The sequence below is a fragment of the Ctenopharyngodon idella genome, chromosome 1, assembly GCF_019924925.1.
Source record: "Ctenopharyngodon idella isolate HZGC_01 chromosome 1, HZGC01, whole genome shotgun sequence".
NCBI classification, from domain to species: Eukaryota; Metazoa; Chordata; class Actinopteri; order Cypriniformes; family Xenocyprididae; genus Ctenopharyngodon; species Ctenopharyngodon idella.
Window position 1 is genome coordinate 25,734,665 of NC_067220.1, and position 103,275 is coordinate 25,837,939.

General features: G+C 39.7%; 3 protein-coding genes across 4 annotated transcripts; 2 read left to right on the forward strand and 1 right to left on the reverse strand.

The window, feature by feature from the left end:
• Window positions 1-2,380: 2,380 nt before the first annotated feature.
• LOC127514150 (vang-like protein 1) lies at window positions 2,381-65,964 on the forward strand. Of its 2 annotated transcripts, XM_051896650.1 has the most exons (9): window positions 2,381-2,565; window positions 20,603-20,853; window positions 31,783-31,912; window positions 37,009-37,440; window positions 39,621-39,796; window positions 50,108-50,241; window positions 59,473-59,623; window positions 60,333-60,567; window positions 61,690-65,964. In XM_051896650.1, exons 2-9 carry the CDS (start codon window positions 20,783-20,785, stop codon window positions 61,948-61,950), a joined length of 1,590 nt encoding a protein of 529 aa, XP_051752610.1. In that variant the 5' UTR covers window positions 2,381-2,565; window positions 20,603-20,782; the 3' UTR covers window positions 61,951-65,964. The 2 variants fall into 2 exon arrangements, with proteins under 2 accessions (XP_051752610.1, XP_051752620.1); XM_051896660.1 differs by lacking the exons at window positions 59,473-59,623; window positions 60,333-60,567; window positions 61,690-65,964 and adding an exon at window positions 55,165-55,259 and having other exon boundaries at window positions 2,383-2,565.
• Window positions 7,872-16,023, forward strand: LOC127513954 (uncharacterized). The gene is made up of 2 exons (XM_051896211.1): window positions 7,872-15,150; window positions 15,589-16,023. The coding sequence occupies exon 1, from the start codon at window positions 11,267-11,269 to the stop codon at window positions 14,900-14,902; it is 3,636 nt and encodes a 1,211-aa protein (XP_051752171.1). The 5' UTR covers window positions 7,872-11,266; the 3' UTR covers window positions 14,903-15,150; window positions 15,589-16,023.
• Window positions 65,965-68,719: 2,755 nt separating the features above from the next.
• On the reverse strand, window positions 68,720-99,026 carry LOC127514261 (calsequestrin-2-like). The gene is made up of 11 exons (XM_051896956.1): window positions 98,621-99,026; window positions 83,072-83,156; window positions 82,825-82,925; window positions 81,460-81,571; window positions 79,795-79,868; window positions 79,544-79,674; window positions 79,399-79,444; window positions 79,249-79,303; window positions 79,007-79,107; window positions 78,854-78,928; window positions 68,720-69,763 (listed from the first exon to the last, which is right to left on the reverse strand). The coding sequence occupies exons 1-11, from the start codon at window positions 98,855-98,857 to the stop codon at window positions 69,575-69,577; spliced, it is 1,206 nt and encodes a 401-aa protein (XP_051752916.1). The 5' UTR covers window positions 98,858-99,026; the 3' UTR covers window positions 68,720-69,574.
• Between the last annotated feature and the right edge of the window lie 4,249 nt (window positions 99,027-103,275).

Here is a 103,275-nt window from a genome sequence, read left to right on the forward strand (position 1 = left end):
TTACACTTAAGTCTCACAGAAGACACACCCCTTAAAACAGAGCGTTCAAATCAGAGGGCTAAAATCAGGGTAGGAAAAATGCAATTTATTAATAAATGATGATGATTTTTGATGTAAAAAGCATACTAACATTATAAGTGCACCCTAGGAAACATTATAACACAATAAAACAACACAGTTCATGACCCCTTTAATTCCTTTATTATCCAGGTAAGCATTGTATTAATCTTTATACCTCTTGGATTAGACATACGTGTGTTTTTGATCATTCTGTGTTCATTCTCATCTGAACTTCTGCTCATTTTGAGTTCATTCTCACCTGTACTTCTGAACCAGCTGTTTTTCATGTACATTCATATTCTGCTGTTTTTGCTCTACCAGCTCTTCATTGCGCTACAGCCCCTTCAGGGATTTGGACCCGTATCGCTGCTTGCAGCTATATTTTTCCATTGTTTTTGTATAATCCTTGTTTTTTATTTGTTTTTTTTTTTTCATTATATGTATTTGTATGTAACAGAGATGTTCACAAGTCTTTTATCTGGAGTCCGAGTCAAGTCTGAAGTCTTTAAGCTGGAGTCCGAGTCAAGTCTGGAGTCTTTTGTCACGAGTCCGAGTCGAGTCTCGAGTCATTAAAAAAAAAAAAAAATTCTCATAATCAAATCCTATTTTATCCTATTTTATTATAGTTGTATTATATAGACAAAATAATATGATCTTTCTATCATCTGTTTTATTTGAAATTAAGGTCCTATGATGTAAGGGATAATGTACATCCAGCTTGTTACTTTATAATCCATTACAATGTACAAAACAGTCGTCCTGGCAACACGAGTAGTCATTTTCAATACAGTCGGTAAGTGGACGCAAGATGGCGCCAGTGAGTCACGGTTTGTTATACAGCAGTTTGTTATACAGCTTCTTTGTTATTGACGACAGTCATTATCAGAAAATATCAAACCTCAGAATGTTTAAGAATGTCAATTGAAAACTCTACACATACTGACTGCGATACATTAAAATATGAGCTTTAAGTAATAAATGGATTAACATCTCTTTCTATCTCACTCTTATGGACATACATTAAGAAAGAGAAAAGCTGCATATAATACGAAAAGATTGATCAAACGTATTGCTAGGTTTAAAGGCTAGATTTTTTTTGTTCATATTTTAACAGGCTGGCAATCCAAATGAGCCATGCAGCTACACCACAGTATAATAGCTAGCTGAGTTAATGTGACTAACCTTTGTGGACGCGATGTCTCATAAAATTTGATGATGTCGTTCCGGTGTCTTTAATTGTTTTCCCGCATTCTGTGCATCTAGCCGATCTGACATGATAATAAACCCAAACGAAAGAACATATGGCACGGTGGCTCCCGTCATGTTTCATGGGACTCTTATGACATTTCGGAGTTTATACGTAATCAAATTCTATGACAAGAGTCCGATCTACCACGACACGTAAGGAAATATATGTGACGCAGATATTATAAAATCATTCAAACACAACACAAATTCTTTATTTATTATATCAGTAGTTAAGGGTAAAAGACTTGAGTCGTTTTTAAAATATTCACGAGTCTTTTGTGTCGAGACGAGTCAAGTCTGAAGTCATTTCAGGTCGAGTCCGAGTCTGAAGTATATTAAAATGCGACTCGAGTGCGATTCGAGTCCGAGTCACTAACTAGTGCCCATCTCTGGTATGTAATTCACTGACAATGTTCTTATGTTATTGAGCATTATTAAAAAAAGATGAGAAGGTGGCTAAGTGCAAAAAAAGCTTGATTTTACAGCTTGATTATAAATGCTTTATTATTATTATTATTATTATTATTATTGATGACAAGGACATTTTAAGATATGGAACTTGCAGGATGTAATAATGATACAAAGACCTCTTATATGCCAAAAGACCAAGTAAATTGATTTCTCATGTCATGACCCCTTTAATTTCAAACCCTGCTGTTTGGCATTATTATTGGTGCTATACAGTGTATTATTTTTGTTCTGCATATTCTTTTCTTTTATTCCTAGTAGTTACCTATAGTAGGTGGTATATTGTTTATTATTGGTGCTATACATTGTATTATTTTTGTTCTGCATATTCTTTTCTTTTCTTTTCTTTTCTTTTCTCTGTATTCCTAGTTACCTACAGTAGGCGTTAGGCTACTGCAGAGCCATAGGTGGAGTATAACCTCCAGCTCCCCCTCTCTCGACCTACTGTGGGCATGATGGGTGGAGCTGCATCCTCCAACCACAACCTAACCCTACTGATAGCCCTATCTCTCCACCCATTAAACAGGTTAAGCTCCACCCTTGAGCTCCAGAGAGGTGGAGCTGGAGGTCATTTTGCTCTGCAGTGAGCACCCCCTAGTGCGTCATGTTCGTACTGCACTTTCTTCTCACTTCTAAAGGAAGCACTGCCTCTCAGCAAATCCCAATGTGTCGAACTGATTCTACCTCAAGAATGTCGGTCACTTTCAGTGAGGGACGTGTCCACGAATTAAATATAAAAGAAATTCGTTGTTCCATGCATCTTCATAGGAATTCAACGATTCGGTAAAGGTGAGTTGTTTTGTTTTTTCGACGTTGTCCAGCATGCTTTCTCGGAGATCACGATAAGCATTCTGCCGCAGTGAGTTTAGCTTGCTATATAAATGCTATGACACTTATGAATTCTCAATCTTGTATTGTTTAGATAGCCTCTCCTTAACTGAATATTGAAGCTTTTCCCGTATTTCTTTATCAGTCTTACTCTGTGTAGGTTAGCACATGATTGCCACCAGCTAAACAGCAGAACACAACTGCCCATGTAACGTTACGCTCTACAGTGATTTTTACCTGACTGAAAATGACATGTTTTACTTGCAGCACGTTCCCACAGTTACAGTTAAACTGAAATATAGTCGAAAATGTGCAGCTTTGAAGAAGCCTTCTCGGTGCCACTTTACAGATTCTAAATGCATCTCTTTGGGGCCAGTATTGTTACATAGTTAACATTTTAACTGGATACTTGGGCACATCGGAGAAACACAGCCATAGGTGTCGCTGACACGATTCTTACGTGTCAAACTGAAAGTCGCTTCTTCCCTTCCAAACTTAATTCTCTCTTGCGTGGGAAGGGTTTCATTGTTTTACAGCGGACTTTCTTCGGTGTATGTCGGTTAGTCGAAGGGTATTTGTAATAAATTTTATGGTTGGAGTAGGGTAAGACGCTTGAGGCCTTGAACAGACCTGGGTTTTTCCTAAAGCGCCCTCCATTTGTTTAAGTTGCGGCAGGCTATAGGTACAATTGAGAGATAGCAAGCAAACAGTTATGGGTTTCTCTTCATTTAAATAAACACAGTCTTGACTTGACGAATGTAAAAAAAAAAAAAAAAAAAAAAAAGTACTTAAGTAAAAAGCTCATTTTGAAACATAACTGACTGAATCTCTCATCTTTGTCATCTCTCTATGTGGCCATTTAAAACATTCCAGCAGTCATTTCCTGAAGTTCAGTGCTTTGTAGCTTGTCATATAAAAACACTGTGGTAGTGTGTTTTCCTGTAAAACGTGCACAACCTTCCACCAAAGTTAAAACCAAATTTTTCTCACCATCCTATGAATTATTTAACACTGCCAATATAGATTATACCTGTGCTTGAACCTCTGATGGCTAGAAATGTTATGATAATAATCTGTACAGTTTACACAGGATTACACAGGACTGTGAAAATGTCTGTTACCTACCTGTCATGCAGCTACAATTTCAAAGCAATTTAATAATGGCTGCACCCTTTTGTGTTTGAAAGAGAGCAATGAAATGCCTCTTGAATGGCAGGTTTAAATCTCATAGGTTTGGACCCGGTTTCACGGACAAGGCTTAGGCTAGATTTAGCCACAATTAGGCCTTAGTTCAATAAAAACATTTAAGTAGCTTTTATAAACATGCCAAAAAAAAAAAATTAATAAATATATATATATATATATATATATATATATATATATATATATCTTGAGCAAAACAATGTAGTTTGCTTTCAGTTCAAAAGCTCAAAAATACATGGGGGTTAGTGTTGAAAATAAGCTGTGGTTTATGTCACACAGAGAAGTAGTGCTCAGCCTCAACACTGCAAACTTGCTGTATGTACTTTTACATTAATAAAAGCACTACTAAATCTGATTCTGAGTGGACCTACAGGGATGGTACATAATTAGCTGATAACCAGTACATTTAAATAATTAAAGCTTCATTTGTTTACAATGCATTCCTGTTGTGGCTGGATGATGATTCTGCCCCTCATAGTCAGCATCCATGTTTTTGCTTAGAGAACAGACTCTCCTGTAACAGACACAGTAATAGCAGCCTTTTAGTATTATTATAGTTTATATGAAAAACTACCATACAATAACAGAACTTATTACTAACAACGAGGTGAGGGGTGAAGATGAGGTAAGATCCCTAGTGAAAAAAAAAATTTTGAAAAATTTATTTGAAATACATTTATTTTGTGCTAAGTACATTACAAAAACATTTACATATTTATGTGCTTAATAAAAATACCCTGCAATTGTACTTTTGGTAAATAAACTGGTATACTTATAGTCTGCTAAATTGGAGCAACTAGTTTTGTACTTTTTTTAGTACAACTAGTTTGTTTCTCTTTGTGAGGTTTTGTTAGGGGTGGCTGAAATGCAATTTTACACATAACTGCCAGCCAGCATGGAGAGGTTCTCAAGACTCCAGAGACACCAGCAGCTTCAAATACCTGTTTGCTGCTCAACACTGGCTTTTTTATAGCTGCCCTTTTAATACAATTAACTTGTTTGACAGAAACTTTCCTTAATAAGCCTTTATCTGACCGAGTTCTGCTGTGCTCTAAATCACTCACAAATCTTATGATATTTCAATAATTTCCATTCAGTTTTCACACAATATTAGTTGTTTTCATGCCTTTTGCACAAGATTGCACCTTTTCATGCTTTTCATCTTCAGAAAGATCTTTCTTCCTCCCCATATTGCATGAGAACTGTGACTTGCTTAATAATGTGGAACAACATCTTTAAGTAGGGTTTCCATCTAAGTACCTGACAAACTATTTTGTCTGAGATTGATACCAGTTATCTAAAAAGACATGGATAAATAAACAAACACTTTCTTAGAAAAACTAAAATCTGTTTATTGTACTGAAATTCTACTGATGTCACTTGCGTAATAATAATTGGAAACACAGTGTATACTAACCTTTTTGGTGAGTTACTGGTGGTACTTTTATCCATTTACCACCACTTCCACCATACAAGTTAAAAAAAAGAAATCTCTCTTGCCATTGGTCAGTTTTTCACGGTCAAGTTCACTAGTGTAAATGGATTTACAGTAGAATTACAGTAGTGACCATATATTTACCATAATCCATTGCTGTTTACAGTAACATACTGTATACACATTTTACAGTATCTTACTGAACATATTACATTAAAATACTGTTCAAATTACAGAAATCTGTTACAGTGAATGCATAAACAACAAATTTGGGACTGATGCCTCTAAGGTCATGCGTGTTATAAAAAGCTTAATTGAAAGTTAATGGTAATTAGTTAATAGAGGTAGACCAATACATTGCTGTTACTGTTTAATTAGAACCAATAATTGTTTTTTGGAACTGTCAGTATCACACGTTGCTATCTGTGTTTAAACTAAACTCATTTAAGCCTTGCTAATTTAAACATTGATGAGCATGATGCGAAAGAGAACTTGCCAGTGGTGGACGAAGTACACAAATCAAGTACTTGAGTAAAAGTACAGATACGTATTATAAAATATTACTCAAGTGAAAGTATTTAGTGCTCCTTTTCAATTTTACTTGAGTGAAAGTACAAAAGTACTTGATTTTTAATGTACTTAAGTAAAAAAGTACTAATTGATGAATGTTTATTTTGTAATTTTATATAGGCCACTTATATAATTTAATTTTATATTATGTATTTTATATAATCCTATTGCTCAAAATAATTATGTCAAATATATCAAATAGCCAGCACTAGTCAGTATGGATGGAAGATTAGTGGATGCAGATACATAATATGTAATGTGTGTTGACAAACAATATAAAAACAGACAAAATATATAGAGCTAAATACATAACATTTTAAGAAATTGCTGCAGCAGCGGGGAAGATGGACATGCATGTGTTATTTTAATTTGTGTTAAGAGTTGCACGATTCTGGATGAAATGAGAATCAAGATTTTTTTTGTTTGTTTCAAATAGAGATCATAATTCTCCCACGATTCTGAATAGACAACTAAACAAAATAACATAATTATTTACTAGACTGCAGCAATTAATATTTTGTCCTCTATTTAAAAATACTTAATTTAATTTAATTATTTAAAAAATGGGTTTGAATGAATGATTTAATGACTCACTCATAACTATTTCACTTGTTTCATTACTGGATGAATCAATGTTTTTGAACAAATCTTTTGAATGAATCATTCAATGTATACAATGTATACAAAATACATTTTACGTCACTTCGGTGACGTAACGAGTGACGTAACGATGTAATCAATACAACCATTTTTTGAAGCGCCAAGTTAGTTTTAAAATGTGATTTGATCTGTTTGAATCGAGATCGCGATCTGTAGACACTGGTGTGGACGAGTCCGCATCAAAGCATTTCAGTGGGCTTAAACAGATCGCCCTTTACAGCAGATTTAGTTCAAAAACAACTGACAGTTGTGACCTAAATATGATTTTCAGTTACAATAATTAATCCTAAAATTCAACATTAGTAGGCTGACTATCAGTCGTGCGCGCACTCTGGATCCCCCAGTTCTTGGCTAATTTTCAGTCAGACTTGTAAATTCATTCACTGGAGAGTCGCACTGAACGGACCATTGAATCAGTGATTTGTTGAACCGAGAACAACTGCAATACGATCAGTCAATTCGCGAATGAATTGTTGATGTGATTTGTGAACCGATTTAACAGGATGATTGAAAAGAATCAGTTCGTGTACAAATCGGACACCGCTTTTGCGTCTCTGAGCATGTGACAATATCTACGTAACGATATGTTTTATGAAATGTAGTGGAGTAAAAAGTATGATCTTATGCTTTGGAATGTAATGAAGTAAAAGTAAAAGTTGCTCAAAATAAAAATACTTGAGTAAAGTACAGATTCTTGAAAAATGTACTTAAGTACAGTAACGAATTAAAAATACTTTGTTACTGTCCACCACTGGAACTCGCATCATCTGAAGCGCACACATGCTTATCTCAGACAGCGCACAAATATTGAGTTCTCTTTCAAGTCTTGCACTTGAACGGACAATTTCACACAAAAATTATGCCAACATGCCCATTTTGGCGAGTATCCTGGCAAACATAGTTGGATGTGTCTTAAGTGAATGTATAACAGTCGAGAAATACAACACATTAGGGATGTGACGGTGAGGAAATTTTCACACCGGTTAATCGACGTGTGACAACACTGGTAATAACGGAGCGGGGGAACTGGAGTTGGAGTTTTCCTCTCTTTTTCCACCTCACTTTTAAATCGCTTACGGTGCGTGTCCACTGGCTTTAAATCTAAAATGTAAAATAATTAAACCTAACTCGGAGCCAATTTTGGTAATTTGGAATAGTTCGTAATTGGTCCATCACGGGTTGTCTTTTCCGTGACCAGTGGCATACTTCACTGATTTTCATGATTTTCCAATTTTCTTTACCTATATTGTGGGCTTTAATCAGATTGCATAAGAATATTGTGGTCTGGTCACGCATTCTCTCTTGTTTACATGTACTGTTGCAACTATATATAAATATATATATATATATATATATATATATATATATATATTAGCATATATGTAGCATCTATAGTTCTAATGTCTGCATTAAAAAAAAATTTAAACCCTCAAATCTCTTCAATTATAGTCCATATAGTTTACAGCATTTAGAGATTTTCCTCTTTCCGATTTACATATATTAATCAGATTTACATATTTTCAAATTAATCAGTAACTAATCAAATCATGAGATCTGTATCAATACTCAGCCCTATAGTTTGATTGAATCAAATAAAATCATCAAAATAATCACACAAACAGATTCTTCTGTTAAAGGGAAAATTAAAATTCTGTCATCACTTACTCACCCTTAAGTAGTTCCAAACCTGTATGAACTTCTTTGTTCTGCTGAACACAAAGGAAGATATTTGGAAGAATGTCAGTAACCAAACAGATCTCACCCCCCATTGACAACCATAGTATATATTTTTCCTACTATGGTAGTACAAACCCGATTCCAAAAAAGTTGGGACACTGTACAAATTGTGAATAAAAAAAAAAATGCAATAATTTACAAATCTCAGAAACATATTTTATTCACAATAGAATATAGATAACATATCAAATGTTGAAAGTGAGACATTTTGAAATGTCATGCCAAATATTGGCTCATTTTGGATTTCATGAGAGCTACACATTCCAAAAAAGTTGGGACAGATAGCAATAAGAGGCCGGAAAAGTTAAATGTACATATAAGGAACAGCTGGAGGACCAATTTGCAACTTATTGGGTCAATTGGCAACATGATTGGGTATAAAAAGAGCCTCTCAGAGTGGCAGTGTCTCTCAGAAGTCAAGATGGGCAGAGGATCACCAATTCCCCCAATGCTGCGGCGAAAAATAGTGGAGCAATAGAAAGGAGTTTCTCAGAGAAAAATTGCAAAGAGTTTGAAGTTATCATCATCTACAGTGCATAATATCATCCAAAGATTCAGAGAATTTGGAACAATCTCTGTGCGTAAGAGTCAAGGCCGGAAAACCATACTGGATGCCCGTGATCTTCGGGCCCTTAGACGGCACTGCATCACATACAGGAATGCTACTGTAATGGAAATCACAACATGGGCTCAGGAATACTTCCAGAAAACATTGTCGGTGAACACAGTCCACCGTGCCATTCGCCGTTGCTGGCTAAAACTCTATAGGTCAAAAAAGAAGCCATATCTAAACATGATCCAGAAGCGCAGGCGTTTTCTCTGGGCCAAGGCTCATTTAAAATGGACTGTGGCAAAGTGGAAAACTGTTCTGTGGTCAGACGAATCAAAATTTGAAGTTCTTTTTGGAAAACTGGGACGCCATGTCATCCGGACTAAAGAGGACAAGGACAACCCAAGTTGTTATCAGCGCTCAGTTCAGAAGCCTGCATCTCTGATGGTATGGGGTTGCATGAGTGCGTGTGGCATGGGCAGCTTACACATCTGGAAAGGCACCATCAATGCTGAAAGGTATATCCAAGTTCTAGAACAACATATGCTCCCATCCAGACGTTGTCTCTTTCAGGGAAGACCTTGCATTTTCAAACATGACAATGCCAGACAACATACTGCATCAATTACAACATCATGGCTGCGTAGAAGAAGGATCCGGATACTGAAATGGCCAGCCTGCAGTCCAGATCTTTCACCCATAGAAAACATTTGGCGCATCATAAAGAGGAAGATGCGACAAAGAAGACCTAAGACAGTTGAGCAACTAGAAGCCTGTATTAGACAAGAATGGGACAACATTCCTATTCCTAAACTTGAGCAACTTGTCTCCTCAGTCCCCAGACGTTTGCAGACTGTTATAAAAAGAAGAGGGGATGCCACACAGTGGTAAACATGGTGTTATGTTCCACGTATGTTTTGTATTTTATTTTGTTGTTTCCTCCCTCTCTTATGTTATCTATCCATCGAGTTGTTTTAGGTTGATCTTATTGGACCGGAAGACCAGAAATCATCGTGGTGATGTCCTGACGCTCTGACGTCACGACCAGCGTTCTGCCAATCTGCGGGTTGCTGATTGTTTAAAGGGCTTTTGGCGGCGTTCCATCTGCAGTGAGCGTTTGGGCTTCGGACCTCACTCACCTTTGTCGAGCCAGAAGCACTCAGCCAATCTATGTGTCTTTGAGCCGTTCACTTAGTCTGTGGTTTACTGAGACGGTATTCTGTGAGTTGTTTTATGCATTCGTGTAATAGTTAATCTGATGGAGTTAGAGCGTGATACAAGTTTCACGTATTCATTGTATGTGCGCATTCGTATGCTGGTGTGAAGTCGTTATCTGTTAACCACTTGATTCGGTCTTGATTGGCAAATAATGATCCCTTTGTTAGGTACAACCCTACTCGGTGTTAATCTCAACCTTCTTGACAACTGTAGTGAGTGACGGCTCGATTTGTTAGTTAGTGATTTGTTAGTTAGTGTGGGGGGGTGTTCGCCTTCATTGTACTTTTGGTTATTTATGTAGTAAGTTTAGTTAAGGCGTTGTATACGCCGAAGTTTTCGGTTTTGTTTCTACATTTTATTTTTGGTAGTTAGTTTAGGGGCGTGGGCGCTAGTTAATGGGGTTTTGTTTTGATTATTTCTTTTGTTTGGCGACACCCTCGTTTTTTTTTCTTACCTTTGAGTTTGTTTCTCTTGTATCGTCCAATTTCCCACCCGTGTCAATAAAGATCGCGTTATTTTTGCAACCCTTGTTGTCTGGTCTGCTCTTCCTCATACTGCAACAGCTGCATCTCACCTAAATGTTGCGTTCATTCCATTTAACATCTGTAAACTCGTAACATTTATTGGTGGCAGCGGTGGGATATCCTCTTTAGGATATCTTATTCTTTTGGAATGAATTTGTGAGATGCACTGTTGCTGGTGTGTTGGTGGATCGGTCAGGTAATAAGGATTGCTCGTGTAGTCGGTGAGGGCATGCTTTGCGTTAATTGACGCCAATTTTGGGGGCTTAGTGTTCAGTTCAATTATCATGGCTGATTTTGATTTGAATAACTTTGTGAGTGCACCAACTGTCGAACAGCTAGATAAATGTCGGAAGGACGATTTATTAGACGTTGCGGCGCATTTTCACATTAAAGTCTTGAAACAGCAGCTTAAACGCGAAATCAAAAGGGTTGTAGTGCATGGCTTGAGGGAATTGGGTGTGCTTAAACTGGCTGATAGTTCCGAGCAGGGTGCAGGTTCTGATGGTGGCGCTTCGTGGATTGGTGAGGAGGAAACGAGTGATACTGCTGAGGCGGAGGGTTCCGATGCCAAAGCTGTTTTACCACCCTTCGATCCCTTTTCTCCACCCGTGATTGGGACTGGAGGTGACTCGCGGCTCAAGTATCATTTGGCAGTCCAAGCGGAAGAGCGCGAGAGGAGAGGAGGAACTGAAAGCAGCCAGAGATGCCCCAGTTTCCCCGGTGCCGCTGGTGTCTACTGCTCAACCTGCGCAGACTGCTGCTGTTATGACTGGCGTGAATACGGCGAGTAATACGCTGGATGTGAGTAAACACATTTCTCTTGTTCCACAGTTTAGGGAGTCAGAAGTTGATTCATACTTTAATGTATTCGAACGAATTGCTTCTGCTTTAAATTGGCCTAGAGATGTGTGGCCTTTGCTACTGCAGTGTAAGTTAACAGGAAAAGCTCAGGAAGTATGTGCTGCTTTGACTTTGGAAGATAGATTAAATTATGATGTTGTCAAATTGACAATTTTGAGAGCTTATGAGCTCGTACCTGAAGCGTACAGGCAGCGTTTCAGGAACCATAAAAAGAGCACGAGTCAAACGTTCGTAGAATTTGCGAGAGAAAAAAGTATGTTGTTTGACAAGTGGTGCACCTCAAACAAAGTTTCGGATTTTCAGGCACTTCGTGAGTTAATTTTGTTAGAGGAATTCAAAGGTTGTATTCCTGATCGTATTGTTGTCCACCTAAATGAACAAAAGGTGGCATCGTTGTCTCAGGCGTCTGTTCTAGCTGATGAGTTTGCGTTGACGCATAAGAGCATTTTTGCTCCTGTTCGTATTGACAAAGTTTTGTCTAGTTCCGTTGCTTCGAAAGAACCGTCGCGTTCGAAAAATGTTTCAAAGCCTAAGGAAGATCGAGAGTGTTTTTACTGTCACAAGCCGGGTCATCTCATTGCTGATTGCATTGCTTTGAAGCGCAAACAGCAAGGTAACGCTTCTAAAAGTGTTGCTTTTGTGAAGCCTGTCGATATCGTTAATTGTGAGCTTGGTGATAAGTTAGATGTTGGCTATCAACCTTTCGTTATGGAAGGATTGGTATCTGTCAGTGATCAGTCTTCGGATCAAGTGAAAGTGACTATGTTACGTGATACAGGGGCGATGCAGTCCTTTATAGTGGCTGGTGCGCTGCCGCTCCCAGAACAGACTTTTTGTGGTACCCATGTGTTAGTGCGAGGCTTTGAAATGAACGTTATGAAAGTTCCTTTGCATCAGATTTATTTGAAGTCAGATTTGTTTACGGGGTTTGTTAAAGTCGGCGTGCGTGACACTCTGCCTGTGCATGGGGTGAGTTTCATTCTGGGTAACGACATCGCAGGTGGGAAAGTCGTGCCGTTGTTGTCTGAGTACACTGACGAATTGTCAGAGAAGTTCCCCGAAGTTTTTCCTGTTTGTGCCGTGACGCGAGCGCAGGCTCGTAAATTTGCTGATGCAGATGACTTGTCCTCTACTTTTATGTCATCTATTATTATGAATGACACTTTGCCAGTTGAGGAAGGTAAGTCAGTGGATCAAGCTCTTGTTTTGAAGTTAGACGAGGTGAAATTGTCAATGACTCGTGAAAAAGTAATTACAGCTCAGAAAGAAGATTGTTCCTTGCGGAAGTGCTTTTTCTCTGTCGTTCCTTTGGAAGTGGCCAAAGAGAGGAAAACCGCTTACTATATCGAGGACGGGTTGCTAATGCGTTGGTGGTGTGCGGATGTTGCGAGCGATAATGAGTGGACTTCTGTACATCAAATTGTCATTCCTGTATGTTACAGACAGACTGTACTTTCTCTAGCTCACGATCATGATTTGTCTGGGCATTTGGGCGTTAAGAAAACATATCATCGAATTTTGAAACATTTCTTTTGGCCCCGAATGAAGGCCGATGTAACGAAATTCTGTAAAACTTGCCCGACTTGTCAGTTTTCAGGTAAGCCAAATCAGGTGATTCCGCGTGCACCGCTTGTTCCTATACCAGTGATGGGGGAGCCGTTCGAGCGTGTTATTGTTGACTGCGTTGGACCGTTGCCTAAGTCTAAAACTGGTAACCAATACTTGTTAACAATGATGTGCGCAGCGACGCGCTTTCCCGAAGCTATTCCGCTGAGGAAGATAACAGCGCCAGTGATTAGTAATGCACTTGTAAGATTCTTTTCTATGTTTGGCCTTCCGAAAGTGGTTCAATCTGATCAAGGTACTAACTTTTTGTCAAAACTTTTTGCACAGGTGTTGAAGACCTTAAATGTTTCTCATCAGACTTCGAGTGCTTACCATCCGGAAAGCCAAGGAGCTTTAGAACGATTTCACCAGACGTTAAAAGCTATGTTGCGACGCTATTGCATGGATACGGGTAAGGACTGGGACGAGGGCATACCTCTGGTCTTGTTCGCTGTCAGAGAGGCAGTACAAGATAGTTTAGGATTTAGTCCTGCCGACCTTGTATTTGGTCATATGGTGAGGGGTCCTTTAAAGATGCTTAAAGAAGATCTGTTATCCTGTGAGCCTAATACTAAAATTCCTGTGCTTGACTATGTAAGTAAATTTCGTGAGCGGTTGCACAAGGCGTGTTCAACGGCAAAGGAGTCATTGTTGAGTGCGCAGGTGGCTATGAAACATCAATTTGACCGTAAAACTGTTCAGCGTCACTTTAAAGAAGGAGATCAGGTGCTGGTTTTATTGCCAGTTGTTGGTTCTGTTCTGTCTGCACGATTTTCGGGTCCATATGAAGTGAGTAAAAAATTGAGTGACACTGATTATTTAATCCGAACTCCTGAGCGCAGAAAGAAATCTCGTGTATGTCATGTGAATATTCTGAAGGAGTATCATGTCAGAGGGTCGCTACAAGATGTTTCGAAGGTAGATGAGCTTGATACTACCTCTGTTGCCGCTCTTATGTGTGAGGTGGCTGATGTCGCTACGCAAGATAATGACGATGGAGTGTTAGTGCGCCACACGTATCAGCAGTGCGTTAGGCTGAAGAATTCTGAGATGTTGAATGATTTGACTTCTCATTTGTCTCATTTACCGGATTGCCAAAGAAGTGATATTGAAACATTAATTCACGATTTCTCTTTGTTATTTCAGGATGTTCCTTCTCGTACTACGGTTTTACAACATGACATTGATGTAGGTCATGCCGTTCCTATTAAGCAACGAGCTTATAGGGTTAACGCTGTTAAACGTTCGGTGATGAAAGCTGAAGTCGAGTATTTATGTGAAAACGGTCTAGCCAAGCAGAGTTTTAGTCCGTGGAGCTCCCCATGTCTACTGGTGACGAAGAGTGATGGGTCCGCTAGATTTTGTACGGACTATCGCAAGGTAAATTCAGTAACTGTTCCTGACAGTTTTCCGTTACCCCGCATGGAAGATTGTGTAGACAATCTGGGGTCTGCTAAGTTCGTCAGTAAACTAGATTTACTGAAAGGTTACTGGCAAGTGCCATTGACGTCTCGAGCGTCTGATATCTCTGCTTTTGTGACTCAGGATGACTTCATGCAATATTGCGTTATGGCTTTCGGCATGCGCAACGCACCAGCTACGTTCCAGAGGCTCATTAATATTGTGCTTGCTGGTGTTCGAAATTGCAATGCGTATCTGGATGATCTCGTGATTTATTCACCCAACTGGTCCGCACATGTTGCAACGTTAAGAGAGGTGTTTGAACGCCTTCAGAGTGCTTCGTTGACATTAAACCTTTCCAAATGTGAATTTGGTCAAGCTACAGTGACGTATTTGGGCAGAGAAGTGGGTCAAGGGCAGGTCAGACCTATAGAGGCAAAGGTAACCGCGATTGCAGATTTTTCCAGTTCCGACCACACGAAAAGAACTTCGCAGATTTCTGGGGATGGCCGGTTATTATCGGAATTTTTGTAAAAATTTCTCTACCGTGGCCAGTCCGTTGACCTCACTCCTTAGTCCGTCACGTACTTTTATTTGGAGTGAGGACTGTCAGAGTGCTTTTCATAACATCAAAGTTTTGTTATGCAGTACGCCTGTTTTGACAGCTCCTGACGTGGGAAAAGGCTTCAAGTTGGAAATTGATGCAAGCTCGGTTGGTGCAGGTGCAGTGCTTGTACAAGAAGACGCCAATGGTATTGACCATCCAGTATGTTATTTCTCACGTAAGTTCAATAAACATCAGTTGAACTACTCTACCATCGAGAAAGAAACTTTAGCTTTGCTGTTGGCCTTACAACACTTCGATGTTTATGTGAGTTCAAGTAATTTGCCTGTAGTTGTATTCACCGATCACAATCCTTTGGTGTTTTTAGCACGCATGAACAATCAAAATCAGCGATTGATGCGCTTGGTCGTTGATCGTGCAGGGTTATGATCTAGTGATTAAACACAAGAAAGGTTCGGAAAACATAATTGCAGATGCTCTGTCTAGAGTTTATTAAGCTGGGAGTAGAGTTAAAGAAGAGAATAAAAAGTGTTGTTTTTTTTCTTTTATTTATTTATTTTTTTTAGGGGGGGAGTGTTATGTTCCACGTATGTTTTGTATTTTATTTTGTTGTTTCCTCCCTCTCTTATGTTATCTATCCATCGAGTTGTTTTAGGTTGATCTTATTGGACCGGAAGACCAGAAATCATCGTGGTGATGTCATGACGCTCTGACGTCATGACCAGCGTTCTGCCAATCTGCGGGTTGCTGATTGTTTAAAGGGCTTTTGGCGGCGTTCCATCTGCAGTGAGCGTTTGGGCTTCGGACCTCACTCACCTTTGTCGAGCCAGAAGCACTCAGCCAATCTACGTGTCTTTGAGCCGTTCACTTAGTCTGTGGTTTACTGAGACAGTATTCTGTGAGTTGTTTGATGCTTTGTCCCAACTTTTTTGAGATGTGTTGATGCCATGAAATTTAAAATCAACTTATTTTTCCCTTAAAATGATACATTTTCTCAGTTTAAACATTTGATATGTCATCTATGTTGTATTCTGAATAAAATATTGAAATTTGAAACTTCCACATCATTGCATTCCTTTTTTTATTCACAATTTGTACAGTATCCCAACTTTTTTGGAATCGGGTTTGTAAATAAAGGGCGAGATCTGCTTGGTTACCGACATTATTCCAAATATCTTCCTTTGTGTTCAGCAGAACAAAGAAATTCATACAGGTTTGGAACTACTTAAGGGTGAGTAAGTGATGACAGAATTTTCATTTTCCCTTTAACAGAAGAATCCTACTGGTACAGAAAGGCATTTCTTCTTAGACAGGCGCAGAACGGATGTGCTATATGGCCGTCGGGTGTCGAGCGTCGATTTGGTGTGTCAGGGCAACTTTGGACCCAGACGCTGCCGACGTGAGCCAACCCCGCAGGCTGCTTTTATCACCACTAGTTCGTCTGCGTCGGCTTGGTGTGTTCCGGGCTTAAGATGAAAGGCTTGGGCCCAGGTGTCACACACTCCAACCATTTTGCTGATTATTGCAACAAAAATTTCCCTAAAATCACAAACGCACCACCCACTGGTCCTTATTGGTGGAGAAGTGAAGCATGTACTGGCTGCTGCACCTGTGAATTCAGACCTTAAGTATTTTTGTTAGTGACAGCATGTATTTACTCATCTCATTTGGCCAGTCGTCCTTATTGGTGTGACCTGTGTAAGTTTCATGTGGGCTGCAAATGGAAAAAAACTTAAGTGTGGGGTGGACAGGGCAAGCTTGCTTGCTCTCTTCTTTCCCAAGTTATGTGCTGCGCAGGTGTGGCACTGTTTTATTCCTGCAACAAAATAATAATCCGGGCCAGGACAGTAGGGCTGGGCTATATGTAAAAAATATTTTATCGATAATCACCCTAAAAAATATTGCGATATCTGATAATATTGTCTACCCAAGCTCTACCATGCCCCGCTTGCCATACCCCCCTCGGAGACAACATAGCTGACACACACCATAAACACACATCAGTTTGGTTGCACTTTATCTGTCAATAGCCTATGATTCAATAGGTCTAAGCTTAATTTAATTAAAGGTTAAAGGTTTGTTTTTCTTTTCTTAGTTTGTGCTTTAATATAAAACATTAGCTTTGTTGTTATGTTAGTGTTGTTATTTATTTCCACACTGCTCTTTGACACAGTCACCAGCTGGTGTGCCCAGGTTGGCCACTAGAGGGCACTCTTTTCCTGACCTTTGCCACTCAGCCACAAACTTCAGTTCCCATAATTCTTTGACTCATCATCATTGCCTTCAGCTGTGCATCATTACTGTGTTTGTGTCAGCCTATTTATACCATGTTCTCTCTGTTATTTCTCATCAAGGTTTTGTTGTTGTTAACACTGCACATCTGAGCACTCTCTCTTGTCTCTTGGTTTTTGTGGAGTTTTTGATGTATTTAGATTACTTGCACTTAGACTTTACTTGTATTTAGACTACGATTCTGGATTTTCAAATAAAGCTGCGCTTGGATCTAAATCAAGTCTCAGCAGATTCTGTGACAGAAAACCTCTATCATCGTTGATTCAGCAGCACTAAGAAGGAGGGGAGGGCACGACGTGAAAACTTGACTGCCCTACGCGGCCCTACTGCTTCTGCTCAAGACTCTATTCCAGAGCTCACTCCAGCCTTTGAGTCTGCTTTAGCCAAAGAGTCTACTCCAGAGGCCGCTCCAGCCCATGAGTTTACTCATGTCCATGACCCACTCCAGTCCATGATTTTATATTTTTTTTGGCTGCCCGGCTGTGACCAAGGAGGTCACCCCTGAATTTACTGTAGTCTTTGATACAACCAAGGAGGTCACCCCAGAACTTCCTGCTTGTCTCAACATGACCGCAGAGATTGTATGTGAACTTTCTATCTGTGACCACAAATGTCATACCTAAGCTTCCTGGTTGTTTCGATGCGACCCCAGAGGTTGTACGTGAACTGCCTGTCTGCCTCAACATGACCAAAGTGGTCGTACACAAACTTCCTGTTAAACTAAACAAAAACAAAAAAAAAGAATAAATGCATTTTTCTCTTTTTTTTTTTTTTTTTTTATTATTTTTATTTTATTTTCAATATTAAATCAAAAAATTAATGAACACAACATACATGGGCCCTTGTTGCTTTTCAAGCCACAATTTTCTCTTTGGGCAACTTGTACTTTTTTTTTTTTTTTTTTTGTCAGAGAACTCTACATAGTCATTAATTTATTTATTTTACCCATAGTTGGTTAATGTAATAACCCTATGCCAAATCCAGCCCCAGTTTTAACTGATTGGTGAGTCAAACTCCCACTTCTGCTAAGGAACTTCTTCCTTTTCTTTCATTAAGATGTATAGTAAGGCTGGACTGATACCTATCAAAAGCAGATTCAGAATGTTAGTTTAACAGAGAATACAAAGAACTGCTGTTAGACCAGTGAATAATCAAAAGGAATCTAGTTAGTATTGTAATTAAAAATTTGAAGCGCCCTCTGTAGTGATCATTGAAAATGCAGCAGCATCTGTGACCACAAGGGAGGAAATGGAAGTCCTTCTGTGTGGATTGTCAGTCAGTTGACCTTGTTGGACTGTTGCTTTGGGTCGTCAGCTTGTGATGGTGCTCAAAGGCCTGGTGTTTTGCTGTATGGGCTTTGTTGTTTCTCTGCCTCTCAGACAGTTTGTGGCAGGATTGATTAAAAACCAATCTGCATAGTAAAATTGTCCTTAGAAAAAATCTCAAGTCTCTCAAGTGTTTTGAACTTTCCAACAAGAAGCGCAGCACTGCTGCTTCAAGCGCATCATTCTGCACACAGGATGTGCAAGCGCTTGTACACCTCTGTATTGAGGCCTTTCATATTATTATTATTATTATTATTAGGGCTGTCGATTTTAATGTGTTAATTAGATTAATTAGTTACGGTAAAAAATAACACGTTAATTATTAACGCAATTAACGCACTTGCCCCGCCCCACAACTATCTGACATTCATCTGTTCATCTGACATTTCATACAGTTGATTGATGACGAATATGATGCAGGGCAACAACTCACTGCACAATGAAGTCTATAAAATGCAGTCAGAAAGTCCATAAAATTAAAGATATGGGGGCAAAAATTTGTTTTTGTCTCATATTTAGATCATGAGTTAAGCCAGTGGTTCCCAACCTTTTGTTCATGAAGCCCCCCCTCCATGCATATAAGAAACCTTGAGGACCCACCCCATGAGAAGAAAAAACAACCACAAAAACACAAATTCACTCTCTACCAGAAGGTGGTGCTTATGGAACAGCAGCAATACACTGCAAAAACTGATTTTCTTACTTAGTATTTAAATATCCAAAAAATCTTAAATCAAGATGCTTTTACTACATAAGTAAAATGACATAAGATATTTTTTCTTGTTTTCTGGGAAAAAAAATATAAAAATGATGTGTTTTTGCTTAAAACAAGCTAAATTATCTGCCAATGGGATAATAATAATGTTATAAAGTTGTTTCCATTAAAAGCATACTCTTTCATTAAGAAGAGTATGCAGTTAATGTCTTCTCTCTATACACTCTTCATGACCATTGAATAAATACAGCAGCTGTTTCAGCTATGAACCAGTATGGCGGTTTTTGAAAAATATCGGTCTCGAAACTGAAACCGGTTTACCGTATGACCGTATTACCAGCCCAGCACTAATTCCGAGTATGGGACACTTCACTTTATGATGTTCGCAGGCTTTTTTTTTTTTTTTTTTTTTTTTTGCTTTTTTTTTCTTTTTTTACAAATCCATGTAGGTTTGTGTAGGAAGGACACAAATACTCAGCAGCTTGCTGAATAATATTCCTGATCATTATTTGTTCGGTTTTTTTTTTACTTATTTTGTTCATTTAGGAGTGTTTTATTTTGTATTTGTCTTATTCTTATTTTTTTTAAATAATAAAATAAATAAAGTGACATTTTGGCTCACCTCTACTTTGGCCTCATTCTTTTTTTCTTTTATGTTTTGTTAACTTGTATTATTAAATTTTTAAAATGGGGGAAAAATAGTTTTGCTATACTACAGTGATTTGCAAAATTTCCTTTGTGGAAGTCTTTCTCGTCGAGAAACCTGACGCACGTATACATTCTCCTCCCCGTCACATCTGTCAACAATAATTTAAATGTATTCTTTGCTTTTGCAGTTTAAATAAACTTTACATCTCACATATTTCAACGGGACATCTTGCATTATTAATATTTATTCTAATTTTTTTTTTTTTTAAATAACCAAACTTTAACAACATGACGGCCAATCCCTCGAGTGAAGCTGATGATGCTTTGAAGAGACGCTCGAGTGATCAAGAACATTGATTCCAATATACAAATAGCATTTCCTTCGATTCCTCCATCCTCGTTTTCTTTCCTTGGATCCTTCCCTTACGGGAGTGGAGCTGAGACGTGAGGAAAGGAAGCGAGGAAAGGAAACGAGGATGCACAAATAAGAAATGAGAAGCACACACACACATTTAGACACCAGAAACAAGGAAACAAATAAAAATCTGTGAAAGTTAACAGTGACTTCCAAAGGAGATCTATTATTTGAAATATACTATAGGAAGCAGGACTGACAGCCTTTATCTGCTGCTCTTGAGGATTGGCTCATTTGACTTGGTACCAAAACTAAAAACTCTTTGTCTTTTCAGATTGAACTTTGCTGGCTTAAAGCCCTCTTGCACACATCCAGGATTGATAGCCAGCTGACCTCTTTGTTGTTCTGCTGAGTAAGTTCCTCCTTCAGATAAGACTGCCCAAAGACTCCTGCTCTCCAACCTGTCAACATCCAAAAAGCCCTCAGCCACTCGCTGGGGCAAAACCACATCACCATGGATACAGAGTCCACCTACTCTGGCTACTCATACTACTCAGGCCGGTCGAGGGGATCTCAAAGGCACGGGTAAGAATTTCCATGAGGGTCTCTTTCTCCTTTTTGATGTTAAGTGGCAAGTTCTGAAGAGGCCGCTGTGATATGCAGCAGGTCATTGGATACTGTCACCCCTGTCTTCCTTTCTCATCTTGTGAGATCATTGTCATTCTTTTGTCTTTGCCCTCCCATTCATCTTCCCTCTCTGTTTAATCTAAAGTTCCCTGTGTCACTTGCCATGACTGTTATTCAGCCGATTGGCCATCATCTGGCTACTTAATTATAAGGCTCACTCAGGGTCTCTTTTGCCCAACACTTTAAGTTTTTGACATGGTATGTAAACCAGTTTGTCCCGGCAGATGCACTCCCTCAAGTTGCTCCCTCTGTTTCTGTCTCACTCTCATTCTTTGCTGGTGTCACCACATTAAGAAATAAACTTGGAGGAAAATGTGTATTTTTTACAGATTTTTTTTTTTTTTGCAGTTGTATTTGGTGATGCTAGTGGAGCAGAAATGACACAGTTCAGCTTAAATGTTTGTCAATTATCAAATTAATCCCTTTGTGCACTGTAAATATTTAAATATGAGAAAACAAACACAGGCCTTCAGACCTCTTTTAAATTTACTCAACTTTAATTCCACAACCTCAAAAATAATAATGGTTTTACACATACTATAGATCCAAGTTCAGTAAGCTTACATTTTGAATGTTTAATGGACCACAAATATTGAAACAAATGTAATTTAAATGTTTTATAACATGTTTTAACTTTTTTAATTTGCAGGTTATTCTATCATAAAGCAATGTGACAGTATTTGAGATTATCTTAAAAGTGTGATCTGGGGGTCTCAATATGGCGGCGCGTTGATCGAACATGTTTATTTACGCTCCTACTAAATTTTTTCTATTAGAGCAAACAGCCTCACTATTGTTCTGAAACTGAACAACTACATAAATCACTGTAAAAACATTATGACAAAATGACATCGCGTACAACAAAGAAAAAACATGGAAACCAAGACGACTCCAATGCAGAGGCTGCTAATCATCAAGCTATCATGACACCCGAGGGCAAAGAAGCCAGCGCAAAAACAGACAAAAATCAAGAGAGCAACATTATACACCCGGTGCAATGCGGCGCCAGGCACGACACAAGTGTTTTTTGCTAGTTTCAGCCCGACGCAGTTATCATTTTCACGCCCTGTGCCGCTTTGTTTAAATAGCAAATGCATTTGCGGCCATTTGTGCGCCATTGGGCGTGTTGGTCTGAAAACGAGGTGTGTTCAGGTGCATTGTTGGCGCGAAGCTATTTTGAGGCAACTAAAATAGACTGCGCCATTGACCAACTGAAACCTAGTCTAAAGTCAGTGGCGCAATATTTTTCTGTTATTTAAAGAGTGCATTAGTAATCTGCGCCTATAGGCGGGTGCACAACGCGTGTACACTCTGCTTATTACACGCACAGGGACGCGCAGCAGCGCATAAACATGCCAAATATTAAAAATAAAAGGATTACAATGTAAAAGATTGTTATTGTGTGCATAAAGATACAAATGGTTTGGTGGAGTCCGGCTTGTTAATAGTCTGCTCACGCTTTAACCTCACGCACGAGCAGATCCGTTTCCTCACCAGAGAAGCGTTCAGTTTTTCTGCTTGCAAATTCTGCCATGTAAATAGCGAATCTGGCATGGTATGAGCGCAACTGCCGTTATGCCCAAAACAAACCCATTCCTCATTAAGAGAATTGGGACAACCCTTTAAGACCACGCACCAGTCGCGCCAACCATTTTTCCTATCATTAAACTAGCAAAAGTGCATTCAGACACGCCCTAAGTGCACCTGCGCCATGCGCTTTAGTCCATGCGCTTAGACCTTTAAAATAGGGTCCTATGAGTGCAATCGCAAGCATGAGAGAAGACTTCAGTCAAATTTACAGGAATCCTCTCAGCCATACAGAAGCCATGCATTTCTATTTTATAAGTTAGGGTTACTATCATGATGAGATCATTATTTTACCTTTGAAACGGAGAAAGGAACAATTTTTTGCTGTTTACTGTTAACTTTGTATTTTAGCTAGTGCTTTCCAAATCAGTTTTATATAGTTTTCCTCAATATTTGACTGACCCCTGTGGGCTCCATGTAGCTTTGATAATACATGTGGTCAAATATTACATTGTCTTTTAATTCAGAATCCTATAGCTTTATAAGTGTAATAAGTAAAATCAAAACGTACATCAAAAGGTCCATGATGTAGTGACAGACACATAAAGAGCAATCATCCTCAATCTCCAGTAGTCTGCTGCTTCTTTAAAAAAAGAAAGAAAAAAGAAATTGATTCACTGAAAAATCATTAAAAGGACTTAAAAGGACTCAATTTTTGTACCTTTCTTTTAAATAACATTATAAGACATAAACAACTATGAGGATTCACAACAAGATATATTTTTCCAGATGTATCATAGCAAGGTAAACACAGTTGTACCAATTTTTGTACCCAGAAACATGCCAATCATTACACCAAAATAAAACCAACCAACTAAATTTTTTTATTAATTGCAGCAATGTCTTACAAATGTACTTGATGAGATCATTAGATTACTTAAGTTATCATACTTATAGGATGAAAATTCAGTCATCATTTACTCATGTCTTTTCCAACCTGTAAGTGACTTTCTTCTGTGGAACACAAAAGAAGATATTTTGAAAAATGTCTTGGTGATTTTTGTCCATAAATTTTGGTCCAAAGTTGTTTGGTTACCAACATTTTTCAAAATATTTTGTTTCACAGAAGAAAGTCCTAAAAGTTTGAAAAGATATGAGGGTGAGAAAATGAAGAAGTTTTCATTTTGGGTGAGCTGTGCTTTAAAGGATAATTCAGCCAAAAATGAAAATTCTGGCATTGATTACTCACCCTCATGTCGATACATTTTCTGAAGAGAGCCAATCGCTTTATATGATGAACAGATTTAAAGGGTTAGTTCACCCAAAAATGAAAATTCCGGCATTAATTACTTACCCTCATGTCATTCCAAACGTGTAAGACCTTTGTTCATCTTTGGAACACAAATTAAGTTATTTTTGATGAAATCCGAGAGATTTCTGATCCCTCCATAGACAGCAACACAACAACCACTTTCAAGACCCAGAAAGGAACTAAAGACATTTTTAAAATAGTCCATGTGACTACAGTGGTTCAACCTTAATGTTATGAAGCGACGAGAATACTTTTTGTGCCAAAATAACGACTTTATTTAACAATATCTATTGATGGGCGATTTCAAAACAGTGCTTTATGAAGCTTCAAATTTTACTAATCTTTTGTTGTTACGAATCTGTTGTTCGGAGCATGTATCAAACTGCCAAAGTCATGCCCCCCAGTGGTGAACCATTGAAATTTCAAATCGTGTATCACGTAACAAAGTGTTGTTTACTGAAATCACGTGACTTTGGCAGTTTGATACGGGCTCCAAACCACTGATTCGAAACAAAAGATTCGTAAAGCTTTGAAGCTTTATGAAGTGGTGTTTTGAAATCGCCCATCAATAGATATTTTTGAATAAAGTCGCTATTTATTTATGTATTTATTTTGTTTTGCTAGCAATGCAGGCCTCACTGAGCCATCATTCCATTTTATGAAAAATATCTAAATTTGTGTTCCGTAGATGAACGAAGGTCTTGCAGGTGTGGAACGACATGAGGGTGAGTAATTAATGACGGAATTTTCATTTTTGGGTGAACCAACCCTTTAAGCTATATCACAGAAGCAACAAGTGTAATATCACACAAGTGCTGTTTTTTCTGTCCCAAATAGCATGAGTGCAAATGTGCTCCATGCGGCGCACATTTGTATTGAATTGAAGCATGGAGCATGGTGGAGGTAGTGTCATGTCATGGGTATGCATGTTTGCCTCTGGAACAGGCTCACTCATCTTTATTGATGACTTATTTAATGATGGCTGCAGAAGAATGAATTCAGAAATGTACAAAAGAATCTTGCATACCAGTGTTCAAGAAAATGCCACCAGACTCACTGGGAAGTGCTTCATATGGCAACAGGACAATGACCCAAAACACTAGTACTGCCAACTCAATCAAGGAGATTATCATGGTTAAAAAATTTTGGGTCTTAGATTGGTCAAGTCTCCAGATTTAAATCCTATTGAACAAGCATTTCACCAGCTGAAGAGGAGACTAAAGGCAGAACATTGAAAATGGCTGCATTAAAGGCCTGGAAAAGCATTTCAAAGTGTGAAACCAAGAGTCTGGTGATGTCTATGGGTCACAGACTCGCTCCTGTGATTGCTTGCAAGGGATTTACAATTAAATATTAGCTTACATTTACTTTAAAGGATTAGTTCACTTTTAAATAAACTTTTGCTGATAATTTACTCACCCCCATGTCATCAAAGATGTCCATGTCTTTCTTTCTTCAGTCGAAAAGAAATGAAGGTTTTTGATGAAAACATTCCAGGATTTTTCTCCATATAATGGACTTCAATGGACACCAAACAGTTCAAGGTCCAAATGACAGTTTCAGTGCAGCTTCAAAGGGCTTTAAACGATACCAGACGAAGAATAAGGGTCTTATCTAGCGAAATGATCGGTCATTTTCTGAAAAAAATGTCAATGTATATGCTTTATATAAACAAATGTACGCCTTCTAAGTGCTTCCGCCAAAACCGCATTTCCGTATTATCCAAAAAGTTTACGCTGTATGTCCTACGCCTTCCCAATTCTACTTACGGAACGAACGTAGCGGCAGTTACATTTTTCCCGTAAGTTGAATAGGGTAGGTGTAGGACATACGGCGTAAACTTTTTGGAGAATACGGAAATGCGGTTTCGTCAAAAACCTTAATTTCTTTTCGACTGAAGAAAGAAAGACATGAACATCTTGGATGACATGGGGGTGAGTAAATTATCAGGAAAAGTTTATTTAAAAGTGGACTAATCCTTTAAGTTAAACCTTCCCAATACTTATGCTCACATTAGGCAGAGGGATTAAACTCTAAAAGTGCTGTTCTTCTTAGTTGGTAAAACATTTTGTGTTGAAACAGTCAATAATAAAATGTGACATTCTGTACTTCTGCCTCATATTAATCTTTCAATCATATTTATAGATGTCTTGACACCACAGATAACATTTTGTCTTTACTGTTCCAATACTTACGGAGGGCAGTGTGTGTGTGTGTGTGTGTGTGTGTATATGTATATATATATATATATATATATATATATATAATATATCTCTCTCATGCTAATTGGGTGTCACGGAACGGAGGAATTAAAGACGGCAGGCAGAGGTGAAGATCCAAATGCAGGGAGAATTTAATGAAAATAAACAATTATAACATAAATCAGGAACAAAATAACACTGAGAAAAAAACAAAAACAAAGAAAACATGGGAACCACAGACACCTGCATGACATCAAATAACGACTGACAGAGAACCAGAGAATACAAGGGCTATTTATACAGAGGGGTTAATGAGCTAAACAAGGTAAACTGACACAGCTGGAGCAGACTAATGAAAAAGGAAAAAACTACAAAAATACAGCCTGGCCACAGGACACAGCAAAGAACACAGAAACTAGGCACAGAGAAACGTCAACATAAAAGTCCCACAGAGCGCAAGACACAGAAACAGATCTGACATTGGGTAGACCATTTTAATGTGTTCCTCTCAAACAGACCTTAAAAATGGTTTAGACTTCAGGGGCTGTATTCACAAAACATTTTATCTTACCACTAAGAGTTCTCCTAAATAGCAGTAAAAGTTCTTAGCTAAGATTTTTCTCTTAACCTATTCACAAAGCTGCTGAGAGCAACTTTTACTAAGGAATAGACATAAGTCTTAAAGGAACACTCCACTTTTTTTGAAAATAGGCTCATTTTCCAACTCCCCTAGAGTTAAACAGTTGAGGTTTACCGTTTTCGGATCCATTCAGCCGATCTCCGGGTCTGGCGGTATGTCTCCATGGTTGCAAGGCACGCTCCCTGTGCAAGCAGGGGTCACAGGCACTGCGTAATATCATTGCGCCTGCTGCAGCCATGGTACGGCAGCAAAGTTCCATGATTATTACGCCGGAATGAGAGTATAGTTCCTAGCAATATCAGCCTAGAAAATCACAACTTTTCATTTTCCGTCGGTCTTAGTACACGATGTAACTACAGAAGAGTCAAGTTTTAAATAGGAAAAATATTGAAACTCTTTGGTCATTTTTTTACGAGATGCTAATGGTCTAATCAGAGTCAATGAACTATGCTAAGCTATGCTAAAAGTGGTACCGCCAGACCCGGAGATCGGCTGAATGGATTCGAAAACGGTAAAACTCAACTGTTTACCTCTAGGGGAGTTGGAAAATGAGCCTATTTTTTGGAAAATAGGCTCATGACCTCGTTGCTATGGATGATGCTCAACTACTTATGCCTAAGTGATTGCCTGATGGGGGAGGAGTCTCTGTCACTGATCATAGAAGTATTGTAGAATGAGGTATCATGTTGCCATATTCAAATAAAGGTTTAAAATACAAATGTTGCATATTCAAATAAAGATTTTTTTAATAAAAATGTTGCCATATTCAAATAAAGGTTTTAAAATGTAGGCTAAGTGTCACTAATTAAACTAGTATATGTTCAGCTAATTGTCAGCATCTTACATGTCTACGTCTCGAGAGATTGCAGAGTTCAAGCGACAAATGATGTTTTATAAACAAAGCTTGGGAGGAGCGTGTTCAAACGGTCTGTCTAATCAGCTCAAGTGGAGGTATACACAGACGACTCACCTATAGTTACCTTGACAGTTTTCTGCATCCCTCCACCACCCCATTCCTAACTCTTGGCTGGGGATACGGGGGAGAACTCTAGGTTTGAGCTAAATTCCAAGCTTGGAGTCCTCGATCCCCTTGGACAGCACACCAAATACGCTTATTTTTTTACTCTATTCGATCATTTGTAAGTGTGAACTCATGAAAACAATTGCCACAGGTAATCGGACATTGTTTATTTATTTATTTATTAAAGATTTATTTTTGGTGCCTTATCGTAGATTCAAATCTATAAATCAAAATATGTATTGCATTTATGAAGGAAAAAGTTCAGCACCCAAGGCTCTATCGCTATTGCCTCATGTTGTATAGTGTCTTTAGGTGGATTAGGATTGTTTGTGATTTGGTCTTAGTGACTTAGGAGTCCTCTTGACTACTCCTAATGTTTCACAGATTTAGGAGCTAGTTTTAGCGCTAAAAAGCTTTGTGAAATACTCTGAGCAAAAATTTAGGAGTCCTAAATTTAGGACTGACACGCCCATTATTTTTAAGAGTTTCTCCTAAATCGGCAAGTTAGGAACTACTTTTAGTCTTAAGATGCTTTGTGAATACGGCCCCAGGGGATTTCCAAATGATCTGACACTGTCACATGTATGTTCTGTTTTCATTCAGGTTTCATTGTGTTGCATTTCCTGTTAATCTTCTAATCTGTTAATTAGTTTAATTCTCTTCTGTTCACTCCCTGTTTGTTTCTATGGTTACTAAGTGACTAGATTCCTCAGTTCAGGTGTGTCTAGTTAGTTTTTCCGTTTGTCTGCTGTGTACATAAGCCCTCAGTTTATAGGTGTGTTTCAAACGGGATGTATCGCCCCCTGAAGGGCACTTCAGAGTGCTCCAGCTTAGCTCCAACTTGTCTCAACATACCTGCCTGGACGTTTTTAGTATGCCTAATTAGACCTTGATTAGCTGGTTCAAGTGTGTTTAATTGGGGTTGGAGCTAAACTCTGCTGGACAGTGGCCCTCTAGCACCAAGTTTGGTGACCCCTGTTGTTTGGCGTCACACAATGGGTACAGGAGGCTCGGAGTTCGATTTTACCTATAAATGTATGTATAGTATTTTTCTATACTACTGTAATATTTATACGAATTAGATTTGGTACATTATTATGGTCAAAACGACATTGTACTTCAACAAAAATACTTTACAGTTACCTTTATCAGTCCATTCAAATGTTTCAAATACATAGACACAATATACATTATATTTAACATTGAAGGCCTTGGTGCGATAAACCAAAAATAAATAAATAAATAAACTACGTTAAACTAAAGGCATAGCTTGCACAATCTACTCATCGTTCAGAGTGTTTTTTGGGGGGTCAACCAGCGTACGAAATGTGCGACGAAGGCGCCTCCTTGATTGTCTCATTAAGATGACGCAAAAGTGCATTCCAAAAAAAGAGTGTTTTTTTTTTTTTTTGGCCCCTTCATCCCTTCGAAGCTCTCCCTCTGGAAGGATAAACCCTTTGAAGGGATTAAGGCATAGGGGGATGAGCCCTTCCGAATGGAATGCAGGGTGAGTTAGTTCTTTGTCCTGTGTTGTCTTAATGTAGCGTGTGTTCATGATAGTTTGATTCTCCTGCATTTGATTCTCCTATTATCTCCAGAGTTTAGAATAAAGTCTTTCTATCAGTATTTCCTCGTCTGTGGTGACTAGAACACACCAGAACCCTGACAGACAGATAACAGTTTGTGGAAAATTTATTTTATCCAGTGTTCCACATTTACATTTGAACACTTAAAGCATTTCAAAGAGTGAGTAGGGGTTTCACCATGTTTCAGAGAGTGAGTGGGATGTTTCGCCCTGAAAGACGAAACTGTTGTAACTCATTCATACAATGTCCGATCTGCCCCAAACTTCACATGTGTGGTAAGAGTCCTGGCCTAAAGACATCTATATGCCAATATTCAGTTAGTCATAGCTCCACCAGCTGTCAACAGGAAATGGCATGTAATTCACTCCCAGAAACACATTTCAATATGTTACGAAGTACCAAACATACTAGAACGCGTTAAATCATGCAACACTTGGCTAAGTGCTAATGTAGGCAATTAACCACGAAACAGGAAGTTGTTGTAACTCAGGCATACAATGTCTGATCTGCTCCCAGCTTCACATGTTTGATAATAGTCCTGGCCTGAAGACATCTACATGGCAATATTCAGTTACAGTCAAGGTGCCACCTGTTGGCAGCAGGAAGTGTGGCACTTTGAAATGACTTTGCCATAATTCTCCTGTATTTACTCGCTTACACTGTTTTCCTAAGGCCAACGGGTGGCAGTGAGCCCGGTTGCGATAGCCCTTTCATCACTGCTTGCAGCTTTAATTAATACTTTAGTTCATCAAGGACACATTAGGCTTAAACTGATCAAAAGTGACCGTAAAGACATTTATAATTTTACAAAAGATTCTATTTCAAAAAATAAATGCTTTTTTTTTTTTTTTACTTTCTATTCATTTAAAGAATCCTGACAAATAAATATATCACAATTTCCACAAAAATATGAACATTTATAATAATTAGAAATGTTTCTTGAGTAGAATATCAGCATATTGAATTATTTCTGAAGAATCATGTGACACTGAAGACTGGAGTAATGATGCTGAAAATTCAGCTTTGATCACAGGAATACATTACAGTTTACTATATATTCACATAGAAAACAGATAATTTACATTGTAATAACATTTCACTCTTCTCCTAGCAAGGTGTAACACCATTCTTGCTGCAGGGTCAGCCTATGGCCAGCGGTTTTTACTTTGCTTGGCAGTGGCATCTGGTAAAATAGATTGAAATGGTTATAAATAAATAAACAGTAAATGACTAATAAATGCTTAATTAACAAACTGAAATTACATGCATAAACAATTATTTTTTTTTTTATTTATTTATTTTTTTTTTTTTTTTTGCATTTTTCTCATATTGTACAATACAAACATAAACTGTCTGAAATATTTTTATAAAATGGCCCAAATTGCATAAAAATCTATTCCAAATGATACTAAAATAAAGTACTTTATGTATATAAATCATCAGTTGAATATAAAAGCACAAAAACTGCAAATCTAGGACATCTATCTATCATGGAAAACACTCTGCAGTGGTCGCACCACATGAAATTAGGTGGCACCACGTGATATTTTCAAATTCAGTCAAAATTTACAGGCAAAGAATTGGCCACCTAAACAAAACAAGCTAGCTTCCCACAAAAGGTCACTATGACATTTGTAATAAAAGTACATATTTGCAGAAATAACTTAATAATCATTGTTTTTTTGTTTTTTATTTGAGGTCATACCACATGATATCCAAATGTGGTAATTACATACCAGCCGTTAAAAAGGTTATTTTTTTCCAAATTTAAGACAGTTACAAACCTGCTTGCTGCTTCCATGGGTCCTTCTCAAATTGGTATTTGATGCAACTTCCTGTCTTTGAATGGGACTTTCACGTTGAAATCCAAAGTGGTTGTTTTTTTGATGGTCGCACCACATTATATTTTATAAAATAGACATCATCGGATAAAGTTTGTTTGTATATTATGATGAAAAAATATAAATACAAACGTTTTGCAGTTTTGTACAGGATTATAAAACGCGTTGGAAATCATGCCAAGCAGTGCAGAAAATGAATTTTAATAAATTTAGAGTAATTTCAAAGACATTTCCAAAACAGAAGTTATGGCCGGACGGTCACACCACATGATATTTTGACACTTTAAATAACAGAAAATTACAAGTAACTAATGTTTTTTTGAAAAGTTAAAGTTAGTACATGCACGGGAGAGGTACTACGTATATTTGGTATCTTTTTATGCATTTAAACCAAATTTTAATTTTTTTTTTTTTTTTTTTTTTTTTTTTTTTTTTTTGATATTACTATTGGTGACGAGATTTTGATACTGTAAAAAGCAAAAATAACTATATTGTGATAGGTATCATTACTGTGAAAAAAATACTCATATGGTGATATAAGATTGAAAAAATAAGAAGTGCAATGTCTAACAGAATTTAAATTTTTGGGTGAACTATTCCTTTTAAAAAAGACAAAGTAATCTCCTTGACATACTTCTTTCTACCAGAAAGACCTATACGACCTATACCTAACTTCACTGTTGTGTCCATGTTTTTTAGAGAGCATAGCCGGGACTGCCACAAATCCCGAAGTAAGGGGAGCAGTCGCTCTGAGAAGTCTGTCACTATCAACGCTCCGCCAGCAGAGCCACTGTTAGGAGACCAGTCAGTGAGAGGAGAAGAGGTTCAGGTGAGAGAGCTGTACTATGTGGTGTAAAGGTTTTCAGAATGACATTGACTAAGCCCATAGTGCTGACTTATTTCAAGTTAGGGCAGTCACAATATCAGATTTTCATTAAACAATTATTATGGCCAAATATCACAATATCTATAGAAATTTTGGGGAAAAAACACATAATATCATCAGTCAAACTCTTCTTTAACTTTGTTTTGTATTTTCTAATTTTTAGCCAATTAATCACTCAAAATATGAGTGTAGGGAGATAGAGAGGGTTTTAAATAAAGGGTGGTGATCATAAATCAAATGTTTAAGGTAGTATATCATACCATTAGTTTATTTGGGAGAGAAAACAATGTTTACAATCTGTATAAAAAAGTAAATTCCTTACAGGATAATTTTTTGTCATGACATCTCTAAAAATAAGTGGAAATTCAGCAACACGCTCCATGACTGAACTGCATTTAAACCAAGATCTTTACTGTCATTCATTGGCCTGTTTTTTCTTTCAGGGTAACCGTAATTAAAATTTTGAACTCATTCACATAACTCTTCCAGTATATTATGCATTATGTCAGCTGCATAGTTCTCAGAGGTTTCGAAGAATGCAATGAATAAGGCAATTTTGTCAAGCATTGAATCAAAACTCAGTGGATGTACACAAAAGTTTTATTTAACTAAATCACAAACACAAAACTAATCTAAACAAACACATACACACAAATCATGCATACATGGGAAATGGAAAAGTGAAAATGACTGAATGAAACCAAAGGGAAGCAGGGAATAGAATGAACAGTTACAAGTAGGGCTGAACGATTTTGGAAGACAATCTAATTGTGATTTTTTTTTTTTTTTAACCAATATTGCGATGTAAATGCAATTATTATTTTTTTTAAGCTCTTTATCCTCTGTATTATTCAACAAAGACAAGTAGTAAATTATTGTATATTATGACCAACACAGTATTAAATAGATTAAACATAAATTTCTTTAAAATTCTTTCCTATAGGCCAGGCCTATATTATGATGAAATTAGGTGAAGCATGACTTGATATGAATGACATTACCTACTTCAATTACAGTAGTATTAGTGACTGATTTGTTGAACTTCCAGCCTTGTAAACATGTAATAATTATCATGACAACATAAAGCACTGACAAAAAAGCCTGGTATGAACATTAAATTTTCGCTAAATTTTTATAGTTGGTCAGTTAAATAAAACAGGCAGTGTGCCAAAGTTGTAGGCTAGGGGATAGTTGTGTGCAGCTGCAAAGTAAATTAATTTATGAGATAAACTAATATTTCACGTGTAGATAAATTTATGTCTACACAAAATTAAGCCCTTACTCCTCACCAGTACGATTTGTGTCAAGCCATTCACTAGTCTGATTATTTGATGAGAAAGAGATGAAATTTAGAATAAATGAGTTAAGAATCCGTACAGCTGTAGAGCGAGGGACTTTTATTCTGTTGAGCGGAACCGATGAACAACTGATGACGACATGGTTTGATGTCTGGTTGACCAATCAGCGGAAAGAGGCGTTTCATTCCCACCCACATGTTGAGATCGAATATTCAAGCTGATTATTCGTTTCCAACCCCAGAACGAAAAAACGAAAAATCAAGCCAATTTTTTGTTTTTCCGTTTTCTTTTTAAAAATGGAAAACGAAAAAAAGTACAGTTTTCTCATTTTTCTGATTTCAATATTAAATCAAAAAACGAATGAACGGAAGATACCCTGATTAAGCAACAAGCTGATTATTCGTTTCCAACCCCAGAACGAAAAAACGAAAAATCAATGCTAATCATATTAATTACTGCTATGTGTCTGACGTTGTAAAAAGCGATAACATTGTGCATCATTTTCCTCAGTAAGTTGACCAAGTGGATCTCTTCTGAGCTTATGCGAGTTAGTGGAGGCGGGGCTAGTTATCATACTCATAGATCCGTGTATATTAAATGAGGCAAGGGTGTAGAGTTTCATTCAATCTATTTTAAGGCATTAAGGCTTTTTTTTTTTTTTTTTTTTTTTTTTTCCACAGGAAAAAACATTAAAATATGTAATTTTGGTGATCAAAGATGAGTTTTAAAGGATAAAATTATTGACTACAGGGGGACTTTAATATTTAGAAGTGTTATAACTCAGGTAAGTGTGTGTGCAGTATTGTTTTGTTAATTTTACATATTATTTTCTAAGCATCACAATAACAAAGCATTCATGGTTTCTTAAAGCATTCATTTTGTTACTTAAAGCAGACAAAGACCACTTATAAATATTATTACTACATTACAGCTTTTTAGATGTTTATAAGAAGACTTTGTTTTTGTCATCATAAGCAGTAAAATTCCACTTATAAGATGTAGAATGATACTATGCAGATCTTCAGTAAACAATATCAAGATGAGACTTGGTAAATTAAAATATTAAACAATGGGATATATAATCCATTATAGCTTAAGTGGATACAATTATGTTCATTTTGTGTTATAAATCTTCATTCTTAATAGTTATAACTACAAATAGGTAATTAGTATTACTGCTGTTACGATTATTCATAAGATGATACATTATATATATATATTTTTTAATAAGGCATTATGTGTGCATTATAAGAATACCCTTATGATGCATTATAAATTCAGGGTTCATCTGGTGTTATAATGCATCATACTCTTAAAAGTTATAACTACAAATAGCTAAGTATTATAATGTATTATAACTACTGTTATGATTATTTATCAGTTGATACAACATGTTATAATGTTGTTTATAATGCATTATGAATGCTTTATAATGCATTAAAAATACACCTATAATATATACCATAAATTCTTCAAACAGTGGTACAAGAGAATGTGGTGCTGGTCCTTCAAGAGTCACTCTCAATCTGTCGGTCTATAAAGCCTATAAAATGCAGTATTCATGTGTTTTACAACACTTCAGCTTGGGATTCTTATTAAGGTAGGGGTCATTTTTTAGGATTCTTTACCTAACCTTTACCTACCTACCTTTACCTAAGTCTCTGAGATCCTGAAACCTTGAACTTCTGGAGACTCCAGGTAGGTTGCAGTTCCTCAAAATAATGGCGCTAGAGACTAAAGGGTTCCTAATGGTTTCACACGTAATTATTCACCTTAATTCTTAATTATTTTGCAGATAACGTGTCTTTTCTTCTCCACCTGTTTTTGTCTGACCCTGCTGACCCAATGAGCATTTCACTGTCCAATGGTCATGCCTTACCTTTGCAATTTCTAGTATTACATCCTTCTCATGAGCATTTAATAATTTTTGACTGTTCAGTCTGAGTTAAATCTCTTTGGCTCATTTTGCCTGTAAAAGAAAACCTGCCTAATAATTATGCACACCTGAATATAAGGTGTTTTTAAATTCCAGCCTTCATGAACAATTATATATCATTTATAAATGATTAAATACAAAATTAATTGTAGTTATTAAGATTGTCGTTTGGAATTGGTAAAAAAATATGATCAGAAAATCAACTTGCATAATAATTATGCATGCACTTTAGGAACCTTGACATTAAACGTGTGTATAATAATGTGTACAGCTTAATTGATCATAACAGCAATGTTCACAGCAGAATTTTTCATGTGGACAATGAGTTTAATTCGATTTACCTGTAATACCTAAATGTGTGATTTTAAATATACAGTCAAACCAAAAATTATTCAGACTGAGACACTAGATATAATTTTTTATATTTTTTTACTAGTAGGTGCAGGACACTATAATTCTTCATACAGTGGACTACCAGTAAAATTGATAAAAATTTGGGACCAACAATTATTCAGACACTTTGACCTGACCATGTTTTGCTTAAGTGTTATCTGACATAATTAAGATTATTTTTTTCTGACACAGTTTAACTGAGATCTTGTCATATTTTATTACCATTTTTTTTTTTTTTTTTTTTTTTTTTTTTTAACCATTGTGATGATTCAAACATTAAATAAAGCTAAACGACAGAGAACAATAATTGCGAAGTAGCCCTCAGTTGTCATGTTTGTTTCTGCAGTATCGCAGAGAAATTACATTGTGGAGAATGAGAAAGCCGCTCACTGAATGAACCCCACATATTTGAGAGTAAAGTGTAAGCCAATTAAATACTGCATGGTACAACAATGCATCTTATAATGGTGATTAAGCAGCATGTTACATCATTATACAGGTAATACATCAGGTTTAGGGAACTTGTGTGTATCTGGGGTAGATTTTTATTTAAAGATTTAAACTTTTTGCTTTTTGCTACATAAGGAGCACATTAAAATTGTCACGTCTAGTTTTAGTTTTGTTTCAGGTTCATGTTTAATGTCTTTTTTTGCAGTAGTCATAGTCATGTTTCATTGCTTTGTTTCCATGTTTGCCATGTGCTCCCTTTGGCCATGTGTTTCCCTTGTTTGTGTCTTGTGATCTTTAACTATGAAAATGCATCCTATTATTAATTATTTTGACTAAATTATGGTGATCTAAACAAACAGTGAGATAAACAATAAATAAATTTGTGTGGAAATGATTTAAATGATTTATAAAATGATTTATGTTTTCAAAAATTACGACTGCCTCTTCAGATGTGGTATCATTGCCACCACACATTTTTGCCCATAATAAAATTAGTTTACTTTTTTTACCAAGTAGAAAACAGTGTCAGTGAAGAGCCTGCTTGAGATTAAATATGAGACATGTGATGTGTGATTAAAATAATAAAAAATTCAAGGTTTATGTCTTGTGAATGGATTATCTTTGAAATTTTCAGTAAAGCTGTTTTTATTTATGTTTTTTATTTGCCTGTTTTTTCCAAAAATGTAATTTCACTACCATCATTTCCATGATATGCAAGTGTGTGTATTTACTTTCTTAAAGTCTGGTAATATGATCCCATATAACATTTCTCTCACTCTTTTATCAGTTGTGTCTCTATGGTTACCCCCTCTGCATGCAAATGATGCTGAAATATTCATTAGACTAGAGTCTAATCTCTCTCTCTCTCTCTCTCTCTCTCTCTCTCTCTCTCTCTCTCTCTCTCTCTCTCTCTCTCTCTCTCATATATCCCTCTCTCTCTCTCATATCCCTCTTCTTTCCAGGATGATAACTGGGGTGAGACTACTACAGCTGTCACTGGCACCTCAGAACACTCTCTATCCCAGGAAGACATTGTTCGCATCAGCAAAGACCTCGACGACAGCGTGGGCTTAGACTGCAAACGTTATCTAAGTGTCACTCTCTCTGTCATCCTGGGACTGGTGGTCTTTCTGACTCCACTTGCCTTCATTATCCTGCCTCACCTCTTCTGGTCTGATAGACTGAGAGCCTGTGGAACAGCCTGTGAAGGTCTCTTTATATCCGTGGCATTTAAACTGCTGATTTTGTTGTTGGCACTGTGGGCTTTATTCTTCAGGCCACGCAAGGCTAGCTTGCCAAGAATCTTCATCTTTCGAGCCCTACTGGCCACATTGGTGCTACTGATTGTGCTTTCCTATTGGTTGTTCTATGGAGTACGCATCCTGGACTCACAGGTGAGAGGTTAAAAGATCTGTTGGGTCGCATTGCTTTCTCACAATATCCAAACTGCTCCAGAGTCCGTTTCATTCAAAGATAACCTCATGCAGCCTATCTCAGATTGATTGTTTTGGTGCAGATCAGAGCGCAATTGCCATGTTCATATTTGCCCAGACGAACCAAAATAAGGTTTCTAAAGAAACGCTCCGAACAAACCAGGTGTAAAAAATGCCCTTAGCTTTTATTGTGCTTTCAATCCTACATATACCCCTGCTGCACATATTGCCTTTATGGATGTCTAATTTTATTAGCAGCCCCCTACAGCTATAAAGCTCTCCCTTAGCATTTCCAGCAAAAACATAAGACCACTTATACAACAGTTAATTCCACTTTTCTGAAAATTTTACATACCTGCTCAGGATGACGTATCAGTTGTTAAAAATAAACCACAAACCAACCAATGACATTAAAATTAAACCAATATATTGTGGTTAGGTTATCCTAAGAGGTACAGATGAATGACAAATTAAAGAAAAATCCAGAGGATCCACTGTCTGTGTTATTTTGTGTTGGCATTTTCCTGGCATAGGGTTTATAGTTTGTCCCCTTAGCAATGGTTCCCAAACTGGGGGGTGCAGAATTATAAAAAGGACGAAGGGGCAAGGCTAAAGCCTGGAACACACCAAGCCGCTAGACGGCCGACTAAGTTTTCTCAGTGTGTTCCACACCGTCGGCTGAAATTGGTCCTCATCAGCTTTTTTTCGGCCGATTCAACATGATGAATCAGCATCGGAGCTCGTCGGTCAGTCGGGCCATCTGATCATTCTGATTGGCTGTTTAGCTACTGCCACCTGCTGGTACAGAAAGGCATTTCTTCTTACGCAGGCGCAAAACGGACGTGCTACTTGGGTGTCGAGCGTTGGTTTGGTGTGTCAGGGCAACTTTGGACCCAGACGCTGTTGACGTGAGCCAACCCAGCAGTCTGCTTTCATCGCCACTAGTTCGTCGGCGTTGGCTTGGTGTGTTCCGGGCTTAAGGCATACTGTACAGTCAGCAGATTATGCAAAAGAAACCTCTTCAGGGTTATACAGGATCCAAGTGCTAAATTATCCCACTTATTATGCAACTACTTGCCACATAAGTAAATAATTAAAAAAACAAAATATTAATTTGACGTTTTATTACTTAAAGTTGACTGGCAATACCGGCTTGAGCTGTGTTATCAGTTGTAGCAATTGTTGTTTTGGAATAACAGACTGCTAGAAAAGCAGCCGATGAATCTATTTCAAACATCACAATTACCAAAACAATGTGTCTATGCCAGAAGTGTGCTGTGTGATGTGACAAAAGACAATAGAACTCATTAAAATCAGTGATACTGTCTACACTGGATGTGGCGCGATGTGAAAAAACAAATCCCAACAGTATGATGCCCTGTTATATTTTTGACGTACTCCAAGCGCTTGTTCTACCTCTTACACAAAAGACAAATGGATTTGCAATATTCGCTTTGTTGCGTCCACTGTAGACAGCCTTAAGCTGTTGTGCGTGCGGTGCAACACGACAACATTGGATCCTGTGTAGGCACTGTATTTTAAAGACAAGAAAATATAATAAGGAATATCTTGCCCCATATTCACCAGTACAACAGAGGGTAAAGAAGAGAGAACACTGTGTATTGTGTGCCGCAAGGTATTGGCTTCTGAAAGCATGAAGCCGAACAACTAAAACAACGTGTCTATACCAGATGTGTGCTGTGAATGGAGAATGGAGTTGCAACGTTTGCTTTGTCGTGTCCAATGTAGACATGGTTTTTTTGAAGACAAGACAATATGACGAGTCATATCTTGCCCGTGGATTCACCAGTACAATGGTGAGTAATGAAGAGAGTCCACTGTGTGTTGCGTCCCTTCTAACAGTATGAAGCCGAACAAGTTAAGACGCCACTTCACATCACAAGCAAAAAGAGAAGCCCATTGAAGTTAAGAAGTTGTGGTACTATATTAATTACAATGTTTCAAATAAATCCTAGGATTTTGCAAGCAATATCATGTCTGAGAGTATCTTTATGTGGGTGCATGGAGGTGGGGGGCTTGAAAATATTTTTCTCTACAAAATGGGGGCCCGGCAGAAAAAGTTTGGAAACCACTGCTCTACTGTATGTAACATGCACTGACAGTCTCTCTGTCTGTCCCAGGATGAGGACTACCAGGGGATTGTGCAGTATGCTGTTTCACTAGTGGATGCTCTGCTCTTTATCCACTACCTGGCCATCGTGCTGCTGGAGCTCAGACAGTTACAGCCTTTCTTCTCTCTGTGTGTCACACGCTCCACGGATGGAGAGACGAAACACTATAACTTGGGTCAACTCAGGTTAGAACATTGTCAACAAACTGCTAGATTTATGTAGTTAATTAATTTTTAATACCATTCTAATATTATTTGGGTTTTAGAATATTTTTTGCACTTATATTCTCCTTTGTAATTTGTATATATGTAAGTATATATTGTATACGTGTAATATCTCTATCCATATATATATATATATATATATATATATTGCAATCTGCTGTATTTACATGAGATTATGACTGCATTATCTGTATCATAACAACAACCTGGGTTTATGAGCGAATCGGGCTTTAATCGACAAGCAACGCTTCCACTGAGTTTTAGACTGCAGTCACCACTTTTCTCTTTCTTATATGGTCTCCATTGAGTGCCAGAATATTTTAGGGCAAGAATGGAGAGAAATTTCATTTCCTATTCTTTTCCCTTCCGTTCACTTCAACTACAATATATCTGTATCAAATCTGCCAGCCATACAGATCCTTTTAGATTTACACATCTCTGCCTTTTCCCTGTAATGTTGTTAAAGTTAAGCACTTCCTGGTGTCTCTGCTCAGTTCCACTTTGTCACCACTGGAAGAGCTCAGACATCTGTGTCTCTTGTTAGGCATCTGGCATGGATGCTGTCCTCCATAGACCCAATGGCCTTTTAGTTTTCATACTGATATCCTGCAAATACTGCAACACTAGTCCCAGATTAGCAACAGAAGGAGATATCCTACAACACTTGTCAAGTGCCAGTGGCACAAAAACCTGTTTTTGAAAGAGGAGGAGGACACCTCTGCTTTTTATTTTGTCTCCTTCTGAGTGTCTGTTGTGTGATAAGGTCTCTGCTCATCCTCAGTGTGGACAGTAATAGAGTTTCTGTAGCATGTATGGAAATAGAAAGCACATGGTGTGCTTACTACAATCAGGTTAGCAGGGCTTAACAAATCACACAAGCTTCTGGGTGAGTCATCTGACACCAGTATAACTGTTGCCATGTTAAGCTACCCAAACACACTCATATACACACATTCACTTTGAAAAGTGTTTGGGTAACTCTTAGCAGCTGGTGTAGTCTGTTATCCTGATTTGAAGCCATGTGTGTAATTTTTTTTCTGTCTAGGTGACAGGAACAACACAATATTACTATGTTTACTCTCTGGCATAAACAAAGCACACATGATTTCCAATGAAGCAGCATTACATCAGTGTAATGTCTATAATAGATTGATTTGAGACCACTGCAGAAAACTAAACCACTTGTATCACTGAATAGGGTTTTCTATAAAACAACAGCAATGCAAAAACTGGGAAATAGTGGTCAACAATTTTTAATGTTTTTTTTACACAACAGAGCCCATTCAATAAAATACAGATAAACTACTCCAGAAAGGAAAACCATATCTACTTGTATATACTCAATTTACGTTATTAACAGTGATGAAATTTTGCAACTTTAAAAGCTCAACATTGCAAAATTGCTATTCTGAATATTCAGTTTTATGGCGGGGCCCCCTTTCTAACTGCCACAGTGGTGAGAGTTTTGCTACGTTTCGAATGGATCTTGGTGGACTAGCACAAACAAATGTCTATTGCCATCAGATAGACACCTTTTAGAGGGCAAGAAGACGATCCCGTAGCTAGCCTGGAAAAGAGAGAACTTCTTATTAGTTCACATGTGGTTTCACCCATCTTGAAACTCATAAGGTTTAGGCTGGGACTGCCATAAAAAAATACTTTAAGATTTCTGGATGCAGCAGCAGTGGCTTCAGAAAAGAGACATCGGTGTACAATACGCAAGGGGACATGTCCTCCACACTATTAATAAAGCATAAATTTGTCCCCTGCACTTTCGTCTGCTGTGACAAGGCCAACACATGAATCCTTTATGGAGAGTGTAAGCGCTTCATAATGTTCAGATCACCTCGTTTTGGATAAGAATAAAACGACTTGTCTCTTTGAATTTAAATCTAGATTTATTCACATGAACACACTTGCCCGTGTAATAGGCCAGTAAGAGCTGTGCGTGTAAACCTCAGTCCTCTGGCCTCGAGGCACTCTAGTGTGAAGGCACCATAACGGCTGTGGTCTTTAGAGTCCTTGTTAGTGCGCCCTCCTGTCACGGCGAAGAATACGGTTCGATTCGAACCTTATTCTTTGGTGTGAGAGGTGGGCGCACTAACAAGGATGCTAAAGACCACAGCCATTATCTGAACGTTGAACGCTTACACTCTCCATAAAGGATTCGTAGAAGTAATAGAGTAATATGACATCCCAGGACGTCATCCAGCTTAGAGCCTTGCACTGGCCTCAAAACTAGGTCCTTGCCCAGCCCTGGCCCTGGCCCGAGACGCTCAGGCCCAAGCCCAGCCCATGTCTGACAGCTTGTCAGAATTCTTGTTTTTTTTTGTTTTTGTTTTTTTTTTTCCCATAACACAGCCTTTGTTCAGATTTTTTTTAAATGGAAAAGTAGTTGTAATCCTTTTTCGTTTCTTTATTAAGCTAAATTTAGAGAAAGGTTCATCTTTGTTTGTTAAATTTAAGTTTCTGTTTCTTAAAGTGATAACCGCAGGGGCCAACAGTGGTCATTCCAACCAGCAGTCAGCAATCAGTAATCAACATGTCTACCCAATCAGCATAAGTGGAGGATATCATAAATACGCAGTCGACTCACCTATGTTCCTCGACAGATTTTCAGCATCCCTCCACCACCCCGTCTCCTCACACTCGCCTGGTTATCTTCCTAACCAGAATACGGAGGGAGTACTCGGGGTTCGGGCCAAATACCGAGCTCGGAGCCCTCTCCTCGGACAGCACGCCAAATACACATACTGTACCATTTACTTATCTGACTTATTTGTAAGTGTAAATTCGTGAAGTGAAGAAAGAAAAGTGAGACGAGAGTAGTTAGATGGCTTGCCTGACACTGCTCGGTTTTAACCCATTTTCAGGTTTAATCTGATCTTTGTCTGATGCTTTGTTCCTGTCCTGAGTTTTGGTTGAGATTAACATTTCAATGTTTAAAGTGTATTTGATCGGCATTGAAATTTTGATGAAAGTCGACAGCACACATGGGTGGAGACAGTGGAACTAACAGTGATTTGTAGTTGATGACCACAAGATCATGCAGGTATTTATCTCTGCAGAACACTAGTGGGTGTTTCCCAATCAGTGGGGCATATTCAAACCGCAATGGGCATTTTTAACCACTTTTTTTTTATTTGCTCTAATCCACTGGGGGCTTTGTTTAAGGGGGGATCTTCATGATTTTAGGAAGTCTGTTGAAAAATGGTTGAAAATCAGGCTTGTTCGACTTCATGCAGCACTGCACAGACTGATCCACATCATAAAGCAGTGCATGCTGGTTAGAAATTTTGTCCAACTTGAGACAGCGCCGACGCCATGTGACTGTGACGTATGGCATCAAAGTATCGCAAGAGCGATTTGAGAGCAGCCGGCTAATTCATTATGCGCAGCATCTCAAGAGCGACTTCACAAACTCTGACGACGACCTAGCTCTGTCACGATTGGCCGGATTCACCGCATGACAACGATCACGTGTGTTTTGTGTTCATTCTCACACCTTCAATTCCACTAATGCTCACAAATATGTATTTTTATAACAGTTAAAGCTCTTCTCATGTAGTCGCAATGTTATATTGTGTCATGTTTATCAAAATAAAACTGACAAAAAAAAATAGACCCCACTACATTGGTATTTAAATAGTATAGGCTTAATTTGAACTTTATTCTTGTACAAACAGACGCTGTAAGCAGTACATAAAGTATTAAATGAAAATGTCTTTGAAACATTAGTGTATTAGTCAAATATTGCATTTATTTCCCTTCAGCAGTGGTAAATTATGCAAACGCAGCACGAGCGTCACTGCGGGAAGCAGAAAGTGTTCGACATCATGTCTTTTCAGCTCCTCCCTGACAGCAAGCGGCTACTCTCGCCGATCGGTTGCATCCAGCCGCAGACGATGTTGAACACACCTAGCTATTGTAGTATGAAATTGACCTCTGACATTGATTATACATTGGGTTGTTGTCGACAGCATAATTCACCTGACCTGGGACTTGATGCTATCCTGTGCCTTAACTCCTGCTCCCTGATTACTGCTTAATCAGGTAATCATTCATATTTCTGAATCTGTATTAAATTTGAGGAATGTAACTGATTTCCATTCAGTTTAGCCTGTTTTCACTGAAACACAATCACAAAAAAATCATCTTGTGTTTATTGAGAAAGTGACTGGCATGGCTATTTTGTGAAATTTTAAGAGATGAAGGTCTACATAAGGTGGATCTGCAGCTTTAAAGGAATAGTTCAGCCCAAACTTAAAATTCTGTCATTTATTCACCCTCAAGTTGTTCCAAATCTAGATGAGTTTCTTTCTTCTGTTGAACACAAAAGAAGATATTTTAAAGAATATGTTGGTAACCAGACACAATTTTCATTTCGGGGTGAACTATCCGTTTAAAGAAATTTTAATTGAAAAAAAACTAAGCTCTTTTATTCTTCAAGATAAACTTGTTACTTGAATGCTACATAGTATCTTGGAAAATGAACTGAGATATAGTTTATAGTAATGGCCATAGCTCAGGGGTGTTAATTTCTCTACATGTTTAGCTCCTACACAACTGCCTGGAAGCCTTCTTTTGAAAGTGAAGCATTAATAGATTTTAGAAAAAAGTATTACATAAACAGAGTTTAAGGATTTTATAATCATTGTGTGTGTGTGTGTGTGTGTGTGTGTATATATATATATATATATATATATACACACACACACACACACACACACACACACACACACACACACAGTATCTCACAGAAGTGAGTACACCCCTCACATTTCTGAAAATATTTTATAATATATATTTTGTGGCCAGCGGTTTAGACATTAATGGCTGTGTATTGAGTTGTTTTGAGGGGACAGCAAATTTACACTGTTATACAAGCTGTACACTCACTACTTTACATTGTAGCAAAGTGTAATTTCTTCAGTGTTGTCACATGAAAAGATATAATAAAATATTTACAAAAATGTGAGGGGTGTACTCACTTCTGTGAGATACTGTATATGTATAATTATACTCAGCATACCATTGGCTCATTTTTGTATCACTCGAAGGTGATTGGGCTCTAAGGCGAGACCCCATTTCTCAGAATGTTCTGACATAACGTCTCCGTTCCCTTCTTCATTTGTAACCGAGACATTATGTTGATTCTAAATCACTCTATGCCTGCCATCTCTTTCATTCCTGCCAAACATTACAGTATGGCTTGGTTAACAGATTCTTTCTTTTTTTTTTTTATATAGTTTTACAATTACAAAACAGTGGTACAGGTGTCTCATGGCAGCATATACAATCATCCATCAACTGGTAGTTCAAGGACCGAGTGAAGGGTAATAGCACCAAAATAAACAAGAATCAAGAAATAAAGACATTCAACATACAGTACATTCTCAAGGAAGTTCCAGAGAGGGGACCAAATAAGCCAGAAAACATTAGACTTCTGGCGTAAGTCAAAAGTAAATTTCTCTAAAGGTAGGAAAGTAGCAATTTGATTCAACTACATATTAACGGAAGGGACATGAGGAAGTGGACTACAACAAAAGAATACATTTTCTTGCCAAATAGGTACAAAGATCTAACACACATTTTAGACCATAGTCAAGGTGTAATTTAGCTTTACAATTCAAGAGATAGCTACTCTGGGATAAGGCAAAATATTTACCAATGATCTTCTGAACAATTTTATGTATCTCTTTTCAGTACACCTTGCTCATGTCAAAGTTCCAGAATATATGCATCACAGTACCAATATTAGACTTGCACTTGAAACACAATTGGGAAACATTAGGAAAAATCTTATGGAGATGAACCGGTGTTAAAGTCCTGTAAATGAACTTAAAGTTTTGCTCATGGCTTGATATTGAAGCAAAGAAGAAGACGTCGGAGCAGACGGATAGCCAGTCCTTATCGCTGAGATTAAAAAATTGTGGTAGTTGCAAAAATTTGTAGAAATCATTATTGGCTAAATTAAATTCCTGTTTTAACAACTGAAATGATTTTAGACTGCCCTTGTCAAATAACTGGTCCGGGCCCAAATTTCCCTTCAGTCTCCATGATCGAAGACCAGTGTTCTTAATGGCAGGGGGTAGGTCAGGGTTGAACAAAATAGAATATTTTGAAGATAAGATATGTGGAATAGTCAGATACTTCAAAACATCTTTCCATGCCAGGAGAGTGTTTGATACCATAAAAATATTGGACACTAAATCAATTCTATGTACTCTGTAAATAAATGGTAAGGCACATAAAAACTTCTGAAACACCTCGAAGATTCAATCTCTATCCACCATGAATCCATTCTATTAAGAAACCAATTTATCATATTTTTAATCTGGGCGGACCAAAAATATAACTGGAAATTAGGGAGTGAGACCGGTCCTAGTTCCCTTGGTTTCAGTAAAATAGAAAATTTGAGTCTAGGTTTTTTTTTATTTTTTATTCCAGATTAGTTTTGATATGATGGAATTTAACCTTTTAACCATTTAAGACCTAGTTTGCGTGTTTCTTTTTTAGAACCAATATAAACTGAAACCAAATAGCACAATAATTCTTTTTGCATACAAAATTAGAGACTTTACACGTTCAGATCAAGCCTCCAACATGCTCCTGTTGCGTTGTTTTCACCCTCCAATGAGTCTGAGTAATATGCGTTTACAACAAAAACATGCTTTGCCAGCATGGTGTCCTCTGAACACAGGATGTGCACGTCCTTGCTTTCCACAGAGGCCTGGGCCACGCCGTTGAATAACGGGGCTCGTTGAGCGAATTGGAGTACATAACCTCGTTTTATTATGTTCAGCACCCAAGTTGACACTCCGGGGATGGCCTGCCAGGCCTCGGCCCACGTGGCAAAGGGCTAGATAGGTTCTGGCACTAAGTCACTGTGAGGGACTGTGGTGCACATGGGGTGGAAGAGGAAATTTGCTCTCTTTTTGAGAATGTTTGTTTTTTTATTACTTTCGCTATAACAGCGGTGCACTGCCAGGGTGTTTGAACAGGCTCTGTGCAGGCAACAAACACATTTTTCTTGAGCACCCGGAACTGATCGGGGTGACAGGAAAATATAGCGAGGCATTTTGGAAGGTGGTCCGGCCGCAGCGGGACTTAACCTTCTCCTCTTCCTTTCTCGGGCATCATGCCGACTTCTGAGGCACAGGGTCCAGCACTATCTTGGGCTGGGGTCCCTGTCGCTTCAGGGGGTGGCACTTAGCAGAGCGCGAGCGCTGCCGGTGCTCAGGTTGTGGCACGGGCTGAGTGGTTGGCGGTGTAGCCTTGGGTGGCTACTGAGCTGGTGCAGGTTTGGGGCGGCTTGAAGCAGCAGAGCTGGAGCGCTTTGGCAGGAAGTGTTGCATAGCCTGGGATGACTTCTGTGCGGCTGTGAAGCGCTCAGCAAAACCATCAACAGCGGGACCAAAGAGACCAGTGGGGGAGACGGGGGAGTCGAGGAGGACGGCTTTGTCCGCGTCCTTGATCTCGGTCAGCGTTAACCACAGGCTGGCCATCGAACGCCCAATAGCCTGAGCCGTGGTCTTGGTGGCGCGCAGGCCCAGGTCCATGGTGCTGCGCAGCTCTTTGAAGGTGGCTGAGTCATGACCAGCCTCATCCAGGGCCCACAGGAGCTTAGCCTGGTACACCTGGAGTACCGCCATGGTGTGGAGTGCAGAAGCTGCCTGGCTGGCTGATGAGTACGCCTGTCCAGCAAGGGCCAACGTAGTGCAGCAGGGCTTGGATGGGTGGGCGACCTTCGTTTTCCATCCAGTGGCGGAGGCTGGGCACAGGTGTGCAGCCACAGCTTCATCCAAATGAGGCAGCTTCTCATAACCTTTCTGCTCAGCACCGTCAGCGAAAGTGAGAGCGTGAGAGGCAGGAGGATGTAGGCGGGCTGAGTATGGGAGCGCCACAACTTCGTGAGCTCATCGTGGACCTCAGGGAAGAAGGGTGCTGCCCGCTGAGGGGGCGCGTGACGGCGTCCAGGCAGGAACCACTCGTCTAAGCGGCTGCGTGTCGGTTCGTGAGGCGCAGACCACTATTTCTGTACTATTTCTTTACAACAAAACGCTTTGTAGGTATATCATCTCTAGTCACACACCAATCATCATCAGTTAGCATGTGTCCCACCCCAACATACACCAGAGATAAAACTTTGCAGGTCCTATGGCTGAGAGAGAGACTACTCGGATGAAAACCTCTTAAGTGCTCAATTATAGTAACGCAGCTTTTTTTTTTTTTTGGTCAGTAACGGTAACGGCGTTGTAACGGGAGAAAAAGTAATTAATTTGATTACTCGTTACTGAAAAAGTAACGCTGTTAGTAACGCCGTTTATTTATAACGCTGTTATTCACATCACTGACTGTAATTTATATTTTCTAAAAAGAAATTTTTAAAAAGTGTTCTATCAAATGATACCTACCTACCTACCTCTCCTTGCTATAGTTTTGAAATTATGAATCTTTAATTTTATGTTCAGAAAAAAAATGCCTTCAGGTCTTAAAGGGTTAAAGAAAACAGCAGTCAAATAACTGCAAACTTTGAAATAAAAAAAAATAATAATATGGGAAGGATGTTCATCCTTATGTTAATCTTGCAAAGAAATGAAATGGGGAGATTTGACCAGTCGGGCAAGTCTTGATTAAACTGTCAGGTTAAACACTTTGTTCTGCAGAGGGAAAAAATTGAACTGCAGTGGTAGGCAATGATTTCTCTCATATTAAAAACAATATTATCAAGCATTATTTTATTTCAATCAACAGAAAAACTAAAATTTAGAAAAATAACTGCAACAGTTTCTGAATAGTGTAATATTTTAGTGTACATAAAGCAATATTCAGAAACGGGTACAACAAATAAAACGGAAAAAAACCGAGCATGAAACTCGTAAATAAATTGATTTATATACAATTTAATAATATATTGTTGGGTGTTCTTCAAGAAAAGGCATAATAACTTGTCAGTTATAATAGGAAAAAAAAATTCTTAGCATGTAGCTGTGATCACAATCCTTAAATTGACATTGAAGACCAGAATTAAATTGCAAGAATGTACGCAAAAATTTTATTTAACTAAATCATGAACACATAACTAATCTAAACCAACACATACACACAACCATGCATACGTGGATAAAATGGAAAGTGAAAGTGAATGAAACCGGAACATAAACAGGGAATGAAGCTATGGAAAAGAGTCATTTAACCATTTGAAAGAATCATCAGTTTCTCACTACAAAGCTCCTTTGTTAACAAAGGGATTCAAAACTGTAACTAACTAAACATTGATTTAGTATAGATACTTGCATTTGCCTTAGCTGTTGAAGAACATCCGGATATACAGTCTCAGGAGAAAGTCTCAATGGTTCGGTCCGATGGTGCTGAAGTTGCAATCGATTTCTTCTGCTTTGAATAAGGAAACTATTATAGACTTGCAGTGTTAGTTTGACTCTGTTATGGTCGAGGAAGGTACACATGGCTTGGTGTGTTGAGCTGCTAGCGCATCTGCCAGGTGAGGTCTCACAAGAACAGCAATCAGGAGAAGCAGCAAGAGCTGGAGGGAATTTTGTGTTGGCTTTTAAGTTCCACAGAGGATACACCCCTTGAATTTTAGCTTAACCAATGAGAAAGGTGCAGTTTCCAAGTGGGAAATGTTTGGAAGCTGACTCATTTGCATGAACACAGATCTGGTAGTTTGTGTGCTTATAAGCTCTGATTAATATAACAAGCATACAATGCATTCTATTAGAAGGTGATGTCCACCCAAAGTGTGAGTCATTAAATGAGGATTATTTCGATAGGAGACACTGCATAGATGGGGCTATATTAAATATTAGTTCTATCATCAGGCATGTATAACAATATACAATATAAAAAGACAATATAGAGGAAGTAATAATACACAAAATGTACTGGGGAAATGCATGTTCATTCATTAAGCAGATTTGTCAGTGAATCAGTGGAATTCCATATCTATGGGACTGCATGGGTTTCTTTTCTAAGCAGGCACTATCCCTCAAGTGTCTTTGAAGTGTGTGAGGAGAGCAAAGGGTGATAATTCTCAGTGGGGAAACAAGACATCACTCTACATGGGTGAGGGGTTGTGAAGATTAACTGCAACAATTTGTGTTTGGTCGGTTCAGTCGTTACATTATATAGTCGATTCAATTCACCTTTATTTATGTAGTGCTTTATACAATACAGATTGTTTTAAAGCAGCTTTACAGTGATAAACAGATAAATAATGATCACTCATCTTCTGGTCTTTTTCATGTGTAGCATCCAGAAGGCAGCTGTGGTTATATTAGAGAACTACTACAAAGACTTCACTGTCCATAACCCTGCAATGCTAACAGCTTCCAAGTCCCGCGCCACCAGACACCTGGCAGGCCTCAAAGTCTACAATGTGGATGGTGAGTTCACAACCACTCTATATACAAGAATCATTTCCATTTGCAGAAAATGTGTTTATCCTTTCAAATACTTTTCCAGTTCAGTGATTTTAACACAGAGAAGTTGTTGACTTTGACATGCCTATACTATTGATGATAATGGATGGAAGGGTAGGTTTAAATGATCCTCTCCATGCCCTCCTCCTCTGCTTCTTATTTCTTTTAATTCCCGGTCTCGTCCCTACATTTTATTGTTTATGTTACAGGTAAGGTCTAAAACTGAAAATAAAACTACTACTTCACACTGACTAACAATAAAATGGATAAAAAAAACTAATAGAAACACTCCACAAACACTTTAAAACAAACATACTATGCTGCGTGCAACAGGCTGCTGCTCCACCAGCGCCATCTTGATCTGTCATATATTTAATTGAAATTTCTCCTAATTAAAATTACACCCTTTCATCCGGATTCCTATACCACTTCCTATAATGAGTCTCGCACCAGCCGGGTATATGATCTCATAATCACAAACTCGTCAGTCTTGGTCATTAGACAGAGGCGATTGACTAATATTCTAGAGGTCATACCCACTTTGCTCATTCTAGAAAACATTATTTAATCCCCATAGATCTGAACACACTGAATTAAGGTAAGACTATTTTTAACCAGAGGCCATGACCATTACCATAGAAGTCAAACCATATATGGAAATTGGGCTGGATGATTAATCTCAATTTAATCTCAATTAAACCGCACACGATTTGGCAAAGGCTGCGATTATTTTATGTGCAGTTTGTCAGAGCTGTACGGCTCTGTGATCAGTAGTAAATGCTTCTCCATCTGAAAGCGCTCTAGCGCAGAAACTGCAAATATGCCCTACCGCTGAAGTAGATAACGTGCCATTCCAGGAAATCGATATATCCCAATCATACTATCGCTGTAGCTGAATAAACAGAAGATTGAAATGCCTTGATTGATTAAACATGACTAATAAACACACAACTGCCTTATTCTGTGTAAGAAGCCACATCATCTCACAGAAGGATGCTCAACTGTCGTTATGAAGTGAGTTTGGAGTAAAAATATGCTATTAAATGTTATCTTTTGTTAGACAAGATGTTAATAAATGCTTTTCATGTCTGGAAAGGTGTTGCTTTTTCAAATGCACATTATAAACAACTCAAACTCGTAGTGCTTTCAGATGGATTAGCATTTGGAGCCATACTTCATTGACAAGCTGCGCAAAAACTGGGTGCTTCCTTATATGGTCTCCAAGGAAGCACCTATATGGAGCCTGGATGTCATCAAGTGGAAAAGACTAAATTAATTTTTTGAGGTATCAAACTAAAATTTGGAACACAACATGTTTTGTAAAATACACTGTGTTCCAAATTATTATGCAAGTGACACATCAAAAGGATTTCAGTGCAATAAACATTCAGGTTTTAGTTTTTCAAAGAAAGTGTTTGTTTGTTTTATTTCTCCATATCTTTTTAGATAACTGGTATCAATCTCAGACAGGTTTGTTAAATAGTTTGCCAGGTCTAATTTGGTAAATGGAAACTTAAAGAGGCTGTTCCACATTCAGTGGTGGATAAAGTACTTGAGTAAAACTATAGATATTTTACCAGAATGGCTGTTCTCCACTAATGAAGCATCTTAGTCAACAAACTAATTACTTTATAGTGATATTAAAACATGTACTATAGTGTACTGTATAACATACCGCTTTGTTGTCTTTGTTTGAAATCCGTTTTTGAAGTGTCCAGCTCTGTGCAGCGCAGCCTCACGTCGCGTGTCAAAACAAACTCTACGAGGCATCAGTAAGAGTTTTTATTTCGCCTCTAGAGGCCGCTCTTGTACTGTATAATGACAGCGCACTCTTCTCAGCCGCTCCAGAAACGGAAATGAAATCAACCGCGGTTGTGCGAGCACTTGTTTGCACATGCCTGCTTGCAGTCTATGTTCTTCCGACTTTATTTTGTAGCAAGTAACGAAAATGCTTTGGGGAAATGTATTGGAGTAAAAGTATACATTTTATTTGTGAATTGTAGTGGAGTAAAAGTTGACCGAAATATAAAAACTCAAGTAAAGTAGGCTACAGGTTCTTCCAAAAAATATTCAAGTACTGTAACGAAGTATTATTACTTCATTACATTACACCACTGCCCACATTATTAAGCAAGTCACAGTTCTCATGCAATATTGGAAGAAAGATCTTTCTGAAGATAAAAAGCATGAAATGGTGCAATGTTATGCAAAAGGCATGAAAACAACTAATATTGTGTGAAAACTGAATGGAGATTATAGAACTATCTTAAGATTTATGAGAAATTTACAGCACAAGACATCTCGGTCAGATAAAGGCTTATTAAGGAAAGTTTCTGTCAAAAAAATTAATTGTAGACTATTACAGTTTACACATTTCTCCAAACTCAGGTCACTGTTCTCAATACAGTTAACACAGTCATTTGAACACTTTGTAATTGTCCTAAACTGGTTGTAAATTTTCCTTCATTTCATGCAAATTTTAAATCACATGCATCATTTTCTCAAAACACTGTGCATAAAATTCCCAAATGTTTTCACAGTAGTTCATACAGCTAACCAAAACTTTTATATATCAGGCAAAAACAGTTGCAGCTCTTTTTATTGTTTTTACAAAAATCACAATCATTTGTGTACCATTTTTCCAAACACAACAAACAAAACTCCGTTATTTGTTAAAATCTCAGTTGTACTTGGAATGTTCTCAGTTAGCCCCAAATAAATATCTGCTGAGTTAGTAATACACACAACACAGGAAATGCAAATTTCCTAATTGTTTACACAGCTATCTCAATTACAAAAACTATAAAAGGGGAAAGAAAAAAAACAACAACAAAAACAGAAGAAGAATGAGAAAAGGAAGAGATGTAAGAGTGAGAGGTTTTGGAGAGGATAGAGGAAGGGTAATACTGAGAGGGAGAGGAACAGTGGAAGAGGTAGAAAGAGTTGAGAATGTAGGAGAAGCAAGAAGAGCTGAGGATATAGGAAGACGAGAAGAGGCCGGAGTAGAGGGAGAAGATACGGTAGAATGCAAGGCAATGGTATTAGTGGAAAGGCTAAATGGTTATATTTTGTCCAGTTTAATTGTGTTTATTGCTATGCCATGCTTTATTTTGCTGTAGTCTACAGATAAGGACAAAAATATTGAAAGTTTTTCAACTTCGAATCTCTTGTCGTCAATTTCTGGCCTCCTATTGACGTGAAATATGAGCAGGAGTCTTCACAGGGTGATTATTTTGACTTTATTTTGTATTTAAACTGCACGGCTTGGATGCGGCGTCCGTCAAAAATAGACTTGCTGCCTATGTTTAGCAAAGTGGCCGGTGTAAACACAAGCATTGACTAGAATGGCCGCGGATCAGCTCCGGTAGCCGTCTCGCAGCCGTAACGCGGATGCGTGCAGTGTAAATGAGGGGTAAAAGAATGCGTATGTGTGCAGGCGTGTAGTCTTTCTTTACAAAGTGACATTGCTAACTACTTGACTGGCATGCATAATACAATGTTTTTAGTCATTTTCGTGGATCCATGGGAACGGCGATCTTTTTGATAACGTTGTCATCTGTACAAAGAACTGTGTCATCTGTTCCGTTTTTAGTACTTTGTTAACGTGTAAACTTACCCTAAAACACACTGAAACATAACTGTTACAGTTTCACAAATTTTCTTATATAATTAACTAAGTATTTATTTGTTATTCTTCTTTGTACATCTTACTGTTTCTTTATTGTATTTTTTTTAAATCCTAAAATTGTTTTATTTTCTTTTTTTTATTCACATTTTGGATCCCAGATTTTCAGTGTGGTCTCAGACTTTAGCTCAAAGTATAGTTCACTTTTTACGCGTATACGGGGATCAGCGCACAGTGCGCGTGACGTGAATATCGTCATCAGAAGAGTACACACACCACCGGATTTTTGTATCCGCGCATACTTGTACACACAGGTCGCACATGCACATTTAATTTTTTTTGTTGTTGTTGCAGTAATTAGTTTATCCACAAGGTGTCAATCGTGCCCTGGGGCGTCGATTCACAAGGTAGTCAAAGAAAAACTGCATAAACAGAACAGACCGGAACGCATTCAAGCTACAGCGACTATGGAGGCCTACATAGATGAGAGATTGTGCAAAGAGGTTAGAAAGTACCCTCATTTGTACAACTCTAGCTTGAAAGAATACAAAGATGTTTACATGGGTTGTAACTCGTGGCGAGAGATTGCGAGAAATTGCGTATGCGTCGAACGCCTGTGTATGTGTAAAAGTCAAATGAAGTATACTTTCCAAGGCTGTGCGTTCAACTGTGCATGTACGCGTAAAAAAAACTAAGTATACCCAGGGCTTTTTGGATCCTTGGCTGTCCTCCACTCTGCTTTGCTATATTGGCATCGGTCAGCCATTTATTTTGCTTTTGAAACAAAAGAAAAAATTAAACAAAAATTAAACTTTCAAATTATGTTTAAAAAGTAACTGTATTTTTTTTTTTTTTTAAGCTTGTCTGCTTTAGTTTTAGAGATGAGTAGAGGAACAGATTAGTACTGGGCTTATTCAGACCATCCAGCCAACTATTAACACACATTGACATCAGCTTCTGGTAGACACAGACTCTACTGCATATTAACCAGCTGTATATTCATTATGTACACAAAATACTATCTTTGAAGTTCTCATGGTTGAATGAACAGACTCTTGAAATCACCTCAAGGCACTGTTTACACCTGGTATTAAGATGCATTTTGGTCGATCAGATCACAAGTAAATGAGGGAGACACATACCCATTTACATCTGGTGTTTTAATCCATCTCTTTTGTCCATTTTCAACCACTTCTGTCCTGATTTCTTCGAGGGGAAGGTCAATGGGCAGGTACTATAAATTTTTTTTGTTTTGTTTTCAGATCTTTTGATCTAATGGACAAAATAAGCTCATGCAATTTACATTGAGAACACACTGAGAAGACGTAAAACATACGGAGAGCATCAGCTTTCATTTCTGCTCTGATAACCGCAAGACCATGCCGAACGCTGTGAGTGCATGTTAGAAATCAGGAATGGTGAGAAAACATTGTGCTTGATATGTTTTTCATCTTCAACCAAACTCGGGTCTCCAGCCAACAAAGTTTAAATCCCGTCCCATAATGTTTACACATTAAGTCAGTAGGCAGTCTTTTGTGGTTGTTCGAACACATTTGACCACATGAGTGCCTACACTACGAAAGCAATCCGGTCAAATGTGTTTTCGACTACCTCTGGAAGTGGTCGAAAGTGGACAAGCTCAAAATGTTTTAGACCCTGTTTACACCTGTATTTAGCATCGTCCACTTGTGATCCGATTGACCAAAACTCATCTTAATACCAGGTGTATACAGGGCCCTAGACACGAGAGAGGCTGAATTTTAATGCCTTGAAAACAGTGGGTGTGGTGAAAGAACTTTAAAGGCATAGTTCACCCCAAATTAAAAAATGCTGTCATCAGTTCTTTACCCTCATGTCATTCCAAACCCACATGACTTTCTTTCATCTGTTGAACACAAAGGGAGAAGTTCACTACAGAGCATGCATAATTATTATGCAAGTTGATTTTCTGATCATATTTTTTTACAGGTACATTTTACCAACTCCAAACCACATTAATCCTAATAACTAATCATTTATAAGTGATAAATAATTGTTCATGAAGGCTGGAAATTAAAAACGCCTAATATTCAGGTGTGCATAATTATTAGGCAGGTTTTCTTTTACAGGCAAAATGAGCCAAAAAAGAGAGTTAACTCAGACTGAAAAGTCAAAAATTGAATTAAATGGTCATGAGAAGAATGCAATACTAATGCAATACAAGAAATTGCAAAGTTAAGGCATGACCAATGGACAGCAAAACTCTTGAAGGACCAGCACCACATCCTCTTGTACCACTGTTTGAAGAATTTATCTTCCAGAATCTGGCAGTAAGTTTTGGAACATCACTTTTAGTCCATCTCTGCAAAACTGACTTTTCAGGATAAGAGATGGACTAAAAATGAACACCCAAAACTTACTGCCAGATTCTGGAAGATAAATTCTTCAAACAGTGGTACAAGAGGATGTGGTGCTGGTCCTTCAAGAGTCACTCTCAATCTGTCTGTCTATAAAGCCTATAAAAAAAACAGTATTCATGTATTTTTCAACACTTCAGCTTGTGATTCACATTAACCGGGGGTCATTTTTTTAGGATTCTTTACCTAACCTAAGTCTCTAAGATCCTGACACCTTGCACTTCTGGAGACTCCAGGTAGGTTGCAGTTCTGGAAAATGGTGGCACTGGAGACTAAATGGTTCCTGATAGTTTCACACTTAATTATTCACATTAATTCTTAATTATTTTGCAGTTAACATGTCTTTTCTTCTCCACCTGTTTTTGTCTGACCCTGCTGACCCAATGAGCAATATTCCGAGCACTGATGGTGTGAGGACCGTATTGGAATTGCTCGGCCAATTATTCTTCTTCTCCGAAATGAATCACATTTTTGAGGCCCTAAACGTGCTCGAAAACTCATGAAACTTTGCACACGCGTCAGAAGTGGTGAAAATTTATGTCTGATATGGTTTTTAGAATTAGGTGTGGCAAAATGGCTCGATAGCGCCACCTACAAAATTTCAATTAAGTGCCCTTCGCGCTACGTTTCACGTACGAGTATGAAATTCAGTAGACAGCCCAATACCTACAAAAAAGCCCATGGGTGCAAAATCTGTAAACCCAACAGGAAGTGAGATATTTTGAATTTTCTCTGCAAAATTTTGGCAGTTTTTGCCATTTCCACACGTTGTACTTTAACAAACTCCTCCTAGAGCTTTAATCAGATCAACGTCATATCTGGTCAGTCTAATCTAAAGGCCTTTGAGACGTTAAACTGCGAAGATCTTGAGTTTTAGCTGAAGGGCGTGTCCGTGGCAGCCTGACAAATTTCGATGTTTCACCATGATGTTAAGCAATGAAACAGGAAGTTGTTGTAACTCGGGCATACAGTGTCCGATCTGTCCAAAACTTCACTTTTTTTTTTAGAGTCCTGACCTGAAGACATCTACATGGCAATATTCAGTTACAGTCATAGCGCCACCTGTGGGTAACAGGAAATGACATGTTTTACACTGTGATTAATTCCTAATAGAGATTTAACCAGAAGCACATCATATATGGTCAGTCTAATCTTAAGGCCTTCACGATGTTAAATGGCAAAGATCTTGAGTTTTCACTGAAGTGAAAAAGTCTGGCGGACTGACAAAGTCTGACAAAGGGGAATCACATTTTGAGGGCCTAAACATGCTCGAAAACTCATGAAACTTTCCAGATGTGTCAGAAGTGGTAAACATTTACGTCTGATATGGGTTTCAGAATTAGGTGTGGCAAAATGGCTCAATAGCGCCACCTACAAAATTTCATCAAAGTGCCCCTGACGCTACGTTTCACGTACAAGTATGAAATTCGGTACACAATGTAAAGCTGCTTTGACACAATCTACATTGTAAAAAGCGTTATATAAATAAAGGTGACTTGACTTGACTTGACTAACAGCCCAATACCTACAAAATCTGAAAACCAACAGGAAGTCAAATATTTAAAATTTTGTCTGCAAAATTGGTGCACTTTTTGCCATTTCCAGACATTGTACTTTAACGAACTCCTCCTAGAGCTTTAATCAGATCAACATCATATTCAGTCAGTCTAATCTTAAGGCCTTTGCGACGTTAAGTTGCGAAGATCTAGAGTTTTCGCTGAAGGGCGTGTCTGTGGCGGCCTGACAAATTTCGATGTTTCGCCATGAAAAAGGAAGTTGATGTAACTCGGGTATACAAAGTCGGATCTGCCCCAAACTTCACATGTTTGATAAGAGTCCTGGCCTGAACACATCTTCATGACAATATTCAGTTACAGTCATAGTGCCACCTGCAGGCAACAGGAAATGACATTTTACACTGTGATTAACTCCTCATACAGATTTAACCAGAACCACATCATATATGGTCAGTCTAATCTTAAGGCCTTAGCGATGTTAAATTGCGAAGATCTAGAGTTTTCTCTGAAGGGCGTGTCCGTGGCAGCCTGACAAAGTCTGATGTTTCGCCGTGAAAGAGGAAGCTGTTGTAACTCAGGCATACAATGTCCGATCTGCCCCAAACTTCACGTGTGTGATAAGAGTCCTGGCCTAAAGACATCTATATGCCAATATTCAGTTAGTCATAGCGCCACCTGCTGGCAACAGAAAATGGCATGCTTTACACTGTAATTCACTCCCAGAAACACATTTCAATATGCCACAAAGTACAAAACACACTAGAAACATGTTAAATCATGCAACACTTGGCTAAGTGCTAATGTATGTGATTAATGCCACGAAACAGGAAGTTGTTGTAACTCAGGCATACAAAGTCCAATCTGCTACAAACTTCACGTTTGATAATAGTCCTGGCCTGAAGTCATCTACATGGCAATATTCAGTTACGGTCAAAGCGCCACCTGTTCGCAGCAGGAAATGTGTCACTTTAAAATGACTTTGCCATAATTCTCCTGTATTTACTAGCTTACATGCATGTCACCCACTCTTCACTGTTTTCCTAAGGCCAGCGGGTGGCGGTGAGGCCGGGTGCGAGGCCCCTTTCATCGCTGCTTGCAGCTTTATTTTATATTTTGTCTACAAGTTGAATAAACTGTTTTTTTAATATTTTCTATTGTTTAATTTGTCAGGCTTTACAAGGGTTCAGTAACACTTAAAGCTCTTACTTGCATGTATACTGTATGTTAAGTGCATTTTTGGGAAGCACAAAAAAGTTACGAACAATCATAACCTCGCACATATAGAACGCTCTTAAGAGCTACGATCTGTCATTATCGGGAAATGTAGACATTCTACAAAAAATGTCTATTTGTCTTCCACAGAAGAAAGTCATGTGTTTGGAACTACATGGGGGAATGTAAAAGATGACAGAATTTTCATTTTCATTTCATTATTTCTTTAAGACTTTTAGATTTCATGAAATACATCTCACGTTTCTTTCATGACTCATTTTCTGTAACATACTCGTCTATTATAACAATATGAGTTGCACCCACGATGCACACCTTATTACACTGCAACTGCTAATACAGACTGAATGGTTCAAAATGAAATGACTGTCAGTCGGCATGAACCTATTCAACAATCTTAATGCAATGTGTGTCCCACCATGGTTAGGTCCAGGAGGGAATAATGCTGCAGCCGGTATAGCCCAATCTCAGTCTCGAGCAATGATTGCTGCTGCTGCCCGCCGCAGAGACAGCAGTCATAACGAACTCTACTACGAAGAGGCCGAGCATGAGAGACGTGTCCGCAAACGCAGGGCTAGGTGAGAGAACATTGGTGGAGGGATTTAGACAAATGTTTGGCAATTGGCAAATTGATTCTTTTACTTATGAGAAATAATGATCTATAAAGACTCTTCATAGTGCAAAACTGCTCATTCTTCTTCAGTTTAGGATAAGTTTAATATACCATGCAATAGAGACTCACAATAAGCTTTTTTAACCTTGATTGTGACAACTCATGATATATAAATGTATAATGGTAGAAACGTTATAAGTGTAGATTCTCAACATTAAATAGTTGTAATGGTTGTAACATTAAATAATGTAATAGTGACTGATTAAATCAGACAAAAGATTACATTACACATAGGATGACTATCTAAAGTAGTGGTTCTCATATTTTGGTGATCCCCTTTTTAAAGTAGCAAAGCAGTAAAATGTCCATCTGTTCGAATCTGGCATGCAAGAGAATGTGTGTTTACATAAGCGCACCAAGCCCTCAATGGCATATAACAGGAATAATGTGGGCAAGAAGAAACTGCACACAAACCTCACTCATTCTCTCATATTTTTTGTCAACACTGTAGAAAGTGAACATGATTTGAGAACTAGTTACTGTAAGGTTATTGCATTCCCTTTACAGAGCTTACAGTGTCCCACATTTTAGGAACCACTGCTCTAGTGAAGTGAAGATAGTTGTTAGGAGAAAATTTGAATATGGACAACGTGACAACACACTTACCTTCCCAGGCTGGTGGTGGCAGTGGAGGAGGCGTTTACACACATTCGCCGCATGCAAGAGGAGGAACAGAATAAGTCACCTGGTGACGTGATGGACCCCCGCGAAGCAGCTCAAGCCATATTCCCCTCCATGGCCCGAGCGCTGCAGAAATATCTTCGGACCACCAGACAACAGCACCTCCACAGCATGGAGAGCATACAGCAGCACTTAGCTGTCTGCATCACAAACAACATGACACCCAAGGTGAGGTCCTTGACATTGACATTGAGCCATGCCAGCAGGAGATACAGTCAGATGGTTTTTAGCGCAAAATAATAGATATGGTGATCATGTATCATCTTGAAGGGGTTCATTTCACAATAAAGACTGGCTGACTGTATATTTTCTTGCTTAGTATATTTTCCAAGTAAGTAAATAAACAGGCTGCATCCGAGGCAGCATACAGAGGCAGGAAGGCAACAAGACGCCAGGGTTGCCTGTTTTGCGAAACAAAACTAGCCCAATGACCCTGGCCCAAAACTCAAAATATGCCACTCCCATCCCTAAAATAGATATTTTACAGTCACTGTTATGTGCTATACAAAATTTAAACTTGAAAATCTCTATATAGTAGTAATCATAAACACAGTCTGTTTCCATAAAAGAGCTCACAAGAGCTTAAAGGCTTCAGTACCCCTTCCTCACAAAACTCATCATCTAGCAAAGTTTTATCATTGGTAAAAATATAAAATGGGTAAAAGCATTCCAATCAAATACAATATATGCAATATGTCAAACATTTAACCCGCAAGGGGAAAAAATCAACCTGTGACAATGAAAACACTGCAGACTTGGCAACACTGCAAGGCATGTCCGAATCTAATGATCATTACACATCCTCTCTACTGAGACATTCATCTGATTGTTTTTTGAAGGCAGCCTTGATGTATTCTTTGCTGCCTATGATATCCCACAATCCCATGTGCTTTTGATTCCATGACAGTTGAGCTAATAAAATAAAATGGCATCTGAAAGTTGTTGTTGGTGTTCAGTTTATGTGTAAATGTATGTTTTTGACCAACTTTTTCCACTTTTGATGTCATTTCTCGTGAGAAATTTGTATTGCAGTAATTAAACATTGGCTTAGTTATCACCAAAGCTTGCTCTGTTTGTTGTAGATCATTAGACTGTTATGCTGTCTCAGAAGCCTGTACAAAATCGTTTTTTTTTTTTTTTTTTGGAGGTACCATTGCCTGATATGTCATTGCCTGCAGTGAGGCAACAGGTCAGCTGCCTAAGCGTTTAGATGTAGCCATAGACATGAAATGTAATGCTAAATGACTGTAATGCTAAAGTGCTGTGTGCTTTTGTGCTTTTGCCTCTCAGGCATTTCTGGAGAGTTATCTGATCCCAGGCCCTACACTGCAGTATGGACAAGACCGCTGGCTTGCTCGGCAGTGGACCCTTATCAGCGAAGCCCCAGTTACCAGTGGCCTAAAAGAAGGGACCATTTTTCTGCTCAAATGCATTGAATTTAGCCTAGTGGTCACTACCAAAAAGATACCTTACATTCAGCTTGCTGAAGAATTCATTGACCCAAAGTCACACAAGTTTGTGCTTCGACTGCAGTCTGAGACTTCAGTTTAGAGAAATCTCCATTTTCCACAAAAACATTTTCTTTTGGGAGGTATTTTTAGGACTTTAAAATTTTATATATATATATATATTCGTAGATTTCATGCGACGTCACACAGTGGTCGCCATTTGTAGGGCCGAATTGCAATGCCGTCTATCTGCTGTGCTGTGGGCAAATCACAAAGAAATAAATTAACGTTTTACAATATCCCCACATACCCTCAGCGTCCTCAATAATAGTATGCTGCTATCGTAGAGTTGCACAGTGCCACCCCTCCCGTAAAATACGGAATTTAAAGGTTAAATGATGCATCCCTTATTAAATCAATACAGGACGTGATTTGTCCCGTATTTTATGTAGGCCCACACATACTTGAATAAACAAGCATTTTGCAGTGTGGATAATACTAATAGCAATAATGATTAAATACATTTCACAAGAAATAGCAGAGAAGCTCACATTTCCATGGGATTGCATTTTAGTGTCTTTGTTTCCATAGTGACAGAGTCTCGAGAACATGAAATCTGTCAAGCTCACGTCCGCCTTTTGAACGCAAGACACTCGGCTGAATGGGGAAAAAAGTTATCACTTGGGTCTTTCAGTAACTTATGATGAATGCAAGGCAATATGCACCGTTAAAGCAGCATATGTGGTGGCAGACACATCCATACTTATAAAATTTGGATAATCTATTAATATATTCCATACACTATCCGAGCTGGTTAGACAGATAATCATTATTTTAGACATTAGTAGACAGTTATTTATTTATCAGTCATATTAATCATATACATACATAATAAATAATCCTATGTCATTTACAATTTGACATTTAAAAAAGTTTTTAGAAGTTCTAAATTAATCATAAATCATAATGTAGTCCTAATTTAAATGGATAGTTCACCCAAAAATGAAATTTCTGTCATTAAGCACTCACCCTCATGTTGTCCCAAACCCGTAAGACCTTAGTTTGTCTTTGAAACACAAATTAAGATATTTTTGATGAAATCCAGATGAATTTGTTGAATACAATCGTTATTTTTGTTTTGTTTTTGTGCACAAAAAGTATTCTCGTTGCTTCATAATATTAAGGTTGAACCACTGTAGTCACCTTGACTATTTTATCGATGTCTTTAATACCTTTCTGGACCTCAAAATGTGCAATGTCGTTGCTGCCAATGTTCGGATCAGATACCCTCGGATTTCATCAAAAATATCTTAATTTGTGTTCCAAAGACAAACGAAGGTCTTGCGTACCGGCCCACTTCAAGCACTGGGTGTGGGTGTCCCTTATTTTGCCTTACTGAAGGTGGCAACCCTAATATGAGATCACTGGACTCCTACAGAACACACCGGACTGTGCAATGAGAGCTTTATTTTGTGTAAGTAACATGACATACAATACAAGAGATGTGCTTGACCGACATTATTGACAATTCCATTCAGTGATACTTGCTATTCGTGTAACGTTAATATCATTAACCCATCCTGAGGTGAAGTAGCGGTAGTCTTTAAAAGCACATGCTTTTAAAAGCCTCGAGAGCTTCGCCGTTGTATGGGATGTCAGCAAATGTAAAATTCGGCAAGAATTTTTTTTACTAGACTTCAGTGGGGTCAGCAGATGCTTGATAGTAAATAAGAGTCTAATCCTAAAGTATCTATTTTCTTTAAATACCGTTGATTTTCGTCGGTGGTGAGGTGTGCTATTTTGGTGTGTGTCTTTCTGATCACCAAGGAGACTATGGTGGCCGTAGGAAAAAGTCACGTGCCTGAAACCCATGGATTGTTGAGGATCTTTAACTTGCGCAGTTTTTCAATAAACAGCTTCAACAGTCTCTTCAACACACGGGTGTGGTTTAATAATCAAACAGAAAGTCTCAGGTTTACAACTTAAATCTCTTCAGCACACAAAAAATGATTTAATATAATTTATTTCTCCCATTACCAAAGGTGTGTGCCTTTTCCCAGTCACACCAACACCTCACTGTCCCATCTTTTTTTTTTTTTTTTTTTTATATTTATATATATATATTACTAGACCATCCTGTCAGTCTCATTAGCTGCAGCTGCTGTATAACAAATATTTGAATATATTACTTTTTCCTTTGTGACATTTATGACATGTTTGCAATAAAAATCCAGAAACATTTGTTATGGAGGGTGAATAGAAATATTGAAGACTACTTATCCATGTTTTGTAAAATACAGAAACAGTAAAGGATGGGGAAAGTGATTTTGTCAATAATACTTTTTCAATGGGCCATTCAGAAAGATGGATGGACTCAAATGGGCACATTTTCTCTGCCTCACTACTCTTTAAAAAAAAAAAAAAACTAAATAAACACTGGGAATCCATCTCTACAGACACAGACAGACTTTCTGCAAGATCCGCCATAGTGCAGTTTGAGAATAAACTTCCACAAGTGTAGGTTTGAGAAATATTTTCTAATTACTGTATCATTACACCAAGAAGTTTTCACATCATGTGGCACATCATCTCAGCCAAATGACAACATTCTACTAACGCATATCAAAATTTTCAAGTAACTCATGGACTGTTTGGGTTATTAAGCATGAGAGGCGACAAATCTTAAAAAGATCACCACTCAGTCAAAGATCATAATCTCTTAAATATTAAGGCAAATGCTCAAACCAGCCACATTTTAACACACATGTAGCACACTACAAAACTACAGATTTTGAATCAAATTTCTGGACCTCATTTCTGATAGAGTAACTTTTCACAACAAAGTGGTGAGATTGATGTAAATCGATGAGACTACAGTTAAGCTAATTGTGCTGAAGGATTTTTTTTTTTTTTTTTTAATAAAACAAATAAACTTTTAAATGTAGCCTACCCATTTTACTTTTTGGCACATCTTTTTTCTTTTCTTTTTCTTTTTTTCCCACATGATAATTGAAAAATATGATCACTAAAAGCATATGCTTAAATCCCAGATATCTGGGAATGAAGAGGTGCTTGGCCTGTATCCTCCATATCATATATTTGAAGAGTTGTTCTTTACAGCAGTCTATAGGGAGTTGTAATTGGACAAGGACTCAATTTTAGCTGTTCAGATGAGTCAGGATGATGTGTGATCTCTTGTGTCTTGTCCTCTTTCCTTTTCTATGCCTCACAGCATTGTAGCTATAAAAACTGTCATGAACGTGGCCCATGAGAATGTTATCTAGGTCTATAAAATATGTTCACTCTGAGAACTGAAATGATTTGTCTGCCAATATTGAGATACCACTGAGAAATGGCTGTAATCTAATTGGTCATGACAATGGATCATTTTACCTTGATTAAGAATGTTGTTGCTGTGATCAAAATTGGTTTTAAGCAAACTGTTATAAAAGAGTGGGGACATTTGGAATATCAAAGGATTATCATAAGTTAAATGTTCAAGTATCAGGTCATTATCTTTGCATAAATAAAATAAAACATTTTGTCATCATTTACTCATGCTAATGTCGTTCCAAACTTGTTTGACTTTCTTTTTTTCTTCTGTGCAACACAAAAGAAGGTATTTTGAAGAATTTTGGTAACCAAACAGTTTTGACTGGCATTGACTTTTTTATGGACAAAAAAACAGAGACATTTCTCTAAACATCTTTTTTTGTTTGTTTGTTTGTTTGTTTGTTTCACAGAAGAAACAAAGTCATACAGGTTTCAAACGACATGAGGGTGAGTAAATGGTGAGAGAAATTTTTGGTAAACTATACCTTTTTCTATCACTTCTGAAGGAATTAACCAGCACAGCACCCTCTTGAGGGGACAAATGTATGTGCCAACATTTTCATTGACCTTTCTTGGCTTGTAGACTGCCTTTAAAGTTACACTTTTTATTATTTTATTACACTATTTGTCACTTGACCCTCATTCTCTATTGTTTTACAATGTTATCAAATGCTATTTTTTACTGAAACTTTTATATTAAGAAGTTTATATTAAGACAGTTCTGATGTGGACTTATTTACTTTACATAAACCACTCTAATAAAGTGACCGTGCCTCTGCTTTTACACAGTGTGTGTATGTATATGTGTTATTAAGTCATTTCTACTCACAAGTTACAACTCACGTCTCACTTTCCGAAGGCCTAAACTCACATCAAACATTTGAACAAAATAGACATTTGCTAAAATTTACTAAAATGTAACTATAATTTTTTTATTGCCAAGTACATGTTGAAGTTAAAAAGTAACCATAACTATAGGCAAAGTGTTTTGTTTATTTGATGACAACTGTCCTTAGTTCATAGTTCATAAGCTCACGGCAATCACCTCACCATGTAGGCTAGATAATAATCCTTCATCCTAATCTCACGCTCTAAATTTAGAGTGTAACTTTTATCTTATAAGACACTGTACTGTATGTGAAAATATGTGCCATAGATTCATATAATTGGCATTTGGACTTTGTCATAAATCTGGTTGGAAAGAGGAGCCATATGGAGGTGAAGGTAACTGAGTGTAAGTATTTTGCACCAAAAGAAGCTCTTAGTTATTCTAGTTTAATCCACGAGTCTTTTGGTGGCACAGATAGTTTCCATTGAATTAAATAACTTGGTGGCTCCGTCTGTAGATGTCCCTCCACTGCTTTATATGCATACTGCTGAGATAATGTTGACTAAATAAATTAGATGTGAATTATCAGTTCATGATGAGGTGAGATTATAGTGTGAGCCCTGCTCTCATGTTAATGACACATGAAACTCCCACAAATGCATTTGCATATACAGTTGCAAGAAAAAGTATGTGAACCACTTGCAGAATCTGTGAAAATGTGAATAATTTTAACAAAATAAGAGAGATCATACAAAATGCATGTTATTTTTAATTAGTACTGTCCTGAGTAAGATATTTTACATAAAAGATGTTTACATATAATCAACAAGACAAAAAAAAAAAAATAGCTGAATTTATTAAAATGACCCAGTTCAAAAGTTTGTGAACCATTGATTCTTAATACTGTGTGTGGTTACCTGGATGATCTGTGACTGTTTTTTTGTTGTGTGATGGTTGTTCATGAGTCTCTTGTTTGTTCTGAGCAGTTAAACTGAGCTCTGTTCTTCAGAAAAATCCTCCAGATCCTGCAGATTCTTCCGTTTTCTAGGATTTTTTGCATATTTGAACCCTTTCCAGCAGTGACTGTATGATTTTGAGATCCATCTTTTCACACTGAGGACAACTGAGGGACTCAAACACAACTAATAAAAAAAGGTTCAAACATTCACTGATGCTCCAGAAGGAAACATGATGCATTAAGAGTCGGGGGGTGAAAACTTTTGAACATGATGAAGACGTACAAATTTTTCTTATTTTGTTTAAATATCAATTTTTTTCATTTAGTACTGCCCTTCGGAAGCAACAGAAGATACTTACATGTTTCCCGGAAGACAAATTAAGTACAATTTACCTTGATCTTCAAATTCAAAAAGTTTTCACACCCCATCTATTAATGCATCGTGTTTCCTTTTGGAGCATCAGTGAATGTTTGAACCTTTTTTATTAGTTGTGTTTGAGTCCCTCAATTGTCCTCAGTGTGAAAAGATGGATCTCAAAATCATACAGCCACTGCTGGAAAGGGTTCAAATATGCAAAACATCCTTGAAAACTGAAGAATCTGCAGGACCTGGAGGATTTTTCTGAAGAACAGAGCTCAGTTTAACTGCTCAGGACAAACAAGGGACTCATGAACAACCATCACAAAACAAAAAAACAGTCGTAGATCATCCAGGTAACCACACACAGTATTAAGAATCAATGGTTCACATACTTTTGAATGGGGTAATTTTAATAAATTCAGCTATTTTTTTGTCTTATGGATTATATGTAAACATCTTTTATGTAAAATATCTTACTCGGGAGAGTACTAAATAAAAAATAACATGCATTTTGTATGATCTCTCTTATTTTGTTAAAATTTTTCACATTTTCACAAATTCTGCAAGTGGTTCACATACTTTTTCTTTCGACTTTATATCTACTGTAAATGATGTTCCATAGACTTCAGTTTCCTTAACAAAAAAACTTACTACATTTTTATATATATTTTTTTACAAATTAGGATATTGCTAGATGTCCTCAAATGGAGGTTTTGTCAGATTTAGCCCACTTCTAGATACAACTTTGTCCCCAAAACATGGTTAAGTAGGTATACATACACACCGATGTTAATACGCACAGACTACATAATAGAATAATTTTTTAATTTTTTTTTTTTTTTTGGACATGTTCCTCAAATCACAAGTAACACTACAGAACACAATTTCTTAGCCATATTACAGTTCCAGTTATTTGATGAATAAGCAGCACCAAAAAGATAATTATAGGTTTTTGCATTTTACATTATTAAATGTCTCTTGCTGCCAATGCAGACAATTCTATAAATAAACCATAAGTAATTAAAGGGTTAGTTCACCCAAAAATGAAAATTCTGTTATTAATTACTCACCCTCATGCCGTTCCACACCCGTAAGACCTTCGTTCATCTTCGGAACACAAATTAAGATATTTTTGATAAAATCCAATGGCTCAGTGAGGCCTTCATTGCCAGCAAGATAATTAACACTTTCAAATGCCCAAAAACATTCATAACATTAAGGTTGAACCACTGTAGTCACATGAACTGTTTTAAATATATCTTTAGTAGCTTTCTGGGCATCCGAAAGTGTTAATTATCTGGCAATGAAGGCCTCACTGAGCCATCTGATTTTATCAGAAGTATCTTAATTTGTGTTCTGAAGATGAACGAAGGTCTTATGGGTGTGGAACGACATGAGGGTGAGTAATTAATGACAGAATTTTCATTTTTGGGTGAACTAACCCTTTAAAATGGATATCATCAATACAATGTGGAAAGAACATTTTTAACAGCACTCTATGATTGTAGTTTTTCTACACTGTAAAAAAATTATCATAATTTTAACAGTAAAAGACTAAAATGCTATGGTAAAAACCTGTTAATTGTTTATCGGTAAGTTCCCTTACTTTCTATGGTGAAAAACTTTAATAGATGTAATGAGACATTTCATGTAATTTTACAGTAAAATACTTTTAAATGTACAGTTTTAGTAAGTGAAAAAGAACAATTCATCTAATAATGTGAAAATAATGTGAAAAACATAAATTGGCAATCCCAGAATTCCCTTTGTTACACTTCACATTTGATGTTTTTTTTTTTTTATTATTATTATTATTGAAATAACAGTTTTTTCTTAGGTTTTCTTTTTTTTTTATCTGTTATGTATATTAGGGTTTCATGTTACAGTACATCTTATGTTGTTGAATTAATGTTGTCATGGCATAATTGTAGTGTCGTGTGTTACCATCATAGTACCATTCTGTAAGACACTGTGTGCACCTTTTATATATTATTTACCTCAGCTTGTAGAACATGTACTTGTGATGACCTTTGATTTATGTGGCTTTCTCTTTACCAACTGTGTGTCTGTCAGTATATTAAAGATTTTAGTAAATTGATATATTAACAGATAATGAAATACACATTTTGTTCTGTAAATTTAAATTCAGTCTGTAAAACCTAAAATGTTGCTACCATACTTTTTACAGTAATGTTCTGGCAACCATAGCTGCCGTTTCTTTATTTTTTTTGCATTGTAAATACCACTTAATCATCATCACTATAACGGTCTTCATCGCTACTGTCGTCATCGCTATCATCATCATCATCATCATCATAATCATCATCATCCTCAGTGTTGACCTTCCCAGAGAGAACATCCTCTATCCAGTCCTCCAGCTCCTCAGCTGATGGTAGAGCTTCATCGTTAGGCATGCTCAACCACACACTGTCAGCCTGTAAAACACACGTTTTATGGGGACTTTCCATGGACATAATGATTTTTATACTGTACAAACTGTAAATTCTATAGGTCTTCCTATTTTTCTCAGATTATTGACAATAATCATAATAACCCTAGGCAGCTTTTTCACATTATTAACACACTGTTAATAATGTATTTTTCACATTATTAACAGTTTCACATTATGTCTATGGAAAGTCCCCATAATAATGGTTCGGATTATGGGGACTTTCCATAGACATAATGATTTTTATACTGTACAAACTGTATATTCTATAGGTCTTCCTATTTTTCTCAGATTATTGACAATAATCATAATAACCCTAGGCAGCTTTTTCACATTATTAACAGTCTATTGAAAGTAGATGGTGCGAATACCCAGACTGCATCAGTTCAGACATGCAATGATTTTCTTAAATTCTTCAGTTTAAAAATTGATAACGTTCGCAAAGATATTCTTAGTTCTTTTAGGCCTCATGTTTCTACAGTTAATCTACCAAGTTTTTCCAGTACACCCTTCTCTAATTTTTCCTTAGTCACCTCTGAGTCTCTTTGTGCACAGGTATTTTGTATGAAAGCTTCCACTTGATCCCCTGCCTTCTAGTTTATTTAAATCTTGTTTTGGTTACTTGTGCCCTGTTCTTACAATAATAAATGACTCCTTGGCCACTGATGTTGTGCAAACAGCCATTAAAACTGCTGCTGTCACTCCCATATTAAAAAATCAAAATAGTGATTCGAACAATCTCAGTAACTTTTGTCCAATTTCTCCTTTTCCATTTATTGCTAAAATTTTAGAGGGTGTTGTTTTGTCTCAATTACATAACCATTTAACGGTCAATAATCAGTTTGAGCCCCTTCAATCTGGGTTAAGAAAACTGCACAGCACTGAAACAGCCCTGGTTAAAGTTGTTAATGACTTACTGTTAGCTTCTGTTTCTGGCACTCTCTCGATTCTCATCTTACTCGATCTTAGTTCAGCTGTCGACACTGCTGACCACATACTTTTACTAAATTGACTGAAAACTGTCTTTGGTGTATCTGGGACTGCCCTAGATTGGTTTAGGTTATATTTTATGAGTTGCAGTCAATTTGTTTTTGTGAATGGTTTCAGATCTGATGTGGATCCTGTTTGTACTGGGGTCCCACAGGGTTCAGTTCTTGGTCCCCTGCTTTTCAGCATTTATATTTGATAATACTCAGATTTATATACATTCTCAACCTGGTCAATTTGTGGATGTCCCTCATCTTTCCAACTGTATTTCTGAGATTAAGTTGTGGATGTATAAAAATGTTCTGTGTCTGAATATCTCTAAAACTGAAGTTATGCTTCTTGGCTCTCCCCACCAACTGCGAAATGCTGCTTCTATAGATCTGTTAGTTGATGGTGTTGCCCTAGAGCTACACTGTAAACTAAAAAATCTTGGTGTTATCTTTGACGCCACCCTGTCATTCGAGCCTTTTGTACAGAACATGGTAAAGACATCTTCTTTTCATCTTAGAAATATTGCACGTATTCAGCATATGTTGCCCTTTTCTGTTGCTGAAAAATTGATTAATTCTTCTGTTTTCTCATGAATTGATTATTGCAATGCTCTCATTGTTGGAGTGTCCAAATCCTCTCTTAACAAATTGCAATACTTGCAGAATTCAGCAGTTAGAATTTTAACTGGGGCTAGTGCTGGCATAAAACTCCTGTTCTGAAGACATTACACTGGCTCCCTGTTAAATACTATATAGATTTTAAAATCCTAATGCTTACATACAAGGCTCTGCATGGTCTCACTCCACAGTATCTGGCAGATCTTTTAACACCTCACACGCCAATTCGCAATTTACGATCTTCTCAGCACAGTCTCTTAGTTGTTCCCAAAACACGGTTACGATCCACAAGGCCTTTTCAACGGATGCTCCAAAACTGTGGAATTCTCTCCCAATTGACTTTAGGGATGCTAATTCTTTAGCTGTTTTTAAAACTTTGCTCAAAACATTCTGTGTTACTGTGTACTGTGTATTATTGTGTTATACATTTTAAATTAGTTGTTGTTTGTTAGATTTCTTAGGTTTTAAGTGAAAGCATAACGAGAAACACATGCTGCAAATTAGGTATTAGCTAAGAATGTTTACAGAGAGCATCTGCTGCTCAAATTATTGCAGCAATGTTATTTTGTAGTGTCTTTGTCAAATAAAACAATAAAATAAAAAATATAGCTGCAAGCAGCGATGACGGGCCCCACCGCCACCCCGGTGGATTTTTACTGCAGCCAGCTGGTGCCACCATGACCGCAAAACACAGTAGGCACATCCATGAGATAAAATTTAGATGAATTTCATGTCATAGGATATTATAGGTCACATTCAAATGAGTGTGAAGTTATCATTTGCAGCTCAAAATTTTAAGTTCATAAGTATCTTGGTTTTTTTGTTTTTTATATTTTATATTTTTATGAATTTTATAAAACTGTTGTCAGTGCACTACACATAAACTGGTTCTATTTTGTGACCGTATGAATGAGGTAAGTGGTGGTGATTGACACTCGTGATCACCAATCAGCAGCGAGTGTTCACTATTTCAGGGCTGGTTAGCCTGGGATGCGTCACATCCGGATCCTCACCTTTTTCTGTTGTTGACGGTGGTTTCAGGTATGCGCTGTTAGCACGTAATGTTTTACTAACCTTTTAATTACTGCTCATGGCACTAATGACTCGTTTGTTGCACCCCAAACGAGTTGTCTTTTCATCGGTGTGTATATGTGTCTCTGTCGGATGCTGTAGTGGATTTGATTACTGCTCTCCTTTCAGGTATGAGAAAGCTGCTGTTCACATACTATTCACATTCACATAACCAAAGCGAATATACGCCAAGACGGGCATTTTGACATAACTGTGTGTGTATTTGAAAGTTTATGTGTAATAAACCGCGAAAATTTGACACTCGCGAGAGGCGGCTATGTGTGTGCGCTTTGGCTGAGAGCGCACTGACTAAAGACCGTCTCTCAGAGAGCGTGCACAGTTTTTTCTCCCTAGGACATGACATAGCTCTTTCTTGGTTTTTGTTTTTCGTCTTTTTCTTTTGAATATTTGTATATTGTTGATTGTGCTGTACTGTGGTGACTTTTTTTGCCCATTGTTTTATGATGGAACTGTGATTCCATTTGACTGATTTTCATTTACTTCTGTTTGAGCTTTATTAGGGCCCAAGCCACTAAGGCGCAGGGCCCTATTTTTTTTCTAAGGATTATTATTATTATTAGGGCCCAAGCCACTAAGGCGCAGGGGCCTATTGTTCTCCTAAGGATTATTATTATTATTTTTTTTTTTTTTCTTCAAACTTCCAGGGCTTTTTGGGGGCCTTAACGTGCTCAAAAACTCTTGAAAATTGGCACACATATTGGAATCTGCGGCCATTAGGACGCCGCAGAGGCTGGGACCTGGGCGTGGCATGGGGGCTCGACAGTGCCCCCTTGAATGGGATCCAAAAACTTGGCCATATATTAAACACGCTTGCATGTATTAGTATGAAACTCGGTACACATATAGACCTCATCGGGCCGAACAACTTTCGTGCTCTAAGTTATATGCCAGCTCAACAGGAAGTCAGTTATTATGGGTTGTTTGAAAAACGCATGCTCTGGAATTTGATATACTCCTCCTAGGCGATTAATCCGATCACCACCAAACTCGGTCAGCATGAAGTCAAGACATTGATGATGAAAAATTGCCAGCGGATTTTTGATATTTCGAACGGTTTGGCCGTGGCGAGGCAACGGATTTATGGCAAGAAAGGGGAAACACGAAATGTGTTATAACGTCTGCATACATTGATTGATTTTTATGAAACTTCAGCTGTGTGTTCGTTGTAGGAGTCCGATCACATGGATGTGACTATGTGACTATTGTGAGTCAAAGTTATAGCGCCACCAACTGGCAGCAGGAAGTGTCACTTTCAAAATGCTTTGAGATCACCTTCTTTTTTTACCCGATTTGCTTCAAACTTCATCACAATAATGTCAAAACATGGCAGATGTAGACCTGTGAATGTATTTGTGATATCTTAAATATTGTTGCCATGGCAACATGTCAAACTTTAATAATATTCTTGAGTGTTTTTGAGGATCTTAACATGCATCAAATTGCATGAAACTCGACATACACATCAATATTGTCGACTAGTAGACATGGACAAAGCCTTAGAAACGGGCGTGGTGGAGGGGCTCAGTAGCACAACCTTTTGACAAAAGTGGGGGGGTTATTTTTACCTACAGTCACCAAATTTGGTACACATATTGGTCTCATTAAGCTGGACAACTTTCTAATTTACAGTCATTAGCTCCGACCAACAGGAAGTCAGATATTTTGGTTTGAATGTGAATTTTTCACACACATTCTCTCTCTGTCCCAGTCTCACCTTTTCTCTCTCTCTCTCTATGTGTGTGTGTGTGGGTCTCTGTTTGTGTGTGTGTGTGGGTCTCTGTTTGTGTGTGTGTGTGTGTGTGTGTGTGTGTAATCATATGGGCACCAACTGCTGCAGTAAATGTGGTGTATTCAAATGACTTTGACATAGTCCTTTTATGTTTAACCATTTTAAATGCCTATTGCCCGCCGTGCACAGTTGCCCTGAAGCCACCGGGCTTGGGCCCGCCATCGCTGCTTGCAGCTATATTTATTATTATTTTTGTTTTTTTCCGTCATCCGGGGTTTTTGGGGGCCTTAACATGCTCAAAAACTCTTGAAAACTGGCACACACATTGGAATCTGCGGCCATTAGGACGCCGCAGAGGCTGGTACCCAGGCGTGGCAGGGGGGCTCGACAGCGCCCCCTTGAACGAAGTCCGAAAACTTGGTCCATATATCAAACACCCTTGCATATATTAGTATGAATCTCGGTACACATATAGACCTCATCGGGGCTAACAACTTTCGTGCTCTAAGTTATACGCCACCCCAACAGGAAGTCGACTATTACGGGTTGTTTGAAAAATGCATGCTCCGGAATTTGATATACTCCTCCTAGGCGATTAATCCGATCACCACCAAACTAGGTCAGCATGAAGTCAAGACATTGGTGATGTAAAATTGCGGTTTGGCCGTGGTGAGGCAACGAATTTATGGCGTGAAAAGGGAAAAAGGAAGTGTGTTATAACTTATGCATACATTGATTGATTTTTATGAAACTTCAGCTATGTGTTCGTTGTAGGAGTGCAATCACATGGATGTGACTATTGTGAGTCAAAGTTGTAGCGCCACCAACTGGCAGCAGGAAGTGTGTCACATTCAAAATGCTTTGAGATCACCCTCTTTTTTTACCCAATTTGCTTTAAACTTCATCACAATAATGTCAAAACATGGCAGATGTAGACCTGTGAATGTATTTGTGATATCTTAAATATTGTTGCCATGGCAACATGTCAAACTTTAATAATATTCTTTAGTGTTTTTGAGGCTCCTAACATGCTTCAAATTGCATGAAACTCAACACACACATCAACATTGTCGACCAGTAGACATGGACAAACCTTAAAATGAGCATGGTGGAGGGGCTCAGTAGCGCAACCTTTTGACAAAAGTGGGGGGTTTATTTTTACCTACAGTCACCAAACTCGGTACACATATTGTTCTCATTAAGCCGGACAACTTTCTAATTTGAAGTCATTAGCTCCGACAAACAGGAAGTCAGATATTTTGGTTTGAATGTGGATTTTTCACACTCTCTCTCTCTGTCCTCCCCCCCTCTCCCCTCAGTCTCACTCTTTTTCTCTCTCTCTCTCTGTGTGTGTGGGGGGGTCTCTGTGTGTGTGTGTGTGTGTGTGTGTGTGTGTGTGTGTGTGTGTGTGTTTGTGTGTTTTTGTGTGTGTGATCATATGGGCACCAACTGCTGCAGTAAATGTGGTGTATTCAAATTACTTTGAAATAGTCATTTTATGTTTAACCGTTTTAAATGCTTATTGCCCGCCGCGCAGAGTTGCCCTGAAGCCACTTGGGTGGCGGTGCCACTGGGCTTGGGCTCGCCATCGCTGCTTGCAGCTATATTTTATTTTGTTTTTGATTTTCTTCCAGGAGCTGGGGTCCCATGGGTTAAGGATCTTTTGTGGTGGTGGTGGTGCTTCAACGTTTGCCGTGTGACACTTTTTAAATGTATGAGTGTGTGATCTAAGTTCACGGTGGGGTGTGTGGAACTGTGCTTTTGGTTAACTAGCACTGGTGATCACTCCGGTGGGTAACCTCAGCCCAACCTCAGTGTAATTTGGTATATATTTTGTTTTGTTTATTTGGAAGTTATGTAAATTGGTTTTGTTTAACGTCTTTCTTCACAGAATTAAAAAATTAAATAAAGATTAATCATTATTGAAGTTACAAAAGCTATTCAGTCAAGAGCAGTGAGTGATTTCTTTGTCATTTGTTGTTTGATTTAACATTAAAAACACAGGGAGCAGGAATAGTTTTTTTCCCTTTAAGACATGCACGATCCAGTACATATACTGTTACACATGCGTTGTCTTTCTCGACCATTATACGTTCACTTAAGACATAACCGACTATGTTTGCTAAGACACTCGCCAAGACGGGCATGTTGACATAATTTTTGTATGAATTTGTCCGCTGAAGCGCAAGACTTGAAAGAGAACTCAGAACTTGCGCTTCTGATGAGCGCACACACAAATCTTCTCACAGCGCACGCGAGTTCTCTTTCGCAACTTGCACTCGAATGTTTAAATTAGCAAAGCTTAATTGAGTTTAGTTTAAACACAGATAGCAAAGTGTGCTGTTCAGGTCTCACCTGCGCTCACGCGCTATCAACACCCGGGTGATGACAGCGAAAATGACTGGACATTACAGCATACGGCACTTGCATTGAACAAAGTTTACAAAGAGTGACTGTATGTCTACGCTTTTTGATTATCGTTGTTGTAATGTTTTGGGAAGCCAGAATGCGCATCCATCGACTGAAACACATTATCTGAACTCTGTCTGTCTGTCTTTTTTCCACATTGCTATTTTAAACAAACCATATTAGCCTATAGATGCGTCGTCATTCGAGATGGACCGCGGTGCAAGTGCATGCCGAACCGTAAGTGGAGAACGGTACGGTTAGATTTTTTACCGAGAACCGTTGCACCCCTAGTCTATATAAGGTCCCACAGTTAACAGTGCATGTCAGAGCACAAACCAAGCCATAAAGTCCAAGAAATTGTCTGTAGACCTCCGAGACAGGATTGTATCGAGGCACAGATCTGGGGAAGGGAACAGAAAAATTTCTGCAGCATTGAAGGTCCCAATGAGCACAGTGGCCTCCATCATCCGTAAATGGAAGAAGTTGGAACCACCCGGAGTCTTCTTAGAGCGGGCCGCCCGGCAAAACTGAGCGATCGGGGGAGAAGGGCCTTAGTCAGGGAGGTGACCAAGAACCCGATGGTCACTCTGGAAGAGCTCCAGCATTTCTCTCTGGAGAGAGGAGAACCTTCCAGAAGGACAACCATCTGTGCAGCACTCCACCAATCAGGCCTGTATGGTAGAGTAGCCAGACAGAAGCCACTCCTCAGTAAAAGGCACATGACAGCCTGCCTGGAGGACTCTCAGACCATGAGAAACAAAATTCTCTGGTCTGATAAAACAAAGTTTGAACTCTTTGGCCTGAATAGCAAGCATCATGTCTGAAGGACACCAGGCACCGCTCATCAGCTGGCCAATATCATCCCTACAATGAAGCATGGTGGTGGCAGCATCATGCTATGGGGATGTTTTTTATTGGCAGGAACTGGGAGACTAGTCAGGATCGAGGGAGAGATGAATGCATCAATTTACAGAGACATCCTTGATGAAAACCTGCTCCAGAGCACTCTGGACCTCAAACTGAGGTTCATCTTCCAAAAGGACAATGACCCTAAGCACACAGCCAAGATAACAAAGGAGTGGCTACAGGACAACTCTGAGAATGTCCTTGAGTGGCCTATCCAGAGCCCAGACTTGAACCCGATTGAACATCTCTGGAAAGATCTGAAAATCGCTGTGCACTGACGCTCCCCATCCAACCTGATGGAGCTTGAGAGGTCCTGCAAAGAAGAATGGGAGAAACTGCCCAAAAATAGGTGTGCCAAGCTTGTAGCATCATACTCAAAAAGACTTGAGGCTGTAATTGGTGCCAAAGGTGCTTCAACAAAGTATTGAGCAAAGACTGTGAATACTTATGTACATGTGATTTTTTTTTATTTATTTTTTTTAATAAATTTGCTAAGATTTCAAACAAACTTTTTTGACATTGTCATTATAGGGTATTGTTTGTAGAATTTTGAAGAAAATAATTAATTTAATCCCTTTTGGAATAAGGCAGTAACGTAACAAAATATGGAAAAAGTGAAGCGCTGTGAATACTTTCCGGATGCACTGTATGTGTGTTGAGCTTCATGTACTTTGAAGTCTTAAAAGCACCCTCAAAAAATGTAAGTTTGACGCATTGCCATGACAACAGTATTCAATATATCAAGAATCATTTCACAGGTGTACATCTGCAGTGTCTTGACATTATTCTGATGAAGACTGAAGCAAATTGTGCTACAATAAGAGGGCAATTTTAAAGCAATTTGAAAGTGACACTTCCTGCTGCCAGTTGTTGGCACTATGACTTTGATTCACAATAGTCACATCCATGTGATCGGCCTCCTACAACACATTTCCTGACAACCTGTGCCCAGCCCAGATGGCTGACGATTCCAACGTGTGTGCAAAGTTTCAAGAGTTTTTGAGCATGTTAAGGGCCCCAAAAGTGCCCAAAAGGTCGAATTTTTACCCAAGGAAAACAACTTAATTCTAATAAATTAAGAATATTTCAGTAGGCGTTAGGATTGTAAAATTAAAGTTTGAATAAAGAATAGTGTGTGATTAAATGGTTTATCATGCTGTAGATCATTATGGGTATGTTATGTGAAACTTTACCTTAAAAGGGTATGATAGTTTAAAGCTAAAATGTGTCATATACAACCTACATGTTTCAATGTAGAGAAGTTTTTCAAAAGAAAGAGTGATGAAGGCTAGGACAGAAAAAGAATACTTTAATAACATCAAAACCAAAGGTCAAAGTAACTTACATCAGTCACATTCACCACACCAATCTGGGGTCGGAAAAGGTCCACCTTAAAGGTCTTCTCCCAGTAGGAAGTTAACTGCAGATGAATTAACTATTACAACATTGTCACAAGTGTTTCAATTCAAGCAGAGAAATGAATGGGATAACGTCTTACCAGAGGAAATTCATCAGGATCAATCCACATTATGCTTAGATCTGGGTTTTTAGTATTGTCCCTTGCAACCTCCTTTAAAATTTCCAGGAATTCATAACCGTCTATGAAGTGGAAAAAAAAGAGCACAAATTAAGTGATTGATTAAGCGAACAATACAATCATTCTGTGGTACAAAATCTAGTCTTGGTGATAGCAGTAAACAGTTTTCAGCTTGTTGCTCTCCATTGTGGGGAAGTGACAACCTGGATCCTCCTCCTCAGCAAAGGCAACAATGTGGATTCCATCCATGTCATCCTCCTGTTGATTGAGCAGACAACCAGTAGCCATTTAATCAACAGATAACTTTCAATAGTTAAGTCCTACAGATAGTCCCACAATCCAGTCTTGCTCACCCAAGTCTCAAACATGTCCTCAGCACGAAGCTTTCTCAGAGTGGGCCTGGGGAAGATCAAACACTCTGTTTTTAGAATGGAAGTGGATACTTTAGATGATATTTTTTTAGCTATGTCAAAGTTCTGCGGTTACCACTGATATCACCTTCTATGTTGATTAACAAAGTCCACTATCTCCTCTTCTGAGTTGGGTTTGCCAGGAATGGTTACAGGCTCATCCATGAAGGGCTCATAGAAATCGATTTCATTCATTTTTAGAGTCAGTTGTTTAGCCACCTGCAGCATGAAAGGGTTATAAATAAAGCCAACACATAATCCTGTTTCCTCAAAGATGTTCATAGCCATTTACACACATATATCTTCTCACTTTATTGTAAAAGAATGGACTGCACGCACCCCTTTGTCAAAAGTGGCAAAAAACTTCACATATGGTTGAAACTTCTCTGCAGTCACCTGAAAGGCCTTGTAGTCTGAGAAATAGAAAGAGAGTGAGAAAAATACAAACGCAAATATCATTATCCATCAACCCTTAAAAACTGTAATAAAATATTAAACACTGTTTAACTATGGTCGTCACCATAGTAGCGGTCGATAAGGCTCATGGGTACTGTAGTATTCACTGTTAGATTTGACACGCCAAACCGATGAAAAAACTGTATTTCTCAGAAAAGAAACAGCAACATTTAGAAGCGATGGCCGTAGCACAGCTCTGCAGCCTTGTTTATTAACCGGGAGAATATATTTACTGTATTTTGACTAAACCACTGACAATGGTTTGCAATGGCGTGTAGCCTACATAATGTAAAGCAATAAAACAGGGATAAAATCTCCTGTTTAAATGTTGAGTAATGTAGCGCTTAAAGTTTAAAAATGAATAATAATAATAATAATAATAAAAAAAAAAAAAATACAGTGTCTGTGCTCCCAAGTGACAGAAAGGAAAACGTGGTGCAGTCACAAAAGATACGTCCTATAGAAATACATAAGATTAAAAGTCGTGCTGAGTGACATGAAAAAAAGGGGAAATTCATGTCCACGAACACGAATCAATAGATTAAATTTCGTGACTATGTCACGAACTGCCGTGAGACTGGGTTGCATATCCAGAGGTCACAGCAAAGGCTTCAGCTATCTCCCAGCTGAAATGGGATTTTTAATAAAAACAGTATAGCAGTCATGTAAAGAAGATAAACTCTCTCATCTAATTCTCTGCAATGCCCTTTTAAGGGAATGGCTCTATAACTGTTTTGACCTCTTTGACCAGTTAGACAGCTTTTAATAGTATGTGGGGTTACCACAGGGCCCGGTTAAGCCGACATCTGGACTTGTATGATTTAACAAGACATACTGTAGGAAAAGGCTTAAACAGAGCTATGGCCACAAATTATGTCAAACACACACCACCAAAGGCACAGATAATCAACTGAGAATTCATGAGCTGTAAATTATAAATACAAAGTTCTGTCATGAAACTCTAGCTGGCACAGGTCATTAACTCAACCTGCTTGCAATCACATTATTCTCTATAGAGCACAGCTGGTTCCTGCTGTATCAGTAGCCAATGAACTTGTTGCTCAACCTTCAAATACTTAAAATACCTTCAGCATTTGCTGTAGTAGTTTGCAATGCACTTTTAGAATCCCTCCACCTTCCCCAGCTCTACCTGTATTTTAGATATTTCTACCCATTTTTGATATTTCAACTTATGGACAGTTGCATTACATTTTCTCAACTTTTTGCCGATTCCCTCTAGGCAGAGATCATGAATAGAAATAGAAAAAAGCAACATTAAATAAAAACATACAAATATAATTTCAAATCAAAAACTATCTGAACATGAACAACCTTAAATAAGAGATGTCAGAGATCCCAACTGTTCAAAGTCAATATGTCACTGGAGTTGAGAAAAACGTTGGGTATAAATAAGACACTATATAACTAGTTCATAAATACCTCATAAATCCACAATGAATGGAATGAGTGAGTCATACTTATTACAACATAGCCACAAAATTATAATTTTACATACATCCTTCAATGGAACACAAAAATGCCACTCACGCTCAGATTCTTCACCCTTGAAGTAGCCGATAAGGCGTATGTCTTCATCCATTCGCTCAAAAGCGCGTTGTTCCATGGGGTTACTGATCAATTCCACTGGGTCCTCCAGCAGCTAAAAAATGATGTAACATACACACAGAGTGGAGAAGAAAAGCCGTGTATCAAATGTTAGTATGTTCCATATAGCCACAGTATGCACAAAATTGTTTAGCCTAATGTTTGTGTGTAAAATATTCCTGCAATAAGTATCTAAAAATTATAATAATACTGATCCAGAACAGGAATCTTATTATAAATATGTGCTGTTATTTAAGAAGTATATTAATATATACTCTGCTAAGATATCATAAAATCAAGTACAGTCAGAGACCTGAGCCCGTATTCTCAAAGCTTCTAAGAATCCTCTCAGAAAGCTCCTAATTTAGCTTAAAAATTTCTACGTAGGAGTCTTCTTAAGAGCGATTCGAGACCAATTTGAGAGCAACTCTGAGTGAGGAAAAGACAAAAACTTTTATCTTAGTGAGGAGGCGGGGCTGACCCCGTTTCTATGTATGACACAGTCTTGTGAAGACTGTGATTGGTTTGTTGTCCAAGAAGGGAAAAAAAGAACACTTCTATGTATAGTGTGGATTATAAGCCTTCACTTTGAAATTACAGGCATAATTTTTCCTGTTTTAGTGTACATTATATACACATTATATAATGTATACATTATATATGTATAGAAATTCTTTATTTTACATTTACCATGCTGTTAATGTCGTACTTAACGTATTTGATAGGAAATGAACAGCGACACAATAAAAGGTTCTGAAAGTGCTGTAATGGTTTGTGTGATCACTTTGCATACAGAAGGTTGTGACAGACCCAAATCATCACTGCTGCATAGTTGCATTTTTCCAGTTGCCAAATATGTTAATGTAGTGACAACTTCCATTTCTGGCACTATTGCATTTCTGCGCTGTTTCGGAGATGTTAGCATATCTCTAATAAATTGGTCACAAACATGATCCCTACACGATCTAATGTGTAGCGTCTTATTATCTCACTGTCATGCATTGTGTGCAACACATTTCTTCTCCCTCTTCATGTTTCATCTATTTTCTCCACTGCTAAAGAATCTCTTAAGCCTCTTAAGTCCTCGTCCGTACTCCTACCAATTTTGGACCTTAAGATATCTTTTAAGGCTTAAGATGCTTTCTGAATTACTTTTTTCTTTCACTAGGATTTTTATTTAATTTTAAGAGGAAACGCCCACATTTCTAAGAATTTTCTTCGAATTTTGTCACTAGGAGCTACTCTTTGCAGTAAGATTTTTTTATGAATACGGGCCCTGACACTTCCAGCCCAGCAAATTTCACTCACATCCAGCAGGAATTCAACCAGTGTGTCTGCAGAGAGCTCTCCATCAAATTCGATCACTCTTTCATCCTTAAAAACATAGATGCTTCCCTCTTCCTCCAGACCTAATGGACAAAGATCACATTTCAGTGAGAATCCAACCTCAAAGATACTAAGACGTATCAGGCATTTTTAATGAAAAGGAGTAAGAAAATTTTATCTAAAAAGCAATTTTATTAGCACAGTAATTAATGGAAACAAAGCTTCTTACCAAGCTTTTTGGCAACTTTAGCATCCTTGTGTGAGTCTACCATTCCAAAACCAATATCCTTGTCTTCAAGAACCTGAGCAGCAAGCTAGTGATGCATGGAAGAGACACATCAGTACATTCATTGTGTGAGACATATATATATATTTTAATTCAGAAGTCATGGCAGAAGTCTTTGCCAGTCTGTACAAACAACTTTAGTCTGTAAGACAAGGCAATGCAAGTTTATTTATATAGCACATTTCATACACATACAAATCTGTCATATAATTTTCCCGAGCTAACAGCACAAAGGCTTACTTCCCAATTCCCCCAGCTCTTCCAACCAGACAGCGAGATTTAAAATGCATTAAAACAATCAGGAATAAAAAGAGGATGCATAAAAGATTGATATAAAATGCATTAAAACAGTTAAAAATAAAATAAGAACAAGAAAAAGAATTAAAAGAGTACATATAAAATAAAGTGCAATCACCCACGTAGAAGGCGACGTTCTTGTGACCTCTCACAACGTTCCCTAAAAGTTCTCTAAAGGTGATGAAAATTCTGAACCTTTACAGAACATTAGGGACATTCCTAAAATGTCCTCTTTTGGTAGTGAAAGTGCTGCAGTTCAAGGTTCATTATATAGGGGGACATTCCATTTTGGTTAATTTTATGGTCACATAAGAACTTTACAAAGAGGATATTTGGGACATTAACTGAACGTTCCCACATGGTCCTCTGTTGGTCATTTAATGACGTTCCTGATATGAGTTTAGGGGGACGTTCAATTTTGGTTATTTTATGGTCGCACAAGAACATTACAAAGAGGACATTTGGAAAGTTAACAGAAGGTCCTATAGTAATAGTCCCCTAAACATTCCCAGAACGTCCTGAATGTTCCCTGAAGGTCCACCAAATAACGTCCCCCGACCCTTAAAAGAACTCCACATCGTGACCGTCTCTGAACGTACTGGGAACATTACTAGACAACATCCTTAACACCAGTGGGGATGTTCTGAGAATGTTCTGGGAACGTAAAATTTCTAGCAGGGCAGTTTGGACTTAGCAAGTAAATGCACATGCAGCTAAACAGATGTGTTTTGTGTCTGGATTTGAATGCGACTACTGTTGGAGCACATCTGATCTCTTCAGGAAGCTGGTTTCATCTGCTGCTGGCATAATAGCTAAAAGCATACTGCTACTACTTGCTTAGAGTGAACCCTTGGTATTTCTAGCTGATGTGATCCTAATGATCTTAGTAATCTGTTTATATTCAGTGAGCATACCTGCACTGTATTGAGGTCCCAGGCCATCGAGTGATTTGTATACCAGTAATAATACTTGAAAATCAATCCTAAATGTAACTGGGAGCCAGTGTAAAGACGTGAGGACTGCTGTGGTATGTTCATATTTTTTGGTTCTGCTCAGAATCCTGGCAGCAGCGTTCTGTATGAGCTGCAACTGTCTTATGGTCTTTTTGGGAAGGCCAGAGAGGAGTCCATTACAATAATCCACCCTGCTGGTCATGAAAGCATGAACAAGTTTCTTCAAGTCTTGTCTGGAAACAGAGCATCTAATTCTTGCAATATTTTTTAGATGATATTATGCTGATTTAGTTATTGCTTTGACATGACTACTAAAACTAAGGTCTGACTCCAGAATCACACCAAGATTCCTGACTTTTTTAGTTGTTTGACCCCTTGTGTCGAGGTATGCGTTCACCTTGAGAACTTAATCTTTTTTCCAATGCATTTCTTTCTTTGTTTAGCTGAAGAAAGTTTTGGCACATCCAACTGTTAACTTCGTCAATGCATTGGCACGGAGTCAATGGGGCTGTAGTAATAGCAGTTCAGTCTGGGGCAAAAATTCTACACTATATCTAAGGAATCTTGAACCTAGATCAGTTTTGTAGATTGTGATGGCTGATATCTGTATAGTCAAAAGTATACTTGACAGCTCTGTTATCATAAACAGGCTGAGCATTGCTGTTTGTGGAGCCTTTGTCAGCCTCCAAATCAGGTCAGTCTTTCCACTAAATTTGCACATCAGGTACTGTCTAGACACAGAAAACAGATGTACAGTCTGACCCCCCTGGTGCAGCTGATACCGATGCAATCTGATACCGATTCTCATAGTCAGCAATATGATTTTGCCGATAACTCGGCAAGACTCTGTGATATGATTACGACTCGATTCTATCCAGGGGTGTAATGATTGATATATCAATATTGTGGTATTTTGTGCCTACTTTACACAAACAGTTACATTTTTATTAAATCACAAATGCAACCAAAATATGTAACATGAACATTTCTCTGAAAATTGCACCTCCTGTATCCCAATTGGGACATCCACAACTAAAAATGCACTTTAGTTTTTTAATAATAAAGAAAAAAAATAATGGGAACAAATTTAAGTCCAGGAGTCCTGGTGGCCGTGACAGAAGGTACGTAGGAAACGGCCGATCTCCTGTATCTTCCTCTCCGTCTGCCCGTTCGTCTGTGGATGGTATCCGGAGGAGAGACTTATGGTCACACCTAGGAGTTTGAAGAAGGCCTTCCAGACTCGGGAGGTGAATTGGGATCCACGGTCTGATACAATGTCTTCAGGTAATCCAAAGTAGCGAAATACATGGTTGAATAATAGCTCTGCCGTTTCCATGGCAGTGGGGAGTCCAGGCAGGGGAATTAAACGACAGGACTTGGAAAAGCGGTCGACGATTACCAGCACACATGTGCATCCATCGGAGACGGGAAGGTCGGTAATGAAATCCACTCCTAGGTGTGACCAGGGACGAGTGGGAACGGGCAGAGGCTGGAGTTTTCCGGAGGGAAGATGGCGTGGACTCTTGGAGACGGCACATTCCCTGCACCCTTGTACGTACCTCCTGACGTTGGATGTCATGTTGGGCCACCAGAAGCGCTGTTTTAACAGCGAGAGGGTTTCGTTGACCCCGGGGTGGCCAGTGCCCAGTGAAGTATGAGTTGAGTGGATGAGGGGTGTGCGTCATGACCGGGGTACATACTTCAATCCGGGGGGACAACCCGGCGGAATGCTGGTGGAGGCATTGGACTCGGGGAGCGTCTCTTCCGACCAGGAGATGGGACTCACTACGAGTCTTTCAGGGATGATGGGCTCTGGATCCTCGTTGCTTTCATCGAGGCTGTGGATACGAGATAGGGCATCGGCTTTCACATTCTTCGATCCGGGGCGGTAGGAGATGGTGAAATTAAATCTCGTGAAGAACAGAGCCCATCTGGCCTGGCGGGGGTTTAGTCTCTTGGCATCTCGTAAGTATCCCAGGTTCTTGTGGTCTGTTAAGACGACGAAAGGGTGTTTTGCTCCCTCAAGCCAATGCCTCCATTCTTCCAGGGCAAGTTTGATGGCGAGGAGTTCGCGGTTGCCGATGTCATAATTAACTTCCGCCGGGTTGAGTTTCCTGGAGAAGAAAGCGCATGGATGGAGTCTGCTGGGATTCCCCTGCTGCTGGGATAATACCGCTCCCACTCCGGTGGTTGAGGCGTCAACCTCGACGATGAAGGGGAGCTCTGGGTCAGGGTGAGCCAGGAGGGGAGTGGTCGTGAAGGCGGTTTTGAGGGCCTCAAAGGCTTGGGTGGCGGCTGGGGTCCAGGACAGAAACTTGGGCTTACCACGGAGGAGGTTGGTGAGTGGACCGGTGATGGAACTATAGTGCTGGATGAAACGGCGGTAGAAGTTGGCAAATCCTAGGAACCTTTGTAACTCTTTGATAGTGGAGGGAATGGGCCATTCTTTCACTGCTGTGACCTTCCTCTCGTCCATGCGGACGCCACTGTGGTCGATGTTGTAGCCGAGGAATTGCACGGAAGGCTGATGGAAGGTGCACTTCTCGGCTTTCAGGAAGAGGTGGTAATCTCTCAGGCGTTGGAGGACCTCCGCAACGTGTCAGCGATGTTCGGCCAGGCTCCGGGAGTAGATCAAAATGTCGTCAATGTAGACCAGGACAGACCGGTGCAGGAACTCCCGGAGCACCTCATGCATAAAGTCTTGGAATACGGAGGGGGCGTTGACCAGTCCATACTGCATGACGAGGTACTCATAATGGCCAGTAGGGGTCACGAAAGCCGTTTTCCACTCGTCCCCCTCACGTATTCTGATGAGGTTGTACCTCCGCAGGTCCAGCTTGGTGAACACAGTGGCGCCGCGTAGATGTTCCAGGGCTGCTGGGACGAGAGGAAGGGGGTAACGGAACTTCACAGTGATTTGGTTGAGTGCTCGGTAATCAATGCAGGGCCGCAAGCCTCCGTCCTTCTTAGCCACGAAGAAAAAGCTAGAAGCAGCAGGGGAAGTGGACGGTCGGATGTAACCTTGCTTGAGAGCCTCGTCGATGTACTCCTCCATGGCTTTCTCCTCCGGAACGGATAGGGAATATATCTTCCCTCTGGGCACTGGCTCACCTGGGATGAGGTCAATGGCACAGTCCCATGGCCGGTGGGGAGGCAGCTTGGAGGCTTGCTTAGGACAGAAGACATCTCTGAAATGGGAGTAACAGGCTGGGATGTCCGTGGAACGCTTCTCGAGAGGGCTTTCCACTGTAGTAGCCCCGACTTGGATTTCTTGAGAACTTGGAGAACTAGACGCGGGGAGTTCGGGGAAACAGTCATGGAAACATTGGTTACCCCACTTCAGGATTTCTCCTGTCCTCCAGGAGATGGTGGGGTTGTGCTGCTCAAGCCATGGGCGCCCTAGGATCACGTCAGATGTAGACTCCTCCAGAACCAGCAGCTGGATCTCCTCGGTGTGGAGCACTCCCACTTGGAGACGGAGGGGTCCCACGCTGTAACGTACTTTCCGTAATGGTTTTCCTGTTATCGCATGGATCTGGTAGATCTTCGGCGTTGGGGTGGTCTTGAGATGCAGCTGGCGACAGAGGGCTCCGGAGATGAAGTTTCCAGCTGACCCAGAATCGAGGAGCGCACTGGCTGAAAGACAAAGTTCAGCGGCAGTAAGTTTTACTACAATTGTGAGTGGTTTCATTTTATTCAAAGTGGGCAGGATGGCACTCACCAAAGGCCGGGCAGGACGCAGGGGGCATTCAGCGATATAATGCCCGGCACCACCACAATACAGACAGAGATTCTGGGTCAGCCTCCTCTGTCGCTCAGCTGCTGAAAGGCGTGAGTGCTCAATTTGCATGTTGTCGTTTGCTGGTTCTGGGGAGCTGACGGACTCTGGCTGGTGGAGAATGGAGGGGAATAGCGGCTGGCCCTGGTGCTCTTCTAAGCACAGCTGCATACGAGTGGCGAATCTGATGGATAGCTGAATGAATTTCTCGAGCCCGATGGAATCCTCATATGCAGCGAGATGCAACCGCACACGTGGATCGAGGCCTTGACGATATGTAGTAATCAAAGCCTGCTCATTCCAGCCACTTGCAGCAGCGAGGGTACGAAACTGGAGGGCATAATCAGACACAGTTAGTGCACCTTGCTTTAAATTGCATAATCTCTCACCAATCGACGAGTCCCAGGCGGGTTTACCAAAAACTTCCTTGAAGTGGGTTGTAAAACTTGACAAGGACGATACAACGGGGTTGTTTAGGTTCCAGAGAGGTTCAGCCCATCGCAGTGCTTTTCCGTGAAGCTGAGAGATTATGAAAGCCACCTTTGATCGATCGTCTGGATATAAGTGCGGCTGCATCTCCAGGACCAGCGAACATTGCAGGAGGAAACCGTTGCAATCCTCCGCCAGACCAGAGAAGGGCGCCGGTTTGGCCATGGGACTGGCGACCACGGGAGGTGAAGGAGCTGCGGCGGTGGATGCAGAAGTGTTCGCTGGTGTCGTTGCCGTGGAGGTGCTGGTGAAGGTGCGACGAAGTGCATCGACCAGCTCTTGAATGGGATCCGGGGTGCTCATGCTGTTACCTGGGCGGTGTTGGTCCGGTCTTCTGTTACATACAGAAGGGAGCGGAGACACAGGTAAGGGTTAACAGGTTTATTTCAGGTAAAGACAAGGATGTTTATTGATACCAGCAGAGTTAAACAGCAGTGCAGGTGAGTATGTGACAACGTGAAGATGAATAACTGGAGTGAAGATGAGTAATACTGTCCTTTTGTGGTTGCAGACGTGGCGATCTTGAATGGCGTTGGAATGGATGAACGTAGAACAAGGAGAACACTCACACACGGACTGGGAATCACACGAGGAGAACAGGAGACGCTGGAGACTGGTAAGTAGTTTAGTAGGAGTCCTTGAGGTAAGCATACAGGTAAGTTTAGATGCAAACGAGACCAGACAATGTGGCTGTGTGTGTGAGTGCTCTTTGTACTGGTGTTGATGAGGTGGTGATGAGGTGCAGGTGCCAGTGATCAGTACTCGGGAGAAGTGGTGCGTTGTGATTGGTGAATGGTGGAGCCTGGCGTGTCTGTGACAGTACCCCCCCCCCTCCACGGCACGCTCCTGAGGGCCGAGGGCCCCGACGTCGTGGTGGCCGTCCTCTTCCATGTGGGGCAGGTCTGTCAGGATGGTTGGAGTGGAAGGTGTGAAGCAGGTTGGGGTCGAGTATGTCGTTTCTGGGGACCCAAGAGCGTTCCTCGGGGCCATAGAATTCCCAGTCCACAAGATACTCCAGACGACCACCACAGTGTCGGGAGTCCAGGATCTCGTGAACCTCGTATGCAGCTCCGTCGTCCAGGATAAGTGGAAGGGGGGGTTCGGCAGCTGCTACGCCAGGCCCTGTGGAGAGAGGAACAGAAGGGTGGTGAGGTTTAAGGAGGGAAACATGGAATGTGGGATGAATCCGATATTGTGGAGGTAATTGGAGTTGATACGTGACGGGGTTGATCTGCTTGGTGATGGTGAACGGGCCAATGAATCTGGGACTCAGCTTCTTGCAGGGCAGATGCAGTCTGATGTCCCGTGTCGACAGCCAGACCTTCTGTCCCGGTGGGTAGGAGGGAGCGTTGGAACGGTGAAGGTCGGCCGTCATCCTGCGTCTGCGCAGGGCCCGCTGTAGTTGGTGATGTGCAGAGTCCCAGACCCTCTCGCTCTCTCGGAACCAGTAGTCGACTGATGGAACGTCTGATGGTTCCCCGGTCCAGGGGAACAGTGGGGGTTGGTAACCGAGTACGCACTGGAATGGGGTGAGTCCAGTAGATGGCTGACGCAGGGAGTTCTGTGCGTACTCTGCCCAACCCAGATACTGGTTCCAAGAGTTCTGGTGGCCGTGACAGAAGGTACGGAGGAAGCGGCTGATCTCCTGGATCTTCCTCTCCGTCTGCCCGTTCGACTGAGGGTGGTAGCCGGATGAGAGACTGACGGTCACACCTAGGAGCGAGAAGAAGGCCTTCCATACCCGTGAAATGAACTGGGGTCCTCTGTCTGAGACGATGTCCTCGGGAATTCCGTAGTATCTGAACACGTGATTGAACATAAGTTCAGCGGTCTCCATGGCATTGGGTAAGCCCCTCAGGGGAATCAGACGACATGACTTGGAAAATCGATCTATGATGACGAGAATGCAGGTGTATTCATCGGATGCTGGCAGGTCGGTGATAAAATCGACTCCTAGGTGTGACCAGGGTCGATTGGGAACGGGCAGAGGATGGAACTTGCCAGATGGAAGATGGCGAGGGCTCTTGGAGATGGCGCACTCCCTACAACCCTGCACGTACCTTCTGACGTCAGCTGCCATGTTAGGCCACCAGAAGCGCTCCTTTAGCAGCGAGAGGGTTTCATTGACCCCCGGATGGCCAGTGCCAAGTGACGTGTGGGCACAGTGAATAAGTGGGGTGCGTTGTGCCCTGGTGGTGTAGCGCAAGCCTGGTGGACAACCCGACGGAGTGTTGGTGGAGGCATTGGAGGAGGGCAACGTTTCTTCTGACCAGGTAATGGGACTGACGAGGATGGTTTTAGGGAGAATGGTTTCTGGCTCTTCTGGTCTTTCCTCAGGAGCATGGAGACGAGATAGGGCATCCGCCTTGACATTTTTGGAGCCGGGACGATAGGAGATGGAGAAGTCAAAATGGGTGAAGAATAATGACCAGCGTGCTTGACGAGGGTTCAGTCTTTTTGCAGCTTTTAGGTACTCCAAGTTCTTGTGGTCAGTGAGAACTACAAAGGGGTGTTTAGCTCCCTCCAACCAATGCCTCCACTCCTCAAGGGCCAACTTCACGGCCAGAAGCTCGCGGTTACCGATATCATAGTTGGTCTCCGCCGGGTTGAGCTTGCGGGAGAAGAAGGCTCATGGGTGAAGTCTACTTGGGGTCCCCTGCTGCTGAGATAGCACCGCTCCCACTTTTGTGGTGGAGGCGTCCACCTCTACTACGAAGGGCAGGTCCGGATTGGGGTGGACGAGGAGGGGAGCGGTGGTGAAGGCTTCTTTAAGAGTTTCAAAGGCGTTGGTGGCAGCCGATGTCCAGGACAGAGACTTGGGCTTATTACGGAGCAGATTTGTGAGTGGATGGGCGATGGAACTGTAGTTTTTGATGAAACGGCGATAGAAATTTGCAAATCCAAGGAAGCGCTGGAGTTCTTTGATAGTGGAAGGAGTGGGCCAGGTCTTGATGGCTTCCATCTTCCCCTCGTCCATCCGGATGCCACTGTGGTCGATGATGTATCCTAGAAAGTGCACTGAGGGCTGGTGGAAGGAACACTTTTCAGCTTTCAAGAAGAGATGGAATTTCCTCAGGCGTTGGAGGACCTCCGCAATGTGGTGGCGATGTTCGGCCAAGCTCCGGGAGTAGATTAAGATGTCGTCGATGTAGACTAGAACAAACTTATGTAGGAACTCCCGGAGCACCTCGTGGATGAAGTCCTGGAATACGGAGGGGGCGTTGACCAGGCCATACGGCATAACAAGGTATTCATAGTGGCCGGTAGGTGTCACGAAGGCGGTCTTCCACTCGTCCCCCTCACGTATCCGGATGAGGTTATACGCGCTGCGGAGGTCCAGCTTGGTGAACACAGTGGCACCACGGAGATGTTCCAGGGCCACTGGGACGAGAGGAAGGGGATATCGGAACTTGACGGTTATCTTGTTAAGTGCACGGTAGTCAATACAGGGCCGCAAGCCTCCGTCCTTTTTTGCCACAAAGAAGAAACTCGAAGCAGCAGGGAAAGTAGACTGGCGGATGTAACCTTGAGCTAGGGCCTCCTTGATGTATTCTTCCATGGCCTTCTCCTCCGGGATTGACAGGGGGTAGATTCTTCCCCTGGGCACTGACTCACCTGGAAGCAGATCGATGGCGCAGTCCCATGGCCGGTGTGGAGGCAGCTTGGAGGCTCTTTGCGGGCAGAAGACGTCACTGAAGGGGGCGTAACATGATGGAATATCGATAGAACGTTTCTCCACAGGACTCTCGATGGACGTGGCACAGATGGAGATTTCTTCAGAACGAGGAGACAAAGGAACTGGAATCTTGGAGATACATTTGGAAAAACAGGTTTCGCCCCACTTCAGGATCTCGCCGTTGCTCCAGGAAATGACGGGATTATGCTGCTCCAACCAGGGACGCCCTAGGATCACGTCAGAGGTGGATTCCTCCAGAACCAGCAGATGTATGTTTTCATGGTGCAGCACTCCAATCCGAAGTTGGATAGGGCCAACGCAGCGACTCACGTGTCTTCTGCTGAGGAGTCTGCCCGTTACTGAATGGATCTGGTAGGTGATCGGAGATGGCGTGGTCTTGAGCTTGAGTTGTCGGCAGAGGGCGCCTGAGATGAAGTTGCCGGCTGACCCTGAGTCGAGGAGCGCCACCACTGGAAGGGAAACATCAGCGGCAGTAAGGTTTACTACAGTGGTGAGTGGCTTCATCTTATTCATGGAGGGAATGATAGCACTCACCATAGGACGCGGAGGACGAATTGGGCATGCGGAGAGTACATGCCCAGGGGAACCACAGTACAGACATAGATTCAGGGTCAGCCGCCGTTGTCGCTCAGCAGAAGAGAGGCTTGAATTTTCCACTTGCATGGGCTCGCTGGCTGGTTCTGGAGGGCTGACGGATTCTGGCCGACGGAGGAGGGTGTTAAACAGTGACTGGCCCTGGTGTTCTTCGATACACGACTGCATACGGGAGGCAAAGTGGATGGAAAGCTGGATGAAGCGCTCGAGACCGATGGAATCCTTGTATGCAGCGAGATGCAACCGCACCCGAGGATCCAAACCTTGCCGGTAGGTGGTAATAAGATCTTGTTCATTCCAACCACTGGAGGCAGCTAGCGTTCTAAATTGCAAAGCATATTCGTTGACAGACATAGCACCTTGTTTGAGGTTGTATAATTTCTCACCGATTGATGAATCTGAGGTCGGCTTGCCGAAGACTTCCCGGAAGTGGGCAACGAAGCTGGAATAGGATTGCGTGACTGGACTGTTCTGGGACCAGATGGAGTTCGCCCACTGAAGTGCTTTGCCTTGCAGGTGAGAAATAATGAACGCTACCTTTGTGGTTTCGGTGGGGTAGAGGTGCGGTTGCATCTCCAGGACCAGTGCACACTGCAGGAGGAATCCGCTGCAGTCCTCCGCCGAGCCAGAGTAGGGTGCTGGTTTGGCCATGGGACTGGCGTGAACAGGAGGTGAAGGAGTGGAGACGGTGTTTGCGGAAGTGATCGCTGGAGCTGGTGACGGTGAACTGGAGGTGAGTGCTCGGCGCAGGGCGTCCACGAGCTCTTGGAAGGGATCCGGGTGACTCATGCTGGTATCTAGCTGTTATGGTCCGGTCTTCTGTTACAACACAGAAGGGTCGGAGACAGGAGATCACAGACAAGGATGTTTATTGATACCAGCAGAGTTAAACAGCAGTGCAGGTGAGTATGTGACAACGTGAAGATGAATAACTGGAGTGAAGATGAGTAATACTGTCCTTTTGTGGTTGCAGACGTGGCGATCTTGAATGGCGAACACTCACACACGGACTGGGAATCACACGAGGAGAACAGGAGACGCTAGAGACTGGTAAGTAGTTTAGTAGGAGTCCTTGAGGTAAGCATACAGGTAAGTTTAGATGCAAACGAGACCGGACAATGTGGCTGTGCGTGTGAGTGCTCTTTGTACTGGTGTTGATGAGGTGGTGATGAGGTGCAGGTGCCGGTGATCAGTACTCGGGAGAAGTGGTGCGTTGTGATTGGTAAATGGTGGAGCCTGGCGTGTCTGTGACAGTATTGTGAACAAGTTTTATTAACTAAATCACAAACACATAACTAAACTAACAAACACATACATACACACAAGTTACACGTACATAGGTAAAATGAGAAATGATAGAGTGGAACCGGAACTGGGAAAAGGAAATGAAGATATGGAGAAGAGTATCATCAGATTATCATTACAAAGCTCCTTTGTTTACAAAGGGGTTCACAACTTTAACTAACTAGCAGCAATTTAGTATATCGTACGATACTTGCATTATGCCTCAGCTGTTTGAAGAGCGTTCGAATATACTGTTGCAGTAGAAAGTCCTGAGCGTTCGGTCCAATGGTGCTGAAGTCGCAATCGATGTTTTCGGCATTGAATGAAGGAACGATGACAAACTTGCATGGTTAATTTGACTCTTAGTGAGGAAAGAGTCCTTTTCACTTCTAGGTAAGCATATGGTGGGGGCAGGTCAAGGCCTGTCGGCCTGGCAGGCCAACAGGAGGCACCCGCAGATGCAGTGTTGGTCAGAGCAGGAAAGAGAGAGAGTGGGCAGAACTGTGCGGGGGCCTTTAATCTCTGGTGCTGGCCTCTCCTCCTGAGGGTCAGTGTGCCAATCATACTCAAGCTTTTGAAAGGAAAGTTTACAATCCTTTGTCTTGAGCAGATCGTTTGCATGTGTAACTGGATTGGTTACTGGAGTTTGTACTAGTTTGCTGGATTATTCATTAAATATAATGAACAATTTGTGGGTGTCTGATTGGTCCAGGTGCTACAGATACACTTGGTATTTCTTTCTCAACTGTTTAAGTTCACTTAAAGCAGAGGTCTCCAGATTTGGTCCTGGAGGGCCGCTGTCCTCGAGAAAGGTATTAAAGACATTGTTAAAATAGTCCATGTGACAGTGGTTCAACCTTAATGTTATGAAGCAACGAGAATACTTTTTGTGCGTAAAAAAAAAAAAAAAAACGACTTTACTGTAGTTACATGGACTATTTTAACGATGTCAAGTCACCTTTATTTATATAGCGTGTTTACAATGCAGATTGTGTCAAAGCAGCTTTACAGTGATAAATGGTATATAATTTTGGCTGCACAGCAGCTCTTAAAAAAAATGCTGTCAATGTAGGCAGATGCAAAGCACTGTTGAATATCAAATGTCAAATGTCAAGTGTCTTTAATACCTTTCTGGACATCAAAAGGTGCGATGACATTGCTGCCTATGTGTAGTTCAGAAACCCTTGGATTTCATCAAAAATATCTTAATTTGGGTTCCGAAGATGAACGAAGGTCTTACGGGTTTGGGACGACATGAGGGTGAGTACTTAATGACAGAAATTTCATAAATGGGTAAACGTACTCGGTTACTAACCTCAGGTTAATTCTACTTAAATGACGACAATGAGTCATTCAGCATGACTTGCAATGCAGTATTGTTCCCATATCTCAGGGAAACGAGGTTACGTTAGTAGCCGAGTACGTTCTCTTTCGATACTTCACTCATACTGCGTCGCTAGACGCGGAGGGGAACCAGTACAATCACGCCGTGTTATGATAGGGGCACTACAGGAGACAAAGCGGGCTAAACTCATAGAGGTCAAGCCCGGCCCCCTACACATTCATTCTAAACACTTTATACAGCCTAGGCACTTAAGGAGGGCCAAGAGCGTACAAGAAACTAAGGAAAATGCCTGAAGTCAAAGACCCGGATCCAGTCGGCGTCACAGGGAATTCTAGCGAGTTTGTCCACGCTAAGGTCAAACTCTTCTTAGAACAGGTCTTGCCTCAAGGCAGATGCGTGGGTTCCCAGTGGGTCGAGCTCCAAGAAGGCAACTTACTATACAGAAAGGACCTGAGCCTGCAAGGCAGGGACGTCCAGGGGCGGTTGTAGAACCTGGCGAAAGTGGATGGAGAGGTAGATTTCTGCAATGGACACACAACTGGACCATGCCCAGGATGAGGCCATGCCTCTGGTGAGGTTGGCTCGTACTCCAATGGGGCATTGCAGGCCCAAAGAGGATTATGCCGGCGCAATCGCGTCAACTATCCATCAGGATAGTCTCTGCTTTGTGACCGGATGCTCCTTGATGCGGCCTCCGAAGTATACAAAGAGTTGTTCCGTCTGCCTGAACGGGGCAGAACGCTCAATGTAAGTTCTCAAAGCCCTGACAGGGCAGAGTAAATTTAACTCCTGGTCATCCTCCGAGGGAGGAAGCGCAGAGAGTGTGATAACCTGTGCTCTGAACAGAGTGGAGAGACCCTGAGTCGGCACAGGCCTGCGGCGACTAGCAGCAGCAGAGCTGGAACGCTTGGGCAGGAAGTGTCGAATCGCTTGGGACGACTTCTGTGCAGCGGTGAAGTGTTCTGTGAAGCAATCCATGGCAGGTCTAAAGAGACCAGTGGGGGAAACCGGGAAGTCGAGGAAAAGGGCCTTGTCCGCTTCCTTAATCTCCATTAGGTTCCACCATAAGTGGTGCTCCAGCACCACTAAGCTGGCCATTGACCTGCTGATGGCCTGAGCCGTCACCTTCGTAGCGCACAGGGCCAGGTCAGTTGTGCTGCACAGCTCCTTAAAGGGTTAGTTCACCCAAAAATGAAAATTCTGTCATTTATTAATCACCCTCATGTCGTTCCACACTCGTAAGACCTTCGTTAATCTTCAGAATGCAATTTGAGATATTTTTGTTTAAATCCGATGGCTCCGTGAGGCCTACATAGGGAGCAATGACATTTCCTCTCTCAAGATCCATAAAGGTACTAAAAACATATTTAAATCAGTTCATATGAGTACAGTGGCTCAACATTAATATTATAAAGCGACGAGAAAAACAAAATAACGAATTATTTAGTGATGGCCGATTTCGAAACAGTACTTCAGGAAGCTTTGGAGCATAATGAATCAGCGCGTCAAATCCGCAGTTCGGAGCGCCAAAGTCACGTGATTTCAGCAGTTTGGCGATTTGACACGTGATACAAATCATGATTCGACATGCTGATTCATTACACTCCGAATCTTCCTGAAGCAGTGTTTTGAAATCGGCCATCACTAAATAAGTCGTTTTTTTTTTTTTTTTTTTGGCACACTAAAAACATTCTCGTCGCTTTATAATATTAATATTGAACCACTGAACTCACATGAACTGATTTAAATATGTTTTTAGTGCCTTTATGGATCTTGAGAGACGAAATGTCACTGCTCCCTATGTAGGCCTCACGGAGCCATCGGATTTAAACAAAAATATCTTAATTTGTGTTCCGAAGATCAACGAAAGTCTTACGGGTGTAAAACGGCACGAGGGTGAGTAATTAATGACAGAATTTTAATTTTTGGGTGAACTAACCCTTTAAATACAGCTGGGCCCAGACTCATCCATGGAACGGAGGAGTTTAGCTTGTGGTCCCATTCTTGTGTTTTTTTGACAAAATGTGGTTTGGGGACCGAATAGAGTTGTTGGGTGACAAAGTTGTTGTCAGCTCATGTAGTGTGTAACCTCCTGTTGCAAATCATTTAAGGCTGGAGTACACTACACATCTTTTAAAATCTGAACGGATTTTTAAACAGCAGGCATCATACACCTGCCGACTTTGTAAATGGTTACAGAGAAAAGCTGGGCATCATACACTACACAACTGAGGATCACACACTACCAGACTTTAAAATCGTTCCAAACACAAACAGAAACATGCGCCTCTTTGCCAGGAAACGCATGACAGGCGAAACAAACACGGGATGAGATGACCTGCAGTAGTGGAAGATGCGAGCCAAGTGCGATTGGAGATTGACAGGGGTGAGTAGACACAGTCAGTATGAACTCAACAGATTACAACAGGAGTTAGAGAAAAATGGTGTAGTTTATCTATGTTGTTACCTTTAATATAGTTCATTATCAGTCGCTGTTTACATGTAATGTAATATTATCAATCATTCGCAGCTATTGACATTTTAATCCGGCTACTTATCCAGGATAAAGTGTAAATGTCGAGCCCTGGATAATGATGAATATTAACATAGCTAATAATGAATGAATCCGGATTTACCTCAGAAAGTGGTCAACTCAAGACAAAACTAACAGTACAGTACTTACCGAAGCAATTTTTCCTTCATGGTGGAGCCCCATTTAGTATTCTTCAGTGATATTTCTGTATTTTTTTGTGCAAAAAAGTGACAAGTGTCTTAAAAACAGACCAAAGAGCAGACGTTTCAGCTTTCACGTTTCAGAAGAGCACTGAAGAAAGCATGAGCTGAAACATCTGCTCTTTGGTCTGTTTTTAAGACACTTGTCATTTTTTTGCACATTTTTTTCACCTTGTAGATGTTTAATTAAAGTAATTTTTGTGATAGACCCTTGCCTTGGTCTAATTACATGTCTTTCAGTGTGTGGACAGGTACAATATGTCCTGTCCCTATTCATCCACTAAATTCTTTAGTCATCCCATCCTCTTTTATAATTCCTTACCTCCAGAACCATCTCCCTCATGTGAAATTGCTGCTGGAGCTCCTTATCTGAAGGCAGGGGGTCGTGATACAGCAAACACATCATGTCATACTTCTTTAAAGCCTTCTTATAGTTCCTTTCATTAACATTAAGAACTCTGTCCTTGCCATCAAAACTGGGAAACTCCAGGCCCTCTTCTGCAGAGGAGTACAAGAGAAAATCCATGTAGGAAACCAAGACGATCCAGACGGACAGCATAGTAGTAATGATTAAACAGGCAAATAAAAAGAAGAGTCTGATGGAAAGAGTCCAAGTGAGACCTTGCAGGACAGTGAGGCTGACCACCAAAATTAGACTAAATGTGTAGTTCTTCAGCACTAAAAAGCATGTTATACTCTCTTTCTCATTCTACCACTTCACCTCTTCTCAACAATTAGGCAAAGACATGATAGGATAAGATATTTGATAGACTTTCTAATGAGTATGTCCCTGGTGAATTTAGGCCTCTTTTAGTGACCCAGTCATTTAAAAGCTAAAAATAAATGATGATCTGAAGAAAAAGAGGACAGACATGAGTACCATAGGGAATCACAGTACAAGTTTCTTAACATGCAGATGATAATTATTGAATAAAATCAAAATATATGCATACATGGCATACAACGCACACATGATAAAGGGTCCCCCCAACCCACTAATGCTAACTATGACTATTTGTTATCTTTTATGCAAAGAGTTTTTGTTGTTGATGTGTGGTGAGAAACCTATCCCTTGCAAAAAGTATTCTTATGGAACAATAACTCACTTTCTTGGCTGACCTCAGCAGAATTATAAAGACTGACATACTTCCCTCACTGTTTTCTGACCATAATGCCATTTTTATCTGTATTCCATTTGTATCTGCCTCCTTGAGTAAAAGATCCTCATACTGGAAACGTAACACCTCAATTCTTCAACACAACAAGGACCTTACTAAAATTGATAACTTAAAGGGATAGTTCACCCAAAAATGAAAATTCTGTCATAATTTACTCACCCTCAAGTTGTTGTAAACCTGTATGAATTTCGTTCCTCTGAATACAAAAGAAGAATGTTTTGAAGAATATGGGTAACCAAACAGTTGATGGGCCCCACTTACTTCCATAGTATGGAAGTCAGTGGTGCCCCACAACTGTTTGGTTACAAACATTCTGCAGAATATCTTCTTTTGTGTTCAGCAGAAGAAAGAAATTCATACAGGTTGGAATAAAAATGTGGAGGATTGTTCAGATTCAGAGAGAATTGAGCTTATTGATCAGAAACATCACTTAAAGCAGTGCTTCTCAAACCTGTCCTGGGGACCCTCCACCACTGCATATTTTGCATGTTAAATTATTTTTCTTTTTTCTTCTTCTTTTTTTTAAAAAATGCATTATATCAGCATCAGTGCATGGCAGTCATAGTCATTCAAGTCTTATTGGTAAAACCTGAAAGCCAAAGAAAGAAAATAAAAATTATCGATCAATGTTTTCTTTCTTTGGTTTCAGGTTTAATTTAATTATAAATATTGTATTATATTGTTGTATTGTATTATATTTTAATTTAATTATAAATATTGTATTATATTGTTGTTTAATAATTGATAAATAAATAAATGATGTGTTCTCTCTAAGGCTTCCAGATTTCAACAATTAAATTACGATTAAATTTTTAGTGACTAGTATGTATTCCCAATAAAGCTGTTTCTTAATGAACAGATTCGAATCTAATGTTAAATGTGGTTTTATAGACTTTTTAATGTTTTTTTATGGTTTTATGTGCACTGTAATCTGCAGCTGGCAGGGGTGGCGAACCCCGGTCCTGGAGTGCCACAGTCCTGCAGAGTTCAGCTCCAACCCTGCTGTCACATCAGTCGTCGAGAGGTTTCAGGAATCTAAAAGGCAAGCGGAGGCATTCAAACGCTACCTCCCTCGTCGTCTACACCCCTCTGGGGTTGCTGGGCGTGAGCAGCCCCAGCCGTCTACCTCCTCATACAGAGCGCAACAGAAGGAGAGTGTTGCTTCTCATGCCCCATCTCATAAAAGGGGGGACCGGGGAGGCATTCTCAGCAGAAGCCTTCAAAGCAGAAACCAGATCTGAGGACTGTGCTTCAAGCTAGGAGGGCTTCAGGCCAAAAAAGGTCCTGACGCTTATGGCATCAGACCTCTGAGGGCGCCCCCTTGCAGGGTGGAATGGCTAACACCTCAGTATACGGCCCGTTCCATCTCGGTGCCCTCACGGGAATCGTTCTGTCAACCCCGCCACCCTTGGTGCCTCAGGGCGCAGCGGTTTCCAGCGAGCTTATGGTGCAGCGATCCCTCGACGCTGCGTCACACTCGCACTCTCTGAGGAGAGACAAAAAGCAGTCAAAACGGTTTTATTTTCTGCCAGTACGCTTTAGGTCATCGGAGTGACTGCATTAAATACACCAGAGACCAGTTTAGGAGCAGACATCCTGTCGAGACAGATGCTGAGGCCAGGGGAATGGAGACTTCACCCCGAGGCGGTAAAGTTCATATGGGAAATTTATGGCCAAGCAGAAGTGGACTGGGACTGGATGCTTTGGTACAGACAATTGTTCTGCTCCCAGGAGTTCTGGAGAAAGTCCGCCGGGAAGGGATAAGTCTACTGCTAGTAGCACCTTTCTAGCCGAGCCGAATATGGTTCTCGGACCTGATATCTCTCCTCGACGGCTCTCCTTCTGAGATTCCGATCAGGAGGGACCTTCTATCTCAGGCGGGAGGTGTGATATTTCACCCCCGCCCAGAAATGTGGAACCTGTAGGTTTGGCCTCTGAGGGGGCCCAACTCATAGAGTCTGGTCTCTTAACTGAGGTTGTGGAGACCATACTTCACTCCAGAGCTCCATCCACAAGGAAACTTTACGCCCTGAAGTGGAAACTTTTCACTTCTTGGTGTAATATGCGACAGTTAGATCCAGCAAACTGACCAGTCGGTTCAGTGCTTGACTTCTTACAAGATCGCTTTTCATCAGGGCTAACCCCGTCTAAACTAAAGGTGTACGTGTCAGCTATTTCTGCCAATCATGCTCCTTTGGATGGGACAACTGTGGGGAGAAACCCGTTGATAACCCGTTTCCTTCGTGGTACTTTGAGGCTGAGGCCTGCAACACGTACCAGGGTTCCTGTTTGGGACTTGGCCATTGTTTTGGAAAGTTTATCTACAGCTCCCTTCGAGCCACTTGATACGATTTCAGAAAAGTTTCTGACTTTAAAAACCATCTTACTTCTAGCCATCTCATCTCTAAAGAGAGTAGGAGACCTCCAGGCCCTATCTATATCCCCTTCATGCCTGGAGTTTGCACCGGGGATGGTCAAAGCATTCCTTTACCCTAAACTGGGATACGTCCCTAAGGTTCCAACCAATACACCACGGCCTATTGTGTTGCAAGCTTTCTGTTCTCCTCCGTTCTCTGAACCAGACCAGGAAAAGCTGAATCATATGTCCACAGAACTGCCCTGTGGAGGAAATCAGATCAGTTATTTGTTTGTTTTGGGCCGCATAATAGGGGGCGCCCTGCGCTCAAACAAACAGTCAGCAAGTGGATAGTCAAGGCTATTTCAGTGGCTTATGAGGTTTCTGGTCAGCCATGTCCCTTGGCTGTCAGAGCTCACACTACTAGGAGTATGGCAGCCTCCAAGGCTTTAATTTCGAGGGTTTCCCTCAAAGAAATTTGTAATGTGGCAGGGTGGTCCTCTCTGCTTACGTTTGTGAAGTATTATAACCTCGATATGGACACTGCTCCAGGCTCGCAGGTGCTTGTTGTTTAGTATGCACAGTTCATACAGACAGGTATTTGCAAGCATGGCATTTTGGTAGGTCGTTCCCCAAAGCGTTGCTGACGCAGTGCGAGTTCCCATTCGAAAGGGAAAGTCTCAGGTTATTTATATAACCATAGTTCCTTGAGAACAGGGAACGAGACACTGCGTCCCTTTGCCATACTTCCTGCATCCCTGTGACCGACTTACTTCAGAATTCTGAAGCTAAAGCTGGTTTGGCCGGATGTGCCTTTATCCTTATCCTCTACCGCAAATGAGATTATAATGCTTTTCCCACCTGATGCTGATGTAAGTTAGCCTATAACAAACATTACATCTGAGGAATGCTAAAGTAATTACATCTTGGTTGATTTCTTTACTTAACTTTTATCACCTGGACTACATAGCTTGTGCAACATTGTGCTGTAATACTAGGGTTGCCCTCGTACGTCATACTCCAGGATTCCCCAATAACACTTAATGTGAAAACATACAGCTTGTACCTTATTGGTGTACAATATACACAACACTATACTATTTACAACAAGCAGATGAGCCCAGGAAGTGCTTTGCCATAAAAAAATTATGCAGGTTACAATGCACACTAAGCATTTTCTTTATAATATGTTGAATATTTTAGGTTGTATTTTTAAACCGACAGAATATGTTAGAAGTGAAATCTGAAAGGTGAATATGAATCTTCGAATTTTTAATAGGCTAATGAAAATGTGGGTGAAATGTTTTGAATTGAAATAATCACAGCATAGGACCATGTTGAATTCCAGCCCACAAAAATGCAAGCCCTAAAAATACAGTGCATTAAAATGCAAACACGGTTAATGCAATGCACTTTTCTTTTTTTTTTTCCAATTAATGCAAT

What these genes read in the sequence shown, in the direction of transcription:
- LOC127513954 (XM_051896211.1), top strand. Translation starts at nt 11,267, where the DNA reads ATGACTGGCGTGAATACGGCGAGTAATACGCTGGATGTGAGTAAACAC.
- LOC127514150 (XM_051896650.1), top strand. Translation starts at nt 20,783, where the DNA reads ATGGATACAGAGTCCACCTACTCTGGCTACTCATACTACTCAGGCCGG. An exon ending in AGGGGATCTCAAAGGCACGG is followed by an intron (nt 20,854 to 31,782) that starts GTAAGAATTTCC and finishes CATGTTTTTTAG; the next exon opens with AGAGCATAGCCGGGACTGCC. An exon ending in CAAAGTCTACAATGTGGATG is followed by an intron (nt 50,242 to 59,472) that starts GTGAGTTCACAA and finishes CACCATGGTTAG; the next exon opens with GTCCAGGAGGGAATAATGCT.
- LOC127514261 (XM_051896956.1), bottom strand. Translation starts at nt 98,857, where the DNA reads ATGCTGTCCGTCTGGATCGTCTTGGTTTCCTACATGGATTTTCTCTTG. An exon ending in TGAGGGAGATGGTTCTGGAG is followed by an intron (nt 83,157 to 98,620) that starts GTAAGGAATTAT and finishes ATGCATCACTAG; the next exon opens with CTTGCTGCTCAGGTTCTTGA. An exon ending in TTTGTTAATCAACATAGAAG is followed by an intron (nt 79,445 to 79,543) that starts GTGATATCAGTG and finishes GATCTTCCCCAG; the next exon opens with GCCCACTCTGAGAAAGCTTC.